Source organism: Hippopotamus amphibius, chromosome X, assembly GCF_030028045.1.
Source record: "Hippopotamus amphibius kiboko isolate mHipAmp2 chromosome X, mHipAmp2.hap2, whole genome shotgun sequence".
NCBI lineage: Eukaryota > Metazoa > Chordata > Mammalia > Artiodactyla > Hippopotamidae > Hippopotamus > Hippopotamus amphibius.
This window is the reverse complement of record NC_080203.1, coordinates 49,838,683-49,982,861: the sequence shown is the minus strand read 5'-3', so window position 1 is coordinate 49,982,861 and position 144,179 is coordinate 49,838,683. Positions and strand designations below refer to the sequence as shown.

Genomic DNA, 144,179 nt, shown 5'->3' with positions numbered 1-144,179 from the left:
ACCTATGTTCCAAATATTGTTATAAAAATGTGATTATCTGCTTCTAGGAACAGATACATACAAAAAAGGGGAAATTAATGCAACCTCTACTGCATCGTTATCCTATTTCTTTAATTCTCCAAATCTAAATGTTTCAGTAATGATCAAAGTAATTGTTAACAATGTTATGTAGATTTAAATATTCTCTTAAGCAATAGTCAAAAAAATGCATATAGATTTCTTTTATTCTCCAAACACAAAACTGACAAGAATAAATCAAAGCTCCTATCATGTATTTAATAATTTTGAAGAGTCTGTATACATATATATATTTACATTTGTCATAATAATATTGAAAAGGTATTTATAATATACACTACTTGCATTATTAGAGTCAGTTAAGATGGGAACAGTGAACCATAACTGTTGTCCTTTTTTTCCAAGTGACTTTAAAAAGACCTTTATACCTTGTAATTAATTGGCCAACTAGGGAAATCTGCTGTAGAAATAAATGCAGTTCAAATAGTATTCCATAGTAGATGGCATTTGTTCAGAAACCTTTTTTCTGAAGACTATTAAAACATGCATGAGAAACTACCAATTACTTAGCCCAGAGAGAGTTCCTTACAGAAGAAGCTAGAGGAATTATCATACAATAATAATAAAAACACTGAATATGTTACCTAGGGCATGAGATCATATACTCTTGGTGACTTTAGTCACCAGGTTTTATATCTAATTAGGTCGATCAATGTGTTTCAGCATCAGTTTAAATAGTTGATTCCTTATTGAAAAATTAAAATTTATTTGCATGAAATGTACAGAGAACTGCAAGTCTTAAAGTGACATTGGATGTTTCACTCACAAGGATACTTTTCATCACTATATAACATTTTTGATATTCATCTTAAAGTGCAACAGTAGATAAGAAGATATTAGTTTTCACATTTCCCTAAAGAGTATAACAACTTTAATTTATTGTAGAAGAAAATGCCTGGAACACATGATGCAAATGTAATTTAAAAAAAATGTTCTCTCTTCTTTTGAACTGAAATCTACAGTTGAATTTCACTCATTGAAGTCTTGCTTACCCCAAACCAGTCATTTAAATGTGGTTATTTTGCAAGACATGAATATTTACAGGAAAAGCTTTTTCTTTTCCTTCTCATGTGACCATCAGTTTATTCAAATTAGCTCCACTTGGATAATTGAAATTTGACTGAATTAGTTAGATAATGGTCAATACTAAAATTGACCAAGGTATTGTTGACCTAAAACAGACTGCCAATTATTTCTCCAGCAAGAATGGGTTTATTTGAGATCAGCAAAAAATTGGGAGTTGGCAACCATGGAGAGCCATGTTTAAGTCCCTGCACAGCAAGGGCAAGAGAACTCTTTTATAGAGAGGAAGAGGAAGTTGGGAAGGCTATAGTAAACAAAGATTCCATAGCTTTTCATTGGCTGAGTTGTTGCCAGGAAAGAAAGGGAGGTCTTTCTTCTTCTTCTTGGGTTCTGCTATCATTGCAAGACATGAAAGCTCCCCTTTCTGGTCTCCTGACTCCATTTAATTGAGGTTTCTGTTTATTTATTTATTTTTTTTACATTTTCCCCTTTTGATCAAGATTTTTCTCTGAAAGCATCACTGATCAAGAGTCAGGTTTTATAGTTTCAGTGGCTTTTTGTCTTTCAAAGTCAGGAAGAATCTTTCCTGGGTGTAGTGTCTTACATCAGAAGGAAAATGCACAGATTGGAAATCTACTGAGGTCACATTCAAATTACAAGGTGGGGTAAGAAGGAGAACTCTCAGGCATTTTGTATCTAAAGTTCATATGTTATTAAGATCATAGACACTGGAGATGATATGAAGCACTGTGACATCATCAAAGGTTTGGTGACAAATTTCCAACAGGCCTGGTCTGGATATCTTGAGAAAGCCATCTCATCAGATCTTGTCTGCTTCAATTCTGAGAAATTTTTATCTTCAGGTCACCGGATGATGTGTAGGTCCAGTCAGGGTTTTACGCTTTCTTTATATATGTCATGTAAACCCAAGAGCCTATTCCCAAGAGTTTGGTAGTGCAAGGGTACCAGTACATGATAAGAGCCTTTCCAACAACATTGAAGAAAGGCTTTCTGGAGGTGTCTTTTCCAATAGACAAAATCTCCAGGTTGCAAGGTGTTGTTGCTTAAAGTCTTTGTCTCCTGAGAGCACATTATGAAAAGATTCTTTTACCAAACATGACTACTTTAAATAGAAGCAATTGGACTTTTGCAATATTGGAGTATCTCCCCTTTTATCAGTTGTGGATCAAAAGAGGCAAGAGCCAAATGCATTGGGCATCTGTGACTATCTAAAAAGCTGAGAGTTTATGAGTTTCAAAGGAGTATACCTGAGATTTAGAAGGACCAACATCAATGCTTTTCACCAAGTTGTTTGAGGGTCTGTACAAATTTTTTTAATTTAATTTTAATAATGCTATTAATGCATTTGACTATCCCAGAGTATTGAGGTTAATAGACACAGTGGAAATGTTGCAAAACCAGTCAAATAGAGCAGACTTGTAGAAGTACCTAATCAGTAAAATGAGTTCCTTTATTTATGAAGTTAAAGAGGAGTTTCCTAAGTATTAATAATCTTTCCCAAAAGGACTTTAAACACAGAAGAGACCATAGCCTGTCAAAGAATAGGAATGAGACAAGGGTGATCACTCTCACTACTGTTATTCAACATGGTTTTGGAAGTTTTAGCCACAGCAATCAGAGAAGAAAAAGAAATAAAAGGAATCCAAACTGGAAAAGAAGAAATAAAATTGTCACTCTTTGCAGATGACATGGTATTAAACATAGAAAATCCTAAAGATGCTACCAAAAAACTACTAGTGCTAGTTGATGAATTTAGTACAGTAGCAAGGTACAAAATTAATGCAAAGAAATCTCGTGCAGTCCCATACACTAGTGATGAAAAATCAGAAAGAAAAATGAAGGAAACACCCCCATTTACCATTGCAACAAAAAGAATAAAATATCTAGGAATAAACCTACCTAAGGAGGCAAAAGACCTATATGCAGAAAACTATAAGACGTTGATGAAAGAAATCAAAGACAATACAAACAGATGGAGAGACATACCATATTCTTAGATTGGAAGAATCAACATCGTGGAAATGACTATACTACCCAAAGCAATCTATAAATTCAATGCAATCTCTATCAAATTACCAATGCCATTTTTCACAGAACTAGATCAAGACATTTTACAATTTGTATGGAAATGCAAATGACTCCAAATAGCCAAAGCAATCTTGAGAAGGAAAGATGGAGCTGGAGGAATCAGGCTCCCTGACTTCAAACTATACTACAAGGCTACAGTGATCAAGACAGTATGGTACTGGCACAAAAACAGAAATATAGATCAATGGAGCAGAATAGAGAGCCTAGAGAGAAACCCATGCACATATGGGCACCTTATCTTTGACATAGGAGGCAAGAATATACAATGGAAAAAAGCCTCTTCAATAAGTGGTGCTGGGAAAATTGGACAGCAACATTTAAAAGAATGAAATTAGAACACTTCCTAACACCATACACAAAAATAAACTCCAAATGGATTAAAGTGCTAAATGTAAGGCCAGACACTATAAAACTCTTAGAGGAAAACATAGGCAGAACACTCTATGACATAAATCAAAGCAAGATCCTTTTTGACCCACCTCCTAGAAGAATGGAAATAAAATAAAAAATAAACAAATGGGACCTAATGAAACTTAAAAGCTTTTGCACAGCAAAAGAAGCCATAAACACGACAAGAAGACAACCCTCAGAATGGGAGAAAATATTTGGCAATGAAGCAACGGACAAAGGATTAATCTCCAAAATATACAAGCAGCTCATGCAGCTCAATATCAAAAAAACAAATAACCCAATCCAAATATGGACAGAAGACCTAAACAAACATTTCTCCAAAGAAGACATACAGATGGCCAACAAACACATGAAAAGATGCTCAACATCACTAACCATTAGAGAAATGCAAGTCAAAGTCACAATGAGGAGTCACCTCACACCAGTCAGAATGGCCATCATCAAAAAATCTAGAACAATAAATGCTGGAGAGGGTGTGGAGAAAAGGGAACCTTCCTGCACTGTTGGTGGGAATGTGAATTGGTACAGCCACTATGGAAATCACGTTGGCGGTTCCTTAAAAAACTAAAAATAGAACTATCATATGACCCAGCAATCCCACTCCTGGGCATATACCCTGAGAAAACCATAATTCAAAAAATACATACGCCACAATGTTCATTGCAGCATTATTTACAATAGCCAGGACATGGAAGCAACCTAAATACGCATCAACAGATGAATGGATAAAGAAGACGTAGCACATATATACAATGGGATATTACTCAACCATAAAAAGGAATGAAATTGAGTTATTTGTAGTGAAGTATGGACCTAGAGACTGTCATACAGAGTGAAGTAAGCCAGAAAGAGAAAAACAAATACCATATGCTAACTCATATATATGGAATCTAAAAAAATGGTACTGATGAACCCAGTGACAGGGCAAGAATAAAGATGCAGATGTGGAGAACGAGCTTGAGGACATGGGGGGGTGGAAGCTGGGACGAAGTGAGAGAGTAGCATTGACATATATAGACTACCAAATGTAAACTATGTAGCTAGTGGGAAGCTGCTGCATAACACAGGGAGATCAACTCGATGATTGGGGATAGGGAGGGTAGGAAGGAGTCATATGAGGGAGGGGATATGGGGATATATGTATAAATATAGCTGATTCACTTTATTGTACAGCAGAAAGTGGCACAACAGTGTAAAGCAATTATATTCCAATGAAGATATAAAATAAAGTAAAATAAATAAAATAATAAAATAAAATAAAAGGGAAGGCTTCAGTCCAGTGTGGATACATACATACCATAACTAAAGCACATTTAGATCCATGAGATGGAGGCGGTTGTATTTGCCAGAAATTGAATGGTCCATTAGGCAGTTTAAAATGTCTGGGAGCAGTACAAATAAGCTTCCCTGGGTTGTACTTTGGACAAATGACACAAGTAAGGTAGGCATTTTTGAAGCCTTGTTAATATTTCCCCACCATTATTATTCATGAAGGCTATAATTTTATCAGAAGACCAAGGGTTTAATGCATGTATAGTAGTAAGGAGTGGGAATTTTCGAGTCTCTGATAGGACTGGTTTGTTATTTGGTTCAAACCAGAGCTTTCTCTTTTTGTCAAACCAACAATTGTTGAATTTCCAATCTTATTTTTTCTTTTCTGGGGCCAATTTTTGGGCTTCCTCAGCCAATTTTTCTAAGTTATCATTTGGGGAAATATGACTTTGGACCATGACAGAGGTTTGGCTGCTGTTGGTTCCTTTAAGGGTATCATTCCTTGCAGAAATATCAACAAGGTGATTTTCCTTAGGTTCTAGAGGGTCAAGTTTAGAATGTTCCAGATTCTTAATAACAGCTAAAGCAACAGGTAAAGGTATTGCATCCAATAATTCCTAAACATAGGGGTCATTTAAGATTTTATTCCTGCTGGAATTAAAGAAGCCATGTGGCTTTCCACAATGTTGACACATCATGAGCTACTCCAAAAGCATATCTACTATTAGTATAGATATTAACCATTTTGCCATTGTCTAAAGTGAAAGCCTGTTTAAGAGCATATAATTCAGCTTATTGTTTTGAAGTAGCCATAGGTAAAGTTGTAGGTAAGCCTCAACAACATCCAAAAGAGTTGCAATAGTAAACTCAGCATAATGTTTGCCATTGTCACCTTTTAAATCAGAACCATCAGTGAACCATAAGAAGTCAGCATTACCCAAAGGATTTTCCTGCAGATTATCATGAGGAGTCAAGAGGTGATTTGCCAGCATTAAGCAGTCATGAGGGACTTCATTGGGGATGGAGGAGAGAAGAGTAGCTGGGTTAAGGTTATTACAAAATAAAGGAGTTATGTGAGGAGCAGTTAACAAAGAATTCTAGAGGAAGTGTGGTGTCTGATTGAGAAATGATGAGTATGATGGGAATTTAGGAAGCCTTCTACTGCATGAGGTATAAAAATGGTTAAAGGAGATCCCACAACAATTTTATTGGTGACCTTGATAGAAAAGGCAGTGGCAGTAATGGCACTAAAACAAGGGGGTTATCCCTATGCCACAAGGTCCAGTTGCTGGTCATAATACCTTATGGGTTAATGGTGGTCCCCATGTTTTTGGATAAGTACCCTGAAGACATTCCATTTCTTTTCATACATAAAAAGGAAAAAGGAAATCTGAAAATCTGGATGTCCAAGGGCAGATGGGTTCATCAAACTTTCCTCTAAGTCCTTAAAGGCAATTTTGTCTGGTTCTACCAATAAAATAGGGTTGGAGTTGTTATTCTTTAGTAAAACATATGGTGGTTTAGCCATAAGAGAAAATTTGAATCCAATTTTGGCAGAAAATAACTAGCCTGAGAAAAATTCACAGTTGGTGCTTAATTTGGGTTTTGGGAAACTTAGGGCACCATGAAACCCATCTGGGTCTAGGTATAATCCTTACTCTGAAATCAGATACCTTACATATTAAACCTAGGTTTGGGAAAACTGCAATTTTTCCTTGCTGACCTTATGTTCCTTTAGGGCTGGAAGCCTTAGCAGGTGGACTCTCTCTTCCTGTGAAGAAATTGAGAAGGAGAGTGAAGAAGCAAATCATCCACATATTGCAGCAAAGTAGAATGCCTAAGAAACTTTATATTATTTAGACCAGACATCAGGATTTATGAGAAAAAAGAAGGACTGTCAGTAAAACTCTGAAGCATTACTATCCAGGTGACTTTTTTGTTTCCCAGGTGAAGGCAAAAATACATTGGCTAGCTTCATCAACTAGAACACTAAAGAACACACTGCATAAATCAACTACAGAAAAGAATTTGCTTCCAGAAGGAGTGGATGTTAGTAGCATATGAGAGTCAGGAACAACAGAAGTGGAAGAATAACAATGCTGTTTATTGCTTGGAGGTCCTGGACAAACCTCCATCCTTGGCCCTTAGGTTTTCTCACCATTAAATAGATGTGTTATAAGGACTAGTACAAGAAATAATGAGGTCCTGAGCCTTGTAATCCTCTGTTATGGGCTTTATACCTTAAAGGGCTTCTTTACTTATAGGGTATTGATTAATTCTGGGAAGAGGTTTTGAAGGATCTATCTGAATCTTGATGGGAGATGCACTGTGAATTTTGTCAATATCAGTTTGAGATTTTTCACATAAGGTTAGTTGTAACTGATTCAGTAGAGACAAATGATCAGTGTTTCCAGAATCAGCTCTAGTACTGTCAGAAATAAAAGAAGTAAAACATATCAGAGAGTTATTTAATTCCCCTGATTGGTTTCTTTGCTGACTACTGTCAAATTCTAGAACTATTTCCATTTTTGAGAAGTATCCAGCATGATGCTTCTCTAAGAAGTCTCAGCCTAATAAATGAGTAGGGGTAGAGGAACTAAGGAGAAAAGAGTGTGTATCTTTCAAAGGGCCTAAACAAAAGGCAATGGGTTCAGAGAAAGGAATTTCTTGAGGTTCATTAGGTATACCCATTATTTGAACTGTCTTAGTACTCCAAGGCAGGGACTGTCTTATGCTGCTGGAGTTGAGAACCAAGAGTGTGGCTCCAATGTCAGTTAGGACAGGAAGAGATTCATCCCCAATTTGGAGAAATGTTTCTCCAAGTCAAATTAAGAGGGAGGGTTGGGAAGATCTCTTGTAGTTTGTTAGAGCCCCATCACTAAGAATTAGGAGTACATTGGAAAGGAAGATTGCAAGACTGAAGGAGTCTGAAGTGATTAAATTTGTAAAAATCTATTTTCCAATGTCCTGGGTTTTTTTCCTGCAATAATGGTAGAAACTAGGAGGGTTTTGGGTTTTGTTTAAGAGCATTCATTTGCTGGAGTTGAAGATTAAGAATTTCAGTGGTCCTGCTTTTAGGTAACTCATCCAGAGTATGAGAGAGCTAGTTTACCAGTATCACTAAATCTGGAGTGGACATAGTTTCCTGTTCCATCCTTGTCCTTTTTACTAAAAAAGAAAGGTCCCAGTTCAGCCCGTTAATATAGAGTTAAAAGCTATCTGGGGTAGAATCAAAATCTTAAGGAAGACCAGAATTTTCTTTAAAAATAATATGAAGTTGATTGTAATAGTCATGACAGGCTCATCAGATTTTCATAGGCAAGCCTGAATTTGGTTCCAATCAACGTACTGGAAAAGCCTTAGGAATTGCTCAACAAAATTACCTAGAGATTGCCTAAGTATAATCATATAATAAGTTAGCGGGCTGGTCTCCTGGTTGTAACTCTAGAGACCTTTCAGGATTTTCCTTATAGCAGTTTTCATCCAATGCTGGGCCTCACCTTCACAGGCAAGCATATGAACTATCTGATAGAAGTCAGAGAAACCAGGTTGATAAGTTTGAATGACTATATTAAATTACTCAGCAAATCTGTGAGGATTTTTGGCTACTTTGGGAAAATCTTTGACTGTGGCTCACAGTTCAGTTTTAGTTAAGGGAATACAAGAAGTTAAGAGTTTAGCTTCTGGATCCTCAGAAGGCTTAATTTTAAGGGGACAGTTTCTAATATGTTCAGAGGAAAAGAGAGAGGGACATTTATAGAGAAAAAGGGAAGTTCGACAAGATAATTAGTATTGTAGAACTGAGGGTTTAGAGGAGATGTAGGTATAGAAGGGAAGGAGGAAGATGGCTCTGTAGGTGGGGCCTAAACATGAGGAGCTGAGGGAAAGAGACAAGATGGCTCTGGAGGCAAGGACTGAGACAAAGAAGCCAAGGAAGAGGAGAATGAAACTTTGAAAGCCATTTTATCTTTTCCTCAGTTAACATTAAAATCTTATTTTGAAGAAAGGCAATGTTAGGCTACTGATAACATTTGTAAGCCTCAAAGCCAATCAATATATGCATTCCATTCAGTTCTGGAAATTTTAGAGTTATGGTAGTCCAATTCAGTTTTAATAAAAGTAGTGGCCATTGATATTCTAAATTGCATTTAGTCAAGTCTATCCATTTAGTTAGAAATGTGCTTAAGGAAAGACCAAGGTATTTAAACACAAAATCATCCAGAGTCCCTGTAGGGGGACTCAAAATATTTAGATAAATGGGATCTCATTTATTAGAGGTTTTTCTCCAAAGTAAAAGAATAATTTTTAAACAGCTTAAAAATTATTCTTTTAAACACAATAGCTTACAGCTCAAACAACTCAAACAGCCTGAACATAGCTTACAATTCAAGCAGCTTAAACAGTTCAAATAGCTCAAACAACCTGCAGGCCTAATACCAGCCAGTTCTAAGAGAACAGCTTGGTCCTGGAGGAGCCAAGCTGAAGGCTTCTCAGCTCAGTTCCCACAGTACAACCACTATTCTAAAAGAAAGGGCTGAAGGCTGAACTGGAACAGTTTCAATGAAATGGCCCCTGCTCCCAAAGGCATGGGTCAAAGGCTGGTCGGTTCCTAGAGGAACAGCTCCTGTTCCAAAAGGAATGGATTGAAGGCTGAACCAGTTCCAGTTGGAACAGTCTGATTTCAAATAAGACTGAAGTGCTAAACAAGTACTTGCATATAGAACAAGGCCTTAACCAGAAAGGATAAAATCTTAAAAAAGATCTCGAATAAAACCTAGAGAGCTTCAAAGTGCAAAAAGGGCAGAAGCTTGGATCCAGGACAAAGGCATACCTTCAAACTCCAGGGTTGGCAAGAAAAGCAGAGAGGAACAATGGGCTTAATGTGGGTACCACACCTGTTTACTTACCAGCCCTGGAGTTGTTGGGGGTGTTCTCTGGATCCCTATATAAGCCACCAAAATGTTGACCTAAAACAAAGAGATTGCCAGTTATTTCTCCAGCAAAAATGGGTTTATTCAGGACTGGCAAAGAATTGCAATGCAGAGTCTGTAACTATAAGCAGATAGGGTAAGGGTGTCCCCAGAGAGAGAGAAACAAGCATGGCTTTCTTGAGAGAAGAGAAGCCAATTTTGGCCTAAGCCATTTTGTGATCTAAGCCTGGCCACAATACTTGCCCTTGAACAGTTCTCAGTAATTAATTATCTTAAGCGAAGAAAATAATACAAAAAGAATGACTGTTATCAGGCAAGAGAAGTAACAATAGCAAAGATAATAAATCAGTTGTAAAGACTCCCAGTTCTCTGTTTCAATAGTAAAGATTAGCCTGAAATGCTCAAACACCAGATCAAGTGGAACCTAAGGGATGATGATGTTGACTTTTTCTAACTCTCGTGACTTCAATTAACTAAAACTTGGACTCTGTTCACTGTCCAAACCTCTTCTTGAATATATATATACGCTTAGCTTAAAACTTCCCAAATATTTCTATTTAGAGAGATGTTGCTTCGGGAAAGATTCTCAGCATTCTCCATACTTGCTGCAAGTAATAATCCTTCTTTCTCCTGATCTTTGGCTTGGTTGTGTATTTTGGCTAGACACCCACCAAGAGGCAGACCCAGTTTTTGTGTATAACAACTGTGGCAGGCCATGTACAAGTCCCTGCAAAGCAAGGGAAGCGTAATGCTTTTGTAGAGGGGAAGAGGAATTTGGGATGGCTATAGTGAGTAGAGTCTATGATTTTCATTGGTTGAATGTTGTCAGGAAAAAGGAATCTTTCTTCTTCCTGTTGGGCTCTGTTATCATCATAGAGCATGAGGTCTCCCCTTTCTGATCTCTCGGCTCTACTTTTCTGTTTATTAATTTTTTACATTAGTATTTCATCTTGCTTTCCTTCAACTAATTGCTGACTTAAAGTGAAACATTCCTAGGGATATTTGATTTGCTAGAGTCTCACGTTTAGGTCCTTAGTTGCCAGTTACCTAGCAGGAAATAACACAGGAATTAAGAAAAAGCATGAGGAGGCACTGGAAGACTATTCAGTCTTCAACTTCCTTAAAGTTGAGTGATTACTGACTATGAGAACAGTTAGGGCATTGGTAGTCACAGATGCTTTGGTGAAGATTCATAGTTCAGAAGAGACCATTTTTGATTGAAGCCCAGCCTAGTTTGTATCATATCCTAAGGACTATGATCTTGGCTACTGGCCTCCATGTGAGTGTGGAATTGTATTCACTCAATATCCTTGGATGGTGCTGATATTGGTTTAGTCAATATAAGTGTTGGTAAATGTCAGACAAAAGAGAACAATAAAACTCATGCTGGGAAAACAAAATGAATACACTTTCATTACAGAGATATCAGAAATATTTTTTCTGTCTGTTGCCTGAACATACATGGGGGGAAATAAGTCAAGAAATAATTTGGCACTGGAAAGCAAATTCCAGTCAGATTTAGGATGGAGCAATTTGACAAGATGGTAAAAATAGTTAAGGACATTGCCACCAAACATGTTAATGTGAAATCAAATTTTCCCTTTGTCATTTACTAAAGTTGTACTTTTTGATCCTGGGTTGATATTGAAACACATTCAAGAGAGCATTATTTTTAAGACATAGTTTTTGGAACTTCTGATTCATGTTTGAAAGGGATCCATAATGACGTTTTACTTAAGTATTCTAAACAATGTTACTTGGGAAGCAACCTAACTGTCCATCGATAGAGGAATGAATAAAGAGGATGTGGTACATATATACAATGGAATACTACTCAGCCATAAAAATGAATGAAATAATGCCATTTGCAGCGACATGGATGGGCCTAGAGATTGTCATAGAGAGTGAAGTAAGTCAGAAAGAGAAAGACAAATATTGTATAATATGGTTTATATGTGGAATCTAGAAAAATGGTACAGATGAACTTATTTGCAAAGCAGAAACAGTCACAGATGTAGAAAACAAACTTACAGTTACCAAGGGGCGAAGTGGGAGTAGGATGAATTGGGAGATTGGGATTGACATATATACACGACTATATATAAAATAGATAGCAAATGAGAACCCGCTGTATAGCACAGGGAATTCTATCCAATACTTTCTAATGGCCTATATGGGAAAAGAATCAAAAAAGAGTAGATATATGTATATGTGTAACTGATTCACTTTGCTGTACAGCAGAAACTAACACAATATTGTGAAGCAACTATACTCCAATAAAAAATGCAAAAACAAAACAAAACAAAACAATGTTACTTGAAATTGAATAGCTCTTGTAAAAGGCCATTCGCATATAAATAGATAGCTATGTTTACCTAAAAATTAAGAATGTACAATTCTTAATAGTAGGGTTATGACAAATATCTTTATGAAAGAACAAGTAATTGGTTCAAGCTAGTGAGACTGATTGGTTTTTTGGAAGAATTACTGACCACACTAGAAACTAGTCAATATAACAACTAGTAATTATTGATAGGTCTTGCACTGAACAATTTGAATAAACTGTTTTCATGTCTGAAAATAATAGCACAAAATAAATTTTAAAATATTTTTGAGAGTCATTGCTACAGAATCGATAAGTACAGAGGGACCATTATGTAGTAGGACCAAAAATATGAAAAAAGTAAAGTTAGGAAACTGGGAGACATGAGATAGAACAAAAAGCTACCAGTAAAAAACAACAACATTCAGACTTCCCTAGTGGCGCTGTGGTTAAGACTCTGAGCTCCCAATGCAGGGGGCCTGGGTTTGATCTCTGATCAGAGAATTAGATCCCACATGCACACCTCAACTAAGAGTTCTCATGCCGTAACTCAGGAGCCCACATGCCACAACTAAAAACCCCATGGGCCACAACTAAGGAGCCCACCTGCCACAACCAAGACCCAGTGCAACCAAATAAATACATTAATTAATTAATTTTAAAAAAGCTCATATCACCGAGTTAAAAAAATTAAAAAAACCCAACATTAATAACAATATTCCCTTAAGTGTGGTCCAAGACAATGATCTTCCAGAATCTTGATTGATAACTATGTTTTCTAACCTTAAATTCACATTCTTAATCTCATGAGAAACTCATTGCCTCTTTTTGACAATTGCTGTGTTTGCACTGATGCTGTTAAAGTCATATTGGTTTCCATCTGTACAAGTTAGTGACCTCCAGGTTGGTTGTTGAATGTTATGTCTATGAGAGTCTGACAGATTTCAAGTGACAGATGAAATCACTGAGTTGAATTGGCAACTGCAAAATGGACACAATTACGTTAGTTGTAAAATTCCAGAGATAAAACTTTGCTAGATGGGGCTGAAGTTCCTTGCAGTGCCAAAGCCGCTAGTTTTTGATAACCAACTTATATTTGGAATGATTTCTTATAAAGAGCTTTTCCAGCTAAAATTTTTATCAACTCTGAAAGCTGAAACATCCTTTCCCTGAATCTTGAGAAAATTAAAAAAAAGCTAGGCAATTAACATTTGCCATCTTTAGACATACCTTTTTACTTTTCCTGAACCCACTGACCTGGAGGAAGTCATATATTTTGCTCAACTCTGGTTCTAGAAGATGATTTAAAAAGGAATTGGATGATATTAGTAGCACTCTAATTTTACAATCTAACATTATCCAGTGCAAAAACACAGCCATCAGCAACACTGAGTTAGCTATCATAAATATGTTTAGGAAAAAAAAATCCATATAGAAAAAGCAGGGGGAGATTAGAAATAATTCCTGAAAGTGGAAAAAATGTTATCCTGATTAAAAAAATATTTTTGATCATGGTGAACAAAGAGTTTTACTTAGTTGATCCTATTATTGAAATGAAAATGATAACTGTTATTTTATAGTAAAGTTGCTTTTCCCATCCTCATTCTCGATTTATACTCCAATTTTACATTCAGTTGTTAACAATCTTACAAAGTCAGTGTAAATCTACAGAGATAATGAAAAATAAATGATGCTACAAAGTCTAGTCAAAATTAACACCAGACCATTAAGATGTCAAGTTACAATGGGTTAGTTTCATCAGGTATACCATTTTGTAGTACAGTATTGGGCGACTACAGGGGAAATGAATTATTCAGACTCTCTGTTCCTTTTAGGATTCTACTGAACAACTTGTGCAAGCAGCTTCTGTCTCCTGCTCTGCCAGAGCATGGAAAAGAATTCAGGCTTTATTCTTGTAGACTCCGAATGGATGTCTGTGCTGATTTTAACCTCTCTCTTTTAAAATTTCAGTATATTTTAATGACATAGTGAATCATCAGTGCTGTTGAAACTTTTCATTACTCATATCAAGTTTTCATTACTCACTGTATCAAGTTGAAACGCTCCGTTACTCATTATTTCGGGTTCAAATAAGATATAACTCCTTTGTAATATAATGCTTATTTATTAAAATGTATTTATCTTGTCTGGTGTATTAATACGTGTTTTCCATAAGAGATGTAATTTTAGTAACAATTTCCCATAAAATTAGAAGAGTTATGTGAAACGTTTGAGACAATTTAGCAGAATATTAATCTTCCAAAGTTGCTAAGTAAATACAATGAAGCTTCATTATAGCATTCCTGAAATGATGTGTAATCCACCATTTCTAGTCCTGTTTAAAAAATGCATTCCTTAACATCAATGTTACCTTGACATTTACAATTCTGCTGTGCTGCAACTTCTTTATCTGTTGAAAATTAATTTCAAATCAGTTCTAAATGAAGGGACATGTTCTATAACACAGCAATACAATCTATTGGTTGTCTGTTTGGCTTAACCTAGCATGAAACTTGGATGAGAGTAATTAGTAGAATTTATCAGCAGGATTTTTTTTAATTGAAGTGTAGTTGATTTACAATATTGTGTTAGTTTCAGGTATTCAATTATATATATGTGTGTGATTCAATTATTTATATATATATATTTTCAGATTATTTTCCATTATAGGTTATTACAAGATATTGAATGTATTTCCCTGTGTTACACTTAAATCCTTGTTGCTTATCTATTTTATGTGTAGTAGTTTGCATCTGTTAATCCCATACTCCTAATTTATCCCACCCATTCCTCCCTTTTCCCTTCGGTAACCATAAGTTTGTTTTCTATGTCTGTGAGTCTGTTTCTGTTTTGTTTATAGATTCATTTGTATTATTTTTTAGATTCCACATATGTGATATCATATAGTATTTGTCTTTCTCCGTCTGACTCACTTCACTTAGTATGATATTCTCTAGGTCCATCCATGTTTCTGCAAGTGGCAATATTTCATTCTTTTTCATATGTTAGCAGGAGCTTTTATCTCCACTGTAAAAAAAAAACCAATATGTTATGTTGACATCTTGTTCCCTCAAAGCCTGGAAGGTAAATGAGAGTGAAAAAGTAAAAAGTATCCCAGTTATTATGCAGTAGATCAAAAATCAAATTGTTTTCAGACGAGCCTGGAAATCAAAATTGATAGGAAGATGTGTTTTTGTCAAGTAGCAAACAATAAGAACAGTATATTTTTCAAGTATATAAAAGACAACTTCTAGAAAACTTCTAACTGCTTATTTAAAGGGCCTGGCTGGTAGATGGACTTCTAATGAGAGATTAAGTGAAACAGAAATAGAGAAAGGAATGATTTAGAATACCTTTGAAAGACTGGTGACATGCATACTTCAGTACTTAAGTTGCTGGCAGATATTACTTTATTTACCAGTATTATGTTTAAGGTTTTTTGTTAAGAAAAGGTGGGAAAGAGCAAAGAAAAATATTAAGGGAAGGAAACCAATATTTAATGAATGACAAAAAAGCTATGAGCTGAAAATTATTATGTCCGTCTTACAGGTGAGGAAACTGAGACTCAGGAAGTTTAAGTAATTTATTCAATGTAGCACTGGTACTAAGTGGCAACATGAAGATTCTAACATGTATATCTGATTCTTTGATCTACACAAAAGTGTGTTGCTTGGATAAGTGGAGGGAAGCTATGAAGAACTACAAAGGGAATGTAGTCTTTCACTAAAAAAATAAATACAGAAATCTGAAAATCATCTGTTTACGTGGCATCAGACATGTAATTTCTATTGTTTTCTTCCTGCTTTTAATCAATTGCTCAGCATCACATATACATAATCATGTTTTCTTTGAGAATATTATGATTTACTAACAGAGACACCGACACTTTGTCAAAAAGGCAGATGAGGAAAATGTAGTCTTTAAAGGTATCAAGATAGTGTTTACATATAAAGAAGAAATTATTTATATGAAAATATATTAAGCAGGATACAAAAGTGGGTCATAGAGTCCCTCTATATGGAGGCAATAATAAATGACAGAGTCCTCCACTTATAAAAGACTTCATTTACCAGCACCTGTTTGCTACCTTTGAGTCAGTCATGAGAATTCTTTTTACCTTGGCTCTCTTAAAAGCAAACAAAAACAAAACGAAACAAAACAAAAAGCTAGACATACCACACTTTCATTCTGAACATTATGTTGACTGGATATGAGGCCCAGAACTGCTGTAACCATTTCAATATCAGCCTAAGAATGCAGCCAATACCACCGAGATGAGAGTAGAGATAAGGGAATTCAGAAAAAGCAGAGCTAGGGCTTTGGGATTACATCAACCCTGAAGATTGCTCTGTCTCTGAACCTCTAGTTATTTGAACCAATTTATTTTCTTTATTATTTAGGAAAAAATATGCCCATAAAAAAGGAAAGATATACTTATTGAGGAAAGTATTTTCATCATGTAGCATTTTATAGATAGTAACTAGCAACTTAAATGAACCCTGGGCAGCAGGTAAAATGTAGACGATCTGCTAAAAAAAATTTTAGCCAATCACCATTTTACTAGAAAACCTGTTTTAAATTTCCTGTTTCTTCCGAAAGCAAATGAATAAAAAGAAAACATTATTTTAGTGCCAAATTTTGAGTAGATGATAATAGGATGTCCAAATGACAGCAAAATTATTTCCTTAAATCTTTATTGAGATAAGCCCCATTAGGATGGTAAAATTCTGTAGTTTCATAGCTGATGCAATGATAGCAAAACAATATCCATCTACATTACCAGAATCATAAACAGATAGCGCTGAGGTTTTCTGGAAATATTAACATAAGTGAAATGAGCATTTGTGCCATTTCATTGCACAAGCGTTTTTAATTTGTTCAAGAACAAAGAGTAATTTCTAATTATATTTTGGAAATTTCAGAAGTACATAAACTATACCAAAAATATAGAGACTATTCCAATTCTGAATACATCCCTGGTTTTAAACAATCTCATCCACATGTATAAATTCAAAAAAGTGTTGAAGGGATCCACACTACTCAAAATAGAAGCATAAGCACAATTTGTACTTTGGTGCCTTCTTTCTCTTAGCATACTATCACTCCTTCGCTACTCTCTGTGTTAAAGCAGAAATGTTACTATCAAATCTTTAGTTAAAAACACTGATGAACAGAGAGGCTAGGTCATTTGTGTAAAGGCACACAGAGCTGGAGTACTGAGTCAGGTTTGTCTGACCTCCTAACTACTATACCACAGTTGCTATACAAACTCCAAAGAATCCGTTTTGGTTTTGAGAGGAAAGGAAAGAAGGAAGGAACAAAAGAAAAGAAAGAGGAAGAGAAGGAAGGAGGAGAAAGGAGAAAAGGAAGGGAAATTCTAGGGCTGCAATGACTGAGACATAGTCTTTTCTCTCAAAGATCTTATAGCCCAGTAGGGGAAAATAAGAGAAATACACAAATGATGCATAGTGCAAACTAGAGAAAAATGTTCCGTAACATAGCTAAGGCCCGAATGCAATTGGAGTTCATAGGTAAATGGATAGGCAGGGATTAGGAAATATCCAGCTGAGAGATAGCTACTTGGTTTAATGTTTATCTTGACAGTGTTTCTCTGGGTTTAATGTTTGTAGGATTAATTATGCCCCAGACTAGAGTCACAAGAGCAAAAGATTGTTTTGTATCTACCATGGACATTATAAAAGGGATAGGTATGAGGGTGAGTCAGAAATTATCTGCACTCTGGTTATATTAAAACTTCTGTTGCCTGCATTTTCTCATCAGCACTTTCCACTCAAGGCTACTGTCTCCCCAGTCACTGATGTGCAGGTGTGAATGTGTTACATCAGTTCATTTGTAACTGTGGTGCAAGCAAAAATGGATGCCCCACTTGTGATTTGCATGAAAGAAGAGCAGCTTGCAGTGATTCATTTTTTGTGGTCTGAGGGTGGACCAGGTGCCTTTATTTATCGAAAACTTTGTGCTCAGTATGGAGAAAGTGTTTTGTCTCGGAGAAGAATGTATGAATGGATAAAGATGATTATTGAAGAGCTGAAGCCTAAACTTCAGATTAAATGCAGAGGACTGCTCTCCAAGGGCATTGTGATCTTGCACGACAATGCACGTCCACACACTTCTGCCCACACTATTGACACTCTGCAAAAACTTTGTTTTGAGGTGTTAAAGCATCCTCCCTATGGTCCTGATCTTGCTCCATGGGACCTTCACCTGTTTGGTCCGCTGAAAGCAGCCCTATGAGGACGAAGATTCACTTCTGATGAAGAAGTGAAGATAGTGGTGCATTCGTGGCTCAGAGATCAGTCTAAAACAATTTTTAATGAAGAAATATGAAAGTTTGTTGACAGATGGACAAAATGTGTTGAAAAGCAAGGAGATTATGTAAAAAAATGATGTATTTTTCTTTTCTAAAAGTTAATTAAAATAAATTCTACAGTCAGAGCACAGATAATTTTTGACTCACCCTAGCAGAATGCCTGCCAGGTACTGGCTGTACCAGACATAGCCTAACTTGGTTGATCTTATCCTTTGGCTCTGAATGTTTATTCACACACAGTAATTTTCTGCATAGCACCCAAAGATTGCTTCTGCTGAGCTTTAGTATAGTCTACATCATCTTTGTAGTGTTGATCTAGGTTTCCTCCAGGCTGCCTCTAAAAGTAGTCCTTTAGAATTACAATTTTAGTCCATTGAAATGGCTTAAAAAAGGCAGGTACAAAAGGCTTTAGGGAAGAAGTCAATTTGAGATGGACTTTGGAGATGACTAGTATTTCTCTGTGGAGAGAGGGAGAGAAACCACAGTATGATCAAAGGCAAATCAAAGGGTAGCAGAGGTCATTTTCACAAAGTCAGCAGTCTGGTTTCATTGGTCATAGGCTGAATGAAGAGGAATCACAGCAGATGGAGTTTGGTACCATATCATAGACAATCTTAAATGCCAGAGTCAGTGATTAATACTTTGTTGGCTGGCAATAGGAAGGTATTGAAAGTTTCTGAACATGGTAGTGATTGATCAGGTATGTGATTGATCTAACAGTGTATGTAGCTTTCAATAGCATGAAGAGGAATAAATGGTGACAGACCAGTTGGGAAGTTTTTAGAGTACCCCTGGATGAAAAATAACGAGAGCATTAACCAGAGTGTTGGCAGTGACAACAGCTAGGAATCGACAGACACAAGAGATATTGAGGCAGTATAATCAAGAACACTTGGAAACAGATTACATGGGAAAAGTCAGGGAGAGAAAGAGTCTACAGTGACTGAAATGCTCAAGCCTGAGTGACTGGGAAAGAAGTTGTAGTATTCATAGAAAAAGCAAAGTCAGGAACTGCAGTTTAAGAAGGATGTATGTGGAAAGGACCAGTGGGCTATCCAGTTGGAGATGTAAATCCTGCATTTGGCCACAAGGATCTGCAGTTCAGGCAATAGTTGAGAGTCACTATTTAAGAGTTCACTGGAAGGAAGTGACAACAGAAGTCCCTGGATTGGTTAAACTAAATGGCAAAGTGTTATATACAATGAGAGCACTCTTCCAGATGTTGTCTGAATGGAGGTGAGAGTGGGAAAGATGAATTGTGGCAGCTCAATGAATAGTACTGTGAAAAAAAATTAGAAACTGAAAGAGAAATTTTAGTTGTTACTGGACAGAGATACAAGGGTGTAGGCCCCTGTTAAAGTGCCCCCAGAGGTCAACAGAGGAAAGTGAAGATCTCTCCAAGAGAAGAAAAAGCACTGTTAAAGCTATAAACACAACACACAAAATTGGGCTTAGCAACCTAGAATGTCTCTGAAGTCATATAGGTATTTTTACCAAAAACAGGTAGTTTCTGTTATGTTTTATATATTAGGCTATGGATTCATTTAAAGCGACAGCAAGTTAGCATTAAACTGAACTTGAATAATCAATAGATCAAGGTTTTGACATATGTTCCTTTTACTTTAATTCAAAGCATCATTAAATCAAATATGGATGCATTTTTGCTGTCCTTTGATCTGTGTCTTCTGGGGATTTAAAATAACATTTTCTAGTCAGTCAAAGCTGCATTTAAATTGTATATTAAGGTCTGACTTCACTTCATAAAAACAAGGACATTCAGGATTAAACAGCTGAAAACATTGACCTTAACTTACCTCATCAAAACCTTTGAAAAGGGGCTTCCTAGGTGGCGCAGTGGTTAAGAATCCGCCTGCCAATGCAGAGGTCACGGGTTTGATCCCAGTTCCAGGAAGATCCCACATGCCGTGGAGCAACTAAGCCCGTGTGCCAAAAAGAAATATATATTTGGTACTTACCCACCTTGGACTTCCTAGGTGGCGCAGTGGTAAAGAATCCGCCTGCCAATGCAGGGGACATGGGTTCGAGCCCTGCCCTGGGAAGATTCCACATGCCATGGAGCAACTAAGCCCATGTGCCACAACTATTAAAAAAAAAAAACAAAAAAAAAACCTTTGAAAAAAGTTTTTTCTTTTTTTTTGTTTTGTGTGGTTTTCTTATTTTTAGATAAAATGCAAATGTGAGAAATCAAAGTATGAACTTGGGTATCTAATGAAGATGGCCAAAAAGAAAGGGCTAATGGAAGCGAATGAATGAGCTACAAATTGAAAATAAGGAAATTACTGCATTCCCTATACATATTATCTTAAGATTTTCTTTGCATCTTTAAATTAGTATCAAGATTCTTTTCTTACCTGAGGAAAATAATTATGCAGTTAGTTCCCTCTCCTCTTTTTGTGAATCAGGAGGCTAGACTACATTGTCCAGCTGATAATGGTTGTTTCCATTGTCTTTCCTTCCCTGATTCCCTGATTGGTGCCTTCTATCTTATTCCCTTATCACCATCACCATACCCTTCTCCTGTGCTCCTGTGACTGCATCGACTGCTTTTCTTTCTTTTCTTTTCTTTTTTTGTTTTGGAGTTTACTTTCTAACCAATATCCTCAAAACTCAGATGTCTTGTTTTCTCTTGCTTGTCTTCTCAAGAAAATTTTTCTCCCTTAAGGTAACAAACTAGCTAATCAGATAAATTTATGGAATATTGTACTATTAATTTTTGCTATGTTCTCAAGAGTGGCTAGAACTTTCTCTACGGTATGACATCTTCCCTCCCATGTCCATTTGGAGGGACTTTGGGCAACTCACTTTCATGCTCTGGGCTTTAGTTCTTCCATCTGCGAAAGGAGGAAATTGATGAACTATTAACCCAGCACTCTTGTGGTTTCTAAATCTTCCCTTTAAAAAGTTGACTTTGAAGATATTTCACTTATACTCTTAGTAAAAGATATCCTAAAAGTGTCAATTTCAAATGAGGCAGGAAAACAGGATGCTAAGCCCCCAGAGGAAAAGGATCTTGTCCACCTTTGATATCATCCTCTCTAAATAGCTGCAGATTCTGCTTACCTGTAAGGCTGTTCCTAAAAGGAAACTATGTATTTGCTTGTACAGACACTTGAAACAAAAGATCAATAGTCTTTAAAAAGTTGGCTTTTTATTTGTTGACTAAAATATTTTTAAAGTGAGAAATGGTTGGGATTGAAATAGCTCTTTTGTATGTACTGTATGCCTTTCCTTTTCTTCTTTTTCTCGCCCTGCCCCTGTTATCTTATGCTGATCACTCCCAGTGCCTGTGGGAAGTCACCTCAGTGGTGGAGCACAAGCAAGTTGCACATTTATGGCTGGTCAGCAAATTGAAGAATCATGAAATCTGTGAGTTTATAATAAAGGCCAAAATGGGTACTAAAGGATCTGACAGTATTTTATTTAATATTTCAACATGCATCATCTTCCTGTCACAATGATTTTTTTTTTTTTTCAGTTCCAGCATAGAGTGTGGCTGCTTTTCAGACTGAGTTCTTTCAAAATAGTGCAATTATTCCAGCTACAGATTAACCTTTTCAAAAGCATTCATTTAGCAAATGTTTTCACTCTTGCTCCTAATAAAGTTTTACAGTGGTCTACTTTGCATGCTGTTATCCTCTGTGTTGTTAGCAACAACCATAGTCTACGGAGGTCCTCTACTGTTTACTTCTACTGTAAATAAAGGTTTTTATTAGGTAAGAGATTTTTAGCACTTTTTTCTTATCAGTCATTTGGTCATTAAGATCAGAATGTAAATCGAGCTGCCTTGCTGTTTATAAAAGACACTCTTATTTAGATTACAGATCAGATTGCTTACCTTATCTGAGCTTTACCTATAAGAGCATTCTCAAGTGATTCTTTCTGAAAGTATCCTTTCTGATCCTTACCTAAAGAAATAGCCAGATTTTTGTCCAGGCCTCTAGCGGTAGCCAGTGGAAGCTTGTAAACATGATAACGAATCTAGTACCCAGCCTCCTGCAAAGTAATAACCTTCTAGACAATGCTAGCATAACTGCATGAAGACTTAGTTTTCCAGCTTGCAAACTCTTAGGAGCTTTGATTATGTTAATTCTAAATCAATAGAATGGATGTAGCAAATGCAGTGTCTCAGCTTAGCTTAAAGTTTTAAGCTTTCACAAATTTTATATGAACATTTCATTACATATGGATTTCTCAGTTAAATCTCATCCATCACCATCCCTTTATAAGTATGCAAGGTTGTTATCATGAAAGATAAGAGAAATGGCTTTACATGGTAACCTTAACCCATAATTTGGAGCAGTTGGTTCTCACAATTGCCATCTGATAAATCTGTCTTCCTCTTTGGATCCTTGATGTTCGATGATAAGCATTACACTCAATGAAAATTTCAATTTTCCCATCTGGACCAACTTGCTCCTTCTGGCTTCTGTGGCTGAGAGTACATAGCGGAACTCTGTATGTCCTTTTCTACATCTAGCATTAGTAGATTAGATAAGAAGCCGCACTACAAAAATATCTGGAAAAGCTAATATAGATAAGGCACAAATATCCTAACCAGAAAATAGAACATAAAACAGTATACGGTAAAAAAGAATGCAGATTATCGCTATTCAATACTTTAATCTTAGTTGAAGTAGAGTTACTATAGAAAAAGGTACAGACATCCCAAATGTGGTGGTGGATGTTCACTATGAGCTATATACTTCATTGGTTTACTTCTTTGTGAAACCAGATGGGACCCTGTAGGGGCTCCTGGGCACAGGAAAGTTCAGCCTCCATGACCCTGTCTGAGTTCCAAAAGGCAGATTCAGACAGTTGCTAATACAGGAAGGGAGAGGATGCAGAGACAAGGGAGGAACAGCCAAGGAACAATAGTACAAACTTGGGGCAAGGTCTTGGTCCCACCTCAAGGGACACACATAACAATATCTTTAAGCTGTCTTGTAGAATTAAAACCCAACAAATGGAAGATGTTAGCATTCTCCATACCAGAGAAGACCACCGGAGGTCAGGCTAAAGGAACTAGAAAAGCCTATCAAGAAGCTTACCTGAGACCTCAATACATAAGGCAAATGCTAACAACTATGAAAGAGGAAATGCAAGGCAGAAGTAGAGACACAGATGTAGAGAACAAACACAAGGACACCAAGTGGGGAAAGTGGGGAAGGTTGGGGGGGGGATGAATTGGGAGATTGGGATACTAAATTGTACACTCTAAATATATGCTGTTTATTGTCTGTTAACTGTATCTCAATAAAAGTTTAAAAAAAAAAGAAGCTTATCTGAGACCAGATTAGAAGAGGGCAAGACCTACATACACCCTAATCTTATCAGCAACCCTACCCGTCAACGATTGCCATGAAACTCCTCACCAAACTCCCCTGGTTTGGGACACATAGTTTTTGAGGGCAGGAGCCTGCTGTGTCCCCCTTTGCCTGGCAAAGCAGTAAAGCTATTCTTTTCTACTTCACCCAAAACTCTGTCTCCAAAATTCAATTTGGCACTGGTGCACAGAGAGGCTGAGCTTTCAGCATCATTTACTTGGTATCTACCACATCTCACCTGGTTTTCTTCTGAATATTTCTAATATTAGCTGTGTCCAAAATATATTCTCAATATAAAATAACTTTTTATCAGTCAATAAGGATAATGTTAGTGCCAGCAAATCAAAGGATAAATGGCAAGAATGGGCATACTACAGAAGAAAAATATGAAAAAAAAAGGTCTGAACCTTACTATTTAACCTGGCAAAGGAAGGAAAGTATGGTAATCTTTAATGTTTACAAGGGTGTAGAGAAACAACAAGTCCCATAAAATTAAAGTAGAAGCATTAATTAGTAAACCTTTTCTCAAAGACAATTTGGCAAAGTATAGTAGGCACTTTAAAGCAATAACTCCAGGCCTAAGAATTCATCCTAAGAAAAAAACCAGAAAGGCAGTCCAAGATTAATGCATATGGATGGTCATCACAAGTGTTTGCCCTAAGAGTGAAAAAGAAAATGGCAAAAGCTTAGAGGCCCAATAATGGGGGACCGATTAAATAAATGATAGTGTATTTATGTTATATAATATGAGCCCAATAAAAATAATTTTTTGAATTATATTTAAAGGAAATGTTTGTGATACACTGTTATGTGGAAAAGCAATTTATAGATACACATGCACTAAAAAAAAAACAATTTATAAAAAGACTATATATCTATAAATTTACCTATGTAGAAAAGTATATATGCCAAAATATTCACAGTGCCTGTATTTGGGTGCCAGGATAAATGATTTTCACTTTCTTCTTTGTACTTTTCTATTATTAATATCTGCAAGTTATAACAAATTTAGAAGAGATTTTAGAGATTTTGTTTCAATTTATTTCATCTATTATATAGTGGTTTTTACATGATAGTATAAAAATATACACATTTAAATGTAATAATGTAGACTTCAAGTATATTTGTGACTTTAAAATACTTTTCTTTTTACAATAATAATATCCACTTTAGAAAACATTGAAAATGTAACATGAAAAACAGATGGCAGTGAAGTAGAAGGACGTGGAATGCATCTCTCTCCAAAGATGCATCAGGAATAGATCAAAAGATGCAATAATTCCCACAGAAAACTGGCTGAACACTAGCAGAAGAACTTGGACACCAGAAAGGAATGCAAAGATCCTCACATAACTGGGACAGAGGTGGGAAAGAAAAAGAAAGAGGAGGAGAAGTAAGGAAAGGGACAGGTCCTACACCCTGGGGCATGGGGAGCTGAAACAGAGAGGAGACTGCCAAATTCGGGGAAATCCCCCTTATCTGATGGGGAAACACCCTCTCCAGTGGGGAATTTGATTGGGTCAGAAGGAGGAATTTGGAACTGTTCAAAGAGGGTGAAGCACCTGATCTGTGGCAGATGGGAAAGAGTGAGAAAGACACAGAAGGTCCATACCATAGCTCAGCATGTCCTGACTGAGGCATGGGTTCACAGCTGTACAAGGGGTCTGGGAACTGGAATATGGGAACCGGAGAACTGGTTCAGGGTGAGAAACATTGTTGGTGGTGGGAAGATGGACTGAGGGGACAGGCTGGAAGAAATCTGCAGCACAGAATGCCTACCACAGAAAGCTAGGTGGCCATGGTAGCAGCTTGCTCCTGCTGACTCACAAGTAGCGGGGAGGAGCCACTACTGTAGCCTTTCTTTCGGCGCCTGCGAGGAAAAAAGGGAGGCCCCCTCTGGGCTTGGCTGTCACAGTAAACAAGGGATAGAAAAAGCTCCCTGGCAGGGCTGGCCTGGTGTGCCGGCAGCCGAGAGCCAGAAGAAGTCCACAGAGTGGCTCAGCTCTGGAGACATTCTGCTTACACCCGAGTCCATTGGCTTCCCTCTGCTATAGGCACTGCCACCGCCACCAGGGCTCCCGCGACCCAGGCAGGGTGCTACTGCTGAGTCACACACAGGGGAAGGAGCCACTATTGTACCCTCTCTGTCCCCACACACTGGTGCCTACAGACAAACAATAAAGGAAGCTCTGCTGGTCGCAGAGTAATACAAGAAAACCCTGAGGGCGGCCCATTAGGCACCTTGCACTGGGCACCAGTAAAGAACCACACTAAGGCCAGATTTCCTATACCCGTGGCCGCTGGCATCCCTGCACATTCCACGTCACCCATGGGGCTCCCGCCATCCAAGCAGGGTGCTGCTCTTGAGTCACACACAGGGAGAGGAGCCACTATCAAAGACTCTCTCTCCCCACACACCTGCATGAACAATAAAGGAAACCTTCACTGAGGCAGACCCAAAGAGCTCCAAGGCAGCCTCAAGACCAGACTCTGGCATTTAGACCACAGGCAGAAGCAGGGACAAAACCAAAGCTGAACACTAGGGACAGGGGGACTAAGGAAGAGGTTCTAAAATCTTTCCATCAGATATACACACTACAGACTAAATCCCTGTAATCAGCTAAGTAGACCTTATGACTTTGGAATATCTGAGCACACAATGAATATTCCCACAAATGAAAAAGGTCTAACTCTGGCAGCTGTGGACTGTGGGAGCAAGCACACACAGGAATTGAGCCAGATCAGAGCATAAGTGGACCCCATAAGACCCATAGCAAGTCCAGAGTCCAACCCAGAGGCAGAAGAAGGCCGTTTGGGGAGGTTAAGGTGACCTGAGGCTCAAGGTGTATACAGTGATGCATGTAGCTGAGACTCCAAGGAAACAGAATTATTATTATTAATTCTGCTGATCTAATCTATTCTGTGGTCAGTTCTAGCTTTTTTTTTTTTTAATTATGATCTTATTCCTAAGGGATCTTTGCTTTTTATAACATATTTTTATTCTACTTTTTACTTCTATTTTTATTTTTACACTTTTCATGTATTTATATATCTAGCTAGCTTTTTTGTAGTGCTAAGTTTATCTCCCCTATCTTCTCTTCTTCATCTTTAATACATTTCTCTTTTTTTTCTTTTTATATTTCCAGTCATATTATGCTCTTCTGTTGATCTGTGTTCTATTCCATTTTATTTTATTTTATCTTATTATACTTTTAATAAATATTATTGGTATGCTCTGTTTCCTTGCTTTATTTTTCAGATGACACACTGCTTTGGTTTTTGTTATTAGGTTTTGTCTTTATCTTAGTTCTAATTATAATTGTTAGATTTCATTTGGGAGATCTTCAGTCTGTCTGGTTGTTCTCTTGCTCTTTGTTATATTTGCTCCCTGTTTCTATTTGGTCCCTGTTATATTTGGTCCTCGTTTTCACAATTTCTCTGTTTTTTTGTTTGTTTGTTTTGAATTTTTGTTGGTTTTCTCTTTGATTGTCTGATTGTGTTCTGGGATTGAAACTGCTGTCTCTGACTAGGTCTCTGAATTGTCAAGCCCACTCCTTTAAGCCTGTGCCATTTCCCAGGGTTCTATGAGCTACTTCTGCCTCTGTAGGTTGGGCAGCCAGGCCCTTTGAAGGGGGCTAATTGTACCTTTCCTCCCTCACTTGGGCCTTCCATTTATGGGGGCAGAAGAGATATAGGGCAGTAAGTGCTGGAAGTGTTCAGAGAAGGAAAGACAACCCTCTGGGATGCTCAAAGAAGGATTTCTAGGATAGTTTTGCACAGGGATTTGAAGGCTACATAAGTTTCACTAGTCAGATAAGAGAGGCCATCTCACAGAAAATAAACCATCTTGCTCAGGAAAAAGATATTCCATGCAAATGGAAGACAAAAGAGCCAGAGTAGCAATACTCATATCAGACAAATTAGAATTTAAGATAAAGACTATAACAAGAGACAAGGAAGGACACTGCAAAATGATCAAGGGATCAATCCAAGAAGGAGATAAAACAATTGTAAATATCTATGCACCCAACATAGGAGGACCACAATACATAAGGCAAATGCTAACAGCCATAAAAGGGGAAACAACAGTAACACAATAATAGTAGGAGACTTCAACATCCCACTTACACCAATGGACAGATCATCGAAGCAGAAAATAAATAAGAAAACACAAGCTTTAAATGACACATAAGACCATCTCGACTTAATTGATATTTATATGACATTCCATCCAAAAACTACAGAATACTCTTTCTTCTCAAGTGCACATGGAACATTCTCCAGGACAGATCACGTCTTGGGTCACAAATCAAGTCTCAGTAAATTAAAGAAAATTGAAATTGTATCAAGCACATTCTCTGACCACAACACCACGAGACAAGATATCAGTTACAGGGAAAATACTGTAAAAATTACAAACACATGGAGGCTAAATTATGCATTATTAAACAACCAAGAAACCACTAAAGAAATCAAAGAGGAAATCAAAAAATACCTAGAAACACATGACAGTGAAAATACAACAACCCAAAACCTATGGAATGAAGCAAAAGCAGTTCTTGGAGGGAAGTTTACAGCAATACATTCCTACCTCTAGAAACAAGAAAAATCTCAAACAAACAACCTAAATTTACACCTAAAACAATTAGAGAAAGAAGAACAACAACAAAAAAAAAACCCAAAGTGAGCAGAAGGAAAGAAATCACAAAGATCAGATCAGAAATAAACAAAAAAGAAATGAAGGAAACAATAGCAAAGAGCGATAAAACTAAAAGCTGGTTCTTTGAGAAGATAAACAAAATTGATAAACAATTAGCCAGACTCATCAGGAAAAAAAGGGAGAAGATGCAAATCAACAGAATTAGAAATGAAAAAGGAGAAGTAACAATACAAAAGATCATGACAGACTACTACAAGCAACTGTATGCCAATAAACTGGATAACCTGGAAGAAATGGATAAATTCTTAGTAAAGTACAATCTTCCAAGGCTGAACCAGGAAGGAATAGAAAATATGAACAGACCAATCACAAGTACAGAAATTGAGACTATGATTAAAAATCTCTCAACAAACAAAAGCCCAGGGCCAGATGGATTCATAGGCAAATTCTATCAAACATTTAGAGAAGAGCTACACCTATCCTTCTCAAACTCTTCCAAAATATAGCAGAAGGAGGAACACTCCCAAACTCATTCTACAATGCCAACATCATCCTGATACCAAAACGAGCATAAGATATCACAAAAAAAGAAAATTACAGGCCAATATCACATAGATAGAACATAGATGCAAAAATCCTCAACAAAATACTAGCAAACAGAATCCAACAACACATTTAAAAGATCATACACCATGATCAAGTGGGGTTTATCTCTAGAATGCAAGGATTCTTCAATATACACAAACCAATCAATGTGATACATCATATCAACAAACTGAAGGATAAAAACCATATGATCATCTCAATAGATGCAGAAAAAACTTTTGACAAAATTCAACATCCATTTACGATAAAAAAAAAACCTCTCCAGAAACTGGGCATAGAAGGAAACTACCTCAACATAGTAAAAGCCACATATGATAAACCAACAGCCAACATCATTCTAAATGATAAAAAACTGAAAGAATTCCCTCTAAGAACAAGAACAAGTCAACGGTGCCCACTCTCACCACTATTATTCAACATAGTTTTGGAATTTTTAGCCACAGCCATCAGAGAAAGAAAAGAAATAAAGTAATCCAAATTGTGAAAGAAGTAAAATTGTCAGTCTTTGCAGATGACATGGTATTATACATAGAAAACCCTAAAGACTCTACCAGAAAACTGCTAGCACTAATCGATGAATTTAGTAAAGTAGCAGGAAACAAAATTAATGCGCAGAAATCTCTTGCATTCCTATACACTAACAACGAAAGAGCAGAAAGAGAAATTAAGGAAACTCTCCCGTTTACCATTGCAACACAAAGAATAAAATACCTAGGAATAAATCTGCCTAAGGAGGCAAAAGACCTGTATGCAGAAAACTGTAAGACACTGATGAAAGAAATCAAAGACGATACAAACAGATGGAGAGACATACCATGTTCTTGGGTTGGAAGAATCAACATTGTGAAAATGACTAACTTACTCACAGCAATTTACAGATTCAATGCAATCCTTATCAAATTACCAAGGGCATTTTTCACAGAACTAGAACAAGAAATTTTATGATTTGTATGGAAACACAAAAGACCCTGAACAGCCAAAGTGGTCTTGAGAAGGAAAGATGGAGCTGGTAGAATCAGACTCCCTGACTTCAAACTATACTACAAGGCTGCAGAGATGAAAACAGTATGGTACTGGCACAAAAAATAGAAAGGAAGATCAATGGAATAGAATAGAGAGCCTAGAGAGAAACCCACACACATATGGGCACCTTATCTTTGACATAGGAGGTAAGAATATACAATGGAAAAAAGATAGCCTCTTCAATAAGTGGTGCTGGGAAAATTGGACAGCTACATGTAAAAGAATGAAATGAGAACACTTCCTAACACCATACACAAAAAATAAACTCCAAATGGATTAAAGAGCTACACGTAAGGCCAGACACTATAAAACTCTTAGAGGAAAACATAGGCAGAACACTGCACTCTATGACACAAATCAAAGCAAGATCCTTTTTGACCCACCTCCTAGAAGAATGGAAATAAAATCAAAAATAAACAAATGGGACCTAATGAAACTTAAAAGCTTTTGCACAGCAAAAGAAGCCATAAACACGACAAGAAGACAACCCTCAGAATGGGAGAAAATATTTGGCAATGAAGCAACCCACAAAGGTTTAATCTCCAATGTATACAAGCAGCTCATGCAGCTTAATACCAAAATAGCAAAGGACTCAATCCAAAAATGGGTGGAAGACCTAAATAGAAATTTCTCCATAGAAGATTTTCAGGTGGCTAACAAACACATAAAAAGATGCTCAACATCACTAATCATTTGAGAAATGCAAGTCAAAGCCACAATGAGGAGTCACCTCACACCAGTCAGAATAGCCATCATCAAAATATCTAGAAACATTAAATGCTGGAGAGGGTGTGGAGAAAAGGGAACCTTCCTGCACTGTTGATGGGGATGTAAATTGGTACAGCTACTATGGAAAACAGTATGAAGGTTCATCAAAAAAACAAAAAATAGAACTGCCATATGATCCAGCAATCCCACTCCTGGGCATATACCCTGAGAAAACCATAATCCAAAAAGAAACATGTGCCACAATGTTCACTGCAGCATTATTTACAATAGCCAAAACATGGAACCAACCTAATTGCCCATCAACAGATGAATGGATAAAGAAGATGTGGCATGTGTATACAATGGAATATTACTCAGCCATACAAAGGAATGAAATTGAGTTATTTGTAGTGAGGTGGATGGACACTGTCATACAGAGTGAAGTAAGCCACAAAGAGAAAAACAAATACTGTATGCTAACACATGTATATGGAATCTAAAAAAATGGTACCGATGAATCCAGTGACAGGGCAAGAATAAAGATGCAGATGTAGAGAACGAACTTGAGGACACAGGATGGGGGCAAAGGGGAAGGTGGGATGAAGTGAGAGAGCAGCACTGACATGTATACATTACCAAATGTAAAATAGATAGCTAGTGGGAAGCTGCTGTATAACATAGGGAGATCAACTCAATGAAGGGTGATGACTTAGAGGGCTGGGATAGGGAGGGTGGTAGGGAATTGCTGGAGGGAGGGGATATGGGGATATATGTATAAATACAGCCGATTCACTTTGTTGTACAGCAAAAACTGGCACAACAGTGTAAAGCAATTATATTCCAATAAAGAATTGGAATATAATTGCTAAAAAAAAAAAAGAAAACAAAATTTAAAGAATAAAAAATTTCAGCAATCTCATTACCCCTTGTTAATCATAATTATTTTCTTAGGTACATGTCTTTTGGACTTGTGCATGTGTGTGTAATGCTCATGTTTTCTTTGATTTTAAAAATGTTACAATTCGCCATACTATGATATTTTCACTTATCTGTCATGAACATTTTGTACATCATTAAATGTTCTTTTTTCAGCATTATCTTTGATGATTGGTGTTCCTTTTGTATGAATATACAGCATTTATTTAATGAGTACTCTATTGGATATTTGTTGCTATTTTTTAATGGTATAAACAGCACTTCAAAGTATTCTTGTAATAACATCTAGGTGCACCTACATTATTTCCTTGGTATAAATCCCTATACTAAGAAAAAATGGCATGCAAAGTTCCATAGCTTTTGATGAATATTTACACATTTTCTTCAAGAAAGACTGTCCTAACTTATTTCCCACAAATCATGGATGACAATGCCCATTTTCCTGCCCCTTTACCAAGAAAGAATATTACTATTTCTTAAAATGCTTTGTTAATTTGATGGTTAAAAAATATTACATAGTTTTTAAATATAATTCCTTTGGGACAGCACCTACTGATTTTTTCCTTATATTTATAAGCTATTTAATTTTCTTTTTTTGTTGTATTTTCCTATCCTAACTTTGCCCATTTATGTATGCCTGTTCATAGTTACTTTATTGATGTCTAAGAGCTCTTTTTACACTGAATAACCTCAGTCTGGGGTATAATCTATATGTACTTTACCTAGTTTGTCATATGCTTTTCAGTTTTGTGAAGTATGCTGTCATACTTAATTATTGTCATTTCACGTATTTGAGTTCCTTTCATCTACATATTCTCTAGTTGCTTTTCAAGTATTAGTCATAGGTAGGCAGTGCAGAAGAGCTTTTATTTCAACTAACAGATTGGATTCTTATCTGTAAATTATTGCCATCCTTTATGCATACACTTCACTGTGCTGTTATTTTTAAGGCATTATTTCCAAACAAATGGAATGCCCAAAGCCTATCTATAACAGCATGATTTTCTCTTAGAAGGCATCTGTAATTCTGTCAAGCATTTCCATATAAAGCAAGGGATCAGTCAGATGCAGAGTGAAAATAAGAAAACGAGAGAACTGATAAGTACACTCCTATTGCCCTTTGCTGTGGTTTCCTGAAAACCTTATATCAAATTCATGGCTGGAGCTGAACCACATGCTGTGTCCCTTGTCAGACATTCTTTTCCAAAAAGAATATCTAATAACTTTATGAAAGTGTGTGCAGAAAAATAATTGCAGGTCTTTTGCGGCTTCTCCACCAAGACTTTCAGTATTGAGTATCTCACTTTCAGCTTATAAATCTGCCTTGGTAACTTGCACTTTGGAAGGTTCAAGTGAACTGAGAAGCAATGAGAAGGATTAGTGGATTGCTTTCTCTCCCTGTGCAGTAATGGGAGATAAGCACTATCCACAGGCTCCTGAAGCCTAGCTAGCTTACAACACGTCAGAAATGGAGCCTTTAGGATTTACATAGGCGTATCCAATCACGGATCCTGTGCACAAACATTGCTTACATGCTTATAATACAGCTCCTGCTGTCATATGACTTTACAATGCCAAACCATGCTGAAATCAAGTGTAAAATCAAGAATTTTTAAGTTGGAAAGAGTCACTTAATTCAACTATCTTAAGAGGAAACAGAGGCTCAGAAATGTGAAGTGACTTGTCTGAGATGATCTTGTGAATTAGTGACTCTTCAATAACTATCATTGCTATCAGGCAGAGATGCCTAGGAGGTAGAAGTCAGTGGGTGTTGGACAGCCCAGAGTAGGCCATAGTGGTATGATATTGGGGGTGGTGGTCTTCAAAGATGAGGAATAGTTCAAGGTATATCAGCTAAAACCTGTATGGGACCTTTGACATTAAAATCTTGTATGGAGGGGCTTCCCTGGTGGCGCAGTGGTTAAGAATCCACCTGCCAGTGCAGGGGACACGGGTTCAGTCCCTGGGCTGGGAAGATCCCACATGCTGCAGAGCAACTAATCCCGTACTCCACGACAAGAGAAGCCACCGCAATGAGAAACCCACATACTGCAGCAAAGAGTAGACCCTGCTCACCAGAGCTAGAGAAAGCCCATGAGCAGCAATGAAGACCAAACACAGCCATAAATAAATAAATAAATAAATAAATAAATAAATAAATAAATAAATAAATAAATAATCTTTAAAAAAAAAATCCTGTATGGAATGAGAAATGATCCAGAAAGAGACAGGAAAGAATCCAAGGAGAATTTGTGTTTACTTGGCAATACTGTGAGAGACCAATTTGAAGTATACAGGATTCCTTAAATAAAACACCTCAGAGAAGTTTAAATGTGGGAGTGAAGCAAGGCATGTATCCATCCTTTTATGAGGAGTGATGGTAGAAAGAGCAACTTCAGATTCCAGTTCTTTTATTTCATCCTCACTTCACTGCGTAAGGCATTTAATTATACAACTGAAAGGGCCAGCATTAACAAAGTACTAATTTGAAGCACTGTTTTAGTATTAATTCAGAGGGATGAGTCATCCATGAAGATCCACAAACATCTTCTTTACAGGATTCTTCTTTCTTAAATCATTTGTAGAATGTTTAAAATGGAAGGGCTCTTAGAGATCATTTAGTTCACCTTCTGCATCTCACAGGAAAGAGAATTGGGGCCCAGGGAAAGGAGATGATTTACACAAAACTTTTATATATGGCAAAGCTAGAGCTCCGGTCTTCTGGATCTCAGGCCAGTGAGCTTGTGCCTACCATCCTGCTTTTCACCAAGATGCTAAATTGGTTACCATCTCAAACCAGAAAAAAGAGACCTCTTTAATGTCAGGATCTTTAGAAAAACCTCATGCCCAAGATTTGCTTGCTTTCTTTTAACCTCTAGAGTTCTCTCTCCCTCTCTCTCTGTCTGTCTCTTGCCCTCTCTCTCCTTCTCTTCCCTTTCTTTCTCTGGTCTGTACCAATAATATCATTGGGAAGTGATATAGTAATAACTATATTTGTCAAGCCAAATCAGGTGCTGGTTGCTCTCAAAATCCAAATTTTATTATTATACTGGGAGTTCCAGTTGGTGGCTATAGTGGGAATAACACAGTAGGTATTTCTGTAATATTAGGTGAAATCATTTTGTAGAAATGAATTTATGATAATTGATTTTTAGGTTAGAAATCGTGTTACATAAAGTATATATATATTAATAGCATACATACACCTCCACACACTCACACACAAATATATTTAGGGGAATGGCCATATAACTTGCCTCTGTTGGGAACAAATTAAGATTTCTTCTTAATTATAGTTGAAATTTCTAAGGCTAACACTTGCCTATGCCTGTTGACTTTCAGCCCACTACTTTCCAGAAGGATAGATACCTATGTTGCAGAATTGTATGGTTGCTACATCCATACCCCTAAATTTACAGATTATGAAATAGGGACCTGGGGAGTCTTATAACACAAGGAGGAACAGAACAAGTACAAACATCTGAGGGCCTATCAGGCCAGGCTCTTCCTTTCTCCTGTATGCTGGTGTTTCTACTCTCTACTATCATATTCTTTTGTTTACCCAGAGGATGTCTTCCTCATGATCTTTGGTTGGATTGAGAATTAGAGGTACTGGCAAGCCAGGTTCACTAAGTTGTTTTCTCCCATACTACAAAGAACAAAACTGAATGTTTAAATGAACCATCCTACCATGCTCTTTAAAAACTCTGGCATCAAAAATACTATTTCCAGTTCATTTCATTCAAAAAGTGTTACATTCAAAGGGAAATGTGCAAGATCGCAGGATGGGGCTAAGACACCCTAAAGGTATAGGCATTGAATTTGTTTTTTCAGTTCACAGGGGGAGTAAAACTAGTTATCCTGACTTGAATAAAAATAGCACTGTAATTAACAAAAAGGAATGTTTTGCCTGGAACCCATAATTGACTTTGAGCTCTATCTTATGAGTGTTTGATTTGTCAGATTTTAAAGCAAAAATGTGTTACAAAAGCGGTAATGAAAGTAAAAGTCAGCTGCCTAAATTTAATAGGAGAATAAAAATTCCAGCTTATATTTGTATTGTGCTTTACAGTGTCTAAAAGCAATTCCAAAAGTCTTCATCATATTTTTGGAGCCTCATGTGAGATAAGCATGTGAGGTAAGCAGCAGACATATGTTCCTTGTAGGCAATACAAGTATCTTGTTTACAGATAGTGCAACTAAAGCCCAGGGAACACTACAGCAATTTGGTAGTAAGTGGCTTCAAAAGGACTAGAATCTATGTCATCCATCTTGTGATTCAGTAGACTTCTAATATTATTTATATATCTTAATTAAAGTAAACAATCTCCATTATCAATGTTTTATTGCTCCAACTACATATGTTTCTATAGAAATCACATTAATAGGAATGGCACATAAAACTATAATTCAAAATGTTGCTTGTAGGAGTCCTATTAAGTAGAAGTCACAACTTTTTATCAGAGAGCTATTATATATGCATGTCTTTTTATGGGACTTAGAATGGAAAGTAATCTTGAATGAATGCTGTACTTTTCTCCACGTAAAATCCAACACATGCAGAGATTTGGATCACTAGCGTGAAGCTGGTGTCGAAAATGAAAAGAGAAAGGAGAGTTTTAAAAACCTATGCCATAGCAGAAATTGTCAGGAATGATTTAACAGTCCAACCAGGAATGCCAAACAGAAGAAAGCATGTAGAAATCAAAAGTACACAAGCCCACGGATCTTCTACTCATCTTTTAGCATAGCCGCCTGAGATTCAGCAAGAGTTATCTAGAGATTCTGCTACTTGTATGTTAGTGGCTTAGTTGCTTAAAAAGAATAGGTGCTATTCATGGGTTTTTAGAGGAACCAGTAAAAATAAAACATTTCTGTGCTGGGTACCAGGGAATTGAACTATAATGTAGGGGTAGGTGCCTGGTGTGAAGAGGGAAGTGAGAAGCATACTTTTAGCTATTATTGTTAGAAAAGCATATATAAATATGATATAGATTATAAGATTTAAAGACAAAGGGGTTCACTTTGGGCTCCCTAAAAAAGATTAATGACCAGGAAAAGGGAAAGTTTACCTCATGTGCTCTCATAGCGTAATGAATTTTCCCTATTACCTCTTCTTTCTTTCTCCTGCTTATTTGTCTGCTGGTCCCAAAAGACTGGAAAATCTGTGAGGACATGAAACATGTTTGTATTGTTCTCTGCTTTATCCCTAATGCCTTGTATGGTGCCAGGCATATGGTAAGATTTCGAACATGTCTGTTAATGGAAAGAAGGGAGGAAAAAAGGAAGAGAGGCAGGAGAGAGGGATGGAAGCAGGGGGAAAAAAGGAGGGACAGTCAAAAAGAAATGAATTCACCAGAGACTGATCTTCTCATACTTCACTGCATTTATGCAATATGTCAGCTTAAATTTTTATTATTCTTGACTGGAATGTAAACCAAACAGCATTGAAATATTATGCTATGTGAATTTTTCTGGATGCTCATTACGCTTCAATAAAGAGTAAAAATGGGTCTTTGAAAAAAAATCCTACAAAATGTATTCAAATGTTTGCAGATTCAAAGTGGGCACTATTTATTGAAGGAATTTTCCCTGCAGTAACTTTAAACTTCAAGACTTTTCCCACAATAATATTTAATACCTGCTCTAAGAATATGCCACCAGGTTCCTATAGACATTCCATTCTATATTTAAAAATAGGCTTACCATTCAGAAATATGAAACGAGTTCCGCTCTTCAGTCTGCCAGTGACTAGGGGGCAACTATTTACGGCCTTTCACTTTTTCTCCTTCATGTGCTTTGGAAACCCTGAGACCTAAATGGAAAACCTGTACTTATCTATTTTTCTTTGTTGCTATTTATAGTTCTAATGGCGAGCTTGTTTTCATCTATCAGATAATTTCACAATGTTTACTTTGGAACTGAGAAGCTGTTTGTGTATATAAAATATGAGGTCAAAACCAAACTTTGAAATAAGTAGCTAGCATTGTGAAATCATAGCAACACCCGGCAGAATTAGGAAGTCAAGAGATGTTGGTTTTCCCATCTCTTCTGTCCAAGTGAAACATTGATGTGTTTTCTATGGAGCTAAGCTGGGAAAGTGATTCTTTTTCCTCCTTCCATGATACTGAAATTAAAATGTGCTCATTTCCAGCAGCTACTTAATATAACTTATGCGAAATTATCATACCAAGTTTCAACATTTTACTAACTCTTTAAATCAGATTCTCTTGTTAGTCCTTATTAAGCTTGTTATTTTCCCATGGAATGTAATAATTGCGTTTTTAAAAATCATCAGCTGTAAATACAGTTAGCTTCACGAGTATATTCAAACTTTAAGCATTTACAAAATTAGGTTATGTTACTTAATGTAATGTTTTTAAAGTTATGTGAACTATTCTTAGCAAATATTAAACATATGCAAAAGTAGAGGGAATAGTTTTCCAATCACTTAGCCCCCCAAAACTTCAATAGCCCTCTAGGCTCATCTCTACTTCCACTCACTCCACTATCCTTTGCCCTGAGATCATTAAAAATTTAAATAATGAAAAATGTGTTCAGCTACATTAAAATTATATTTTCCCAAAAAATGACAAGGTAAAACTATGGTAACAAAATACATGATGTAACAAATTACATGTACCTATATTTTAGGTGAATATTAAAGAGGTTGCATTACAGCATTAAGTTATAAAGTTTAATATAAGCATTACTACAGTAGAGTAAAATTGAGATATAGAAATACTATGTGTACAAATATACACACAAGGATATATGTAATATTTACATCTTTCATAATTCTGTTTTTAGGTTTAAACTTTTTCTTTAACTCAACTGATTCTCAATGCCTTCCTCTGATGTGAAAAATAGACTCATTCTTCCTTTTAAAATGGGAAAATAAGGGCAAGTATATTAAATACCTTACTCAAGGACATGGACATAGTTGGAAACAAATGTAATTGGTATTAAAGAGCTTTCAAACTCAAATGCTGTAGTCAGACTATTGTAATAGCTCTCGTCATTCATTACTGTTATCAGGAAATGTGCCTGGTGAGTTTCTCTTTTGATATTCCAAGAACAGGATTATTATTATTTACTCTACAGATATATAAGGTGGGAATGCTATTTTTAGTGATGTCTCACTACATATTTGGAATAAAAAGGAGAAAACATAAGAGAAAGTTGTAAAGAAAACAATCTTGGTGGAAATCAATTGTAGAAGAAGAAAATCATGCAGTTATGTCTTAAAACTTTAGGAGAATTCGCTGGATGTATTGTATATTTTCTTTGGGCTCTATAATAAGTAGTTTAGAAAAATTAGGCTAAAGTCACGTTTGTGTAGTTCATGAAAAATTAGCTGAGTTCCCAAACAAAAAAAGAGCAGAAAAGTACATGGTATATTTAAGGCCAATGAGAAGATTTTTGCCTCTGCAATCTTTTATTGGAAATCATTGTGAAGATCTGCTCATAAATGGCATCAGCTGCTAAGGACAAATGTACACTGACATAAAATGGGAGTGAATCTTTTTGTTCAAGATATTTTTCAAAGGGTTAGTAACGTATTTACTTATAATTCCTTTCCAAATTGCACAAAAAACATGGTAGCTGAAGTATTACATGTATTCCTACAGGCCACTTTGCTACTGAGAGGCAAAATTAAATGTCTTTAATAAAAGTGGATTGAAAAGTATAGTGAAGATATGCAAAGGAAATTGAGAATGCTGGTTAGTAAAATGCTTCTGTTTAAAATAAGTGTTCTAGTCAAGATAGAAATGTAGCATTTTTTTTTTCTTTTCAATTTTACTTATTCTTTTATTATTCTCTTGGGGGTACACCAAGCCCAACTATCCGCCTCTACACACACATCCCCGCACTCCCTTCCCCCCCCGACCCCCCCTCGAGTCCCCCCCCCCCCCGCCCCATTCCTCCAAGGCATCCTCCATCCCCGAGCCGGACTCCCCCTGCCACACAACAACCTCCCACCGACCATCCACCCCACAGCAGGCAGCATACACATGTCCGTGCCACTCTCCCGCCCCGTCCCAGCCCCCCCCCCGCCCCCCCAAACCCCGAGCTCTCCAGTCCACCCTCTGCATCCGCGTCCCCATTCCCGCCACTGAGTTCACCAGCACCATCCGCTACCTCAGCAGAAGTATAAAGTAGATGGACTTTCTTTTTGAAATTCCTCAATGTACCCTCCCTCCCTACTACCAACCTTCTGTATCTTCATGCTGCCTTGGGCTCCTTCTATCAGAGAAAAAAAGCCACTAATGTGTTATTGATTTAATGGATTAACTCTCCAGGGGCATTTGCATTTTAAAAGGCCACCTTAGAAAGGGCCATATTTAACCCAAAGGAGGGCTGGCAAATATGCTCAAGTTTAATACATATTCCTATCAATGAAAGATTTACCGTAACTCTCTGTTTGATGCTTTTAAAGCATAGGAATTATAATTTTAGTTTCACTTCGTTTCTCTGGGCAAAACACTGTGAGCCTCACACTTACATGTAGGTTGCAGATCAGTAATTTAGAACTATCACCCCTGCATGACATTCGTTGGAATATCTTTTACATTCACTAGACCGTGAGCTCCTTGAGAGTTGAGACTCTGCCTTATTCATCTTGGCATTAGTGGTATGTGACATAGCCTGGCAAATAAGAAATACTCAATAAATGCTTGTGGAATGAATAAATGCCAAAACAGGCAGAGACTTGTCAATATACCACATAGCTACTCAACAGGATCTCATACAATACAGTTTAACAGAATGTACATCATAAAAATGCCTAACATAATAATACGGTGTATTAACTATCGACTGCTGTCATTAATTGTGTGTGTATGTTCCTGTGTGTGTACACTTGCATATGTGTACATCTTCCTGTGAAATTATAGGAAATACATATATATTGCTCTCTGCCCCTGTTTCCTGGCACAGCACTCCTAAAATCATTGGAATTTCTGATAAGAGTGCTAAGGGAGTCTTTTGTTCCAATATTTGGCCTTTGACCCTAGTTCCTGACACAGAGCTAAAACCCTAGGAATTTGCTGGGTGATAGCAGTGTCCTTTGTTCTAATGAGGTGCTTCTTGGTGGGCTCCTGGTGGAAGCTGCTCACTAGAAAGACCAAGCCATAATTCTACGTAAATAGTGTCAGTACTGAACTGAATTTTAGCTCACCCAGCTGGTGTTGGAGAATTGGTTGGTGTGGGAATAAACCAAGACACTTGGTGTCAGAAATGTTGAGTGTGGTAGCAGTGTGAGTGTAAAGGAAAACAGCTTTTCCTAGACACTTCCCCACTAGTGAAAAAGATTTTTCAGAACAGAGAGCATGTCTTGTACATCTTTGTAATTCACAAGTGCTGTGCCTGGCATGTAGTAGGTATTCAATTCATTTTTTCTTGAATAAATAATTGATAGATCATACAGATAAGTAAAAAATTAAAGTATAATTCATCTATGTTTAATTCATGAAGACTTCTTACCCTGTTCCAAATGATATTTTTCTTTGTAATCCTGGAAAGCATGATACTACTGTTAAGGACCATTAGCTGATTTGAAAATTTATATTCAAATGATGGTAATCAGTAGTGTTGTGTCTACCATGGGTGGCAAGGATAGGGAAGAGAGGAAGAGGTGATATTTACCTTCTCCAAACCTTTTATTTCACTTGGCTTAATATTCTCACCAATTATCCAGATACATAAAATTACGTGGGGTTGACAATACTTTAAAAACTCAAAATACAAAATGAAATATACACCTAAGAGGCAAAAACCACCAGCTGGTATTCCATAATCCCCAAACCAGAATATGAATTAATAATGCAACGCCATGTGATAAAAGATATGGTAATCCTGGTATACATTAACAGAAGCTAGAAATTTTCTTTCTATATTTATGTCTGTCTCTATCTATCTGTCTCTCTATCTCAATCAAACTTCCAATCACTTCCAACAATCCTGTGAGCTGTATTCTACTATTACTCTCATTTTATTGGTGATTAAACTGAGTCACCTGGTTGAAGTAACTTGCTCAAGTCACATGGCTATGAAGCTCACTTTTCACTAGATCATAAAGCATCTGATAGTCCAGAAGCCTACCTAATATTCTATACAAACTTACTCATTGCCTGAACCTCTCTGCTTTGGTTCATGCTGTTTCTCCCACCTGGAATGACATCCCTGGTCCTTTCTCCATATGTTCAAATTGTACCCGTTTTTCAAAGATGAATTCAAGCCCATTTCAACTCTGGAGATTTTTCAATAATTCCCATCCTTTCCTGATGGTCCATAGCATGGTAGGCAGTATTCTTAATATGGATACCCAAGAGTCTTGTCCTCTGGTTATTGAATCAAATATTAATTTAGATACATTTCTGAAGGAATTTTGCAGATGTAATTAAAATCCTAAGTCAATTGATCTTGAGATATACAGATTACTTCTGTGGGTCTGATCCAATCAGCTGAGCCCTTTAAAAGCAGAGAATTTTCTCCAGCTAGTCAGAGAAGAAGGAGTCAGACTCAAAACACAGGGGGGATTTGGTATGCCATTGCTGACTTGAAGCTGAATGTGACCAAAAAGAAAGAATGTTGATAATCTTTAGGAGCTGAGAGCAGTTTCCGACTGACAACCAGCAAGAAAGCAGGGACCTCCAACCTATAACTACAAGGAACTGCAGACAATATAAATGGGATTGGAAGCCGAGTCTTCCCTGGAGCCTCTAGCTAAGAGCCCAAGCCAACTGACACTGTGATTTTGGCCTTGAGAAACCAGGATCAGAGACACTGACTGAGCCCACCTGGACTTCTGACTTACAGGGCTGTGAGCTCATAAATTTGTGTTGTTTTCAGCCACTAAATTTGTGGCATTTTGTTATGCAGCAATATCAAAGGCTGGTGCTTGATTCAAATCAATGCTTGACTGTATGACTTCATTCAGATAATGTATGTGAAGATATTTAAATATTGATATTCTTGGGTCTTTTTTCACATGACAGTCTAATTTCCTTAATATGCTTTTAAGCTTTTTTACAGCAGAGACTGCATTTTATACTGAAAAAAATAATTAAAACCTTTCCCACTGAGCTAGGCACATCACTGACACTCCACAAATAATTGATAAAGTGAACATAATATAATCAGAATGTCCATCTCATCAGCCTTGGCTTTCATTCTTGAAATATCATGAGAGAAACTACTAGAAATCTTAGCCATTTGTCATGAAACCATTTTTGTAAAGAAGCAGGCACTTTAATTTGAAAGGCCATGTATCAATAGCTAATATTCTCCATAGTAAGGAATACATGTGTTTTGCTAAAGAATTAACATGTGCTAGTTTAATATAATGCTATAATTAAGGTTCACATGGATGCTGTAGATGTTATTATTGTGCTCGTTGCCTAGACAACCATATGTACTATGCTCAGAAAGGTTGATTTTTTCTTCCCTCCTAAGTGAGAAAGAAAAAAAAGCTTACTTAAAAATCTTTTTAGAAAAGAACAACCTGGCATTTTTAAAATCTGGTATTTCACTTCATCTTATCAAAAGTCATTTCCCCAAAAATGTCAAATCTGAAAGCACCAACTTTTTAATCAATCCATTTATTTATTTTTCAGGGATTGCTTTTTGGTTGTTTTTTATGGGCTCTAGGGCTCCTGTTATTCCCTTACCTCATCCCTCACATTGGAACAAACACCACATTCATCCACATTACTCATCAGAAAATACAACAGGCATTTCTATATTGTGATGTTGTTATACAATCATATCCTAAGAGCAAACTTTCTAAGTTCCAATGACTGTATTTACTAATTTCAATCAGTAAGTCACCATTTGAAACTTTGGGCATCCTGTCATATTGCTGTAGTTATCCTGAGTCATTGGCAAATGTGCTTTATTCCCATTACCAACCACTTAAGCAAAGAATGCGTTGGAGTAAAGGCAGCAAGCTTTGTACAGGGAGAAATCAAGCATGACTGATCTACTGTGATTCTTCCAGGGGGAAAATACACATGCAGATAAAGCGAGTCCAGCAGATAGAATCTATTTAGATTTTCAAAAACCTTTAGACAAGATTCCACATTTTCAAAAGCTGTTAAAAGACAAAACAAAGTGAAACAAACAATAAACAAAAGCATACCGCTGTAGAAAATCATCAAATCACAAAGGAAAAGAGCAAGAGAAGAGGAAAGGAACAAAAGAGTTACAAAGCAGCTAGAAAATAATAAACAAAATGGCAATATGTCCATAAACAGAAACAGAAAGAAATAAACAAACTTCATCACAGAATAGAGCATTGGCTTCAATTTAGGAAACAAATAAGAATAGAAAATCACAAACACTAGCATTCTCTGGGGATCTGGGTAGTTAATATTTTACAAATGATCCTCATGTAAGGGCATAGGAAAGTCTTTAACCTGGCAGAAGTTTTCAAGCACTTTCGTGCAGTTAGACTGTATGTTATCTAAGTTGTATCCAAAGGAAACCCAAGAAAGGACCTGGGAGTCAACAGAAACTATTTCCCAAAGATATCTGACCAATGTGTTGCTGACATTAAAAAAAAGAAAAAAAAATAATTGATGTACTTCATTAGGAGAGGAATGAGATGGAAAGCAGCATTCTCCCTTCAGTTGCAAATTATTGTTGCAGTATCAGACAATTCTGATCAGTGAACTACATACAGGAAGCAAAGGAATAAAAGGAACAGAGCAAGGGATCAGGCATATTGTTTCCCAAAATGAGGACTGATGGGAGGTAATACTAAGGTGAGGACATAATTAACTTTTTAAAAAAAAATTAATTTACTGAATCCCCAAATACTAGAATGAAACAGATGAAACTTAAGAAAAGTTTAGCAAAAAAAAAAAAAAAAATACACTGAAGACCTACATCCTACAAAGAAGAATAGAGGTATGGAAACTCTTATTACTGGAGGTTTTTTACTTCATCTTTTTCTCAAGTGATAGACTTTTCTTTCTTTTTTTGGGGGGGGAGGGGTGGGACTGCGTTGGGTCTTCGTTGCTGCACACAGCCTTTCTCTAGTTGTGATGGCTTCTCTTGTTGTGGAGCACAGGCTCTAGGTGCTCAGGATTCAGTAGTTGTGGCACGTGGGCTCAGTAGTTGTGGCTCGTGGGCTCTAGAGCACAGGCTCAGTTGTTATGATGCATGGGCTTAACTGCTCCCCAGCATGTGGGATCATCCCAGACCAGGGATCAAACCCATGTCCCCTGCATTGGCAGATGGATTCTTAACCACTGGGCAAGTCCTAGACTTTTATTTCTAAACACTTGTTTGACTCCTCTACTCCGTTCTTGCACAGACCCATTAAAGCCAACATCTGTAAAACCATATCTTTTATCTTCTGTCCCCTGCATGTACTTTTCTCCTCTTGTGTGCCCATCTCTCTGAATAGCATCCCATGGTCCTTTTCAGTGCCCTCCTCTCCCAAACAGCCATCTGCATTACCACAAATTGGCACAGCTACATGTTTTCAAATCCTGCCAGTCTGATATCTGAAATATGTCCCACATCTGGACCTACTTCTCCATTCCTACTGCCATCACCTTGGTTCAGCCCCTAATCACAGTTTAACTGGACTATGTTAGGAACCTCCTCAACTGTACTAATATGTTTCTACTCTTTCATCTTTTCCTCTTTTCAGACCACCCTATGCCCAATTTCAAGACTTACCTTTAAAATTCATGTTTGGTCATGTAACTCTCTTACATAATAGTTCTCAAAGGCCCCGCCTGCACAAAGGGATAACATCCAAACTCCTTACCCTGCCATTTAAGCCCCAATAGAGTCTGGTCCAACCCACTTTATCTCTTGTCTAACCACTGCTTTCCATTCCAGTTTCCCTAAGCTCCATGCACAGTAGACTACCTGTAATTTCCAACATACTCCATGACCTCTCATGTTCATATTTCTATAACAGCATTCTAACTCTTATTATAGTTGATTGTCTGCTCACAAGCTCATGAGCCCCCTGAGAACAGAGAAAATACATTTCGTTACATAATTATAGAGGGATAAAAAGAGAAACTCCATAAACTTTGAATGAATGATTAAACAAAAAAGCTAGTCCTGGCCATGTGGATTGAAAATATTAATCTCTTAAAGTTTTTTTTTTGATAAGTTCACAGGTGACAAAACCATAAAGAGATCAAAGATAATATCTTACTCATTTTTTTAAAAATACAATATATTGCTAGTCAAATGCCTGGTATAAGGTGTATCCTTACTGTGTATGGAAGCAGTGAAAGAATTTGTATCAGTTTGGGCTAGTTCGTTGCAGTCATTTAAAGATACAAGTCTTCTTTTTGAAGTTTCCAGGTTCCTGCATTTCTTTTTTATATTGAAAAATTCTAAAGCTATTTCTGATGCTTGCTTAGGTGGGTTCCCTGATTTGAAGCACCATACAGATTCTCATAGTTTTCTATGCCCCTAACACAGATTGCCATCGGCCATAAAACTAAAAGTTGCCAAACTTCCTCGAAGGACATACATATGGAGAGCGATCCATCAAATGTTATAAATGGAAGTATCTCGTTCCGAATCACAGAGGGCACTTCGAATTGGAAAGTAAATTTCCAAAACCTGAAAGCATTTGCAAACATTCGCAGATGTAGTGACAGCACAACTACAAAAATAAGCTGAGTTTTGAAAAAAGGCCATTTGATACTTAGAGTAATGATGCTGAAGTTTCCTCCAGAGAAACTGCTAATAACTCTTCCTTATCGGAATGTAACTAGGCAGTGATCACAAACTCTGACATTTTGGATTTGTGTATTCTATAAATAAGGAACATTTTTATATGCCTATTGCCTGGTTCTATTCCTGTGCATCCCTCCCCACCCACCAGTAAGCTTTACTTTCTATACTTATGCTGTCTTCTAAGACTCAATCCCACAGTGCATAATAGAGGCATAAGACTCCAGCATATGTTTTTCTAGAATCAGATTCCATTTAGGAGAGGTTTTGTTCTCTCTGTTCCTTAAAACATTTTTTTTGAATTTATTTTTCATTGCAGAAGTAACATCTCTTCCTCAGCAAGTGATTTACCACTTCAGGAATATAGTATTTTCCATATAGTATTCCATATAATAGTGCCTTGCTGCTGCTCAGTTTTTATTACATAAACTCAGCCCACATCCAACAAAGAGGAGGTAAGGAAAAGGCACACATTTGTCAGTAGAGTCCTGGCATTTGATTTTTAGACATCCCTCAAGCTTGCAAGACAACATGCTGTCAAACGTGACGAGCTCAGTACACGTGACAAAGAGTTCAAGGGCTGACTGCTGAATCCAATCTAAGTGCCAGGTGCCAAAGCCTTTTCAAACCTGGGTTTTGCTGAAGGGCTCACATCTACAGTTCATCCGTCCTTTTCAATGTATGTACAGTAGCAGTTGGGGCTATGCAATTTCCCTTCCCTAGGAAAGGTATTGATTGCTTAGGAATTATTGTCAGCATTTTAAAATAAAATATGCTTTACTTTTGTCATCAGAGGGAGAAGTATATTGTAGATTGTAATTTACTGGTGCTAACTCTGGATCTGCAGGTCTGTTGCTTCAGTGATTTAGTGGATTCTCAGTGGATAGTTTGTTACATCTCTAATTTGAACATATATCTGCAGCATGTGTTTAATGTTATGCAGTTTTCAGCGAGGCATGAAGGTTTTGGCACTACAAAGCAAAAAAGGGAAGGGACTGTGTGGCTCCAGGGACTGGTCATGAGGTAACTGAGCTAGTTGGAAAATCAAATCCAAATCTCACCAACACAAAGGTCATAGTGAGAAAGGATAGCTGTAGAAATCTTCTGAGAAAATACCGGTGGCAAAAGCAAACCTGCAAACAGCGTAACAAAATATGCTTCACCAACAGAAGAGGAAGGAACTTCGTCCTTATATATTAATTGCATGTTGACCGAGGTGAAATGTCTTTCCTTCTTTAACTCTCAGCATGGCTTCTTTTGTCCTGGCAAAAAGTATCTGCGTCTTGGAGGATGTCACCCCTCTGGGATTCTAGAGGAGTGTGTTTTTCAAGTGGCGATCAGCTGGGAGATCTCTATTGGGAAAGGTGTTATTTAAGAATTCTGAGGAATCCACAATAGGAAAAAATTAAATTCCTTTACAATATACTACATAGAGGGAAAGATATTGCATGGGTAAACTACAGAAAAGGAGATGACTATACTAAAAATGCAAAAGCAAGATAAAAGCAGACTTGTGAATGCAAACTAATAAATCTCAGCATTCAGGGATATCCTTTGTTGTCTGATCACTTGCTTTGCTCATCTCTTCACCCCAGGGTTTGGGATGAACCATTAAACAGCCCATCATCTTCTTTCCTTTCTTTTGAAATTATTATAATGTTTGAAAATAGACTGTTGCCAATTATTACTCTGATAGGCTCTTTCTGTTACCAAGGCTTTGCAGAGATCTCATTTCTGCTTCTCCCTCACTTCTTTGTATCATTTCCCTTATCTAATCCTCTATGCTAGATCATCTTAGCCATCAATTAACCACAAAACATGTCTTTTGCCCAAATGTGAATTCTTCCAAGGCATGGTTTGTTACTCATTCTGAGAGGCGATTGTAAAATGCATAAAACCTGATTTTGTTGCCACCCAGATTATTAGAAATAAATAATTAAATGCCAAGGCTGGGGATAAATGTGCCTTTCGAAGGCAGAGACACCTGTGCCAGATAGTCTATGACTCACACTGGGATGAGACAACAGCAAGATACTTGCCTGTGGGGAGTTTGCACTATTTGTGTTTTCTGATATTTTCAATAAACTGCTTCCCATTTCTAATTATTTCTGAAGAATAAAATGAATTTTTGAAATCCCTCCAGCTTTAAAACCAAACTTGCTTTATGAAGCTATTTGTTCAAAATATCTTTTTTCAGCTCGTGTAGCCTTAAAATATTCCAATTCCAAACCACAGAAGACTCAAATAGAATTGTCAAATCTCACTTATTCTTTCTTGCCAACCTCTAATCTGCTACTCTGTATGCTTTGCAAGCACAGCTTTGGAAGCCAATAAATTAATATTTGAAATGTTTAGCAGTCTGCTCAGTTGCAGCCCTTATATCTTTGAGGACACAATATACAGTAAGATTTTATACGGGGAATAAACAGTCTTTGCAGTAGATGATTTCAAAGCTTGGGTGCTTTAGCCCTTTACTGAATGCAGTAAATTTTAAGTAGATTGTAATCCCATTCATACTTTGGCTTTTAGAATGCCTAACAACTTGCAGCAACTACAAATCATTACACAAATGCAATAGAATCATAGTTTGCACAATAAAATTCCTATCATTTTCAGTAAAAAAATGCAAAGTATATTTCTCTATGTAGGTTAATCATAAATATGTATCTGCTAACTATTATTTCACCTATTGTAGCAGCCAAAATTTTACTGTATTAATTCATTTGGTACTTATGACAATCATGGCTTAATACAGACTGATTGAAGCATCATGGAGTCCACTCCAAAAGATTCATTGGCTTCTTTAAAAGCTTTTACAGCATCATCCTACTAGGTGTATTAAAAATAAAAAGTCAATTTAGTATAACTGTAAATCAGCCATTTAATAAGATTTGAAAATCTTACATATAGAGTTAGTAATATCAAAATGCTTTTTCATAACATTAAAAAGAAAAGGTTTCTTATTAAGTTTATAATGGAATGAACTGCTAGGGAGAATCAGAGCATAGGACTTATTCGGCCAAATGCGTTTAAATGCACCTTAACCTTTTTCATTTTGCCTGCTGTGTCACTCTTCTATACTAATGTAGCAAATGTGACCCTCAACCAGACACTGAAAAATACATTTTATGAGATGAATTATCTTCATCTCTAAACCAATTCAATAATTCATTTAGAAATAAATGTATGACAAACTCAACAGTGGTATGCTTTTATTAGACTCTTTAAGGGAAGTTATTCTATCTTATACACTCCTTTAACTGTCATAACTTTTGCTGCCATACTTTCCATAATATAAAATTAAACATTTTTGATTGATTTATACATATTTATTTTTTTAATTCAAATATAGTTGATTTACAATATTATGTTACTTTCAGGTGTATAACATAGTGATTTAATGTTTTAAAGATTATAATCCATTTAAAATTATTATAAAAGTATTGGCCATATTCCATATGCTATATAATATATCTGATTAATATATATTGAATAATACTTCTAGTTACTCTGCATGAATTAAGCAACAGCACAAAATTTATACACATGATGATAAAACAGGAATTCTGCTCTTCTTGCTAAAGAAGTGTCATTTTTAGCTAGTATTTTTCAGTCAATGAATGATACTCCAGTGATTGTTGGGGAAGTACAATACTGGTGTATATGCACAATAATAGTCATATTTAAGAGAGGCTTGATGCAAGCTTCTGGTGAGAATGATTTATGAGCACTTATTTCCTTCTATTGTATTTATTTTTCTTTGTAAATGAAATAAATTTATTCCCAGTCCATCTTCACTAAATTTAGTTTGATTCACACTCGGAAACCTTTCTGCAAATGCTGCAGGATCTTATAATAATAGTCCAAAATATCAGGCTTTTTACATAAGCATTATTACTCTTTTATGGGCCATCTTGGCAAAGCATTCTATAATGGAAGCTTTATAGTTTCAGTTATATATGTATAGTTTATCAACATTTTCTACTTTTGTAAATTGTAGATCTAGTCAGTTCTACTATACTTTGCCCAGGACATAACACTTCTTCAGTTCCTAATCCTACAGTTTGTGGGATACATGAATTTGGCTATTTACTGTGGGTTGCTCTTGAGAGAAGTAATATGTTTTTTATACAATCACAAAACTAAAATCCTCTAACCTTCACCATGACCTCTCATTGCACTTCATGATTGATTTGCTGTTTAAAACTACTGGATTTAGAGACCAAAAGGTTATAAATGGGGACAATGCAAATCTGTGCCCAACAGAAGCACTGGAGTTTTTAGATTTGGAGAGGGATTGTAGGGGAGGTTTTGTCATTTAGACCTTCTTAAAGTCAAACTGGTCATGTGCAATCTCATATTTATAGTATGCTCTTTTTGGTTTATCATTTATTTTGAGTGCATTAAGATTCTTTGTGCAGGTATGATGTATAATTTAAGTACATAGATAAAGATTTGATATGTCACAGTTTCTGAACAGTGGAATGGATATACAAATACACAGCCCGAGTGTATCCATTTAATCTGAGGCTGAGTTTTATGGCAGCTTCATGATTTGAGATTTCAAAATTGGTAATGGAAACAAGTAAAGTCAGTTTTGAGTCGACAATTAATGAAGAATGACCATTAAGATTTATATGACAGACTGTTCACAATTATTTCCTCTATTTCTGTCCAAAATGATTTATGTGTGGGCAGATCTCTATGGCAAGGCCATGACAGCTGAGTGAGAAAACAATCCTCCTGTCTGTCTTGACTGAGGAAAGGTTTCTAGGAAGCAAGGACAGTGTCAGACAGCTCAGGCGGGTGATCAGACATCAAGGTAATCTGACCTTGTTGGTGTATCCCATGAAGTAGAAGAAGAATTTAAGTATTAACCTCTAGAAACTTTTCTTATGAATTATACATCCAGAGGCTCCAAATCACCACCTGTCCAAATGGAAAATTATATTGACCTGCTGTAGTAGACAGAATTCACATTCTAGGATTGACATCCTGTTTCCAAGTGCTCCTATATAATTTTGGGGTGGTTACAACTCCCTTCCTTCCTTCCTTCCTTCCTGCCTTCCTTCTTCTTTTCTTTCTTCCATATTTTCTCACTTCTCCCTCTCTTCCTCCCTTTTCTTCCTCCTCCTCTTCTTTCTCCTCCTCTTCTACTTTTTCTTCACCCCCTATTGCTCCCTCTCCTCCTTTTTCTCTGCCCTTTTTCCTTTTTAATTGCCAGAGCCCTTTATGATTAAATACATGGAGGCTCAGCTGTTTTGAAAAACTAAGTAGAACAAGTATTTAGCAAGTGAAAACAAATTGGAAAAATAAGCCACATAATTAAAGAATCTATAACAGATAAATCCAGTACAGTGAGAAATGGTCTATTCTCTTTTTCAGTACCATCTTAGACCCAAGCAAGAAGAATTTCGTGGTGAACAGACTCTTAGAATGAGCTCTGTGACATCTACCTCTTAGTAGTAACACTCATGTAATCCTTCTCTTTAAGTGTGGCAAGGACCTTGACTTGTTTCTAATGGATAGAATATGGCAAAGATAAAGGGATGTATATGATTCCATGCATATGTGATTATATAAGATTGCAGCACCAGTCTTCCTGGAGTTACTTCTTTACTCTCCTTGAGGATGCAGATGGGAATGTTGGGAACAAAGACATGGCAAGGTAGCATGTATGACTTCCAGGAGCTAAGGATGGCTTCCAGCTGACCTCCTGCAAGGGCTTGCAGCCAATAGCCAGCAAGAAAATCAAGCCTTCATTCCTACAACCACGAAAAACTGAATCCTACCAACCAACTGAACTTGGAAGTGTACCCTATCTTGGTCAATTCTGGGTCAAAGTGTCAGCCCCACCTGACACTTTGAATGCAGCCTCGTGAGACTCTGAGGCAGAAGACACTGCTAAGCTGTGCCTGAACTCATGGCTCATAGAAATAGTGAGATAACAAACATGTAGTGTTTTAAGCTGCTAAATTCATAGCAATATTGTTATGCAGCAATAACTAATGCAGACCCCTTTTCTGGGCCCTCCACACAAAGACATATATAAACACACATACTTGAATAACTATATTAAAGAATACATGGGTGCTGTCACCCAGGTTCTGGGGCTCTATTCTGAAATAACAAGACCAGGAAATCTAACTTCTGCTCATGTGACTTGCTATTCAGACTCTAGGGAATCACTCCACATCTCTTTTTTATGTACTCCAAATAAAAGGCAATTGCATCAGGATATAGTAAAGGTTTTTTGAGTTATGCCAAAATCAGAGAAGAACACTACTTCAGGATATGAGGCGGATTTGAACAGAAGTGCTTAAAAGACAAAATAATTAAGTAGTCCAATCCTTATTCCCAGATAGCATGAATGTAATAGATTTACTTAATGAGATATTATTTCCCAGGAGTGTCAATTGTCCAGTTTCTTACTTCTAGTGATATTTTAATTCACGGTTCTAGGAGCACTCACAAATTAGCATGGTATTCAAAAAAGTTGCACATAACACCTGATGACTATATTGTAATATTAATTCATTTTATTTTTAGATTTGTATGTAAGCAATTCTGTACATGACATGTTATGTTGGCAACTATATGAAACCGATCACTAAAATTGAAAATCATTTTAAAATGTGATCTTTAATCAAGATTTAATTAAATTTTTAAAAAGATATAAAAACTTTACCATAAATTTAAAATTTGATTTAAATTTTTAGATTTCACAACTTATAATTTGTATTTTGTCTTTTTTATTTTAATTAGTTATTTTGAATTTTTTAGAATATTTTTAGATGTATATGAAAAATGATTTTAATTTTTCAAAAATTTACATTTACTATAATTTGTATTTCTTAATGAATTATATTTAAATTTTATTCACTCTGAATAAAAGTACCTTTAATTTAAAAAAATGCTTTAGACTAAGTGTCAGTGAACTATATAGCCTGCACCCCAAATCCAGCTTGTTTTTAAGTGACCTGTGAGCTGGGTGGTTTTTACATTTTTGAGTATTGAAAAAAATCAAAACAAGAATAGTATTTTGAGACATATGAGTTATGTGAAATTCAAATTTGTGTTCATAAACAAAGTTTTACTGGAAAAGAGTCATGACTATTCACTTATGTATATTCTATCACTGCTTTCACAGTACAATAACAGAGTTCAGTAGTTGCTACAGAGACTAGATGCTTCACAAAGCTGTGAATATTAACTATCTGGTCCTTTGCATTAAAAGTTTGCTTGACCCTTACTTTAGATCATTACTGTCACTAGAACATATATTATGTAAAAATCTTCAGTATAACAACATAATTACTTATTTTGCCAAAATAAAAGTAATTAAAAATTATATTCATTGAGTAAATGTATGGTGATTTTTGAATTATCTATGTCTTTATTTTATTACTCACCTGAATATTGCTGTTTCATGATCAGAGCACCCAGATATGCTCAATAATAGCATTCACTGATTTTTGATAGTTTGCCAACTTTCAGTTATATAAAAACCATAGCTTTTATATATTTTTCCCAATTTTTTTGTTATGAATGTTACTGAGTCCAAGCTTTCTCTGCTTGCTTCATGACAGGCCAATGAATTGGAGACAAGGTGTTGAGGCAAGGAATACGACTTTATTCAGAAAAGCCGGCAGACCAAGAAGATGGCAGACTCGTGTCTGTCAAAAAACCATCTTGCCTGAGTTAGAATTCAGGCTTCTTTTATACTGAAAAGGGAAAGGGGTGTGTTGGTTATTGCAGACTTCCTGGTGCCAGAATCCTTTGTTCTTGCTGTATGTCAGGTCACAATGTTCCTGTAAACCTCCAGCAAGGCAAATGTTATTCTTTGTTCTGCAACTTTAATGACTGGAAAAGTGTTATACCTTTAAAGGTCAGAATTTCGAGAATGGGCTATCCTGTATATTTCAGGCTATAAAGCAACATTCTAAACTTGTAGTGAAAGCAATAGAGTACAAAGGTTAATGTAAAACAAACAGATCTAACATGGAGTCCAATTTAGCTCTTCCCTGTAACAATTCCCCACTGTCAATGTCCATTCCACAATCTTGTGGGATTAGGGGTGGCAACGTTCTAACTGCTCCATCAGATGGATCTTTCCAGGAGAGTCTGCAATCAGTGTCAGTGTTCCAAATGTTGTGATTTGTCTTTTGTTCTGGTTTGGAAGTGTCTACTTTCTACCTGTAGATTTAAAAATATTCACAACCTAAAAGTTTGGAGTTTTGAGGAATTTTGAGGGCTTCAAGCCTAGAAGGCTGCATCTCAAGTTAAGGAATTTAGCAATTTTCTATGTATGGGAAGATGCAAGGGTCTGGGCTCACTGAAATTTTTTTTTTAATATATACCACAGCTATCTGGGGCTTGTATCCTGTATTTTTATATCTTGTGTTTCCTCAGGGTTCACTGGCTAACATTGGAGGGCTGCAATTGCTGATGATTGATCCTCTCCTCTTGGTCAGGAATTTGACCAATATTTGGAAGATATTTTCAGGATCAAATTCTGTCCCACGGTGCTGAGAGACTCATCCCAGGTCAGATGAAAATTCTTGATATGCCACTCCAGCTGCTAATTTCTGGATTAGGCCCTATTGATAATTAAATATTCTCTGGATCCTCTGTCCAATTATGATCCAGGAGACACTTTCCCTTGCTTCTTCCCATACATAGAATCACATCATTACAACTATTTTGATCTATTTCCTGAAGTTGTTTAGCCATAGAAGTTTTGTTGGAGGCCTGGTTACATAACTGTAAGAGACAACAATCCTATAAAATAGACAGGATATAAGTAATGCAGCTAGTAACATTGACAAGGGCATAGTGCAGCAGGGAGACACAAAGCACAAACAATTTGGAAACAGAGAACAAATTAAAACAATGATTAACATAATATCAAGTCCACAGGAGAGCCAGCCGGAAACAAAATTCTGGCTGGATCAGGTAGAGAGAAAAAGATAAATGTTTCATCTTTGTTTACCAAGGCACACCTTATCAACTTGTTGTAGGTCATAGCATAAGCCCAAAGTCATAAAGTTATAAACATATTTACCAGTTTAGTCCCATTAATTCCCATTGATCTGGATGAAATAATCAGATTTTCTATTAGTAAGACTATCAGAAACTTATATTTATTAAAAAGTTCCTTTCTGTCAATTTTCTTGAAAATCTTTACTTTGTAAAAGCATCAGGACAAGGCTTAAAATGCAATTAGCAGGAAACTTGGATATAACATTTTAGAATAACTACTATTATGATTGATAACATATTAGGATTAATCAGATGTTAGGGATTCCATGTAAATTTTGGAATATCTATATAAATGACATTTATCCATACACTATAACCTAAGATTCATCTCCAATCACTTGATAATGTTTTTGAAGTAATTTAGCATACCAAATAAACTTTTGACATTTCTCTCTGAGATGTCTCAGAGATACTCTTTTGAAGTATCCTAGAGTCAGCTGGAAGCTAAAAAGATTTAGTCAGATTTTGATATTTGTGAAGTTTGTTAAAAATATCAAAAAGTTTTAAAACACAACAGGATCATAGGTCACTGTGAAACAATACTTAGTAATTTAACCAAAGTCACAAAACGACTGAAAGAAAACAAACATGGATCACCTAAGGGCACAGAAACTCAAACAATCTGTTACCAAAAAGGGGCACTTCTAACGGATCAAATTCCAGCCTTGTATTAGCTTACTTAACAAAACCCATTTACTTAGTTAATTTCGATCTGAGTTTAGTTATCCTGATCATGTACAAAACTTTTTCAGTAAAATGTAATTCCATTTCTCATACCTCCTTAACTGAAAACACACATTCTGCCATACTGAAATGTTTTATTATTTTCAGTAGCTTTAATTATGTATTTAAATGAGAATCCCTGACTCTTAAAAACCTTAGTTTCTAATGAAAGCCAAGAGACAAGTAATAGCTACCAAAATCTGAAGAAACTATTTTAGATGATTTTTTAAAAATAATTATCTAAAAGCTTACCTAAAAGCTCTTATCTCATTTACATTTTTACTTTAAAGTTTCATCATATCAAGTTATTTTTCTTGCTGACAAATTTGCAACAAGATTTTAACTTCTATTAAGCCTAGGTGCAGTGAAAATACTATATACTTAATGTTGATGGCTCTAATGACATGTCTATATTAATTATATCAACAAACTTAAACATTAATACCAGGTATTAATTTAATACTAAATATTTCCCAGTTCACATGAAACTGAAACTCATTTAGCTTAATTTCTCATTTAGCTTAATTTCTCTGTATTTAGAATTATTTGGTTGGTAAGTGCTTACTTTTCTTCAAGCTAATTAAATAGAGCTCATTTACAGATTAACCTCAGCAATGTTATCCAAAGACAAGACACATACAAACACACAAATAAACAGAGAGACATCATAGTTCTCATTTCAAAACTTCAGCCCTGAGTCAGATACAGCAATGTAAAAACCCATCAGTTTACAAAAGGTTGGATTGAGTTTCTGGCAGATGGAACAAATCAAGCTCACTTGTCTAGATGGCCAAACCCTTTTTAGGTTTTGGCCTAAAATATTTATGGAAAACAAGTCAAGTTCTAAATCAGTGTACCCTCTTTTTCAAAACTTGCATTTTAAAAAGATGATAGAGATAAGGGATTTTGAGAAGACCAGATAGCCTATTTACATCTCAAAGATATAGGCAAGTTTTCCCTAGGATGACTTTGTTTCTCCTTTGTTGGTTTCTGAGCAGAGGAAGCCATTGCAGTCACTTGGATCTTTTGCATATTTCTGAGTGTGTTCAGCCTTTTTGGCCATATCCCTATTACTGAAAACTGAATGAGCTAACTGGACATTGGAGTCTGAGGACCAGCACTTGCTTTTGAATTTTGTGCCTGATGTCTGGGGCAGACTGGGCCATGAAATGCCTAGCCAAAAGGGCCTATCCCTTGGGGAAGGAGGGATCCACATTCGTTCAGGATCCATGGCCCTGTATGGTGAGGTCCCCGAGTTGGCCTTCTAGAGGTTGTAAGAATGAGCAGTTTTGTACTTTTCCAGAAACTCCCATAACTGAGATATTTTCTGTGCCACCTTGGTGTTTACCATAGAATATGTGGCACCTGTATCTATTAGAAAGTCAGTCAACTTGTTCCCCACTGTCAATGTTACCTGGGGGCTGCTGTGGGGAAATCAGAATCAGACGCCTCAAGTCCAAGAGAGTCCCCTGGCCTCTTACGGGATATCGGGGCAAGGGAAATTGCCCTGCTGCAGAAGTGGTTCCTGGTCCAAATTGGGAGCCCTGTCAGGTCTTAGATGGTGAAACTAAACCAGGTCCCTGTGCTCTGGGGATTAACATAGAAACTTCTATTTGATCCCCACAGGTAGGGGAAACAGGAGGCAGCAGCATGTTCCAACTGCCGGAGCAGCCTGCTTGGCCACTGGAGGAGCTGGGTAGGCTGAAGGGAGTATTAAGTTTTGAAATAACATATCCCCACTCTCATTTTTTTTCCCTTGTAGAACAGGTTTCTCCTTAGGTTTCCTTTCAGACTGCTGCACCATAAGGTGGCAGCCCTCTGTTTCTTTTTCCCGCTGATGCGATAGCATAAATGCTCCTACCTATGGAATCTCATCTCTTTTCCCTGTCCTTTTGCAAAACACTTTTAACTGCGAGGTGGTATAGTAATTGAGTGAGCCATTCAGGGGCCATCATTCTTCTGATCCTAATGTATATTGGGTCCACACCTGCTTACAATAGTATATCATACCTTTCTTAGTCATAGGCTCACAGCTATGTTTTGCCCACTTATCTAATATATGCACCAAAGGGCTCTCCTTTGGGATTGATGGAATATTCCCCATTTTTATAAGTTTGATAACACCAAAACACAGAAGACACAAATTCCAATACAAAAGGCACAAATTCTAACATTGACACACACAAAATCAAGACAAGACCAAGATGAAAACCAAAGAACAAGTCCCCAACTCGGGTAGACCTACCCTACAAAAATCAATGAACTAGTTATTTCCCAATGAGCTGGCTCACCAAATCAGGTAAAGTCCAACAACAATTCACCCCTCTGACAGGGTGCCTCAACCAAATTGGCTTGTCTGTAAAGGAAAAGCCCAAATTGAGGGGGAATATTTTCCTGGTGTGTACACTGGAGCGACTTATCTTCCAGAATTGAATAGAATCTGTGGACTCGTAGCCTTAGACAGAACTGAAGTTCCCCAAATGTACTGAAGTCCCCCAAATGGAACCAAAATTCTGGAATCAAATTGAGTCCATAGACTCGTAACACAAAAGGATACACAAAACCAAAACAAGACCAAGACAAATGAACCGATTACCGAATTGGGTAGACTTACCCTACAAAATCGAGTCCATGAACTTGCAGAAGTTGGTTGATTCCTTGCTTCAACTGTCAAGCTCTGGGTTAGGCAGTGCTGCTTCAGGGAACTTTAAAGGGAAGATCCTCAGGACAAATGGTCCTGGCAGTTGCTAGGGCCTTGCCCTAATATTCCCTGACCACGGCTGGCTAGCCACAAGCAGCAAGGTTCCTGGCTGACTAAGCCAAATTTGTTACTGAGTCCAAGCTCGCTCTGCTTGCCACACAACAAGCCAATGAATCAGAGACAAAGTGTTGAGGCAAGGAATACGACTTTATTCAGAAAAGCCGGCAGACCAAGAAGATGGCAGACTCGTGTCTGTCAAAAAACCATCTTGCCTGAGTTAGAATTCAGGCTTCTTTTATACTGAAAAGGGAAGGGGTGTGTTGGTTATTGCAGACTTTCTGGTGCCAGAATCCTTTTTTCTTGCTGTTGTCCACGTAGGTCAGGTCACGATGTTCCTGTAAACCTCCAGCAAGGCAAATGTTATTCTTTGTTCTGCAACTTTAATGACTGGAAAAGTGTTATACCTTTAAAGGTCAGAATTTCGAGAATGGGCTATCCTGTATATTTCAGGCTATAAAGCAACATTCTAAACTTGTAGCGAAAGCAATAGAGTACAAAAGTTAATGTAAACAAACAGATCTAACATGGAGTCCAATTTAGCTCCTCCCTGTAATATGAAGATCAATGTTATAAGCATCAATTTTGTTATGGACATCAAGGTAAGAGGATAGAATATGTTTATTTAATAGTTTGTTGATTAATACCTTTAAAGTATTTAGGAAAATGATGTAGCTTCTAGTTGTACTCTTACCTTGGGCCTCACAAACTTTTGGGAACTGCCTTTTTAAAAAAGAATGTTCTGGACTTCCCTGGTGGTGCAGTGGTTAAGAATCTGCCTGCCAGTGCAGGGGACAAGGGTTCAATCCCTGATCCTGATCTGGGAAGATCCCACATGCTGCGGAGCAACTATGCCCATGTGCCATAACTACTGAACTCAACGTGCCACAACTACTGGTGCCCACGTGCCTAAAGCTCCACAACAAGAGAAGCCACGGCAATGAGAAGCCCAGGCACCACAATGAAGAATAACCCCCATTCTCTGCAACTAGAGAAAGCCCATGCATAGCAACCAAAACACAACACAGCCAGTAAATAAATGTTTATTAAAAGAAAGTCCTTCAGAGTTCAGAAATATTTCCTCCAAGTGAACACATACATGCACACACACACACACACAGAAATGAATGTGTATCCACGTGTACTGTATCAGGTTTTGGTTTTCAAATAACTATTGCACACATTTTGCTTTTTTTATTTTTAGAAGTCAACAAATGTTCATACATTTAATTTCATTCATTTATTCATTCATGTATAAATTGGCATATTTGAGTAAATCAAAATATTTATAGTTATTAAAAAGGGTAGGTAAAGGTTGAAGAATCTGAGAATTTAAATTAGAAATGCCTTAACAGGTTTGTGAGACACAATTCCTGAAAAAATAATGCATGGGATGAATGGTACCCAAAATTAAAGACAATGGGCATTTAATGGGATCTAACTAAGTTACACATATGACTAGATCTTGATTGATTCAAACAAGGAATCTTATATGTTTGAATCATTCAGGAGGGTGTACTGAGAACTTGTAATTTTTTAAGCTTTAGCAAAGTGCCTTTGGGCATACTAAGCAAAATGAATCTAGAAAAGGAAAATTTTTATGTTTAGACTGGGAAACATAGCTCATATCATTTTTCCCCATCATTTTTCACCCAACAAACATGTAAGGTGATTACTATAATGAGGTATAGAATCATTGCATTCAAAACCTTCAAAAGATGTACTTTCAGATGAGCAGAGTTTTACAGCTGTACTCTGAATATTAGAGATATGTTTTTATTGGAAACAGGCTACTTAATAGATTTTCTATTTTAAATCAATTTTAACAGTGCTATTTTCTTACTTAAAATATGTGTTACTATGCAGATATGATCAGCATATGTCTACTTTTTATTCTTTTCTTTTGTAAAAATAGACTTTGTGCACAAGAAACTCTCAGTTCAGTCACCACATCCCTGAACACTATTTTTATTAATATATTTTTATTTAGCTTAAGGTTAACAGAAAAACTGAATGGAAAGTACAGTGAATTTCCATATGTTCCCTCACCATTTCCTCTATCCCCTTCCCAGCTTCCCCTATTATTAACACCTTATATTAGTGAGGTACATTTGTCACAATTGATGTGCCAATGCATTATTATTATTAACTAAAGTCCATAGACCACACTAGAGTTTACTCTTGGTGTACATTCTATGGGTTTTGACAGATGTATAATGACATGTATCTATAATTACAGTATCATACAGAGTAGTTTTACTGACCTTGAAATATTCTTTACTCTGCTTAATTATCCCTCCCTTCCCCCTAACCCTTCACAACCACTGATCTTTTACTCTCTGCACCATTTCACCTTTTCCAGAATGCCATATAGTTGGAGTCATACAGCATTTAGCCTTTTCAGAGCAGCTTCTTTCACTTAGCAATATCCTTTAGGTTCTTTCATGTCTTTTCAGGATATGATAACTCACTTCTTTTTATTGTAAAAAATATTCTATTATATGAACATGCCACAGTTTGTTTATTCATTCTCCTTTTGAGAGATCTTGGTTGCTTCCCAGTTTTGCTTATTGTGAATAAAGCTGCTATCAATATTATGTGCAGGTTTTTGTGTGAACATAAGTTTTCAACTCATTTGGGTAAATATCAAGGAGTACTATTGCTAGAATTGTGTGGTAAGACTATGTTTAGTTTTATAAGAAGCTACCAAATAGTCTTCCAAAGTGGCTGTACCATTTTGCATTCTCACCAGCAAAGAATGAGAGTTCCTGTTGCTCCACACCCTCACCAGCATTTGATGTTGTCAATCTTTTGGACTTTAGACATTCCAAAGGTGTGTAGTGTTATCTCATTTGAATTTGCAATTTCCTGATGACATCTGATGTGGAGCATCTTTTCATATGTGTATTTGCCATTTGTACATCTTCTCTGGTGACGTGTCTTTTCAGTTCTTTTGCCTACATTTTATTTGAGTTGTTTGTTTTCTTATTGTTGAGTTTAAAATGCTCTTTGTATATTTTGTATGCCAGTCCTTTATCAGATATATATTTTGCAAAGATTTTCTCCCAGTATTGTGGATTGTCTTTTCATTCTCTTAACAATAACTTTCACAGAGTAGAAGCTCTTAATTTTACTGAAGTCCAATAATTTTTTCATGCATTGTGCTTTTATGTCATATCTAAAAAGCCAGAACCATACCTGTGGTCACCTAGATTTTCACCTATGGCAACTTCTAGGAGTTTCACAGTTTTGAGTTTTAAATTTTAGGGCTATGATTAATTTTGAGTTAATTTTTGTGAAAGGTTTAAGATCTGTGTCTAGATTCATTTTTTTGCACATGGATGTCCAGTTGTTCTGGCACCATTTGTTGAAGACTATTCTATTTCCATTGAATTGCCTTTGCTCCTTTTTCAAAGATCAGTGTTTCTGTGGACCTGCATACAAATGTAAACCCACAGTTGCTGCATTACATATGCATAATATTCTTTAAATTATGGATATCCTACTATTGCTATGAATTTTAAGCTACCTGTCTATCTCTTCCTCCTGTGAATGTAAAGGGTCCCATTTACTTTAGAAAGTATGTTTAAAAATGTGCAACTTGAGGGAGTCAAAATAATTTCTAGCATAAGTGTTCAACACAAGGTAGAAGCAACATTTTACTCTTACAGCTAAAGATGAGGCACCTAGATGGATGGAAACTAAATTTTTGCTGGTGAGCATGCTGAGAGTATACAAAAGTAGCAATGTAATGTTGTACACCTGAAACTTATATAATGTTATAAACCAATGCTAACTCAATAACAACAAAAATTACTTCCTTAGGAGAATAATTATAGAATCAGTAATAAAGAGTATGTATTTTTATTATTTGTAAACTGTGTGTTACATATCATTTGTATCAGCAAAATTTTGTAGTAAACTTCAGTATGAAAGTATATTCCACTGAAAAAAGAAAAAAGAAAAATAAAGATGAAGCACCAGGCTTCCTAGGTAGCGCAGTGGTTGAGAATCCGTCTGCCAACGCAGGGGAAATGGGTTCGATCCCTGCTCCAGGAAGACCCCACATGCCACGGAGCAACTAAGCCCGCGAGCCACAACTATTGAGCCCATGTGCTGCAACTACTGAAGCCCACGCGCCTAGAACCCGTGCTCCACAACAAGACAAGCCAGGGAATTAGAAGCCCATGCACCACAATGAAGAGTAGCCCCCACTCACCGCAACTAAAAAGAAAGACCGAGCACAGCAAAAAAGACCCAACACAGCCAATAAAATAAATAAATTAATTAAAAAAAGATGAAGCACCTAGCTAACTATATGGCAATATACAATTGCTAGTCTTATTTTCTAAGGCCAAAAAAAAAAAAAAAAAATTGGCATTTCAAAATGGTTTCTTTTCCTCTCCTCTGGCCAGAAGCACGATTTTTCTCTGCTACTCACTGTGAGAACTTGGTTCACCTCGAGAAGACTGAATATTCGTCTAATCCAATACTTGGACATTAGTCTGAGGCTTGGACAGTCTTCTATAAACACCTCTATCACCAGGACAAGCAACCCCAAAAGCTTGGACAACCATGAGGAAACAAAGAAACACCATGCAGGCAAAGGAGCAGGAAAAAAACCCACAAGACCAAATAAATGACGAGGAAATAGGAAAAATGCCTGAAAAAGAATTTAGAGTAATGATAGTAAAAATGATACAAAATCTCGATAACAAAATAGAGAAAGTACAAGAAACAGTTCATAAGAACTCAGAAAAACAAACAGCAATGGATAACAAAATAACTGAAATTAAAAATACTCTAGATGCTATAACCAGCAGAATGACTGAGGCAGAAGAACGAATAAGTGAGTTGGAAGATAGAATGGGGGAAATAAACGCCACAGAGCAGGAAAAAGATAAAAAAATAAAAAGACTAGAAGACAGCCTCAGAGACCTCAGTGATAACCTTAAACGTGCCAACATTCGAATTATAGGCATCCCAGAAGAAGAAGAAAACAAGAAAGGGTCTGAGAAAATATTTGAAGAGGTTCTAGTGGAAAACTTCCCCAACATGGGAAAGGAAATAATGAACCAAGTCCAAGAAGCACAGAGAGTCCCATACAGAATAAACCCAAGGAGAAATACACCAAGACACATATTAATCAAACTAACGACAATTAAACACAAAGAAAAAATATTAAAAGCAGCAAGAGAAAAGCAACAAACAACATATAAGGGAAAACCCATCAGGATAACAGCTGACCTTTCTACAGAAACTCTGCAGGCCAGAAGGGAATGGCAGGATATCCTGAAAGTCCTGAAAGAGAGAAACCTACAGCCAAGAATACTCTACCCAGCAAGAATCTCATTCAGATTTGAGGGAGAAATCAAAAGCTTTCCAGACAAGCAAAAGTGAAGAGAATTCAGCACCACCAAACCAGCCTTACAACAAGTGCTAAAGGAACTTCTCTAAGTAGGAAACACAAGAAAAGGAAAACACCTACAAATACAAACCCCAAACAATTCAGAAAATGGTCATTGGAACACACATGTCAATAATCACTTCAAATGTAAATGGATTAAATGCTCCAACCAAAAGACACAGACTGGCTGAATGGACACAAAAACAAGACCCTTCTATATGCTGCCTACAAGAAACCCACTTCAGACCAAGGGATACATATAGACTGAAAGTGAAGGGATGGAAAAAGATATTCCATGCAAATGGAAGTCAAAAGAAAGCTGGAGTAGCAATACTCATATCAGACAAATTAGACTTGAAAGTAAAGACTATTAAAAGAGACAAGGAAGGGCACTCCATAATGATCAAGGGATCCATCCAAGAAGAACATATCACAATGGTAAATATCTATGCCCCCAATATAGGAGCACCTCAATACATAAGGCAAATGCTAACAGCTATAAAAGGGGACATCGACAGTAACACAATTATAGTGGGAGACTTGAACACCCCACTTACATCAATGGACAGATCATCCAAACAGAAAATAAATAAAGACACACAAGCTTTAAATGACACATTAGACCATCTCGACTTCATTGATATTTATAGGACATTCCATCCAAAAACGACAGACTACACTTTCTTCTCAAGTGCACACGGAACATTTTCCAGGATAGAGCACATCTTGGCTCACAAATCAAACCTCAGCAAATTCAAGAAAATTGAAATCATATCAAGCATCTTCTCAGACCACAACGCCATGAGACTAGATATCAATTACAGGAAAAAAACTGCAAAAAATACAAACACATGGAGGCTAAACAATTCACTCTTAAACAACCAAGGAATCACTAAAGAAATCAAAGAGGAAATCAAAAAATATCTAGAAACAAATGACAACGAAAACACAACAACCCAAAACCTATGGGACGCAGCAAAAGCAGTTCTAAGAGGGAAGTTTATAGCAATACAGTCCTACCTTAAGAAACAAGAAAATGATCGAATAAACAACCTAACCTTACACCTCAAACAACTAGAGAAAGAAGAACAAAGAAACCCCAAAGCGAGCAGAAGGAAAGAAATCATAAAGATCAGAGCAGAAATAAATGAAAAAGAAAGGAAAGAAACCATAAGAAAAATAAATAAAACTAAAAGCTGGTTCTTTGAGAAGATTAACAAAATTGATAAACCATCAGCCAGACTCATCAAGAAAAAAAGGGAGAAGATGCAAATCAACAGAATTAGAAATGAAAAAGGAGAAGTCACAACGGACACCTCAGAAATACAAAACATCATGAGAGACTACTACAAGCAACTATATGCCAATCAATTGGATAACCTGGAAGAAATGGATACATTCTTAGAAAAATACAATCTTCCAAGACTGAACCAGGAAGAAAGAGAAACCATGAACAGAGCAATCACAAGTACAGAAATTGAGGCAGTGATTAAAAATCTCCCAACACACAAAAGCCCAGGACCAGATGGATTCACAGGCGAATTCTATCAAACATTTCGAGAAGAGTTAACACCTATCCTTCTCAAACTCTTCCAAAATATTGCAGAAGGCGGAGCACTCCCAAACTCATTCTATGAGGCTACCATCACCCTGATACCAAAACCAGGCAAAGATGTCACAAAAAAAGAAAACTACAGACCAATATCACTGATGAATATAGATGCAAAAATCCTCAACAAAATACTAGCTAACAGACTGCAACAGCACATTAAAAAAATCATACACCACGATCAAGTGGGGTTTATCCCTGGGATGCAAGGATTCTTCAATATACGCAAATCAATCAATGTGATACATCATATCAACAAATTGAAGGATAAAAACCATATGATCATTTCAATAGATGCAGAAAAAGCTTTTGACAAAGTTCAACATCCATTTATGATAAAAGCTCTCCAGAAAATGGGCATAGAAGGAAATTACCTCAACATCATAAAAGCCATATATGACAAACCAAAAGCCAACATTGTTCTCAATGGAGAAAAACTGGAAGAATTCCCTCTAAGAACAGGAACAAGACAAGGGTGTCCACTCTCACCACTGTTATTCAACATAGTTTTGGAAGTGTTAGCCACAGCAATCAGAGAAGAAAAAGAAATTAAAGGAATCCAAATTGGAAAAGAAGAAGTAAAATTATCACTCTTTGCAGATGACATGATACTATATATAGAAAACCCTAAAGACTCTACCAGAAAACTGCTAGCACTCATTGATGAGTTTAGTAAAGTAGCAGGATACAAAATTAATGCACAGAAATCTCTTGCATTCCTATACACTAACAACGGAAGAGCAGAAAGGGAAATTAAGGAAACTCTCCCATTCACCATTGCAACAAAAAGAATCAAATACCTAGGAATAAACCTGCCTAAGGAGGCAAAAGATCTGTATGCAGAAAACTTTAAGACATTGATGAAAGAAATCAAAGATGACACAAACAGATGGAGGGACATACCATGTTCCTGGATTGGAAGAATCAACATCGTGAAAATGACTGTACTACCCAAAGCAATTTACAGATTTAATGCAATCCCGATCAGATTACCAATGGCATTTTTCACAGAACTAGAGCAAGAAATCTTACGATTTGTATGGAAATGCAAAAGACCCCGAATAGCCAAAGCAATCTTGAGAAGGAAAAATGGAGTTGGTGGAATCAGGCTTCCTGACTTCAAACTATACTACAAGGCCATAGTGATCAAGACAGTATGGTACTGGCACAAAAATAGAAAGGAAGATCAATGGAATAGAATAGAGAACTCAGAAGTAAGCCCAAACACATATGGGCACCTTATCTTTGACAAAGGAGACACGAGTATACAATGGAAAAAAGACAGCCTCTTCAATAAGTGGTGCTGGGTAAATTGGACAGCAACATGTAAAAGAATGAAATTAGAACACTTCCTAACACCATACACAAAAATAAACTCCAAATGGATTAAAGACCTACATGTAAGGCCAGACACTATAAAACTCCTAGAGGAAAACATAGGCAGAACACTCTTTGACATACATCAAAGCAACATCCTTTTTGACCCACCTCCTAGAATCATGGAAATAAAATCAAGAATAAATGAATGGGACCTCATGAAACTTAAAAGCTTTTGCACAGCAAAAGAAACCATAAACAAGACTAAAAGGCAACCCTCAGAATGGGAAAAAATAATTGCCTATGAAACAACGGACAAAGGATTAACCTCCAAAATATACAAGCAGCTCATGCAGCTTCATACCAAAAAAGCAAATAACCCAATCCACAAATGGGCAGAAGACCTAAATAGACATTTCTCCAAAGAAGACATACAGATGGCCAACAAACACATGAAAAGATGCTCAACATCACTCATCATCAGAGAAATGCAAGTCAAAGCCACAATGAGGTATCACCTCACACCAATCAGAATGGCCATCATCACAAAGTCTGGAAACAGCAAATGTTGGAGAGGGTGTGGAGAAAAGGGAACTCTCCTGCACTGTTGGTGGGACTGTAAGTTGGTACAGCCACTATGGAAAACAATTTGGAGGTTCCTTAAACAACTACAAATAGAACTACCATATGATCCAGTAATCCCACTCCTGGGCATATACCCAAAGAAAACCATAATCCCAAAAGAAACTTGTACCATAATGTTTATTGCAGCACTCTTTACAATAGCCAGGACATGGAAGCAACCTAAATGCCCATCAACAAATGAATGGATACAGAAGATGTGGCATATATATACAATGGAATATTACTCAGCTATAAAAAGGGATGAGATGGAGCTATGTGTAATGAGGTGGATAGAACTACAATCTGTCATACATAGTGAAGTAAGTCAGAAAGAGAAGGACAAATATTGTATGCTAACTCACATATACGGAATCTAAAAATGGTACTGATGAACTCAGTGACAAGAACAAGGAAGCAGATACAGAGAATGGACTGGAGAACTCGAGGTATGGGAGGGGGCGGGGGGGTGAAGGGGAAACTGAGACAAAGCGAGAGAGTAGCACAGACATATATATACTACCAACTGTAAAATAGTCAGTGGGAAGTTGTTGTATAACAAAGGGAGTCCAACTCGAGGATGGAAGATGCCTTAGAGGACTGGGGCAGGGAGGGTGGGGGGGACTCGAGGTGGGGGGCGTCAAGGAAGGGAGGGAATATTGGGATATGTGTATAAAAACAGTTGATTGAACCTGGTGTACCCCCCAAAAAATAAAATAAAATAAAAAAAAAAAATTGGAAAATTTGCCCTTTCAAAATAAAGTGATTGCTAAGAGTGGTGTGAAGTACTCCCTAATGAAATATGAGACCAACTACTGAAATGTTAATACTATTAAACATCTTTTGCAGAATGTAAATATCTAACTTAAGTCAATAAAATGCAAGTACTGAGGCTACAGAGTTCATTTCTATGTCTGACCATGATCATCTTCATAACCCTATATTCTGAGAATAAACAAGAACTAATAAAAAACAAAGAGAGAAATGATGAAAGCAAATATAACTTGACAGAGATCTGCTAACTTTATGTAGATAATACTGACAGGCATATCAGTGATTTTTTCATGAGTTGTTTTTATCATAATATTTAAGTATATTTCATTTGAAATAAGGTTTTCTTCTCATAACACACAGTTTTACTGTAGTGGTTGAAAGATATTGCCTTCACAACTCAATGAGACTTTTTGAAACACCCCCCCCCCCTTTTCTCACATCATTCAAAGGCCCTCTAGTTAGAGCATAACAAGGAACAGTAATGTAGGTTGACATTTATCAGAAACTATGTGCATAGGTATTCGCTTTACACCCTCTAGCCTTTCTTTGCAATTCTTATAGTTTACCTGTGAAAGTTGAGTGTTGGTGAACTTAGAAATGTCATCATGTCTTTCTGGTTTAATGTCAAAAACTATACTGAATGCTAGAGCAAAGCTCCTCAAACCAATTTGCCACTCACATTGAAGGTGAGTAATGCTTTTCATTAAAGGTTTCAGAGTAATTGTGCTTGTTCATTTTGGTTCACCCCACCTCCTTTCTGTAGGTAACAATATCACGTCTTTGTCTCATGTCATAATATATATCTATTCTGTCATTTACAGAGTCCAAATATTTTGATGTTATTGGGAAGAAAGCCTGGCTTCACCACCGCTTAGGTGAAGCAGAAGATAAATGCTCTATGCCTATTTTTTTTACCTTCAAATAGAGTGCATAATAATAATAGACTGACTAATGAGACAGACAAAAAAAGGAAATAGTTACTGTAAGTTTCCACTGTATGCAATTCTGCATTCCTGTCCTGAGGTAAAAGTGAAGAACTCATTTCAAGGGGTTAAGATTGAGGGAAGGGACTTCCTAGGTGGCACAGTGGTTAAGAGTCTACCTGCCAATTCAGGGGACAAGGGTTTGATCCCTGCCCCAGGAAGATACCACATGCTCATGTGCCACAACTATTGAGCCTGTGCTCTAGAGCCCATGAACCACAGCTATTGAGCCCCTGTGCCATAACTACTAAAGCCCACATGCCTAGAGCCTGTGCTCTGCAACAAGAGAAGCCACCACAATGAGGGGCCCGTGCACCACAATGAAGAGTAGCCCCCACGCACTGCAACTAGAGAAAGCACATGTGCAGCAACGAAGACCCAACACAGCCAATAAAAAAAAATAAATATATACATAAATTTGTGAAAAAAAGAAGATTGCAGGGAAAATAAAAGTAACATAGCATATGAAGTCATCTTAGACTCTGATTTCATACATTGTGATCTGTTGTATATTTACAGTGATTTGTTTCATGTTGGATGTTTACCCTCATTAGAGTTTTATAGCCTTAAAAGACAATCTGTTTCTTTTTCTTAGGACTAACAAGGAGGAAGTACTTGAAGTTAATATGAAAGAGCCTAACCTTAGACTGGAAAAATAATTTCTTGCATATACAAGGCCATTTAATGTTACCGCTTCTAATGTAATAATGTTGTATGTATACTTTGCCTATTAGAATTCAGCCTTGAAGACCTTTCAACTTAGATATCTCCCATCTCTATGTAGACCATCCTCATCATGGGAGAAGAGCTTTGTTCTCTATATTCTGCATTTTGTTACTTTGGGCTTGGGTCATGCTGTAACTAGATATCTATACAATTAAATTGCTTTTGCAAAATTTAACTCTATTCTCATAGCATAGATGAGAAGAAACATCCCATTAATGGTGCTCTAGGTCAGTACCTTGTCCAGATTATACATCATTCTTTTGTTTTTGAACTGAAAGTCACATTAGAGTTTGCTAATGCCCTAGTTACCCTAAATTACCATGGTGAGTATGACTGTTGTTTTAGACTCTAGAAACTGGGATCAATTTTGCTGCTTCCCTGTCTGAAGTCACTTAGTCCTTTAATCAAATCAGTAGTCACTAAAAAAGGAGGCTGCAGTTTCTCCAGAGTGGTGGAGTGACTAAGTCAGCTCTCAGTTTAGCCAGCAGTGTACCTCACCAAAACCAAATGAACCATGGAGTTCTTGTTTCAGGCTTTGCAAGTTAGAAAAGTGGCATTTTCATTTTCTTTGATTCTTAATATTACTGGATATGTAAAATTAACATGTAAAGGTTATATGCTGTGTATACTCTAAAGAAGGAGAGACTGGCATTTATCCTAGGACTAAAATGAGAAGGTTGGAAGGGACCTTAGGGAACTTCTTGCCTTGGAATTGATCTCCAGTTATTCTGAGTTCACACTCTCTTCTAAACCTAAACTTATTCTTCTTTTGAACTTTTTAAGGGTTAGATAGTTTTGATTTTAATCTATAAAGTAAATATTAAATCAGTCAGATTTGCAAATCATAACCCAAATGTTAAGACGTAGACCAGAGTAAGTACATTTTACATTATTGAATGATTGGTCAAAATATTTTCCTTGTATGAATACATATCTGAATATTAATAACACCAATGAAAATATGGAATCATGCAACATACTTTTTACTTTCCAAATAACTTTTCAGAAATGAGTTGGAATAAATTAAGACCAACTTCTTCAACTACATTCCTTACTGAAACATAATAACTAAAATTCTACAGTGTACGTCATATTTCACATACTATATAGCCAGTGCCAGGACTAGATTTAAGTAATTCAGTTGCACAGTTATCAATGACTTCTTTTTGGAAGAATAACCTATAGCCTAACTAATATACTTAACAAAAATTATATTTCTAATATTTACTCTAAAATTTGTTGCTCCTTAATTGTACCTGACAGTTTCTATGCTTCAAGCTTAATCAGCAGTAAATGGTTTAGAGAATAGGCAGTATCACATGGATTGACAATATCCAAACTCCATTCTTTTGCTACAAAAGCTAGAAATTGTGAGTTGTAAACTGATGTCTTAACCAGTCTTAAAAGAATAATATTTATTTAAAAACATATCTATGTATTACCTTTATGTGTTTCCAGGAAGTAGCATGATTTAGAAGAATGAACAATGATTTTGAAGCAGGGAGACAGGGGTTTGTCCCAAGCCTACTAGCTCTGTGATTTAAGTGATATGATTAATATCTCTGAATCTCATTTTCCTTATTGGGAAAATGAGGATTTAATAATACCTACTTCTCAGGATTGCTGTTAAGTTTTAATTAAATTTATGTAAAGGAAGTAGTATAGAACATGACAAAGAGTAGGCTTTCAATAGACCTTACTTCTCTCTCTCATACTTCTCATTTATTGGAAGTATAAACACTTCAAGTGTGTTCTAAATCTTTAACTTTAACCTATATAATGTCAATAAGCTTTCAGAGCATGCCTGAAAACCATTGCTCTAATATTTCTAACAAAGCCTGCAAAATTATTAAATAACATACTTTAAATCATTGAACAATTGTTTTTAAAGTATAATTAGTGACATGTGTCATTTAATTTCCTGAAAATATGAGATTCTGCACATTTTATATTATGACCCTTCCTACATAAGTTTCTCAATTTTGTAATGGGCACTAGCATGGGTAAAAGTATTTGTTTTTCCTAAGTAAACAAAGCAAGCTCATTTGAACCAGAGTTTCTCCTTTCAGGTTGGGAATGGGGAACACATATTGCTATAGTTACCAATAGAATTGCTATAACTTGACATAATTTGTGTATGGCCAAAATTAGCTATGCTAAATAGCTAAAAAGAATACAAAATGACCCAGGAAAGGAATGTGAAGATTAAATACTGTCAAGGATTAGAAAAGAACACCACAAACCTGAACTTTAATTAGGTAGGTCCATAGTGAAGTTCATACAGGATATAGGGTCCTGTGAAATGAATAATATCATGCCATTCTATAATCTGAGGGCAACTGAAAACTCAACCCCAATAAAATCCTATGTGGATAGGTCTCCTTAATCTCTCTAGGATCAAATAACTCAAAAAATAATTGAGCTGTGACTGTGCCAGTGATAAGGAGAGATAAGAGCTGAATTGGGACCCTGCAGAAGTAAATCAATGAGGGGAAGATCAAGGCCTGGGAAGCTATAGGGTGGCAATGCTGTGGAAAGACAGTTGTAAAAGACGCTAAGAAATGGAAGAGCCACAAGCATTTTAATAGTGTTTTGCTACTTACAAAGCCTTTCACATACATTATCTCATTAGATGCCCCCTAGAATGCTACAAGGCTGACACAAAAGCTAGAAAGATATAATGACTTTCCCAAGGTTCTATATCCAGAATCTCTGACTCCATACTGCATACCCTTTCCACTATTATCACATCACTTCTGAAGAATAAGCTTTAAGTTCTATGTTTAATTTTTCAAAGTGAAAGGAATCAAGATGATTAGAGACCAGAGCTATGGAGTGAGGATACTCTGGGCATAGGCCAATGTTGTATATCCCAAACTGAACAGACAACCTTTCAGGGAAATGCTGTGACCAAAGTTCAGAGATATGACTAGACCAGGAAGTAGCAGTTTGTGGGAATGGGCTAGCTGCTTCTAATATATATTCTCCTTTATTTGTTCAATAATAAAATGTTCAATTATTTAACTGAGCATAAAGCAAACACGCTGAAAAGTACATTTCCCAGTATCTATCATAGTCAGGTATAGCATGTGACTAAGTTCTGATGATAGAAATTAAACAAAAGTGATAGTTGAGACTTCTGGGTTATGCCATTAAGAAAAGGGCATGCCTTCCACTACCGTCTCCCCATTCAATTAACTAATATGTGGATAAAGATGGTAGTAGCTAGAGCAGCCATGTAAGCTATGAACTGGCACTTCAATAGTGACAATGGCAAATTCAGAAGACAGAAGGAACCTAAGTCTCTGAACAACATCATGTAGTCAAGACTGGCTCTGAACTACTCACCCTCAGACTTGTTATGTTTATATTTTTAAGCCACTGTTATTTGGTCTTTATTATGGAAGAAAAATCTATACCTTAACTTTAGAAATTTTGACCTGAAATCAAGAGAAATTCAGTCACAAAAGGAAAGTAATTTACCTTTTTCTGGGATCAAGGGAATAAAAGAGTATGCTTCACATTGGAATGAAGAGTAAAGTAGTAGAATGATATAAAAGCAGGTTAGGAATGAAAGGAGGGGAATATATAGACAGTAGCTGGTCTAATAGAAAATGGAGTAAATAGGGACAGAAAGGTACAGCTAGGCAAGAGGAACCTCTGTCTGAAAGGCTGCTTGGAGCCACATGTAGTCTCATGATATAACCAGTAACAATGTGTGTCTATTTTCTTAACAGACATTTTCTCACCAGTTTAGTTAATTAACTTCCAGGGATGATATGAAAGTTTCGTTTCATACAACAAATTCCACTGAGTAATAGATTGCTTTAGTTCAATGTTAAGAATAATCCTGAAGCCACATGGCATAGAAGTGAGGCACAGTGGCAGATATGCTGTGTGTGTGGCATCTTCCAGTCACAGTCTATATGGACAGCAGCATAATGATGGAGAATGGGAACAAGGCCCAGAAATAATACTTTTTAGGTTACCGTTTGATAAGTTCTTCTGAGAGTTATGGTGGATAGGATTTCCAGAACTGTTCTGCTGCTGCATACAGTTGGAAAGCAATAGAGAAACATGAATTAATGAGATGCAAATGGTATTTATAGAATCAAGGGTAGGGACAATAAGCAGAGTTAGACGAAGAGACAGTTGGTCAGCGGGGATGAAGGGATTCTGAACTTTGCATGCCTCTCGTTAACATATTCTTGACCTTTAATTTAATGCTTCAATGTTGCATTACAGGCAGCTTGCCTGAAGTATTTTTCATGAGAGAATAATTCTGGATAAAGGTCTTTGTGAAACAATCTAACTCATCTAACGTTTTTTATTCTCATAAGGCAATATTAAGAGGTCGATATGTCGGACTTCCTAGGAGGTGCAGTGGTAAAGAATCCACCTGCCAATGCACGGGACATGGGTTCGAGCCCTGCTCTGGGAAGATTCCACATGCCACAGAGCAACTAAGCCCATGTGCCACAACTATTGAGCCTGTGCTCTAGAGCCCATGAGCCACAACTATTGAGCCCGTGTGCTGCAACTATTGAAGCCCACATGCCTAGAGCCTGTGCTCCACAACAAGAGAAGCTACTACAATGAGGAGCCCACGCACCACAATGAAGAGTAGCCCCTGCTTTCAGCAACTACAGAACGCCCATGTGCAGCAAAGACCCAACACAGGCAATAAATAAATAAATAAATAAATAAATAAATAAATAAATAGAGGTCGATATGTCAATTGTAGTAGTGGATCACTGCCTAATTTTTATGTTTCCAATACTTTCTTAAATGGATATATAAATTGTAAATTCATAGGCTTCTCCTAAGAACACACACTTACCATTTTCTTGAATGAGAGGTATCAGGAGCATTTTCTTAAAATGCCCCTATATACTTGTTTCATCTTTTTACTTATCTATAATTTTATTTTATTCTAAATGAACAAGCACTCTTTTACATTATGAAATAAAAAGGGAAAATCATTTTTAAAATTTCTATCATTGAGGTGTAATTGAAATACAGCATTATATTAGTTTCAGGTGTACGACATAATGATTCAATATTTGTATATGAAATGATCACCATAAAAAGTCTAGTTAACATCCATCACTATATACATAGTTACAGAATTTCTTTTCTTGTGATGAGAACTTTTAAGATTTACCCTCAGCAACTTTCAAATATGCAATCCAATATTATTAACTATAGTCAGCATGCTATACATTAAATCCCCATGATTTATTTATAACTGGAAGTTTGTACTTTTGACTTCTTTTACCCATTCTTGCATCCCTCATTCCCCAGTTCTGGCAATCACCAATCTGTTCTCTGTATCTGTGAGCCTGGTTTATTTGTTTGTTCTGGATTTCCCTCATAAGTGAGATCATACGTTATTTGTCATTCTTATATTTTCTTTATCCATTAATCCACTGATGCACATAGATTGTTTCCATATTTTGGCTATTGTGAATAATGCTGCCATGAACATGGTAGGGTACATATATCTTTTCAAGTTAGTATTTTTACTTTCTTTGGATAAATACCCAGAAATGGAATTGCTGGACATATTGTAGTTCTATTTTTTAGTTTTTTGAGGAACCACCATAGTATTTTCCATAGTGGCTGCATCAATTTACATTCCCATCAACAGAGCACAAGGGTTCCCTTTTCTCCACATTCTCGCTAACATTTATTATTTATAGACATTTTGATAATCATCATTCTGACAGGTGTAAGATGATATCTCATTGTTATTTTGATTTGTAGTTCCCTGATAATTTAATGATGTTGAACATCTTTTCATGAGCCTGTTGACCATCAGTATGTCTTCTTTGGAAAAAATATTTATTTAGACCCTCTGCCTATTTTCTAATCAGATTTTTTTTTTTTTTGGCTATTGAGTTGTATGAGATCCTTACTTATTTTGGATATTAACACCTTATCTGACCTATGATTTGCAAATATTTTCTCCCATTCAGTAAGTTGGCTTTTCATTTTGTAGCTGGCTTTCTTTTTTGTGTAGAGGCACTTTAATACAATGCAGTCTCACTTGTTTATTTTTGCTATTGTTGTCTTTGCTTTTGGTGTCAAATCCAAAAAATCATCACTAAGGCTGACGTTAAGGGGCTTGCCACTTATTTTTTCTTCAAGGAGTTTTATGGTTTCAAGTCTTATGTTCAAGTATTTCATCCACTTTGAATGAATTTTTGTGTATAGGGTAAGACAGTGGTCCTGCTTCATTCTTTTGCATGCAGCTGTCCAGTTTTTCCACCACCATTTATTGAAGAGATTGTCTCTTCACCATTGTATATTCCTGGTTCCTGTATCATAACTTAATCGACCGTATATGTGTGGGTTTACTTCTTGGCTCTCTATTCTATTCCATTGATCTATGTGTCTGTTTTCATGCCAATACAGTACTGTTTTGATTACTACAGCATTGTAATAGATTTGAAATCAAGGAGTATGATCCCTCCAGCTTTGTTCTTTTTTCTCAAGATTGCTTTGGCTATTTGGGGTCTTTTGTGGTTCCATACAAATTTTAGAATTGTTTATTCTACTTCTGTGAAAAATTCCATTGGAGTTTTAATAGGGATTTTATTGAATCTGTAGATTCTTTGGGGTAGTATGGACATTTTAAACAATATTAATTCTTCTGATCCATGAACACAGGATATTTTTCCATTTATTTGTGTTTTCTTCAATATCTTACATCAATGTCTTCTATAGTTTTCAGCGTATAGATCTTTCACCTCCTTGGTTAAATTTGTTCATAGGTATTTTATTATTTTTGATGCAATTGTAAATGGGATTGTTGCCTTCATTTCTCTTTCTGATAGCTTATTGTTAGTGTGTAGAAACACAACAGATTTTTGTATATTGATTTTTTATCCTGCAACTTTACTGAATTTGTTTATTAGTTCTAACAGTTTTTTGACAGAGTTTTTAGCATTTTCTATACATAATATCATGTCATCTACAAGTACTGACAGTTTTACCCTTCCCTTCCAATTTAGATGCCTTTTATTTCTTTTTCTTGCCTAATTGCTGTGGTAAGGACATCCAATACTATTTTGAATAAAAATGGCAAGCGAGAGCATCTTTGCCTTGTTTCTAATCTTAGAGGAAAGTCTTTCAGCTTTCCATCATTGAGTATGATGTTAAGATGAAAAATTATTTTAATTTTAAAAGGAAAATTGTCTTTAAAATAAAAATGATGCACACAAATAGGCCTAGAAGAAAATATCTTCAAATATTAACAGTCATTATGTTTGATGATGAATTACATGTGTTTTTTTTCTTTCTTCAATTCTTTCTATGTTTAAAAAATTACCTTGTAAGAGCATGTTTTCTTTATAACAGAAAAGCCATAAAAATACCTTAATGTAAAAGAAAAAAATTACCCTATAATTCTAATCGTTTTCTGAAAAGACCTCTGGCAAAAGTCAAATGCATAGCTATCTAAACTCCTGGGAAGTCCTAAGAAAGATTTAAAATCTAATTTACTAAGCACTTTCTGGATGTTTGGAAAGTTCTTTCTCCTACCTGACACAATTTATTTCTTGCTGTCATTAAATGACCTCTCTCTCTTTTTCTCACTTTTTATTGTTTTTTTTTTAATTCTCTTTCCCATATAGCTATTCATTGGTAAAGAATATTTTATTGAAAAGGCTGATGTTTTGTGTTAAATGGAGTAGCTTTCTTTCTAACTAAGTTAGGAATAATCATTTCTATGAGAGGTTTCTAAAAGTATAAAGAAAACCTCTGTATTTTGTTATTAATTACAGCTTTCTAAATTTCACCTACTTTTGCTATGTACATACAAGACACACAGAGGAGCTATATGATGACTTTTTGTGAAGGAATGGCATGAGAAATTCAAAGAAGGCCTTATAATTTTTTGCAAAACTTCTGGTAGAGTATCGGGAGAGTTTACTCTTAACTGTAAAAAAGGCAGACTCAATAAGCCCAAATCAGGATATAATTGGAGTGTGATCTGTACAATTGGCCTAGCAGTAAAGAGAACAGTTGCTAGTGTTTTCCTGAATTTTTGGCTGAGGTAATAGGAGAGCGAATGGTACAGATGATGGTGTTCTGCACAGGGATACAGATATTATTTCAACCATAGAGTCTGGTTCGGACTCTAGAAGGTTGTTAGGTGGCCAGCAGAGAATCAAACCTGGTGAAATGGACACTACATTGTTGTGGTGGCAGCAGGCAGGAGCCAAGGATATGAAGGACCTTAGAGGCCATGTTAGAGGTTTTAAGAAATACTAGCATCTATAAGGCTTTTAGGGTGTTATTTTGTCAGATCACTGTTTAGGAATGTCTCTCTGACAGTAATGTGAATAATTGATTGGAAGCAGAGAACAATCCAAGCAGACAAAAATGAAAATCTGAACAAGGGCAGATAGAAAGAGGTAAATGTACAAATGTGATATCAGCATTAGAGTCAGCAGAGCTTGGAACTATGATATGTTTGCATGAGTGTGAGTAAAGGCATAAGGAAGAGTCTAACACAGCTTGGGTGATCACCATTTGTGGTTTTAAGCAATTACAAGAAGTACATTTGTGGAAAGACAAATTTATTTGGCTTTGCATATACTAGTTTTGAAGCTGACAGAAAAGAATGTTACTGGTATCCAACATAATAGACATAAAATTCCACTATGTGACCAGGTCAAACACAGATTTTCCAAAGAAATAAAATATTTGACTAAAGAATACAATGAACAAATATTTATTGATTACCAAATTTCTAAAAGTGTATTTGCTCAGTTTTTACTTAGAATATCTCGGATACCCAGTAAATGCCAATCATATATTATATGAGATGGAGAACTGTTTCTAGGATATGATTCTGCTGCAGATCTTACCCTACCGGTGCAAACGGGTTGATTTCTCACAAAGTCAAGTGTTATATTCAGGTGAGAACTAGCAATTCTGTCTATTGAAAAGCAACATATTCTGGGTGCTAAAAATAATGAAGCAGAAGAAAATGAATCAAGATTCAATGACCAGGTGTGCAAAACACAATCAGCAGGAAAAGTGATTGAGGTGAAATTAATCTACTGATCACTTCATATTGTTCTATATTCTGGTTTAGCCCATTCATTTAATTCTTTATTACCCACCCATTCCAAATAACAGTATCATAGTACTAAATTCACTCTCATCAATGAAACAGCTCCAGAACCCTCACCATTATTCTGTCTTGTCATGGATACCTTAAAGCACTATTCCTATTTTCCCCTTCATTCCACTCATGTAGCAAAGTATTATCAATTCTATTCCTTTTGGTGTCTCACTCTTAAGCTTGGTCAGTCACTTTATTAACAGAGAATCTTCTTTCGTGAAGTTATACCTAAAACGGCTCACTTTTCAGGCACTGGGCACAGGTAGCGTAGTTTGCCTAACCTACCAAAAATCCACTCCTTCCCATAAGTTAGCTATGAATTGCATGGGATTTGGACTTTCTGTAAATCTCAAAAGATAATTCCTTTCCTTTTTGGATTTCTGCCTTCCAATAATGCATCCACCAGTAGGTGAATATAATTCTATACAATAGGTAAAAATATTGTGAATGTGTGTGCTTTGGTGGGTGGAAATGGATATGAAGACCTTATTGACTGTATGGTCAAGATGTTATCTCTTCCAGCAGAAGAGCATAAAATTTTGATCCAATATCAGATGACTACCAGGCTTAAGGGCATCAAGGTGACTGAGAAGGAGTCCAAATGGAAAACTAAGGATACTTGGTTGGTTGTGGAAGAGAAGTGTAGCATTGGTTAAAGGGAGTGACTCTATATAGTGTCAAGGGTTACTGATAGTCTGTGATGGTCACATCTCAGCAGTATACTGGCTATACTGTTTTTATGTTCCCCAAGTGAAAGTTAATATAAAAAGTTAGCATATTTAGTGGTGAAATTGGTATTCTCCAAAGATTCCACCAAATAAATATGCTATCTTGGCTTTGCATTTTTAATGACCTGTATCATGTAAAATATACTCAAAGAATTACAATGATCAAATTACTAGAGGCTCATTACTTTTTATTTCTATTACTGGATCAAGTGATGTGGCATACTGATAAAAACATACACCCATCAGGGGCCAGGTGTCTATATTTTCATGAAATGAAAGATGGTTTTCAAAAGGAACTTACAATGTTAAAATGTATTTAATCTTGCCTACAATTATTGTGTTGTGTTAATGGAAAGTTTAATATTAATATGACAGATAATGTTAGAAAAAAATTGTGATTTGAAAGATTCATGATGAATCAGGTGGACAGGGAGAGGGTATTACTGCATCCATCACCAGTTATTAAGAAGAATTTACAATGCATATCCAAACCTGGTTTTCTCATTTAATTCTTCTTGAGGTACATGCAAGTGTTTATTTCTATAATGATTCAATTAACCAATGTTAATTAACCAATATTTTTCCCAACTTATTAGTAATATAAAATGAAACAATCTTATTTAGTAATGCCAAGGCTCAGAAAATAAAGCTTTACCAGTTCTTCAAGTCATTAACAACCACCAAAAAAAAGTTTAATTGATACACTTAAAGTGTAATTTGTTTTAAAGTAATAATGTGAAGTGCTACACATTTTTTTAAGGGTTACTGTGACACAAGGGCAAATAAAAAAGTGCTTATTATATAGAAATCTAGGCTTTGACTTACCATTATACTCAATATTGGCCTCACTTTACTGCAATATTAGAGCTATTCCAGGATCCCATAAATTAATGCATGTACAGAGAATTCTGTGAAAGAGGGTAGCTTGAGTAGAGGCATTCAATCCTTTTTCCTGGATCCTTTCTCCACACAACTGACTTAAATCATCAAAGGAAAAGAACCTATTGGTAGGAGTTCATGGGGGAAGAGGGAGTTAAGCAGAGGGTTGTGTAGAAGGGCAGTTTTGGCCAAGGCCTCATATTTACACAAGGCCTCTTCAAATTTAGATTTCTCATATTGCCTCCAAATATTACTATGCATAGACTGTATTGTATTTTAAATACATTAATTTGTTTAATTTAAACATTTTAAAGCACTTTAAATGCCTGCAAAGAGTTGTAAAATAACATGAAAACTACAGGGGACCCTGTGTCAAGTCAGGAAGTCAGAGAAAGATCCCATTCTTAGCCACAAACTTGTAAGATTTTTGTAATGTATAGAACAGAGAAACAAGAATGATCAAAGATACTGAGCAACCATTTCATAACTGTCCCACCTGATGCAGCAAAATCCCTTAAACACCACTGGAATGGATACCTGTCACTTGTGTGGCTTCCTAGCATTTAAATAAGAGTATCTAGCTATTTGGGGAAAATTCCTCATTATGTGCCCTGCTGATTAGATGGCTTTAACCTGCCATAGAAGCTATAGCAGGGAGATCCTTCCTTCCCTTAGTCTTTGGCAGCCAAGTAGCATCTGAAATCATGACCTAGGTGCATTTAGATATACCCACCTGAGACTGAAGACTAAGAGAGTATTACAAAGAAGCAGGAGGAGTTTAGAAACTATTCCAGGAAGACGTGCTGATACCAGGTGTTTGCAAAAGCAATATTTTTTGTGGTGGTGGTGGTGGTGGTGCAGTAACCTAGCCAAACTACTCCCCTGACATTATTTTGACTGCTTAACTTCCCTTGATTTCTGATTATTTTTGAGCTTCTTTCTCCCATCTTTCCATCAGTTCTGTAAGCCACCTATTATCCTTTCAGCACATATCTTTTATCCTTAAGTTAACTAGTCTTCATTTCTGTTTCTAAAACCAAGAAGACAGCTCAATGAGCAAATTTTTAGCAGTGAAGGGTGAAGGAAATGTGAAGGTCAAAAAAGACTGGGTGCTACTCTGTTGCGGATCAATGTCATTGAAAGTTAGCCCTTGGAATCAACTGCACTAGGAATCCCAAGGGTAAAGATAACTACATAAACAAAGCCTGGAGATGGCAGAGTTCTCTCAGGAAAGGGGCAAAAAGGTTACCAAACATATTTGGACATGGAATGGGTACCTTGCCTAAAAGAAAACTAGATGTATAATATTGGCTTTTGGTGCAGCAGCACACAAATATTTCATTGAAATGTTGTGGCAGGAAAAATAATTGGAAACAATCACAATATTTCAAAATATGGGGAATCTTTAAGTTATATTACATTCTTAAGATAGAGTACTAACAAACCATTACAAGTCATGTTGAAGATCCTGAGTAGTAAAGGTATTTGTGATACAACTGAAGGCCAAAAACAGGCTATGATGCAATAATATACAGTATGATTCCAGCCAGACACACTTGGACAGACAGTCCTGGGTTTGTATCCTTGATTTGCCTTTTACCATATAAATGCTAATAACTAATTTAATCTACATGAGCGACACTTTCCTTATCTGTAAATGGACATAATAGTACCTACCTCCAATGGTTGTTTTGATCATTACACATATGAAAGCACTTAACATAATTTTTAGTTTTACTTTCCATATATCCAAAAACTTAACCATCACTATTTTTGTCGTACATTGGTGGCATTTGGGCTAACTTTGGTTATTTTCCTTTGTGTTCGGTCTCTTTCTCATTAAGAATATATGATTCTGTGATTAGGTAAGACACCAAAAAGAAGTTAGTATTTAAAAAAGAAACAGAAACAAGGAAAACTTACAGACTTTAGCTGAACACATTGAAAATGATTAAGAAGATGAGCAATATAACTTGACCATGTAGAGGAGAACATTTAGAAGAGAAAACTGAAAAGTAACAACAATAAGCATTGTATGATATTTAATAGAGAGATACATGCCTGTCCTCAAAGCTAGTGTGATGAAAAGAGGAAATAGATTTAATTATATCTAACTAAAATCATTCCTGTGGTAGTGGAAGAAATTATAGAATAAGAGGTGGTTAAGAATGCAAACTCTGGTATCAGAGCACCATTGTGCAAATTTTGGTTCTGCCACTCACCTAATTGTATGAACTTGACTAAAGATATTTAATTTCATGTTGCTGTCCAATTTTCCCAGAATGACTTATTGAAGAGGCTGTCTTTTTTCCATTGTATATTCTTGCCTCCTTTGTCAAAGATAAGGTGCCCATATGTGCTTGGGTTTACCTCTGAGTTCTCTATTCTGTTCCATTGATCTTCCTTTCTATTTTTGTGCCAGTACCATACTGTCTTGATCACTGGGGCCTTGTAGTGTAGTTTGAAGTCAGGAAGCCTGATTCCACCAACTCCATCTTTCCTTCTCAGGATTGCTTTTGTTATTCGGGGTCTTTTGCGTTTCCATACAAATCGTAAGATTTCTTGTTCTAGTTCTGTGAAAAATGCCATTGGTAATTTGATAAGGATTGCGTTGAATCTGTAAATTGCTTTGGGTAGTAGAGTCATTTTCACAATGTTGATTCTTTCAACCCAAGAACATGTTATATCTCTCCATCTGTTTGTATCGTCTTTGATTTCTTTCACCAGTGTCTTATAGTTTTCTGCATACAGGTCTTTTGCCTCCTTAGGTAGGTTTATTCCTGGGTATTTTATTCTTTGTGTTGCAATGGTAAATGGGAGACTTTCCTTAATTTCTCTTTCTGCTTTTTCGTTGTTAGTGTAGAGGTATGCAAGAGATTTCTGCGCATTAATTTTGTTTCCTGCTACTTTACTAAATTCATCGATTAGTGCTAGCAGTTTTCTGGTAGTCTTTAGGGTTTTCTATGTATAATATCATGTCATCTGCAAAGAGGGACAATTTTACTTCTTCTCTTCCTATTTGGATTCCTTTTATTTCATTTTCTTCTCTGATTGCTGTGGCTATAACTTCCAAAACTATGTTGAATAATAATGGTGAGAGTGGCCACCCTTGTCTTGTTCCTGTTCTTAGAGGGAATTCTTTCAGCTTTTCATCATTTAGAATGATGTTGGCTTTTGGTTTCTCATATATGGCTTTTATGATGTTGAGGTAATTTCCTTCTATGCCCATTTTCTGGAGAGTTTTGATCATAAATGGATGCTGAATTTTGTCAAAAGCTTTTTCTGCATCTCTTGAGATGATCATATGGTTTTTATCCTTCAATTTGTTGATATGGTGTATCACATTGATTTGCATATATTGAAGAATCCTTGCATCCCAGGGATAAACCCCACTTAGCAACATGTATAATAATGAAATTAGAACACTTCCTAACACCATACACAAAAATAAACTCCAAATGGATTAAAGGGCTAAATGGAAGGCCAGACACTATAAAACTCCAGGAGGAAAACATAGACAGAACACTCTATGACATACATAAAAGCAAGATGCTTTGTGACCCACCTCCTAGAATAGTGGAAATAAAATCAAGAATAAACAAATGGGACCTAAGGAAACTTAAGAGCTTTTGCACAGTGAATGAAACCATAAACAAGACAAGAAGACAACCCTCAGAACGGGAGAAAATATTTGCCAATGAAGCGACGGACAAAGGATTAATCTCCAAAATATACAAGCAGCTCATGCAGCTCAATATCAAAAAATCAAACGACCCAATCCACAAATGGGTGGAAGACCTAAACAGACATTTCTCCAAAGAAGACATACAGATGGCCAACAAACACATGAAAAGATGCTCAACATCACTAATCATTAGAGAAATGCAAGTCAAAGCCACAATGAGGTATTACCTCACACCAGTCAGAATGGCCATCATCCAAAAATCTAGAAACAATAAATGCTGGGAGGATGTGGAGAAAAGGGAACCCTCCTGCACTGTTGGTGGGAATGTAAGTTGGTACAGCCACTATGGAAAACAGTTTGGAGGTTCCTTAAAAAACTAAAAATAGAACTACCATATGATCCAGTGATCTCACTACTGGGCATATACCCTCAGAAAACCATAATCCCAAAAGAAACATGTACCATAATATTCATTACAGCACTATTTACAATAGCCAAGACATGGAAGCAACCTAAATGCCCATCAACAGATGAATGGATAAAGAAGATGTGGCACGTATATACAATGGAATATTACTCAGCCATAAAAAGGAAAGAGATGGAGCTATATGTAATGAGGTGGATAGACCTAGGGTCCATCATACAAAGTGAAGTAAGCCAGAAAGAGAAAAACAAATACTGTATGCTAACTCATATATACAGAATCTAAAAAAAAAAAAAAAAAAATGGTACTGATGAACCCAGTGACAGGGCAAGAATAAGGATGCAGATGCAAAGAATGGACTGGAGGACATGGGTTTGGGGGGGCGGGGGGGCGAAGGGGAAGCTGGGACGAAGTGAGAGAGTAGCATAGAAATATATACACTACAAACTGTAAAATAGATAGCTAGTGGGAATTTGCTGTATAACAAAGCGAGATCAACCCGATGATGGGTGATGCCTTAGAGAGCCAGGACAGGGAGAGTGGGAGGGAGTCACGGGAGGGAGGGGATATGGGTATATATGTATGAATACAGCTGATTCATTTTGGTGTACCTCAAAAGCTGGTACAAGAGTGTAAAGCAATTATATTCCAATAAAGATCTTAAAAAAAAAGATATTTAATTTCACCTAAGCCTTGATTTTCTCCTCTGTTAGTTGTAGATGAGATAATACAGTTAAAGATCTAAATATAGTTTTCTGGGACAAACTGTGCTTTCAGTAGATGTTATTTTTATTTAATAAACACCCTATTCACTGAATGAAAGAAGATTTGAAGCCTGAAGACAAGAGTTTAATCTCACCTCTGCAATATACACAAAGGACAAGATACTTCCCTTTTTTATAAATATAAATATTATTTGCATGAATTATTGACCAATGTCATATCAGTAAAGTACCACATCTGTTTTTACTCAAAGTTGTTATCAAATAATATGGCTTCTTTTCTTAGTAATAGGGCACAGTTTCATTGAGTGCAGTGTTCAAAGAATATGGTTCATCTTTAGAGGACTTCTCTGTTATTTGGAACCCTATTACATATAAATGCATTTCTCTTGTTTAAAACTTCTTGATGAAGATTTAGTCATCATAGAAAATTGTCAACATGACTAACGAGAAGTGATGCCAGATGAGTATTTGGCATATGAATGATAGAGCGAAGACATTCAGCTTTCTATTGTTTTACCATTGACCAATGCTATATTGATTTAAGGTCTTTTAGAGACCAGTCTAGTTTTTATTACTATTATTGTTATCATTACTTTATTCTCTTAGCAAGCTTACTGTTTTTTTAAATTATTTATTGAATTATAATTGACATATAATATATTAATTTCAGGTGTACCACAGAGTTATTTAATATTTTTAAACATTAGAAAACGAAAGCCACAAGAAGTCTAGTTACCATTTGTCACCATACAGAGTTATTACAATATTATGACTATATTCATGATGCTGAACATTACATACCCATTTATTCTTGGCTGGAAGTTTGTACCTCTTCATCTCCTTTACTTATTTCACGTGTTCCCCCACCCTTTGCTCCCCTGGTAACCAGTAGGTTGTTCTCTGTATCTATGACTGTTGCTATTTCGTTTTGTTTGTTCATTTGCTTTGATTTTTAGATTCCACATATAAGTGAAACCACATAGTATTATTCTTTTTTGTCTAGATTTTTCACATAATATAATACACTTTAGGGCCATCCATGTTGTCCCAAATGGCAAGATTTTATTCTTTCTAGTGGCTGAGTATTATATATATATATCTTCTATCTGTTAATCTATTGATGAACTCTTAGATTTCTTCCATATTGTGGCTATTGTAAATGATGTTGCCATGAACACAGGGATACATATATCTTTTCAATTAGTGTTTTCATTTTCTTCCCATCAGCACCCAAAAGTGATTGCTGGATGGTCTGGTAGTTCTATTTTTAGGTTTTTGAGGAACTACCACAGTTTTCCACAGTGGCTGCACAAGGGTTCCCTTTTCTCCACATCCTCATCAACACTTGTTGTTTCTTGTCTTCTTGATGATAGCCATTCTGACAGGTGTGAGGTGATACCTCATTGTGGTTTTGACTTGCATTTCCTTGATGGTTAGTGATGCTGAGCATCTTTTCATGTGCCTGATGGCCATCTGTATGTCTTCTTTGGAGAAGTATCTATTTAGGTCTTCTTTGTAAAAATGTCTATCCATGACCTATTTCCATTTTTAATTAGATTGTTTGTTTTTTGCTTTTGAGATTTATGAGTTCTTTATATATTTTGGATACCATATCCTTATCAGATATATTGTTTGCGAATATCTTCTTCTATTCAGTAAGTTGTCTTTCAGTTTTTTGATGGGGTCCTTCACTGTGCAAAAGTATTTTAGTTTGATGTAGCCCTATTTGTTTATTTTTACTTTTGTTGTCCTTTCCAGAGGAGATATAGACCCCCCAAATATTGGTAAGATGTGTCAGAGGGCTTACTGCCTATGTTTTATTCTAGGAGTTTTATGGTTTCAGGTTTTACATTAAAGTCTTTAGTCCATTTTGAGATAATTTTTGTATATGGTATAAAACAGTGGTCCAGGTTCATTTCTTTATTTTTTTTATGTAGCTGTTCAGTTTTCTCCCACTTATTGAAGAGACTTTTTCCCCATTGTATATTTTTGCCTCCTTGGTTGTAAATTAATTGATCATATAAGCTTGAGTTTATTTGTGGTTCTCAGTTCTGTTCCATTGATCTGTGTGTCTGTTTGTATGCTAATGTCATACTGTTTTGGTTACTTTGCAATATAGTTTGAAGTCAGGGAACAAAACTCCAGCTTTGTTCTTCTTTCTCAAGATTGCTTTGGCAATTTGGATTCTTTTGTGGTTTCATATGCATTTTAGGATTATTTGTTTTAGTTCTGTGAAAAATGCCATTGGGATTATGATAGAGATTGCATTGAATCTATAGATTTCATTGGGTACTATAGACATTTTAACAATATTGATTCTTCCAATCCATGCATGTGGTATATCATTTTTTTTATTTGTGTCCTCTTCATTTTCTTTCATCAATATCCTATAGATTTCAGTGTACAGATCTGTCACCTCCTTGGTTAAATTTATTCTTTGGTATTTTATTGTCTTTTATGCAAATATAAATGAAATTACTTGCTTAATTTCTTTTTCTGAGAGTTCATTATTAGTGTACAAAATGCAACAGATTTCTATACAGTAATTCTGTATCCTGCAACTTTGCCGAATTCATTTATCTATTATCTATTCTAATAGTATTTTTGGTGGAGTCTTTGGGGACTTATATACATAACATTATGTCATCTGAAAATAGTGACAGTTTTACTTCTTCCCTTTCAATTTGGGTGCTTTTTATTTTTATATTTTTTCAATTTTTATTTATTTATTTTTGCCTAATTGCTATGGCTAAGAGGCTTAGACTTACAATACTATGTAGAATAAAAGTAGTGAGAGTGGGCATCCTTGTCGTGTTCCTAATCTTACAGAGATAGCTGTCAATTTCTGATCATTGAGTATAATGTTAGTTGTGGGTTTTTCATGTATGACTTTTATTATGTTGAGGTATGTTCCCGTTATACCCACATTGTTAAGAGTTTTTATTATAAATGGGTGTTGAATTTCGTTGAATGTTTTTTCTTCATCTATTGACATAATCATATGAATCTTATCCTTTGTTTTGTTAATGTGGTATCACATTGATTCATTTGTGGACACTGAACTATCCCTGCACCCCTAGAATAAATCCCACTGGATTGTGTTCTGTGATTCATTTAATGTATTGTTGAATTTGTTTTGCTCACATTTTGTTGAGGAATTTTCCATCTATGTTCATCATAAACATGCACTTGTAATTTTCTTTTTCTGTAGTGTCTTTGTCTGGTTTTGGTATCAGAGTAATGCTGGCTTCATAGAATGAGTTTGCAAGTGTTTCATCCTCTTCAATTATTTAGATAGTTTGAGAAAGATTCATATTAAGTCTTCTTTAAATGTTTGGTATAATTCACCTGTCTGATCCTGGAGTTTTGTTTGTTGGGAGTTTTTTGATTCCTGATTTAATTTCATTACTGTAATGTCTTTTCAGATTTTCTATTTCTTTCTGATTCAGTATTAAAAGATTGTATATTTCTAGGAATTTATCGGTTTATTCTAAGTTGTCCAATTTGTTGCATATAATTGTTCATAGTATTCTCTCATGATTTTTGCATTTCTGTAGTATCAGTTGTAACTTCTCTTTCATTTCTGATTTTATTTATTTGAGCTTTCTCTCTTTTTTCCTTAGTGAGTCTGGCTAAAGGTTTATCAATTTTGTTTATCTTTTCAAAGAACCAGCTCTTAGTTTTATTGATCTTTTCTATTGATGTGTAGTCTCTATTTCACTTCTTTCCACTCTGATCTTTATTATTTCCTTCCTTCTACTAATTTTATTTTTCTAATTCCTTTAAATGTAAAGTTAGATTATTTGTTAGATTTTTTTTTTATTGAGGTAAGCCTGTGTCACTATGAACTTCCCTCTTAAAACTATCAATACTTTTGCTGCATCCCATAGATTTTGGAAAGTTGTGTTTTCATTTTCATTTGTCTCCAGGTATTTTAAAAAATTATCTCTTTGATTTCTTTGTTGATCCATTGATTGTTTAGTAGCATGTTGTTTGGTCTCCATGTGTTTGTGTTTTTCCAATATCTTCTTATAATTGATTTCTAGTTTCATACCATTGTGGTTGGCAAAAATGTTGATATGATTTCAATCTTCTTAAATTTACTAAAACTTTTTTTGTGGAATAACATGTGATCTATCCTGGAGAATGTTCCATGTGGTCTTGGAAAGAAAGTATATTCTGCTGCTTTTGGATGGAATGTTCACTATATGTCTATCACATTTATCTGATCTAAAATGTCATTTAAGGCCAGTGTTTCCTTGTTGATTTTTCATCACTTAACTGGATGTTCTATCTACTGATGCAAGTAGGGTATTAAAGTCTCCTACTATTATTGTTTTGCTGTCTATTTCTTCCTGTATTTCTGGTAATATTTGCTTTTTTATATTAGGTGCTTCGTTGTTAGTTTCAGAAATGTTTACAAATGTTATATCTTTTTGTTGGGCTGACTCCTTTATCATTATGTAATGCTCCCTTTGTCTTTGTTACAGTCTTTGTTTTAACGTCTGTTTTGTCTGATATAAGTATTGCTACTCCTGCTTTGTTTTTGTTTCCATTTGCATGGTATATCATTTTCCATTCTTTCACTTTCAATCTTTGAATGTCTTTAGGTTCGAAGTGAGTCTCTTGTAGGCAGAATATAGAATGATTTTGTTTTTTATCCATTTAGCCACCCTATGACTTTTGATAAGAACATTTAGTCTATTTACATTTAAATCAATTATTGATAGGTATGTACTTATTGCCCTTTTGTTAATTGTTTTTTGTTATTGTAGTTCTCTGTTCCTTTCTTCTTCTCTTTCTTTCTTCCCTTATGATTTGATTGTTTTCTTTATTGTTATATTTAGTCTCCTTTCCCATTTTCTTTTGTGCATTTTCTGTAAGTTTTTTTCTTTGTGGTTACCATGATATTCACATATAACATTTTGTGCGTATAAAAATCTCTTTTAAGTTAATAGCAACTTAATATTGAACACATTCCAAAATTGTATATTTTTACTCCACCCCTAATGTTTTATATTTTTATGACATTTTACATCTTTTTATTTTATGTATCCTTTGAATATTTATTGTATTCTTAATTAACTTTACTACTTCTGTCTTTTTCACTTTGTACTTGTTTTATAGGAGATTGATCCACTACCTTGATTATTTATTTACCTTTTCCAGTGAGAATTTTACTTTTGAATGTTTTCTTATTATTATTTAGTGGTTTTTTTCTTTAGTTTAGATAAGTCCTTTTAACATTTCTTGTAAGGCTGGATAGGGGTAATGAACTCCTTTAGCTCTTATTTACCTACAGAACTTTTAATCTTTTCTTCAATTCTGAGTAACAACCTGCTGGGTAGAGAAGTCTTGGTTGGCAGTTTTTTTCTTTCAACACATTGAATATGTCATGCCACTCCTTTCTCACCTGTAAATTTTTGCTAAAAACCTGCTGATAGCCTTATGGGATTTCCTTTACATGTAATAAGTTGCTTTTTTCTTGCTGCTTTTAAGATTCTCTCTTCATTCTTAACTTTTACCATTTTAATTATAATGTGTCTCAGTGTGTTTCTCCTTGGGTTCATCTTATTTGGTGCTTTCTGGGCTTCCTGGAACTGAATGTCTATATCTTTCCCCAAATTAAGAAAAATTTTAGCCATTATTTCTTCAAATTATATTTCTGGCCATTTCTCTCTTTTCTCCTTCTGAGAACCCTGTAAAGTAAATGTTATTCCTCTTTATGTTATTTCAGCTGTTCTTTACTTTATCCTCATTTCTTCTACTTTTTTCACTTTTCTGCTCTGTTTTCCATTGCTTTGTCTTTCAGCTTGTCGATTCGTGCTTCTACTTCATACATTCTGCTATTGAACCCTTCTCATGTATTTTCAGTTAAATTATAACTTCTGTTTGGTACTTTCTTATATTTCCTATCTTTTCACTGAAGTTCTCACTGTGTTCATCCATTCTTCTCTGGAGATCAGTAAGCATTTTTATGACTATTACTTTGAATGTTTTATCATGTAGGTTGCTTATCTCTTTTTCATTCTGATCTCTTTCTGGGGATTTAACTTTTTTTTTTTTTGAAACATACTCCTCTGTCTCCTCATTTTGCATGTCTCTCTGTGTTTGTCTATATATATTAGGCAAAATGGCTACCTCCCTCAGTCTTAAAGAGTGATCTTGTGTAAGAGCTATTCCATGTGGCACAGAAGTGCAATCTCCTCTGGCTACAAGAAATAGGTACTCTATGGGCATCCATCATGTAGGCTACATGCATCTTCTGGCTGTGATAGGGCCATGGTTGATGTTCAGGGAAGGTAATGCTCAGGGGATTCTGCTTGGCCTGATTGAGGCTTAGCCATTGTGCAAGGAGAGAAGGTTTAGACTTGCTTGCCAATCCTGGTTGCAGTTTGGTCTCTGTGAGGAATGGGTGGGGCTAGGAGCATTCATCTGGTTGCAGAGTGGTCTTTGTGCAGGGTGGATGGAACTCAGGGTGCTCCAGACTGGTTGTGAGTCAGCTGTTGCAAAGGGATGGCAGGGCCTTGGGTGCTTGCCTGGCCCAGTTGCAACTCAGATGCTGTGCAGGGAGGGCTTGGCTCAGCACACTTGCATGTCCCAGCTCTGCATGGGCTGCCACCTGATTTATTCTTGATATGTTCCTGTTGTTGAGGTTGTGCCAAGGCCCGTCAGTGATCCAAGTGGAGGAATTTCATTTAGCACCTAGTTTCAAGCTGATTGGATGCCAGACCTTCAGGCAGCAGCTTTTAAATTATGTGGACATATACAGCCCTCTGGGGTAATTCCTGCTGGCCTCTAGACCAGGAGATTTGGTGGTGTCCTCTGGGCAACAGTTTCCAAAATTGGGGCTCCTGATGAGTTTATAAATTCCTTTCTGGGGAGTCTTGTGGAGCTGTAGTGGGGCCAAAGGGGTGTCTCCCTGATTACTTTCCCTGGGAGTGCCTCCTTAGCCTCTATTTGTACAGGAAACCTAAATCCTATCCCTAGGGGCAAAGCTCCAGGCTGTGTAAATAGGGCTTTTTCATAAGAAGACTGAGAGGGTATTTCAGTCTGCTGTCTGTGCAATGCCCTGAGGGTGGTGGCTTGCCAAGAACTGTCTGATTGCTATAGTCCCTTGGAACTCAGGAACACCAGCCCTTTGTCCACCAGGCAATCAAAGGGTGTCTCCTATGTGACTTGTGTATGACTGCTGGCTTTAGCTAGGCAGCTGAAGAGTGTAGGGGGCAGGGCTTGCTTTCTTGCTTCGGGAAGGCAGTGAGAAAATGACTTGGCTAGATGTGCTTTGGGCTTCAGCAATGCAGCACGAGAATGCCTTGTCTGTGCATGTGCATCGGCTTTAGGCTGAAAGCGAGAATATGTAGTTTATTTGATAATATGCATTTCCCATGCAATCTCTAACTGAAAGCTTGCAAATACTTTTAGATTTGCCAGAATGCAGTCCAGAACACCTACTGCATTTGTACTGCAGGCATCCTCCTTAATCTTGATTGCCCTATTCAGTTGTTTATGTATCTCAAAGGAGAAACTTTGGCTTTTATCTCTGAGTTGCAGACAGAAGCTGAAAGCAGTGACCTTAGAAACAAGGATATTGGCAAAAAAGCAAGTGCCTGGGGGTAAAGAAACTCAGGATATTTCAGCATACACAGTGTTTTGACAATGGCTCAAATTGTCATGGCACAATGATTAGAAAACATTGCCAAGATCATAGTCTTTCAATAAATTCATGGTAAAATTGGCTTGTCAAACTCTGCTTAGTAGGAATAGGTAAATTGCTTCAGGGCTTTTTCTTTTGAAAGGATGAATGATAATTATCATTTAAATATCTCTTCCTCAGATTTTACAGTTTTATAGCCAAGGATGATAAACAGCAACAATTAGCACCTCAATGGTGCTCACATGTTCAAAATACTTTAGCAGACACTAAGTAGAACCTGGGGATTTGGGATGTGCAGGTCACTGGGATTGCAACTAGGAGACAACATACTATAAAGATTTGTTTCTTGTGATCCATTCAATAGCTTTTCTTGAATATTTAGCAGCCTGCTCTCTTCCCAGGACAGATTGCCATTAATGGCATCGATTAGTGTTGTAACTGGTTTTCTTAGGTTGACAGTCAAAATTGACTCCACAATGCCTACTATTCTGTTTCTCCGATGCACTATTTTGACAGAGCAGTCCACGTTCTGGCAATAATTGATGAGATCGAAAATGGAAGGAGGAAAAAGAATTTCAAAATTTTGAGTTGATTAAAGGTGTTCACTTGTCTGTATTTTTTCAATTCTCACATTCAACCATTTGAATGTTGATCTTCTTTGCAAATAGGCTGTCTTACTTTTATAGAACACAACATTCACCAAAAAAGACACATTTAAGATGCAAATTAGGCTGAGATGCACTTCCTATTACTAAAGCAACTTCAATTTGAAATTGTTATTCCATCAAACAAAATACTTAGTAAATGCAGTCTGCACATTGATGTTTAGAAAGCATACCGATTTCCTTTTCTCTTTACATGATGTTACAAAACTGTGATCATCTTTATTAGCAATCATTTAAAATATCAATATTAAATTATTTTCCAATATTCTAGGCATGTCTAAATCTTAAGCATTTTCTGGAGTTTTGTGACTCAACAGGACCAAGTTTAAAACTCTACTGCAATTCATTTATGCACTTAATTGTTTAGGCTAAACTTTTCCCTCAAAACTTACGACCCTTTCAGAACATGTTTTAAGGCTGTTTTATTGCTACTGCAATGGTAACAACACTACAAGACATCTATGCTGACATAGTATAGAAACAGCCTGAAAAATGTCTTAGAAACCAGTCTATCTGATAAGATTGATAATTCAATTAAACTTTTTTGATAGAGTTGAAATAAAGTACCTGGACTGGGACAAGCCACCACAAAACTAAGTTACATCAACCGAATACCGGCAATATCATAAAGTAGAATAGAACAATACAATTGAAACAATAACATGTAACTAAGAGAGACATTGTTAAGATTAAATGAAATAATGTTTTGGTGGGAACCAAGTTAATAAAGGTTACTTTGCTTCTCTCTTAATTTTACCTTATACCCTTGTAAAAAAATGTCCCTTATTCTCCTTGGGTATGGAGGTATGGGGGTATGGGTGGAGAAAAAGAGAAAACTAGTGTAGTTAATTTAAAAAATGCATTGTTTGTTGTAATGTCATGTATAGGTTAGCATAAAATTATTCCAAGGAAATGTGACAATCTTAACAAAGAAGAACAATAGATGGATTTTTATTTGTTTGTTTGTTTCTTCCAGTTTTACTGAGATAATTGACATACAGCATGGTGTAAGTTTAAGGTGTACAGCATAGTGATTTGACACATACATCATGAAATGATTACCACAATAAGTTTAGTGAATATCCATCATCTCATATAGATACAAAGTAAAAAGAAAAAAATTTTCCTTGTGATGAGAGCTCTTAGGATTTACTCTCTATTTTTTTATAGATGGATTTTAGATTCGTGCTAATCACTTTACATGGATAACCTTACTATATTCTTACACAAACATGTTGAGATAAGCACTATGACTACATCCATTGTAAAGAGGTGAAAATTGAGGCTCAAAGTTTGTGTAATTTGCCCAGAGATACAGAACCAGGAATTTGAACTCAGTTCTCCTTGATTCCACAGCATACACTCCTAATTGCCATGAATACTGCTTCTCAACAAAAAGGAATTGATTCATTCAGTAAGAAATATTAGGTTGTAATTTTCCTAAAATTAATAACTCTGATAAAGAAGTAAAATGCCTTAAAATTGATTTACAGACTGGGGTTATTTTAGCCCTGAGAAGAGAAGGTTTGTGTGCAAGAGCTGATAGCTATCTTTATATATGTGTTAGTCTGCTACAAGGAAAGGGGAGAATTATTTCAGGTGTTTGCTTTAGTAGGGTGCTTCAGACCTACTAGAACAATGGGATGGAAGTTCTAATGAGGCAGATATTGGCTGAATGCAGGAAAACAAAACAAAACACTACAACACCTTCTAACAAACAAGGCTGTCCAAAGATGTCAAAGTTGAAGGAGAGACAAGACTGTGTAAGAGATGTTAGAAGTAATTTATGTCACCTTCTCTTCCAATTGAAGGGAGATCTAAAAGTCCTTCTAACCTTTGGGTTTTATGATCTCCAGCTTTATTGACAGACTCTTGAGCTTCATGCCATTGGTCTCTTAAACAAAAAGTTACCAATAAAATAATGGTATTCCTGTTTTTAAGTGAAAGCATATTGTTGTAATAAAACTAGATCATCAAAATTTGGGAAACAATTTGAATCATGATTTTAAAAAAGTTAATAAAGAGTACTCTTTGTGGTATACTTTAACCTATGAAGCTGTTTTAAGAGTTCCCCTAATCATAAATTTCCTCCATGAAATGGTTCTTCTAGTGTGTATTACAGAAACACATTTAAAAAGAGATGTAGTTTTAGTGGAAGGAGTGACAATGTTTAAAAATTCATTCTTTCTGTGGTATTTTCTCACTCCCCCCCATTTTCTTTTGTTTTTGTTGTTCTGCGCCATGTGTTTGTGAAACCAAGTCCCCCTAAAACTGAGTGCCTCTGCCAAGTTTCTGATTAACCTCTCTATCCAAAATATTATTCCCTTTCTTGTCTAACACCTGTTATCCTCATAATTGAGGAGAATCAAAGAAAAGGAGGGACTGAAACTGAGCAGGACCCTATGGGGACTTCCCGGACATAAAAGCCTTTCTGTATTCCTGTTTCTTGTTTATAAGAAAAAGCTTTCAGCCTCCTAGACCTTCTCTGATTTCCAAAGGGCAGATTCAAAGTTACTAATTAAGAGAATGAGGAAATGCAGAAAGAAACAATAGTGCAGCATGGCATCTGGGCCTGGTTCCTTCTTGGGAATGTGCATAATAATTTGATGTATATCTCTGAATTCTCATCAGGAATTAAGGCCTCCACCTAGACAGAAGATGGTAACTTCAGGCTGAGCAAAACCATGACTGGTTGGAAACAGAAGGCTGATAATTGAGATTCCTGGAACACCACCCTATTATCTCACCACTAACCAATCAGAGGAGAGTTACACACCCTGTAACCCTCCTCCCAAATTTTACCTATAAAAACTTCTTCCCTGAGACCCACTGGGGAGTTTGGGTCTTTTGAGCATGAGCCACCCATCATCTTTGCATGGCCCTGTAATAAACGTTCTCTGCTCCAAACTCCAGCATTTGGCTTCACTGTAGCTTGGGCATATGAACTTGGGTTTGACAACTTTTAGTGCAATAGGCTAAGCCTGGGGTTGTCTTCTACTTAGAAATTCCAGTCTTCCTCCTATTTTTAGCTTAACAGGACTAGGAGTGAAGTCTAAAAGAAAAGAAGCAAGGAAAACCTTGAGGCTTTTCTCCCTAAAACACTTTCATCACTCTTACCTTCCCAAAACATGTTCAGCCATCAGAATACTAAGACCTGGGATGCCAATGTTAGGCCCTAATCTTTGTTTAAACTAAAGCTAGAATGAAAAATTGATTCTTTAGTTTAGTTCATGGTAGTGGATCAATGTCAGTAGTTTTCACCAATGCAAAAAGGTGCTTTAAAATGCTAACAATGGGAGAAACTGAGTGTGGGATATAGGGTGACTCTGTGTACTAGCCTCACAATTTCTCTATAAATCTAAAATTATTCCAAAATAAAAAGTTTGTTTTAAAAAATGGATCCTTTAAAAACTCATATATATATATATATATATATATATATATAGTATAGTTCACTTTATAAGAGTAGGCAATCATAAGAATTGTAGGACTAGCATACATTTTTCCTGTACATGACTTAAGGCAAGGATGTAATGTTAGGTGGGGAATTCTGGGTAGTTAAATAATTCAACTTTGTATCCATCCCTTTTTCCCTCAGGGACATGATTAACATTTAATACATTTTTTTCTTGTCGATTATGGGAAACATGTTGCAAATGTATTCTTTCCCCTGGATTGATGTGTTTAGGACAAAAGGAACAGGGTTAAATAAAGACTGGGCTATAGTTATTTTTACATCTGCATTCCAGTAAAACCAACATGACCTGAATGCTTAATCTGACTGCCCTTATGCTGATTATGACAGAAATTAGAAATCCTAGAATGCTCTGAGACCTCAAAGGGTTCATCAGCAACTTGGACCTTCTAGTCTTAGCCATCAATTACACTGGGTATCTCAGCTGACTCAGACAAATTTTGATTAAAAATAAAATAGGGCAGCTTTAGAAAAGCTACTAGATTTGTACATACTCAAGTCTCTATAATAAGTCATTCTCATTCTCACCCTCTATGAATAGGCTTGGCTGCTCTTCTTCAAGTATACCAGCATTACAGTTAAAGAAAACATTCTGCTATTAGGCTTGTATGAAAGACTCAAATACTAAAAAAAAACCATACCTTTTGTGAAAAGGAAACAATTCATCTAATCAGGCTAGAGATGTACTCCATAAAGGAGGTCAAGAAAATCCCCAGGTTGCCCAAATGTTTTCAGGAATGATAGGCTCCCTCTAGCTCTCTAAAAAAAGTACAACTTTTCTCACAGGTAAATGCCTCCCAAACATGTTAAATTCAAGTTTTCAAAGAGCAATTAAAAGAGCTTGACTAAATTTCAAAGATAAAGGTAGGGAAGTGGAAGCTACTTTAAGCAGGGATGAAATCTGAAGAGAACCTTCTTTGTTAGCCAATGGAAATGTTGCAAAGGAGTGTGTGACTGGGAAATAAGCTATCTATGTACATTCTCTTTAATTGCTGGGATGGACTTCCAGACATGAAAAGATGAAAGGGACTGGGACCAACAGCCATATATATATATATATATATATATATATATATATATATATATATATGAAAAACCCTGGCAGAATATTGTCTATGGGGTTCCATAATCAACCCTATTTGCTGAGCAGACAATTTTTTATGCTGCTGCCCAAATGATTGATAATTTGTTTGCGGAATAAGGGAAGGGTGAGCAGACGTAGAAGCTGCACTGCACTGATACTGTAAATGGTTTGTGTGGTTGTACACAGAAAACAAAACTGAGAGTGTGCAACTTACCAATAAAACAAATGAACTGATAGACATTTTAAGGCTGGTTTCAAGAAGTGAGAATGGAAATAGGATGCTCATAAAATTCTTATCTAACTATATTATAGGATTTATTAGAAAGGTACTTTCTGAGTGAAAGAAATAAAACAATTATTTATAAAGCTGGGCATTTGGGCTATAACAGAGAAAAGCAAGAAAAGAACATTTAACAAATTCTGGTTATGGAAAGCAAATGTATCAAGATCTATAATGTAAATTTTATATAATTTATAAAGCTGGTATTTACTCAGAGATGCCCTACCTGAGCAAATACTTAAACTAACAGCAAAGCCTTTGACCAGGAAATTCTATTACTAGGTATTCACTCTACAGAAATATTTACACATGCACTCAAAAGATGCATGTGTAAAAATAATCATTGCCACATTGACTGTACTAGCAAAAATATAGAAACCACCTGAATATTTGTTAACAAAGAAATGTTTGAATATATATGCTATGGTCTGAATGTTTGTGTCCCCTCAAAATTCATATGTTGAAATCCTAACCCCCAAGGTGATGATGTTAGGAGGTGGGGCTTTGGGGGAGATGATAAGATCACGAGGATAAAGTCCTCATGAGTGGGATTTCTGCTCTTATAAAATAGACCTCAGAGAGCTAGCTTGCCCCCCATCCACCACGTGAGGATACAGTGAAAAGATAGCCATCTACGAACCAGAAGCAGGTCTTCACAAGAAAATGAATCTGCCAGGCATCTCAATCTTGGACTCCACTGCCTCCAGAATTGTGAGAAATAAATTTCTGTTATTTATAAACTACCCAGTTTATTGTATTTTGCTATAGCAGCCAAATGGACTAAGACAATGGGTAAATATACTATGGTATACATCATAACTGTTAAAAAAAAATAAAGTACCAACATGGAAAGATTGTTAACTTATTATGTAATGAAGAAATCAAGTACAATATGTTTAGTATGGTGCCATTTATGTAAAAAAACACTAAACTATATATCTGTATATGTATGTAATATAAGGTAATATCTACAGAGCACTTTTGAGAGGAAGATTAGATATAGTATAGCAGTTAAGAATGTGAGGAGACTGGAAAAAGATGCCAGAGGAGTAGGACATGAAGATCACCTTCCTCCACACAAATACATCAAAAAAATATCTACTTAGGGAGTGGTTCCTGGAGAACACCTTCCGAATTCTGGCAGGAGACTTCAGACTGCCAAAAAGGCAAGAGAATTTCCATGTAATTGGGTAGTGCAAAGGAAAGAAGGGAAAAAGAGAGACAAAGAATCCTGAGGAGACAGGCCTCTCTGGGAGGGAGCTGTGAGGGGGGGAAGGCTCCCACACACTGGGGAGCCCCCTCACTGGTGGAGAAGGACAGGGGGAGCCTTGGAGCCCCCAGAAGAGAGAGCAATGGCAGGTCTGCCAAGGGCAGAGCAGAGAGGTCCCCACACAGAGGAGTCAGGCAGCACTCCTCAGCCAGAGAAGTTAATCTGCTCACCTGTGGCGGTGGTGGGGGCTGGGTGTGGAGGCTTGGGCTTCAGAAAACAGACACCAGGGAGAGAGCTGGGGCAGGCTGCATGAGAACAGCCTCGGGGGCAGGTATGCCAGCAAGCTAAGAGGGAGTTTGGGGAAAATCCTGGGCCAGACAGAGAGGCAGGGGACTTCGGTTTCAGAGAACTTGGAAGGAAATTCTCTCTCCACGAACTCACAGGCTCTGAAGCTACCCAACCTGTGGCTGTTGGTTGGAAAAACCTGGGTCCTGTGCCCCTGCCCACCTGCATGCTGCTCTGCTCCCCTCCCCCACCATGTGCTGCTGGGCCCACTGCCTGCCCACCTGCTGCCGCCCAGGGTCCTGTGCATGGGGCAAATTATTGGCAACACCCTCCCAGCAACAGAGGAAGCCCACCAACAACAGGAGTCCTGTGATCAGGACCAACTTCCCTGGGAGAAGACACAGCACACCTCAGGCTCACACTGACCTCTGCTGCTGCAAGCACTCCCGCAGATTTCAGTTAGACTGCCATATCCCTCTCTAATCCCTGACCTGAAGTTGCAAGTGAACCCCAGTCAACCTCTTTTGCCCCTCTTGCCTGGGTGGGGAACCAACGCCTGAGAGGAACCCACATGCAAAGTAGAGACAAAACCAAAACTGATCCCCAAGGACTGCAGGACTAAAGAAGAGAAAGAGAAACAGCCACAGGAGGAGCAGATTTCACATACACAATAGGCTTGATAGACCCTGCATCTGTGGATCACCTGAATAGATGAGTGTTTCTACAATAGAGACTGTAGACATAGTGGAAAACTGGTGACTGTGGGGACAAAAACACACAAGAGAAATACCAGATCACAGTCTGAGCTCTCCACAGTCCTCCCCACAGCAGGTGCAGAGCCATACCTAGAAGTATTGGAGGGCTTCTTGGTATGTGTCTTGTTTCTAGTTTTAGGTATTTGTTAGTTAAATTTTTACTGTATATATTTGTATTTGGATTTGCTTGTAATTGGTATGAGTACTCTCTTCTTTCTTTTCTTTGCTCTCTCTTTTTCTCTTCTCTTTGGTTTCTTTTCCTCTTCTTTTTTGCAAGTGCAAGTGTGCACATCTCCTTGTGTGATTTTGACTGATTAGAGCTGCTTTTACCACCAGTCTTGGGGATCTGTATGTCCTAACCCCTTCTTCCCTTTTTTCTTCCTCTTTTTCTTTGCTCTCCTTCTACCTCATTTTTCTCTGTGCTGTGCAGCTTCCAGAGTCTTGGTGACCCAGCTGGGAGTCAAACCTGGAAGTCTGAGACAACAGAGTGGAGTCCAGGACAATGGACCACCAGAGAACTCCTGACCCCATGGAATATTAATCATCAAGTTCTCCCCCAGAGTTCTCATTCTCAGCACCAAGCTCCAAATCCAGCCAAAGGCCAGTAAGCTCCAGTGCTTGTCACCTCAAGCCAAGTAGAAGAGAGATAATAGGAATTTCTACTAGGTAGCATGGGGAAAGGAGACAGCAAATACAATAAATTAGACAAAATGAGAAAACAAAGAAACACCTTGCAGGCAAAGGAGCAAGATAAAAACCCACAATACTAAATAAATGAAAAAGAAATTGGCAAAAGGCCTGAAAAATAATTCAGAGTAATGATAGTAAAGATGATCCAAATTCTTGATAACAAAATAGAGCAAATACAAGAAACATTTAATAAGGACCTAGAAGAACTAAAAAGCAAACAAACAGTAAGGAACAACATAATAACTGAAATTAAAAGTACTCTAGATGGTATAAACAGCAGAATAACTGAGGCAGAAGAACAAGTAAGTGAGTTGGAAGATAGAATGACGGAAATAACCACCACAGAGCAGGCAAAAGAAAAAAGAATAAAAAGAATGGCAGACAGTCCCAGAGACCTCAGGGATGATATTAAGCACACCAACATTTGAATCATCGGCATCCCAGAAGAAGAAGAAAAAAAGAAAGGGTCTGAGAAATATTTGAAGAGATTATGGTGGAAAACTTCTCCCACCTGGGTAAGGAAATAGTAAACAAAGTCCAAGAAGTGCAGAGAATCCCACACAGAATAAACCCAAAGAGAAACACACTGAGGCACATAATTAAGCAAACTAATGAAAATTAAACACAAAGAAAAAATTTTACTAGCAACAAGAGAAAAGTAACAAATAACAAATAAGGGAAAACCCATAAGGATAACAGCTGATATCTCTGTAGAAACCCTGTAGGCCAGAAGGGAGTGGCAGGAAATAAAGTCTTGAAAGAGAAAAACCTACAGCCAAGAATACTCTACCCAGCAAGAATCTCATTCCAATTCGACAGAGAAATCAAAAGCTGTACAGACAAGCAAATGTTAAGAGAATTCAGTACCACCAAACCGGCCTTACAACAATTGCTAAAGGAACTTCTCTAGGCAGGAAACACAAGACAAGGAAAAGACCTACAAAAACAAACCCCAAACAATTAAGAAAATGGTAATAGGAACATACATGTCAATAATCACCTTAAATGTAAATGGATTCAGTGATCCCACCAAAAGACACAGACTGGCTGAATGGATACAAAAGCAAGACCCTTATATATGCTGTCTACAAGAAACCCACTTCAGACCTAGGGACACATATAGACTGAAAGTAAGGGGATGGAAAAAGATATTCCATGCAAATGGAAGTAAAAAGAAAGCTGGACAACCAATACTCATGTCAGACAAATTAGACCTTAAAGTAAAGACTATTACAAGAGGAATGAAGGACACTACATAATGATCAAGGGATCAATCCAAGAAGAACATATAACAATGATAAATGTCTATGCACCCAACACAGGAGCACCTCAATACATATGGTAAATGCTAACAGTCATAAAAGGGGAAATCGACAGTATCATAATAGTAGGAGACTTTAACACCCCACTTACACCAGTGGACAGATCATCCAGACAGAAAATAAATAGGAAAATGCAAACTCTAAATGAGATATTAGACCATCTCGACTTCATTGATATTTATAGCACATTCTATCCAAAAACTACAGAATACATTTTTTCTCAAGTGCACATGGAAAATTCTCCAGGATAGATCACATTTTGGGGCATAAATCAAGCCTCAGTATATTCAAGAAAATTGAATTCAAATAAAGCATCTTCTCTGACCACAATGCCATGAGACTAGATATCAATTACAGGAAAAAATAAAACTGTAAAAAATACAAACACATGGAGGGTAAACAATATGCTATTAAACAACCAAGAAGTCACTGCAGAAATCAAAGAGGAAATCAACAAATACCTAGAAACAAATGACAATGAAAACACAACAACCCAAAACCTATGGGACCCAGCAAAAGAAGTTCTAAGAGGTAAGTTTATAGCAATACAATCCTACCTCAAGAAACAAAAAAAAATTTGAATAAAAATTCTAACCTTACACCTAAAACAATTAGAGAAAGAAGAAACAAAAAAACCCCAAAGTGAGCCAGAGGAAAAAAAAATCATAAAGATCAGATCAGAAATAACTGAAAAAGAAATGAAGGAAACAATAGCAAAGATCAATGAAATTAAAAGCTGGTTCTTTGAGTAGATAAACAAAATTGATAAACCATTAGCCAGACTCATCAGGAAAAAATGGGAGAAGACACAAATCAACAGAATTAGAAATGAAAAAGGAGAAGTAACAACTGACACCACAGAAATACAAAAGATCATGAGAGACTATTGCAAGCAACTATATGCCCATAAATTGGATAACTTGGAAGAAATGGGTAAATTCTTAAAAAACTACAATCTTCCAAGACTGAACCAGGAAGAAATAGAAAATATGAACAGACCAATACAAGCGCTGAAATCGAGACTGTGATTAAAAATCTCCCAACAAACAAAAGCCCAGGGCCAGATGGATTCACAGGGGAATTCTGTCACACATTTAGAGAAGAGCTAACATCTATCTTTCTCAAACTCTTCGAAAATAGAGCAGAATGAGGAACACTCTCAAATTCATTCTAAGAGGCCACCATCACCTGATACCAAAACCAGAAAAAGATGTCACAAAAAAAGAAAATTACAGGCCAATATCACTGATGAATATAAATGCAAAAAATCCTCAATAAAATACTAGCAAACAGAATCCAACAGCACATTAAAAAGATCATACACCATGATCAAGTGGGGTTTATCCCTGAAATGCAAGGATTCTTCAATACATGCAAATCAATCAAAGTGATACATCATATTAACAAATTGAAGGATAAAAACCATATGATCATCTCAATAGATGCAGAAAAATCTTCTGACAAAGTTCAACATCCATTTATGAAAAAAACTCTCTAGAAAGGTGGCATAGAAGGAAGTTACCTAAACATGATAAAATCCATATATGCAAACCAACAGGCAACATCATTTTAAATGGTGAAAAACTGAAAGCGTTCCCTCTAAGAACAGGAACAAGACAAGTGTGCCCACTCTCACCACTACCATTCAGCATAGTTTTGGAAGTTTTAGCCACAGCAATCAGAGAAGAAAATGAAGTAAAAGGAATCCAAATAGGAAGAGAAGGAGTAAAATTGTCACTTTTTGCAGATGACATGATATTATACATAGAAAACCCCAAAGATGCTGCCAGAAAACTGCTAGCATTAATCGATGAATTTAGTAAAGTAGCAGGAAACAAAATTAACGCACAGAAATCTCTTGCATTCCTATACACTAAAGACAAAAAATCAGAAAGAGAAATGAAGGAAACACCCCCATTTACCATTGCAACAAAAAGAATAAAATACCTAGGAGTAATCCTGCCTAAGGAGGCAAAAGACCTGTATGCAGAAAGCTATCAGACACTGATGAAAGAAATCAAACATGATACAAACAGATGGAGGGACATACCATGTCTTTGGATTGGAAGAATCAATACTGTGAAAATGACTTTCCCACCCAAAGTAATTTACAGATTCAATGCAATCCCTATCAAATTACCAACAACATTTTTCACAGAACTATATCAAGAAATTTTATGATTTGTATGGAAACATAAAAGACCCCAAATAGCCAAAACAATCTTGAGAAGGAAAAATGGAGCTAGAGGAATCAGGCTCCCTGTCTTGAAACTATACTATAAGGCTACAGAGATGAAGACAGTATGGTACTGGCACAAAAACAGAAATATAGATCAAGGGGAACACAATAGAGATCCCAGAGATAAACCCACACACTTATGGGCACCTTATCTTTGACAAAGGAGGCAAGAATATGCAATGGAAAAAAGACAGCCTCTTCAATAAGTGGAACTGGAAAAATTGGACAGCTACATATAAAGTAATGAACTTAGAATGCTTCTTAACACCATACACAAAAATAAACTCAAAATGGATTAAAGACCTACATGTAAGGCCAGACACTATAAAACTCTTAGAGGAAAACATAGGCAGAACACTCTGACATAAACGAAAGCAAAATCCTTTTTGACCCTCCACGTAGAATAACGGAAATAAAATCAAGAATAAACAAATGGGACCTAATGAAACTTATAGGCTTTTGCACAGCAATAGAAACCATTAACAAGACAAGAAGGCAACCCTCAGATGGTAGAAAATATTTGCCAGCGAAGCAACTGACAAAGAATTATTCTCCAAAATATAAAAGCAGCTCATGCAGCTTTATACCAAAAAAGCAAATAACCCAATAACAAATGGGTGGAAGACCTAAATAGACATTTCTCTATAGAAGACATGCAGATGGCTAGCAAACATATGAAAAGATGCTCAGCATCACTAATCATTAGAGAAATGCAAGTCAAAGCCTCAATGAGGTATCACCTCACACCAGTGAGAATAGCCATCATCCAAAAATCTGGAAACAATAAATGCTGGAGAGGGTGTGGAGAAAAGGGAACCCTCCTGCACTGTTGGTGGGAATGTAAATTGGTACAGCCACTATGGAAAGCCATTTGGAGTTTCCTTAAAAAACTTAAAATGGAAATACCTTATGACCCAGCAATCCCACTCCTGGGCATATACCCTGAGAAAACCATAATCCAAAAAGAAACATATACCATAATGATCATCGCACCACTGTTTACAATAGCCAAGACATGGAAGCAAACTAAATGCCCATCAACAGATGAATGGATAAAGAAGATGTGGCACATATATACAATGGAATATTAGCCATAAAAAAGAATGAAGTTGAGTTATTTGTAATGAGGTGAATAGACCTAGAGTCTGTCATACAGAGAAAAGTAAGCCATAAAGAGAAAAACAAATGATGTAAGCTAACTCATATATATGGAATCTAAAAAAAAAAAAAAAAAAAATGGTACTGATGAACCCAGTGAGAGGGCAAGAATAAAGATGCCGATGTAGAGAATGGACTGGAGGGCACAGGGTGTGGGGTGGGCAAATGGGAAGCTGGGATGAAGTGAGAGAAGTAGCATTGACATATATACACTACCAAATGTAAAATAGATAGCTAGTGGGAAATTCCTGCATAACATAGGGAGATAAACTAGATGATGGGTGATGACTTAGGGGGCCAGGATAGGGAGTGTGGGAGGGAGTTGCAGAAGGGAGGGGATATGGGTATATATGTATAAATACAGCTGATTCACTTTGGTGTACCTCAAAAATTGGTACAACAGTGTAAAGCAAGTATATTCCAATAAAGAGCTTTAAAAAAAAATAATGAGAACTTTATAGAATAGTGGTTACCGGGGATGGGTAGATGGAGGAAATTGGGAGATGTTGGTTAAAGGGTGCTAAGTTGCAGTTATGGAAGATGAATAAATCTTGAGATCCAACATACTGCATGATGACTGTGGTTAATAATACTGTATTGACTACTGGAAATATGCTAAGAGAGTACATTTCAAGTGCTCTTATCACAAAAGAAAAGAATAATATCTATGTGAGGAGAAAATGTCAATTAGCTTGACTGTAATAATCATTTCACTATGTATATCAAATCATTATGTTGTACTCCTTAAATATACAGATTTTTTTTTAATTAAAAAAATAATGTAAACTCTGGAGCCAGACTTCCTGGGCTTCAGAAACTAGTCCTTCCATTTACTAGCACTATCACCTTGGGCTAGTTATTCAACCCCTTTATGCCTAAGTTTCTTCACCTAAAAAAGAGAGACAATAACTGTGATGGTTAAACAGATTAATGCATGAAAAGTGCTTGGCATGTAGTAAGTGCTAAATAAATGTTAGTTATTATTGTTTTATGGACTATACATGTTAAGTGACTTCTATGCATTTATCTTCATAGCATAGCTAATATGTGAAGTAAATATTAGTGTTATCCTCACTTTGCAGAGGAGGACATAGAAAGAGAAAGATGAACAAACTTGTCAAAGGTCACATAGTTGGTAAACCTTGGAGGTCATATTTGAACCCAATATCTGAGTCCAGTAGTTGTGCTTTTAACCATTACTCTATACTTCCTCTACACACACACACACACACATATGCACACACAGGTCTAGAAAAATATCTAATAGTTGTTAATTTGAATGGGCAGTAGAGTAATAATAATGAAAGAGGACCACTGTTTTCTACTTAATATATTTCTACAGCCTTGTGAGAGATATTCAAGTTTTACATGTGTAACTTAAATAATAAATAATAATGAAGAATCAAAGCATCATAGTAAATAAATATAATGTATTTAACATAGTAGACTTGGGATACAATTTTAACAACTTCTGTTTATCAAAAGATACCATCAAAAGAGTGAAATGGCAAGGCACAGAAGGATAGAAGATATTCGCAATACATAAAGCAGACTAAGGCTAGTAGCCAGAAAATACAAAGAACTCCTACAAAGCAGTAAGAAAGACATAGAAGAGAAGGAAAATCAACAAAATATTAGAAATGAAACTTTAGAAAGAAGAATTTCAAATGGCTAAAAAACATATGGAAATGCTTTTGCACTCATTAATATTCATGATATGCAAATTAAAACCACAATGAGATATACATGAGAACAGCAGTGACTGAAGTTTTGTGTTTTGCTTTCTTGAATGTCTTTATTAGCAAGTAGAAGAATTATGGCCTTTTAAACTTGTTTTTTTGGAAAGCAAAGTGGCAGTGCTTAAAATTGAGGTTGCTTGCAGCTGCTCTGTACTCTCACTGAGTCATTACCTATTTGATGAGTGCACACCAGCGATCTGGCGTATTCAAACCTACTTAACTGAAGAAGGGGTCACTGAGCAGGTCAGTGAGCTATCCCCAAATGAAGGCAATGGATATTTATTTATTTAATAAGTTTTTTCCTTTGCCACAGATTCAGTTAAAAGCTTTCACTCTTCTGCCATGAGTTTTGATTGAGGATCCTAAAAATGTATTGAATGACATTTTTTATGTGAACAGCAGTGCATAATAATTCAGGTAAATGTACACAGAATTGTTCATCATTTCCTGGATAAAAAGTAGATCATCATTACTCCACAGTAATAATTTGTACTCCTGTTGAAGGACACTAAAATCCAGATAGTTTGGTCAGCTTATGACTTCTGTTTGGCCATTAAATTGCACTTCAAAATCTCCTCACCCATTGACAGAATGTGTGAGAAGAGTCTACCTTCACCCTTGCATAACCTTTGCCATCAAAGCACTTTACCAGCTTTTATTCTATCACTTCATCTACTTCTGACGTTTGCCATGTCTTTCTCTGTAGTGAGAACCTAGCTTATAACTAATGTCCCTGAAATCCCCTGAGTACAAAATGCCTGATAATAAAAAGGAAGTTCTGATATTTCATAGCTCCCTGACACAATAACTGCCAGAAAGCTCAGGCAAAAAGAAATGCTGAGTGCTAAGACCCTTTCAGGCTGAAGATTTTATTACTAAGAGCCGCAGGTGAATATCAGGAGCCGTGAGTTCTATGCCCAGCTCCCGCTCTTACTACATGAGACATCATGGACAGGTCACCAAAAGTCTCTGATCTTCCATTTCTTAACCAGTAAAATTGAAATAATATTAAGAGGTTTGATGCTAGCCTAGATTTGCCAATATGAAAATCACAGATTGGACTGGATTAGACTAGAAATCATAAGAAGTACTAGATATGTTTAAAATTATTTTTAAAATGTAATGTTAAAATTTGTTGAAATAAATATTTTGTTTAGCTGAGAAAGGGACTATTACATTGCCAAAAGTTCTACAGAAGAAAAAGGGATGATTTCAGAGCTTTATAAGCAGAAACGTGCATTCCACTTTATACAATAAGATACTAAATTGGATTCTATAGAATCTCAATTCTGCTTCTGCAACTAGGAACTTTTGGCCTCTGGCAAGTTACTCAGCTTCTAAGTGAAAGGATCTTTCTAGATGATTATTAACCTCCCTTTCATTGTTACTCAAAATCTCAAATATTTTAATTTAAAAGTATTATGATAGTGCCTCCAATTGGCACATAGTCTCTTTGATTAACTCATGTGACCTTTTTTTTTAAGAGGATGGTGTCTGGTAATAGTTTACAGCTTGAAGATCTGTGCTGAATCTCACTTATCTATTAGGACTCACAGACGCAAACAACTCCTCAATTGGAATCAGTATTATTTTAGGAGCCATTATTCAGATAAAACAGCTTTAAAATACAAACACTTTTACCATGCTAAGAAGAGATTCAGAAGATTAGTAGAAAGAAGTTTTATTTGGATACTTTATTTGAAATCAGTAACCCCATAGGTGAAATAAAGGGCTAAGGGATTGAGAATGGAAGAAGCTATGTTTCGGCCATGGACTACCAGCTTGAATGTAGCCAAGATGAATAGTGATGCAAAGCTATTAACATATGTTAGGTGTTTTGTGACCTATGAACAATGAGTTATCAGTCTCATTTTGAACCCAGATGGTTGAAAGTCCACCTTGCAAACAATGTTAATGTGGTTGTCACAAAATGACACCCTTTTGGGCAGAAGCAATCTCAAGGATCAAAGTGTACACACATGCAACTTTTTGGTTTCCTTCTGTAAGACTTTCCCACAGACTCAGGCAAAATACCACAAAGAGACCTGATCCAATACTTCTCATGTTTAGGGTACACAATTAAGGAATTGGTTAAATTTCAAGAAGTGTTTATCAGCAACATTTTTTCTAAAAAGAAGAATATTTTTGAAGGATGCCAAAAGTGAATGAAGTAGAGAAGTCAAGAGAAATAACAGTAACATAAAAGGATGTTCACAGCAGAAGGATTTAATTACATCTTGGTAACTTCAATAAGGTTACACTTGACTATAAGCAACACAAAAATCCCTTAAATTTTACAAAAGACTAAATTTTTTTCTAAATTATATTTTAAATGATGAGATAATTTGATGCCTCAAATTAAATTTAGGTTGATTCCTTTTGTAAAGATTACAACTTTGAAAGGTGAATAATCACCCCCTGCTTTTTCTTTCATTATCCATGTTTTTGTGCATGCTTTTAATAAAGTGAGGTACATATAGGCAACAAAAATTGAAATATAAAAAATATATTTAAAGTGTTCACATTTGCATTTGCTTGCATTTGAGTTTGTAAGTAAATTATTAATTATCGTTACTGAGCCTGATTGTTGTCCAATCCCTTTAGAGCTTCTATATCAACTTTTCAGTGTGGTGATAAGAGGGTTAGAGGCCAGAGGCATAAAAAAGTGGGGGAGAGGGGGAGAAGAAGATAATAGAGGAGCAAATTTTTTGTTTAAAAATTTAAAAAGACTCTTCATATCAACCAACAATTACCACCCCATTTTCCAGATTTATGGGAAGACCAACAAGGGAAGATTAAGACAATTGCCATTTGACTAACAGGATTCTCAATAAAGATCAGGGAAAGAAGGAAAAAGAAAAGCACCAAATTTCATCCTTTGTCTTGTCCATTTGAAACACCAAGTTTAATCATATGGTGCGGAAGATAATCCAAATGCCACATATATTTTAAACTAAATTAATTTTCACATTGAGATTCTTACCAAATTCTGAACATTTGTTTATATTGAATGATGGGACAAAAATATAAAAGAAAAGTAAATGAGATTTTGCTAGTTAATTTATAGAATATTCATTTATAGACTACTTTTGTTTCTTATATTAAAGTTCACCTATGATGCCTTATTCTTGAGTTTTAGAGACATGCATGATAAATATTATCAAGTGATTACCTAAAATTTGTAGTTGCATTGTGTCATATTTCATACAATTTGGTTTTCACTGATGTCCTTTTATACTGTAATTTCCATTTAAAAAATAAGCATATCATTTAGAAAAAAGAAAAATAGAAGCTTTAAACTTCTAAACTGTATTGAAACCAAAATGTGGGGAACCTGCATGAAGGGAAGAAAAACCTCTACAAGTGAACATTAATAGAAGGCTAGAATATGTGTAGAGACACACCATTCTTTGATGAGAAGACAACACCATTTTGTAAATTCTCCCAAGATTGATTTCAACATGTAAAACAACCTTAATCAGATATAATCTTGCTCTCTAGAACTTTACAAAGTTATCTTATTTAAATATTTATTTTAAAATCCTATAAGTATATATAATATTATATAAATGAGAGAATTATAACATATAACATGTATGACTCTTTAGAGTAGAAATCTAACACCTTTTTTTGCTTGACATTTAGCTTACTTCTCCTTGTTCTCTTCTCTCCTCACTCTATCTAAATGATATCCTCCATAAATTATATCAAAAACCTATTATGCTATGCATAATTCCATATTTTTCATACTTATATACACATATACAAATGTACACACATATGAAGTGGTTTGAACATTGTTTTACAAAAATATTATACCATACATACTTTCTGCATCTTTACTTTTTCATTAAAATATATGTCATGGCAATCTCTCCAAGTAAACAGGTGTAGCTATAATTTATTACTTTTAACAGCCACATAAGGTCCCATGGTGTTGACAGACTCTAAGTATGTTCAATCATTTTTTTTCTTGGTAGGTGTTCAATTTATTTTCAGGTTTATTGCACTACAAATAATGCTCTAATAAAGGCTCCATGACATAGATCCTTATTGTTGCTTCTGTTTTGAAGGCATATAACTCTAAAATAGGATTACTATATTAACATTAAAATTAATTTTAATTTTAATAGATGCCAACAGATCACCTTTTCAAACATTTGTAAAAACTAATATCTCTTCTTTTAGCCTTTGAGGATATCTTTATGCCCACATCCATGCTAGTAGTATGTTGTTGCACTTTATTATTTTATTTTATTGTCTGATGGATGAGTAAATAGATCAATCTCCTAGTGACTTTAACTTGCATTCTCCTGACTGCTAGTAAGTTTGAACAACTTTTTATGATTATTGCCCATTTGGATTTCATATTCTGTGAATTGCTTATTCCTATTTTTTGCCCATTTTCCTGATATTTTTCTTTTTCTTTTCAATGTATAAAATGTTTGAAGTATAGCTCTTTACCTGCTTGTATTGCAAATACAGGCATATCACTCTAATATTCCTTTATTAACTTCATACATGGATTTTTGTACTAATATTTTCAGTTACATGTAGCTAAACATATCTAGATATTATGTTGTAGCTTTTGCGTTTCCTCCATACCCAGATTATATGAGTAGGCAAGTAGATTCAATGCTAAGCTCTACTGTTTTACATTTAAGCCTTAAATAATTCCAGGATTTGTTCTTATATGATATAAGATTGTCAACAAACATTTTTTTTCTTTTCAAAATAAATTAAACAGCTGTGTCAGAATCTTTTATTAATTGAGCTATATTTTTTTCAATAAATTTGGAAGACCACTTTGTCATACATTAAATTTTCTAGATAGTGGGATTTATTTCTGTTTTCCACTGATGTTTTTATCTATTTCTATACCAATACTACATTTATTTTATTAAGGTAGCTTTATACAGCATTCTGGTAATTGCTAAAGAAAGTCCTTTCTCATTTTTCTTCATTTTCATGCTTTTTAAATGGCTATTCTTAGATATTTATGCTTACACTTAACTTTTAAGATTATTTATCTAGTTATAGAAAACTCCACTAGGGGTTCAAGATGGCAGAATAGAAGGATGTGCACTCATTCCCTCTTGCTAGAGCACTAGAATCACAACTAACTGCTGAACAGTCATCAACAGGAAGACACTGGAACTCACCAAAAAAGACACCCCACATCAAAAGACAAAGGAGAAGATGCAATGAGATGGTAGGAGGGGTGCAATCATGATAAAATTAAATCCCATAACTGCTGGGTGGGCAACTCACAAACTGGAGAACAATTATACCATAGAAGTCTACCCATTACAGTGAAGATTCTAAGCCCTACATCAGGCTTTCCAACCTGGGCATCTGGCAATGGGAGGAGGAATCCCCAGAAAATCAGACATTGAAGACCAGTGGGATTTGATTGCAGGACTTCAACAGGACTGGGGGAAACAGAGGCTCCACACTTGGAAGGCACACACAAAGTTGTGTGAGCACCAGGTCCCAGGGGGAAGGAGCAGTGACACCATAGGAGACTGAACCAGACCTATCTGATAGTGTTGGAGGGTCTCCTGCAGAGGTGGGGGGGTTGCTGTGGCTCACTGTGGGGACAAAGACACTGGCAGCAGAAGTTATGGGAAGTACTCATTGGCGTGAGCTCTCCCAGAGTCCACTATTAGCCCCATGAAAGAACCTATAGGCTCCAGTGCTGGGTTGCCTCAGGCCAAACAACCAACAGGGAGGGAACTCAGAAGCACCCATCAGCAAACAAGTGGATTAAAGTTCTACTGAGCTCTGCCCACCAGAGCAACACCCAGCTCTATTCACCACCAGTCACTCCAAGCCTCTTAGACAGCCTCATCCACCAGCAGGCAGACAGCAAAAACAAGAAGAACTATAATCCTGCAGCCTGTGGAAGGAAAACCACAATCACAGCAAGATAGACAAAATGAAAATGCAGAGAACTATGTACCAGATGAAGGAACACAATAAAACCCCAGAAAAACAACTAAATGAAGTGGCAATAGGCAACCTTCCTGAAAAAGGTTTCAGAATAATGATAGTGAAGATGATCCAAGATCTTGGAAAAAGAATGGAGGCAAAGACCAAGAAGATGCAAGAGATACTTAACAGAGACCTAGAAAAATTAAAGAACAAGCAAACAGAGATAAGTAATACAATAACTGAAGTGAAAAATACACTAGAAGGAATCAATAGCAGAATAACTGAGGCAAAAGAAGAATAAGTGACCTGGAAGATAGAATGGTGGAAATCATGGCTGTGGAACAGAATAAAGAAAAGGGAATGAAAAGAAATGAAGACACATGAAGAGACCTTTGGGACAACATTAAACACATCAACATTTGCATTTAGGGGTCCCAAAGTAGAAAAGAGAGAGAAAGTACCTGAGAAAATATTTGAAGAGATTGTAGTCATAAACTTCCCTAACATGGGAAAGGAAATAGCCACCCAAGTCCAGGAAGTGCAGAGAGTCCCAGGCAGGATAAATCCAAGGAGAAATTTGCCAAGACACATATTAATCAAATTGACAAAAATTAAAGACAAAGAAAAATTATTAAAAGCAACAAGGAAAAAATGACAACATACAAGGGAACTCACATAAGGTTAACAGCAGATTTCTCAGTGGAAACTCTGCAAGCCAGAAGGGAGTGGCACGATATATTTACAGTGATGAAAGGGAAGAACCTGCAACAAAGAATACTCTACCAAGCAAGGATCTCATTCAGATTTGATGGAGAAATCAAAAGCTTTACAGACAAGCAACAGCTAAGAGAATTCAGCAACACCAAACCAGCTCTACAACAAATACTAAATGAATTTCTCTGAGTGGGAAACACAAGAGAAGAAAAGAACCTACAAAAATAAACTCCAAAAAATTAGGAAAATGGTAGTAGGAACATATATATTGATAATTACCTTAAATGTGAATGGATTAAATGCTCCAACCAAAGGCACAGACTGGCTGAATGGATACAAAAACAAGGACCATATATATGCTGTCTACAAGAGACCCACTTCAGACCTAGGGACACATACAGACTGAAAGTGAGGGGTTGGAAGAAGATATTCCATACAAATAGAAATCAAAAGAAAGCTGGATTAGCAATAATCATATCAGATAAAATAGACTTTAAAATAAGAATGTTACAAGAGACAAAGAAGGACACCTCATAATGATCAAAGGATCAATCTGAGAACATACAACAATTATATATGCACCCAACATAGGAACCCCTCAACACATAAGGCAAATGCTAACAGCTATAAAAGAGGAAATTGACAGTAACACAATAATAGTGGGGAATTTTAACACCTCACTTACACCAATGGACAGATCATCCACACAGAAAATTAATAAGGAAACACAAGGTTTAAAAGATACAATAGACCAGATAGATTTGATTGATATTTATAGGACATTCCATCCAATAACAGCATATTACACTTTCTTTTCAAGGGAACATAGAACATTCTCCAGGATAGATTGTATCCTGGGTCACAAATCAAGCCTCAGTAAATTTAAGAAAATTGAAATCATATCAAGCATCTTTTCCAATCACAATGCTATGAGATTAGAAAAATCTCAAATAAGTAACTAACTTTACACCTAAAGGAGCTAAACAAAGAAGAACAAACAAAACCCAAGTTAGTAGAAGGAAAGTAATCAAAAGATCAGAGCAGAAATAAATGAAATAGAAATGAAGAAAACAATAGCAAAGATCAATAAAACTAAAAGCTGGTTCTTTGGGAAGATAAACAAAATTGATAAACTTTAGCTAGACTCATCAAGAAAAAGAAGGAGAGGACTCAATTCAATAAAATTAGAAATGAAAAAGGAGAAGTTACAATGGACACCACAGAAATACAAAGCATCATAAGAGAATACTACAAGAAACTCTATGCCAATAAAATTGACAACCTGGAAGAAATGGACAAATTCTTAGGTATAATCTTCCAAGACTGAACCACGTGAAACAGAAAATATGAACAGAGAAATCACAAGTAATGAAATTGAAACTGTGATTAAAAATCTCCCAACAAACAAAAGTCCAGGACCAGATAGCTTCAAGGGTGAATTCTATCAAACTTTTAGAGAAGAGATAAAACCCATATTTCTCAAATGCTTCCAAAAAATTGCAGAGGGAGGAACACTCCCAAACTCATTCAATGAGGCCACCATCACCCTGATACCAAAACCAGACAAAGATACTACAAAAAAAGAAAATTACAGACCAATATCACGGATGAATATAGATGCAAAAATTCTCAAGAAAATACTAGCAAACAGAATCCAACAACACATTAAAAGGATCATACACCATGATTAAGTGGGATTTATCCATCGATGCAAGGATTCTTCAATATAAACAAATTACTCAATGTGATAGACCATATTAACAAATTGAAGAATAAAAACCATATGATCATAGCAACACATGCAGAAAAAGCTTTTGACAAAATTCAACATGCATTTATGATAAAAAATTGTCCAGAAAGTGGACATAGAGGGAACCTACCTCAGCATAATCAAGGCCATATATGACAAACCCACAGCCAACATCATTCTCAATGGTGGAAAACTCAAAGTACTTCCTCTAAGATCAGGAAAAAGACAAGGATATCCACTCTCATCACTAGTATTCAACACTGTTTTGGATGCCCAAGCCATGGCAATCAGAAAAGAATAAGAAATAATAGGAATACAAATTGGAGAAGAAGTAAAACTGTCACTGTTTGCAGATGACATGATATGATAAATCTACCTAAGGAAGTAAAAGACCTGTACACAGAAAATTATAAGACACTGATGAAAGAAATCAAAGGTAACACAAACAGATGGAGAGATATACCATGTTCTTGGACTGGAAGAATCAATATTGTGAAAATGATTATACTACCCAAAGCAATGTACAGATTCAATGCAATTCCTATCAAAATACCAATGGCATTTTTTACAGAACTAGAACAAAAAAACCTTAAAATTTGTATGGAGACACAAAATACCCCGAATAGGCAAAGCAATCCTGAGGAAAAAAAAAAATGGAGCTGCCTGGAGGAATCAGATTCCCTGACTGCAGACTATACTACAAAGCTACAGTAATTAAGACAATATGGTACTGGCACAAAAAGAGAAATATAGATCAATGGAACAGGATAGAAAGTCCAGAGATAAACGCACACAGCTATGGTCAGCTAATCTATGACAAAGGAGGCAAGGATATACAATGGAGAAAAGATAGTCTCTTCAATAAGTGCTGCTGAGGAAACTAGACAGCTACATGTAAAAGATTGAAATTAGGACACTCCTTAACACCATACACAAAAATAAACTCAAAATGGATTAAAGAACTAAATGTAAGACTGGACACTATAAAACTCTTAGAGGAAAACATAGGCAGAACACTTTTTGACATAAATCACAGGAAGATCCTTTTTGACCCACATCCTAGAGTAATGGAAATTTAAAGAAAAATAAACAAATGGGCAGTAATGAAACTTAAAAGCTTTTGCACAACAAAGGAAACTATAAACAAGAGGAAAAGACAACCCTCAGAATGGGAGAACATATTTGCAAATGAATCAATGAACAAAGGATTAATCTGCAAAATATATAAACAGATCATGCAGCTCAATATCAAAAAACAAACAACCCAATTAAAAATAGGCAGAAGATCTAAATAGACATTTCTCCAAAGAAAACATACAGATGGCCAAGAAGCACATGAAAGACTGCTCAACATCACTAATTATTAGAGAAGTGCAAATCAAAACTACAATGAGGTGTCATCTCACACCTGTTAGAGTGGCCATCATGAGAAAATCGACAAACAATAAATGCTGGAGAAGGTATGGAGAAAAAGGAACCCTCTTGCACTGTGGGTGGGAACGTAAATTGATACAGCCACTATGGAGAACAGTATTGAGGTTCCTTAAAAAACTAGAAATAGAATTACCATATGACCCAGGAATCCCACTACTGGGCATATACCCAGAGAAAACCATAATTCAAAAAGACACATGCACCCCATTGTTCATTGCAGCACTAGTTACAGTAGCCAGGTCATGGAAGGAACCTAAATATCCATTGACAGATGAATGGATAAAGAAGATGTGGCACATATATACAATGGAATATCACTCAGCCATAAAAAGAAATGAAATTTGGTCATTCGTAGAGATGTGGATGGACCTAGAAACTGCCATACAGAGTGAAGTAAGTCAGAAAGAGAAAAACAAATATCGTATATTAACGCTTATATGTGGAATCTAGAAAAATGATACAGATGAACCAGTTTGCAAGGCAGAAATAGAGACACAGATGTAGAGAACAAATGTATGGACACCAAGGTGGGAAATTGCAGGGGGGGAGGGTATGAATTGGGAGATTGGGATTAACATATATACGTTAGCATGTATAAAAAGGATAACTAATAATAGAGAAAGAAAGAAAACTCTATTAGGACTTTAATCATAATTACATTCAATTTACATATTAAAATTTTGAAATATAATATTTTGAGAATATTAAATATTCTAATCCAAAATGATCATATTTTGGGAATTTCCTAGTGGTCCAGTGGTTAGGGCTCCAGGCTTCCACTTCAGGGGGCATGGGTTCGATCACTGGTTGGGGAACTAAGATCCCACAAACTGAATGGCTAAAAAAAAAAAAAAAAGATTGTGCTTCTTTTAAATTTATGTTTTTATATTCTTTAATACAGTTTCATTGAAATAAAATTCATATCATATAAAATTCATTTTCACTATTTTATAGCACACAATTCAGTGTTTTTTAGTATATTCACACTGTTGTACAAACATCACCACTATCTAATTCCAGAACATTTTATCACCCCAAAAAGTGATGCCATACCTCTCGATTACCTCCTCCCCCCATCCCTGACAACCAGTGAATTGTTTTCTCTCTCAATGGATTTACCTATTCTGGACATTTCATATAAAATGGAATCATATATTATATGACATTTTGTGTCTGGCTTCTTTTAGTTAGGACAACTTTTTCAAGGTCCATGTATGGTAGCATGTGTCAGTAATTTATTCCTTTTTATGGCTGAATAATATTTTATTGTATGGATATAGCACATTTTGTTTGTCCATTTATTATTTGATGGAAATTTGGGTTGTTTCCATGCTTTAGCTATTTTGAATAATGTGTCCATGAAAATTTGTGTACAATTTGTTTTGTGAGCCTGTGTTTTCAATTCTCTTGAGTGGAATTGCTGGGCTATAATGGTAACACTATGTTTAACTTTTTGAGGAACCACCCAAAGCTTTTCTGCAGTGACTGCCCTATTTCACATACCTACCAACAATGTATGAGGATTCCACTATCTCTACATACTTACCTGCATTTGTTATTTTCCTTCTTTTTTCATTATTATAGCTATCTTAGTGGATGTGAAACAGTATCTTGTGGTTTTGATTCGCATTTCCCTAATGACTAATTATGTTAAGCATCTTTTAATGTGATTATTAATCACCTGTAAGTCATTTTGCAGAAATGTCTTTTTAAATCCTTTGCCTGTTTTAAAATTGAATTATTGGTCTTTATATTGTTGAGTTGTGTTGTTTATATATTCTGAATACTACACCATTATCAGATATGTGACTTACAAATATTTTCTCCCATTCTGTGGGTTGTCTTCTCATTTGCTTGATTGTATCTTTTGGTGCATGAAAATTTTTAATTTTAATGAAGCACAACTTACCTATTTTTGTTTCTTTTGTTGCTTTTATTTTTGGTATAGCACCTAAGGAATCACTGGCTAATCCAAGGAAACAGATTTACTCCTAAATTTTCTTCAAAGAGTTTTATAATTTTAGGTCTTATATTTATGTCTTTGATCCATTTTGACTTAAGTTTTTGTATATGGTATGAGGCCCAGGTCCACCTTCACTATTTTGCATGTGGGCATCCAGTTGGTCTAACACCATTTGTTGAAAACACTATTCTTTCCCCATTGAATTATCTTGACATCCTTGTTGAAAATTAATTGACTCAAGATGTATAGGTTTGTTTCTGGACTCTGAATTCTATATGTCTGTCCTTATGCCAGTACCACTTGGTCTTGATTATTGTAGCTCTGCAATAAGTTTTGAAATTAGGAACATGAGTCTTTTAACTTTGTTTTCTTCTTCAAGATTGTTCTGGCTATTCTATGTCCCTTGTATTTCTAACATTATTCAATATCTAATCTAAAAAAAGAATAAAAATAGATAAATTTGAGAGAAAAAGGAATCAATGAAAACTTGCTCTATAAGATATTGAAACTATTATACAACAACAATAATTTAAGTAATGTGGTGCTGGTTCCAGTGCACATCAGAAAGTTCAAAAGCAAATTCATGCATAACCAAATTTAGTATACGTTAATGATAGCATTTCAAATTAATAAACAAAGGGGTTATTATTTAATTATTGGGAAAACTGACAAGCCATTTAAAAACTTGAAGCTCAATATATACTTCATTCCTTAAATTAAAAAAAATCCCATATGAATTAAAAACTAAATGTAAACATTAAACTATATAAGAAGAAAATATAGGAAAATATGTTAAAATTTTGCAGCAAGGAAGATTTTTCTAAGCAAGAGACAAAATATGGAGTTAATAAATAAACACAATTATTTGAATGCATTATAATTTAAATCTTCAGTAAAAAATGAGCAAATATAAAATAAAATCACAGCTTGGAAAAATTAGTTGCAACATCTAGGATTTAGGATTGGTGGTGTAAATATATAAACAACTTTTATAAACTAATATGTAAAGTCAAACACCTCAATAGAATAATATATTAATTATATATAGAAGCAATTCACAAAATCAGAATACAAATGTTCAGCAAACATTTAAAAATATTTAGTCTTACTAATACTCAAACATATAATGATGCAAAAATATGACATTAGTTTTGACCATACAGTTTGGTAAAGGCAAAAAATAATGAATTATAATAATACATTGTTAGGGGCTTCCTAGGTGGCACAGTGGTTGAGAATCTGCCTGCCAATGCATGGGACATGGGTTCGAGCCCTGCTCCAGGAAGATCCCACATGCTGTGGAGCAACTAAGCCTGTGTGCCACAACTATTGAGCCTGCACTTTAGAGCCCATGAGCCACAACTATTGAGCCCATATGCTGCAACTACTGAAGCCCACGTGCCTAGAGCCCATGCTCCACAACAAGAGAAGCCACGGCAATGAGGAGCCCGCACACCACAATGAAGAGTAGCCCCCACTCACTGCAACTAAAAAAAAAAAAGAAAGCCTGCACACAGCAAAAAAAAAAAAGACCCAACACAGCCAATAAAATAAATAAATAAATTTATAAAAAAATACTACATTGTTAGATGAAATATAAATTGAAGTTACCCTTTTTCATAACAATTTTTAAATATATATTAAAATAATAAACAAGTAATTCTAGTAAGTTGTCATTCTATTTTGTAGTTGAAGTCTTTCCTACAAATAAATACTACCATAGTAGTAAGGAGATAAGAAGTTTTGAAATTTGTTATTTTATATAATGGTAGAGAAGCATCATAAGGGCAGAGTGAAAAGAAGGTTTTGGAATACAATCAGCTATAAACTAGAATACTGGCCCTGCTGGTTATGAGTTCAGTGACCTGGTCAAATCCTTCTGAACTTTAATTACTTTAGCTTTAAGACAAAAATACCCATACCTGCCTTGCAAAATTAACAAAACTTGGTGAGGTAGTGACTTCAGCATTCTCTGCTGGGTTAAATAGTGTCCTCCCAAAATTCAAAATTCATGTCCACTTGGAACCTGTGAATGGATGTGACCCTATTTGGAAATATACCTTTACAAATGTAATCAAGTTAAGATGAGGTCATACTGGATTAGGGTGGGCTCTATAGTCAATATGATAGGCGCCCTATAATTTGGAAATTTGGACAGAGTCCCAAGCACACAGGGGAGAGGGCCCTGTGAAGACAGAGGCAGAGGTAGGAGTAATACATCTGCAAACCAAGGAACACCAAGGGTTGTCAGTAACAGTTAGAAGGTAGAAGAAGGAAGGATTCGTCTCTACAACCTTTGAAGGGACCATGGCCCTGCCAACACCTTAATTTCAGACTCCTGGCCTCCAGCATTCTGAGCAAATAAATATCTGTTGGTTATGGCAGCCCTAGGAAACTCATGCATGCATTTAGTAAAGTACTTTGCAAAGTAAGAGCTCATTAGAGGGAAACTATTTTTATTGACTGGTGACAAACTTCTTTCGTATACACTATTTTACTTTATGGTTTATGCTTCCTGTGATGTAGATAGTTTTATTATTTCCAGTTTTCAAAAAAGCAGTTTAGAGTCAAAGAGGTTAAGTATTTTGCCACAGATCACAAAATTAAGAAGTAACTGACATTTATTTCATATTTACTTGACTAAAATACTCAATTTTTAAAGCATCACTTGACATTCTTGTTTTAAATTCCACCTCAAATGCTGACAGATAATTAGCCAACCTTGTCTGCACTAAGTTTTGAACTGCCAATTGGGAAATCCTAAAATTACCACGTGCTTTTAGGTCTCTGTGCAATACACAAGAAAAGCATAGGAATTTCTGGATACTTACAGCAATTTTTATTGGACAAGACTAAAGAGCCTGATAGAAAAGGCTGGTAAAAGGTAATAGTTCAAGCAATTGGACCTAAGATCAAATCTACCAGTACGGTATTGTTATGGCCAATCACACTTGTACTGATGTGTTTTATGTGAGCAAATCTTTCCATTAAAAGAAAATAAGCTAAGCTAAGAGGGCAAATTCATATCACTACTTTACAGAATAAAGAGAAAGGATGAAGCGAAAGCTTTTAAAGCTGTTAGGTTATTGTTTCAATTCTCTACGAAACTACATCTTAAAAGGCCACAAAGGAGAAAATCTGAACCAAGCATTCAAAGTCCATAAAATGTTTCATGAAAACTAACCTAGATTTTTTCCAAGTTATGAATCATGTTATATAACTAATAAAGACATTGCTAATCTTCATGACTCATGCTGAAATAACCATACATTTCCACTAGTGATAAAATACCATTAAATTCCAAATTCTCAGCAACATTTATTTCTAAAGTTGCATTGGTGGCCATATTAAGTAAAGGAAGAAGGCAGCCTCTAGAAGGCAACCCCAGACTCCTTTGCCATGTATGACTTCACTCTACTTGACCCACCTAGAAAGGGAAGCAGTATTTTCTATTCAGTCACAGCCCGATTCAGAGTGTCCTTACTTCCATAACTCCTTCTCCAATGACTCTAGCCTGTATTAATCTTCCTCTTCTCAACCTGTAAATCTTGTCCTTTGATTAATGCATTTTTTTCCTAATGTCATTGTGCATTATGTGCCAGGCATTACAAAGGACACATAGCTCACATTATCTCTTTTATTGCTCATGAAAAGCTGTGAGGCAGGGATTTGAGTAGAGGCCCTGCCTAAGGATGAAAGCCCAAATCATGCTGGCCTTTACCTTTTGTCATGTCTCTAGGGACCCTAAGCACTATTACTATTATTCAGAAACACAGACAAATAAGCCTCATCTCATCAACAGCTTCTAAAGGGCAAAAAAAGAATCACACTCTTAACAATCTTCACAGTACTTTGCACAGTTAGTTCTAGGCCCCAAATAGGTTCACCACAAATTCATGTTGAATGTTAGATGCTAAATTGGGAAAAGAAGCATGCTGTAGTGGAAATAATATTCTATTGGAAGTCAAGAGACATATGTCACACAGATGTGATCTTGATGAAACAATCTATGTGAACTTCATTTTACTTTATGTAATATGAACGGATCTGATTAGATGATCTCTGACATTCTCTCTCAGTGTGACACTAAACGTTGACCAAAAGGTCCAAGGAACTGCTACTTAGAAAGGAAAGGGTTCCCTCCCACAATCAAAGTAGGCTGGAAAAATATTTTAAGAGCATTTTGAATTATTATTTCATAGGATACCACATCTGCCATAGCTGAAGAGAAGCCTCAGTACCAGACAGAAATAAAGGAACACAGTTTGGGTGAGGGTGTTGCATAGATTTGATTTTTCTAAAGGCAGTGCTGAAATAGACTCCTAATAAGTCTTCCTAACTCCCCTCTAATATTTTCTCCACAATATAATCAAAGTAGTCTTTCTACAATTATAAACAAATCACTTCACCTGATTAAAATTCTTCAATGGCTTTCATGTGATCTTTGGAAAAAGATCAAATCCTCAAAATGGTCTCTAAGGTTTTCCTGGGCCTGACACCTTCCAAAAACTCAAACTTCAACTTTCACCATTTTCTGCTTCAAAATCTTTTTTCTAGGCTTCCAGCCATACTCAACTTTTTTTCAGACACCCAAATGGGCCACAACTACACTCCTCTGTTGGGCTTTGAACAGACACACCAAATAAAAATGCTGATGATACATTACATGTGAAAAAACAACTGAATGTTCATAGCAGCATTACTCTAAATAATCAAAAAGTGAAAACAACACAAATATCCATCAACTGATGGATGGATAAACAAAAGGTAGTTCAGTTCTCCTTTGGTATCCGTGAGGAATTGGTTCCTGGACTTGCCTTGGATACCAAAATCCCCGGATGCTCAAGTCCCATAGTAGGTCTTCCATATCTGCAGGGACCAAATCAATGGATTCAACCAACTGTGGATCATAGACATAGTACAGGATCTGTGGTTGGTTGACTCCATGGATGCCACAACCACTGATATGAAGGGCTACCTGTATTGAAAAAAAACTGCCTGTAAGTGGACCCACACAGTTCAAATCCATGAGGTTCAAGGGTCAACTGTGTATCCATGCAATGGAATAGCATTCAGTCATGAAAAGGAATGAGGTACTGATACATGGTACAACATAGGTGAACCTTGCAAACATTATGTTATTTGAAGAGAAACAGACATAAAAGGCCACATATTGTAAGATTGCATTTATATGAAACATCCAGAATAGGCAAATCTATAGATACAGAAAGTAGATTAGTAGTTGCCAGGGTCTAGAGGGAGGGAGAGAGGAGAGTGGCTGCTAATGAGTATGCTGTTTCTTTTTGGGGAGAAGAATATGTTCTAAAATTAGATTTTAGTTATAGTTGCACAGCTCTGAATACTAAAAAGCATTATATTGTATACTTTAATAGATAAATTATATGATGTTTGAATTATATTTCAACAAAACTGTTAAAGTTGCAATTGAGTATGCTTTGAAAATCATTATAGAAGTGGCAGAGAGGTAGAGTAGTCCAATGCAAATAAAGAATTGAACTTGGATTGGAGTGTTAGCACCTCAGCCTGGTGGCTGTGTGAGCTTGGGTAAACCAATTCTCAGCTTTTAACTGAAAAACTGGGGATAATACAGCCTGTACTAGTGTGAGGATTAAATGGGATAGTGTAGGTTAAAATGCTTTGTAAATGGCAAAATGCTATTCAGGTATAAGATCTAGTAAGATAATACCTTGTGTAATTATTTTTGCCATATATCGTACATACATGCAGTCCAGTATTTAACACCTGTATTTTTATTCTTAGTTCCACAAGCCCCCTTGATAACAATCAGAAGAATTAACTTCAGATGAAGAACAACACACTTAATTATCCCTTTCTAATTTTAGATAATATAAGATTATTCTATTATATTTGGTTGATACTTAGGTGAGTTTTGTTCACAAGTCTCTGAACACCACATTTTCATCTTATGCTAATACTCTAAGAAGGCAATTTTGTTCAGAAAATCTGAATAAGATAACTCTATGGAAAGCATTTGAAAGCCAGGCTTTACTATATGATGTTAAGAAGGCAGGGAAGAGACGAGGAAGAATGCGTATTTCTTTATAAATCTTTGCTAAGAATCTTGGGGTGGGGAGAGAGAAGCAAACATCTGTAGTGGTAAAATTTTTTTCTCCTTAAATCTAAAGGACAGCCGAAAAGCAATCTGTTGTTTGGATAGAAAGAAATGCTAGTGAAAGAGGAAGAAAGTACACTTGGGGGAACATCTGCTCTGAGAAACCACTTGAAAAGTAAGCGTGGGGAAACATTTGCACAACATACAGCATATACTGTGTTGCAGAAATGGAGAGAGAATAATGCGGGAAAGATCTACATGCATAAATATACATAGCATAGGGAAACAAGTAAAAAATATATCATATTGACTATTTTCATCTTCAGAATTAATTAGCAAATATATTTTAATACTAGGCTGTAAGGGTCATGATCACTAGAACACAGTGACCACAAATGGCATCTATCGCCTTAGCATGTCAACCCTCCCCCACTACCACCTTATGGTGTGTTCATTGTAAGCAGGGCAGAGTTGAAATGGAGGATGTTGACCCTGCTTTTGAGGAACTCTTGGCTGATTTAGAGAGATAGAGTCAATGTTTAGAAGGGACATATTGACATATACAACACAGTAGAAATAAATGTAAATATGATGCCAAGAACACACAGGAATAATAAAAAATTACGAAGATGGAATAACCTGGATGGAGTGGGGTTATTCCAGAAAGGTCAGAGGTCATTAGCTACATTAGCTGCCCTTGAGCCAAATCTAACCAAAAGTTCTGTTTGGTTTAATTTGTGCATGCCTGCGAGCGTGCACACACATACAAATTATATTACATGTTTAAAAATTGGGAAAGTTACCATAAGAATTTAGATACCTAATTTCTTCTGAAAAGGCAGATAAACAAAACCGGACCTACTTTTCTGCGTGGCAATAGTCAGCTTGACCTAAGTCACAGCTGCCTACTTTAGAGGCAACCTGTGTTCTTCTGTCCACCACATTCCCCTCCACTCCAAATTACATCTCTGGTGCATTGGTTAAGAAGATTGCTGTAAAGACAAATCAGAACAGAAGCTCTCAAATACTAGGTACGTAAGGAACATTTGTATGTTGTGTTTGTATGTTGTATGTATGTACGTAGGAAACCTTTGAGTATGTATGTATGTGCATGCATGTATGAAACACCTGGCCTCAGTGTATGTTATATAAGAAACATTTGAGGTGTTCATTATAAATACCATTTCCTAGAATATACCCCAGAACTACAGTCTCAGAGGTCAGGTGACTAGAATATTCATTTTTTTTTAAACTAGCACCATAAATTTTTCTTAGATACACATAAAATTTGGGAACCACTACTCTGGGCCATTTTCACTAAGATTCACTTTGCTTACTATTGGAAGATTAATCTTAATCTAACTGCCATGTTTCTTTCTGCTAAAATATCTTTAATGATTTCCTCTTATCTACTGAATAAAGTTCAAACTAGTCAGTCTGGCATACAAAGCCTGCTATGATCTATTCCAAGGCACTTTTTCATTATTTTCCGACTACATAAATCTTTCATTCTTTTCAAGTTGAGCTACATCTTCTTTATAATTGCCTCATACCTCTCTAACCTCTAGGCCTTGGCAGAGTCTTCACCTTATATATGGAAATGTCTTTTTTCTATCTGCCTATTAATTGATATCAAGCTGGATAACCTAAGTTGGGGCAGTCAGAATTTTTCCCCAGTGTTTCTCCCTAAGGGGTTGTAAAACTTGAGAGCTAATGACATTTATATGTTCAAATATATGGGGCAGAAAAGCAGAGAAAGACCTGGAATGGGCCTCAGGCATCTGCATTTTTGACAAGCAATTGGGTGGGTGATTCTGATGCAAAGGAAATACTTTCAGAACCACTGGTATAGGAAATAAACATTGATCTGGAATCAGAAGACCTGTTTTTAAACTTGAGCCCACCAGAAACTTACTGAGTGACTTGGCATAAATCGGCCAAGATTTCTGAGCTTCAGATTTGTCCATTTGTAAGATGTAGGATTAGTGCAATGAATGTGATTATCAAAATGTGGAAGAATTGGGAATGCATACTTCTCTTCTTGTTGAACATTGCTTTGCCATTTCTCCAAGAGTCTGTTTCTAACCTGTACTGTATGATGCTGTGAATTTGTGAATTTGTCCCAGACATAGTTCCATGATGATTGGTGACCACAAAGAAACCAACTCTGTAGGATAGGACTTGAACCAAATTACGTGAAAATTTTCTTTCCCTCATTGACTTCAAAGAAGGAGTTGTGAGAAAAACAAAAAGTAAACAAAACAAAACAAAGCAAAAAACAAAACATAAAAATCAGAGATGCTAAGTGTGAGCTGAAAGTGAACTGTCCCCTGAAGCTGAAGCTGAAATCAGGGATGGACGAAGGGAATTTATTACAGGGTTACAGAAAAGCATCTGTTATAGGGTCTGATTTAAACCTTAGGCTGTAGCAATTTTATTATGAACTTTATATCTGAAAGCAATAACAGTGCAATAAGTGAAATCTTATGTATGTGTTTGATATTTTCAACAGTAGCTAATATCCCATTTTTACAATATTTCCTAACATCTAACATGACCCTTGGAAGATTGCTCCTGGATAGAAATTTTCTACTTCTAGAAATGAACTTCTTGACTTGCTTGTTCTTCAGGGTAATATGACTGAAAACTCCTGTACACAAGATTGTGTTTAATTTGGAAAAGTTTCTTATTCAAACCTGTGGTAAATGCTAAGGATGATATGAAACACGTTAAAATACCAAGAGATCCAAGAACAATTCCCTGGTTCCAAAAATTTTATATGCACACATATAAATAAATACATATATAATAAATATATAAGTATATATATATTAATCTCCCCAAGTCTTCAAAATGCCAAATGATTAGATAATTCAATTCAATGAGAAAAAAATCAGTTATACTTACTCTGGACACATTATAAAACAAATTATCAATCTGCTTGTCATCAATTTACTTGTGGCAGCTTGTAGACAGCCACAGTTTTTCATTTATAAATCAATAAAATATCTCAGCTTTGTGTACCATTACATGATGATCTGAAGAAGATTCTAAACAAATTGCACATTAAGAGTTGGGTGGAAAAGAATGGGTGCCTTATTTCTCAAAAGGAGTATTAAGCTTCCAGTAAAATTCAAGTATTTTCAAAAGATTTATCTCCCTTTTTCACTTTGAAATTCATAAAGTATGTTATGTCAAATGTTGGAATAAATTCGTTAGATACTCAAGTAGATAATGAAGTATTCGAAAATAACCTTCTTCCTAGGTATTACCTACCACTCCTATTACCTTCTTTCTCTTTTGTTGACTTCATAACCATTTTGAAAATACACAAAAAGATAGAAAACAAAGACATTAAGAATGAGAACCTGCACAACCTGAGCTAGTCATATACAGGTTACATAAATAGAGAGACTTTTCTAAAGTAGATTTAAAGTGACAAGTGATTAATTGAAGGAAGGGAGTTGCCAAAAGTAAGTTTCCTTTCAATGCCAAAACAAGTTGTACCCTGTTATTTGAAAAGTGCCAAAAATATTGACTGACCTGAAACATTGATTAAAAGCTGATTGCTTCAAGCAAATACTTCTGAAAGTTTCTCCAGTGTGGTTCTGCTAACTTTGGAAAACAAAATTGGCGTAGCTGAAAGGTTGTAAATTCTTTAAACATGCCATTATTTTTCAGAATTGTTACTTTTCATGTTTTTGTTTTGATCCAGGCAATCAGATCCCTTCATTTGAGCTTTTAAACATGCATCGTATTATGTGAACACTTATAAAAGTGTAAAATTGAATAGCTATATCTTGAAAGTAAATATTTTAGATCTATTAATTAAACCTATTATTAGTAAATTTATAATTCTTTTCTCATAGTAATCTAAACACGACAAAATGTTTCTTTCGGGAGGGAGGGGTGTCCAGACACATTACACTTTTCAATGTAGATTAGGATTTATTTACACCAAAATAGCCTTTATAATTCAACTTCTACTTGCTGAGGTAATTATATACTATAGTATTAATGAATGCTAGTTAGAATTCAGCACAGAATCCTCCGACATACTGAATTTATTCAAATTGTTACATTATAGCCTGTCTCACAGGCTATAGTTTTCACACAAATGATTTGATTCTTTATTTGAAGTATGGGATAAATCACACTAATTGTATATACATATAAAATACATTTCTTCATGAGAATATAAAGACTAAACTAGTATTTAGATTATTTGAAATTCCACTATAAAATTTTATATAGAGGCAATCTTACAGAAGAGCATACGTTATTTTCATAATTGATGCTTACTCTATCTTTATTTTTTGGTTGTTAAAAACTTTATTGAGACATAATTCACATACCACATAATTCACCCATTTAAAGAGCCTGGGGGTGGAGGAAAAGGGAAAAGTAAAGTGTATAATTCAATGGTTTTTAGACTATTTTGAGTTGTAAAAATATAACCACAGTCAATTATAGAACACTTTCATCATCCTACTGCCCAAAACCCCTCTACAAATTTAGCCATTAACATTCAGGGTGTAGGAAGATGTGGAGATCGCGTCTCCCCACAAATAGACCAGCTGCTGGAGGCCAGCAGTGGACCTGAGGCCCAAGCAGACCACAGGAACCCCAGAGAAACTGGGTAGGACTGGGGGGAAGTCAGGGGTGTGGGAGGGGAAGCCGGATGGGACCGGTGCCCCTGGGGGCGTGGCTGGGTGAGGGGGGAGGTTCACACCTAGAGAGACCTGTGGGGAGTGGGGAGACTGGGAAACCGGGTTTCTCCCACCTGGGAGGCCAGGAGGCCTGCTGGGCTCCCCAGTAGGGTCCTCCACCCTCCAAGGCACCCTCCAGGCTGCCTGGGTCCTAAGGGTGTGGGAAGGAGGGAGGAGGGGCGAGGAGGTGGAGAGGTGGACAGGTGGGGGTGGGGGCTTTGAGATTGGGGGACGGGGAGGCAAGAGGTCCTTCATTCTCCAGGCCCCCCTCCGGCTCGAGGATCCTGGGAGCTTGGGGGGAGGGGGGCAGGGGAGGGAGAGAGGCAGACAGTGGGGGTGGGAAGGGATCTCTCCAGTTTAGAAGAATAGGGGAGGTGCCACCGGGTATATCTTCTGGGTGGGTCTTTCACCTTCTAAGGCTCCTCCCGGCCGTTGGTCCTAGAAGTACAGGAGGGAAGAGGTGGGGGGAACAGAAAAGAGGCAGAAGAGGGGAGAGACCCTCTGGGATCAGAGGATCGGGGGAGGAGCAGAAGACATTTCCACTGCCCACTGGCCCGGGGAAGCCTGCTGGGCTCCCAGGCCTGGTCTCCAACTCTCCAGGATCCCCTCTCAGATGCGTTGGTCCCCGGAACATTAGAGCATGGCAGGGGAAGAGGAAGAGAAGCAGGCTGGTGGTGGGATGTTCCAGGAGCAGAGGACCAGGGGAGGTGCGGAGGACCTTTCCCCTGCCCACTTGGGCCTGGTGGGCCTGCTGGGCTCCGGAGTCTGGTCCCTTGGTCTCTCCAGCTGAGTGGGTCATATGGGTGTGGGAGGGAGGGAGGAGAGGAAAAGAGGAAGAGAGGCAGTCAGCGGTGGGGGATACCTTGCAGGACCAGAGGATCGGGGGGATGCTGTGGGAAATCTCCCTACCCACTTGGCACCAGGAGGCCTGTTGCACCCTCAGGCCTGGTCTTCGGTCCTCCAGGGGCCCCTCTAGGTCTCACTGGTCCTAGGGGTGTAGAAGGAAAGCAGGCGAGAAGAGGAGAGGTGGGCAGGGAAGGGGACCTTCTGGGATTGGAGGATCGAAGGAGGTGGAGAAGGTATTTCCCCTACCCACTAGCTCTGGGAAGCCTGCTAGGCTCACGGACCTGGTCTTTTACACTCCAGGGCCCCCTCCAGCTGCTTGGGACCTAGGAGAGTGGGGGGTGGGGGAGAGGAAGAGAGGCAGACAGGGACCCTATGAGACTGGGAGATCTGGGGAAGTGCCACAGGTGTTACCCTAGCCCAGTTGGCCCTGGGAAGGCTGTTGGACATCAGAGTCTTGTCTCCTGCCTTCCAGTGTTCCCTGCAGCTGTGAGGGTCCTAGGGGAAGAGGAGAGAGGGGGTGAGGAAGAAAAGAACCCAAGGGGGAAGGACCCTCCAACATTGGAGGACTAGGGGAGGTGCCTAGCATTTCTCCCACCAACTTGGGCCCAGGGAGCCCACTGGGTACCTTGACCTGGTCCTTTGCCCCCAGGACCAGAGGCATTCCTGGGCCCCTTGGCTGAAATGGACCTAAGCCCAATTCCCCACCACCCCCAGGGCCTTTTCTAAGCATAGGCCCTGCCCATTGCCTAACCACCCTGCTGCCCTTGTCTAAGCCCCACCCCCACAGCCAAGGGCTTTTCTGGCTTTTTTTTTTCTTTTTCTTTTTTTTTCTTCCTACCTCCTCATTTATGCTAATGCAGTTGTTTTACCTTCCAGTTGTTGCTCCATCTTTTTTTTTTAATTTTTTCTAACACATGTTAGTTTCCTATTATAGCATTTTTATCTTGCTATTGTTCTACTGTTCTCTTACTTTTTTAAAAAAATGTTTTCATTTTCCTGCTCCACACGGCTTGTGGGATCTTGATTCACAAACCCAGGGTCAGGTCTGCGCTCCTGAGGTGGGAGCTCTGAGTCCAAAACATTGGACTAACAGGGAAACCTGCTTCCCAGGGAATATTCATCAGAGTGAGGTCTCCCAGAGGTTCTCACCTCAACACCAAGATCCAGCTATACTCAACAGCCTACAAACTCCAGTGCTTGAAACCTCAGGCCAAACACCCAGTGGGACAAGAACACAATCCCACCCATCCAAAGTGGGGGAAAATTAGATGACAAAAAAATATGTCACAGGTGAAGGAACAAGGTAAAAATACACAAGACCAAATAAATGAAGAGGAAATAGGAAAATTTCTTGAAAAAGAATTCAGAGTAATGATAGTAAAAATGATACAGAATCTCTATAACAAAATAGAGAAAATACAAGAAGCAGTTAATAAGGACTCATAAGAACTAAAAAGCAAACAAACAGTAATAGATAACAAAATAACCAAAATTAAAAGTACTTTAGATGGTATAAACAGAAAAATAACTGAGGCAGAAGAACGAATAAGTGAGTTGGAGGATAGAATGGGGGAAATAACTGCCACAGAGCAGAAAAAAGAAAAAAGAATAAAAAGAATGGAAGACAGTATCAGATACCTTGGTGACAACATTAAGCACACCAACATTCAAATCATTAGGTGTCCCAGAAGAAGAAGAAAAAAAGAAAGGGTCTGAGAAAATATTTCAAGAGGTTATAGTGGAAAATTTCCCCAACTTGGGAAAGGAAATAATTAATCAAGTCCAAGAAGTGCAGAGAGACCCATACAGAATAAACCCAAGGAGAAATACACCAAGACACATATTAATCAAACTAACAACAATTAAACACAAAGAAAAAAGCAGCAAGAGAAGAGCAACAAATAACATATAAGGGAAAACCCATCAGGATAACAGCTGATCTTTCTGCAGAAACTCTGCAGGTCAGAAGGGAATGGCAGGATATACTGAAAGTCCTGAAAGAAAAACCTACAGCTAAGAATACTCTACCAGCAAGAATCTCATTCAGATTTGACAGAGAAATCAAAAGCTTTCCAGACAAGCAAAAGTTAAGAGAATTCAGCACCACCAAACCAGCCTTAAAACAATTGCTAAAGGAACATTTCTAAGCAGGAAAGACAAGACAAGGAAAAGACCTACAAAAACAAACCCAAAACAATTAACAAAATGGTAATTGGAACATACATGTCAATAATTACTTTAACTGTAAATGGATTAAATGCTCCAACCAAAAGACACAGACTGGCTGAATGGATACAAAAACAAGACCCATCTATATGCTGTCTACAAGAGACCCACTTCAGACCAAGGGACACATATAGACTGAAAGTAAGGGGATGGAAGAAGATATCCCATGCAAATGGAAGTCAAAAGAAAGCTGGAGTAGCAATACTCATATCAGACAAATTAGACTTTAAAGTAAAGGCTATTACAAGAGACAAGGAAGGACACTCCATAATGATCAAGGAATCCATCCAAGAAGAACATATCACAATGGTAAATATCTATGCCCCCAACATAGGAGCACCTCAATACATAAGGCAAATGCTAACAGCCATAAAAGGGGACTTCAACAGTAACACAATAATCGTGGGAGACTTTAACACCCCACTTACATCAATGGACAGATCATCCAAACAGAAAATAAATAGACACACAAGCTTTAAATGACACATTAGACCATCTCGACTTCATTGATATTTACAGGACATTCCATCCAAAAACAACAGACTACCCTTCTCAAGTGCACATGGAACATTTTCCAGGATAAATCACATCTTGGGTCACAAATCAAACCTCGGCAAATTCAAGAAAATTGAAATCATATCAAGCATCTCAGACCACAACGCCATGAGACTAGATATCAATTACAGGAAAAAAAGTGCAAAAAATACAAACACATGGATGTTAAACAATTCACTATTAAACAACCAAGAAATCATTAAAGAAATCAAAGAGGAAATAAAAAAATATCTAGAAACAAATGACAATGAAGACACAACAACCCAAAACCTATGGGACGCAGCAAAAGTAGTTCTAAGAGGGAAGTTTATAGCAATACAGTCCTACCTTAAGAAACAAGAATGGACTTGAGGACATGGGGCTGGGTTGGTGGGTGGGGGGTGAAGGGGAAGCTGGGATGAAGTCAGAGAGTAGCATAGACATAGATACACTACCAAACGTAAATAGATAGCTAGTGGGAAGTTGCTGCATAACAAAGTGAGATCAACTTGATGATGGGTGATGCTTTAGAGGGCCAGGACAGGGAGGTTGGGTAGCAGTCATGGGAGGGAGGAGATATGGGGATATATGTATAAATACAGGTGATTCACTTTGTTGTACCTCAAAAACTGGTACAAGAGTGTGAAGCAATTATATTCTAATAAAGAGCTTAAAAAAAAATTCAATACCCCCTCCCTTCTGTCCTAAGAAACCACTAATCTATATTTTGTCTCTATAGATACCTCTTTATTGATATTTGATATAAAGGAAATCATACCCAGTGTGGTCTTTTGTGACTGGCTTCTTTCATATAGCATAATGTTTCCAAAGTTCATTCATGTTGTAGCATATATCAGGGCATTGTTTTTTAAGCCAAATAATATTCCACTGTAAGGATATACCACATTTTATTTATCCATTCATCAATTGATGGACATTTAGGTTATTTCCATTTGGGAGCTGTTATGAATAATGCTGTTATGAATATCCAGGTACAAGTGTTTGTATGGGTATATAATTTCAATTCTCTTGTTATATCACTAGGAATGGAATTGCTGGGTCATATGGAAAGATTATGTTTAACTTTTGTGGAACTGCTGGGCTGTTTTCCATAGTAGTTGCCCATTTTACATTCCTACCAGCTGTGTACAATGTTTCAAATTTTTCCACATCTCTGTCAATATTTATTTTACTTTTTTTGATTAAAGACATCCTAGGCATCCTAGTGGGTGTGAAGTGAGTATCTCATGCTTTTGGTTTGCATTTCCTTACTAATGACTTTAAACATCTCATCATGTGCTTATCGGCCATTTTCATAAGTTCTTTGCAAAAATGACTTAGTTTTTTTTTGCCAATTTTATAATTATTTGTCTTTATATTGTTGAGTTGTAAGAGTTATTTTCATATTATGGATATAAATTTCTTATTATATATGATTTGCAAATATTTTCTCCAATTATGTGGGCTGTCTTTTTACTTTCTTGATGGTATCTTTTGAAGCACAGTAGTTTTAAATTTGATGAAGTCCAATTTATCTATTTCTTCTTTTGTTGCTTATGCTTTATGTGTCATATTTAAGAACCCATTGCCTAATCCAAGGTCATGAAGATTTACATGTATTTCTTAAGAGTTTTGTATAATTTATTGTATCAATTCTGGGTACTGGCACCCCTACACCATTTCTGGGCTTTTTGTTGTTTGCTTCACTGGACTCTTTTAGTAAAGTCTATTTCCCTTGCACTGTAAAGCCTTTTATGTTGCACCTCAGAAGATGTAGCCTTTGTGTATGTGCACAGTCACTCTGGAATGACAGTGGTTTTAACAGTCATTTAGCCAAGTGTCATTAGCATAGCATTTTAGCAGTCTTTGCTTTGTCTCCCTTTCCTAGACACATCCAGTTGTTAGAGTCCGTTCATTGCTGGCCCATTGCTCTATTGTTTTGATAATGCTCTGGATCCTAATTGTTCCACAGTTTGATCCAATTAAATTGGAGCCCCTTTGCTTGGGTAGTTTTTGAGGTTTTTTTCTTATATCAGGTGGTCTCTTACCTATCATTTTTCCTAGTTTTCTCTGGTAAAGCAGCTGACCTGTGATTTTGTTTGTTGTCTCATGGAACTACCAGTCTCCTTTTATTTGGTTACCACCAAAATCTTCATTGTTTTCAAGAAGGCCCTTAGGCTTGAACTTCTCCACACTTCACTTCAAATGAAGTCAGTTCATCTGTGGAATGCTTCAGAGCTCTCTGTTCCTATAAACTCTCTCTAGCCCTGGAAAAAAAAAATTCTGGACCACTACTGGGGATGTAGACACAGTGGTAGCCTCTGGCCTTCTCTGCTTGCTTCTCACAGTATTTAACTTCTGGCTTATGAGTGACCTGGTTAGGATTCCAGGATCAGGATACCAGGATTCTCTGTCTCCAGCCATTGGAGTAGAGCCTCTACCATACAAAAGGAGACTTGACTTGATAGAGGAAGAAATCTCCAACCTCTCCACAACAGTCACTTAGAGTTTAATTTTTGCAATGAGTAGCTTGGGCAAGGGGGCATGAGAAATGCTAGCATCCTTCCCTTCCCAGATGATACTGTGGCTCTTGAATGAGAGCTGAGGGGAGAAGATATCTTGTGTTTTTGGCTACATCCATGTGAAGTGAAGTTTGAGTTTCTAGGCAGGAGTGAGGGATGGAATGGATAATGGTTCAAATGTTAAAGACTTTTGCTGTTCTTACCAAGTTTTAGTATAGTTTTTTGATTTTTTTTTTCATTTGCTATATGCCGTTAGGTCAATTTATAGAGACTTTAAAAAAATATAGATAGATATAGATTAGATATAGGTATATAGATCTACATATGTATCAAGAGGTATAAATTACATATAGATATGTATTTATCCATATGTATATGTATATCTATCTATCTCTATTTATCTATCTATATAATCTGTACCTTTATCTATATAACTATCTATCTAGCTTGTTTCACAGTGAAAAAACTATGCTTGTTTCACTGGGTAGCAGGTTATGAAGCTCCTCATGCTGCCATTCCAGAAGTGGAGTTATTTATCTTTAAAAACACATAAACTTTTTTTTTTAGTTAAACAATGATTTTATGCTTGAGTACAACAAAAAAATTTATGCAACCAGAGCAGAGGATGTGGAGAACCCCTATTTCCAATTGAGGGGGAGGACTCCTTTTGTCTTGTAATATTGAGCCAACCAGCCAATATGGCTCTCAATCAGAATCAGAATTTGGCATCTTTATCCTTTCTGTTCCTCTCAAGATGCTTTTGAACAGCAACAGCTTTCTAAATTAAATGATAAAAATCCTCGGGAAGATCAGGAACAAGTACTTTGGACTTAAGAATTCTCAAGAGTTTATTGCCTGTCATAAAATGCACTTGTGCAACACCATGTGAGTCTCTCAGGATCACACCAATTTGTGAGGGAGTCAGGCCTTCTTGGCCAGTCTGTATATCTGCTCCTTCAATTCATCACACGTCAGCTTCAGCCAGGTGCTGACGCTGCAGGGGTAGGGCAGAGCTGTCTGGGACAGGCCCTTTCCTGGAGCATGCATGCGACCCATGATGGTGATGGTGTCTAAAGGAACATACTTTTTAATGTTCAACATGAAAATCATTGTTCATTAGCATTGAATGTCTGCTTCACCAGGCCAATGATTGCTTATCTTGTTTTGCCTATAGTTGTATTACCTCTAAAATTTATATTTCTTAGATGATGCTATTATTTTTGAAGGATAAAACAACATTTACACTTCTTTATGTAACACAAACACACACATATGTTTACACCTACATGTTATGGTGGACTTAACAGATATTATTTGTTCTGTGTCTATTAATTCCCAGAAACCGTATCAGACATCATGTTTCTTTTGATGAGTTACTCTGCCACACTCCAATAAACATAATATTTGCGGCCATGACCACAGGAATCTACAAGTTGAACTAGTCACTGAAGCTGGGTCAAATAGAGATTTATCCTTGGATAACTATTTTTTTTTCTGTAACTGAGAGTTCCTTTTTTCTCTAGACCATAAGCTGATATGACATGATGTGATATTGATATAAACCTGAAATTGCCTCTGGGCACACTTCCATCCATATATAGGGAGCTTCCATATGGTATGAGGTCAACACACAGAAAAGTAGTCACTAAGTGAAGAGAAAGGGAAGAGACCTGGAGAGACAGAGAGAAAGAGATAATTAATAATATTGTTTGAGACTCTGAATATTGTTTAGGAGGTCAGATCTAAGCCTGACCTTCCTATAACTTGTTTGAGCTGGTTTTCTCTCACTTGCAATTGAAAGCGCCTTTACTAATACGTCATATGTATATACACATTATAACTGTAAAGACATAAAAGATCGTATATATCTATCTTTATGTATGCACATACACATCAATAAAATGTGTGTATTAGAAATTATAACAAATCATGAATGTTAAGGACATGACAGAACAAAATTGAAAAGTTTCTTGAATTTAAAATTTCCTTTTAGATTATACAGGTAATTTCACTGTGTAGAGCAAATCTATCAGATTTTTTTAAATGCAGTAGATTCACATAGTCAGTAGAATTTGCTGAAATTCCACTTGTATTAGCATTATATTATACTTAAAAGAAGATCCTATCATACTGGATTAAAATTATTGCAATTTGTCTCTTACACTAAAATGCCAGTTTTATGCAGTCCGACAGTGCCATCAGTGACCTAGGTTTTTTTTGTTTTTTTTTTTTTTCATCTTCATCTTCTGCCTTTTCTAATGTGTTGGCTTTTGTGCTTATGTTTATTGCCTTATGGTTACAAAATAACTGCTGTGTCTCTAGGCTTCACATAAATGTTCCAGTCAAGAAGGAAGAAGTACAAAATGGCAAAAAACAAAAAACAAACAAACAAAAAAAACCCAAGGGTAAAGAAGCAATGGAAGATATAGAATGAACCTTTAGGTGTAAAGATTTAAGACCTGGTATCAAAGTCTTGGATTTAGGAGCCACTGGTGTATGGATAGTAATAAATCTATGGGACCAGATGAGATGAACCGTGGAGAGAATAGAGAGTGAAGAGGTAAGGCAAGTAACAAAAAAGAACTTCAGAGAATTTTACTCAGTTAAAACTCAGGGTCCAAATGGCCAATAGACATATGAGAAGATGCTCAAAATTATAACTCAGTAAGAAAATGGTGTTTAAACCACAATGAAATCACACACATGCACACACACAAACACATCATGCACACCCACACACCCACCAGAATTGGTAAAATTAGAAAGACTAAAAAGACCAAGTGTTAGCCAGGATATGGAGCAAATTGAGCATTCATACATTACTGGTAGAAGGGCATAGTGCTAAAACCATTTGGAAAACTGGAAGAATCTATCAAAGATAAACATATGGCCATCTTATGGCCTAGCAGTTCCATTCTTGGGCAAATATCTATAGGAATGTTTATGTTCACCAAAACACATGTACAGAAAAGAGCCAAGGAATTTAAATAACTGTAATGTCCAATAACAGTTGAATATATTGCAGTACATTTACACAATGGAATATTAGTTCAATGAATGAACTAATGCTATACACAACATGGATGATTCTTACAGACATGATGACAGGCAGAAATAAGACATAAAGGGTACATATGGTGATAGACAGGAAAACAGTGGATAACTCTCGGAAGATATAGATTGAAAGAGGACATGAGGGAGATTATGGGATTTTAGAAATGTTCTATATTTTTCTATGTATCTATCTATCGTCTGTCTGTCTATCTATCCATCCATCCATCCATCCATCCATCCATCCATCCATCCCTTTATATGTTCCCCGAAAAGGCCTAAAAATAATTACAAACCCAGTAACAATGAATATCCCTAGTGCGCTCAGATTGTAGACTTGAAATATAATTTTGTATTCAATGTAACCAGAACTTTTTGGGAAAAATGACTGATCCCAGGTATGGGGGAGAAAACATAGACAATTAAGCTGGGACATTCTGAAATACCAGATAGAAAGGAAACTATCAATGATTATTAGGGTCATGTCAAAAGGACTTAGAATACAACTTGGAGAGGCCTCACTGGCCAAAGACAAGACAATTTAAACTTCAGTAAGGATACGTATAGCAAAGATTGAAATCTATGAAGTGTGTTTAATCTCTTGAGTTTCAAATTATATTAAATGGGAACTATTGATTTTTTTTTTATCTTCTGAGGATGACAGAACTGATTCATTCTCTTGAAAATTGGGTAAGTGGAGGGATGCATGTATTTATACTGCTTTTTGCATGTAAATTCTATCAATTGATAGCCAAATAGTAGATGAGGGCAAGGATCTTTTAAAACTCTTCTAGTAAAGAAATGAACACAAAATAACTGAATTAGTAAATATCTATTTTTTTTAGTTCCCAATGAACTGAGAGATTTATGCTTTTTATATCAATAGTTGCTAAAATAAAAAAGAGACAGAGAAGAAAAGGTGTTATGTGACTCCTGATAAAAGAACACAGTATTGCCTCTATTCTTGCTGAAGAGTTTGAACCTGAGTCTGATCAAGCCTTGGATCTAGTTGTCAATTTTCAAGAAACAGAGAGGACAGAACAATTTTTGGACTACATCATGTGTGTTCAATATACAGAATCCACACTTGTGGGAAGGTCTAAAATTTTAATAGTTCATGTTCTTCAGCAAGTAAATTGTAAGGGAGAGACAAGGAAGAATGAGGGGATATACTAATTGTAAGAGGCAAAATGTTTCTCATATTGTATCACATATCACATTTTAAAAATTGGCATGGCTAAAATCTAATGTCTAAGAATGCAAACTGGGGTGATAAAACCATTCAAGTAATTAATTACTATAAAAGTCAGAATAGTGGCCTTTTTGTGAGAGAGGGTGGGGACTGAAATGAAAATAGAGGACGTGGAGGGAGCCCTTGAGTAACTGAATGAGTTCTGTTTCTTGAGCTGGGTGGTGGTTATAGAAGGATGTTTGTTTTATAGTATACATTTGTTTAATGTGATTTTATTTATTTCATTTTATTTTAAAGTTAAAAGCCAAAAAATGAACAAAATAATTTTAAAATAAGCATAATAAAGATAAGGATGCAATAAAGTCATTTTTTAGAGACAAAAACAGAAAATTTTTCAACAGCCATTCCACACTAAAAGAAAAATTAAAGGTGGCTTTTTTGGAAAAAGGAAAAATAATACTAAATAGAAAACACAGAATGAAATGTTTAACACTGAGAAGGGAAAATGTGAATAAATATAAATTAAAATTTACTTGTATCAATAACTGCAATATTATGAGGAATTTAAAATATTTGTGGAAAATAACATAATTGGGGGTGGATATAAATTGATTTAAATGTTCTAAATTTCTGTAAGCATCAAGGAAGCGGTAAAAATATGTTTTTAGCGTGATAAGTAAGGCATATGATGTGATCTTTAGGATAATTACTAGAATGGTAAAATAATAACTATAAAATTAATACAAAGAAAATAACTATAAGCCCAACTAAATAGAAATGGCATTAAATTAAAAAAGGGCAAAATATTCCAAGTAAAAATATTGATTATCAGAATTGATTAAAAAGATAAAATCCAAAAATATATTATTTTAAAGATACAAAGTTTAAATATAAGTATAGAAAAAATTTAAAAGAAAAATAAATGAAAACCATACACCATGTAAACACTAACCAAAAGTAGTCTGGTGTAGCTATACCAGTACAGTAAATGCCCTATATATGAACTTTCAAGTTGCAAACTTTCAAAGATGCGAATGTGCTTTGGCATGTCCAGTCACATAAGTTAGTTCATGTGTCTGGCCTACAATGACACATGTGTGCATCCTCTACAAGTGGTTGTGCTTTTGTGTACTTTACTATACAGCACTGTATAGAGTGCAGTAGTACAGCATCTTTATTTCAAGCCCAGGATGTCCAGAAGCAAGTGTAAAAGCAGCGGTAATGTTGCTGGTACAGCTAAGAAGCACTAGGAACTGGAGGCCCAGAGAAAGGATGTAGAGAGACAAAAGGAAGAAGAAGTAACTGAAGAACCAAAGAGATTCACAATGCAAGAAATAGCAAGGGGATTTTCTTTATTCGAGGAGGCAGTGCTAGTTTTTGAGGCACAAGACCCAAATACAGAACACTACACAAAGGTTGCAGCAGCCGTTCAGAATGCAATCCAGTGCTACCAAGTCATCTATGATGAGAAAAAAAGAGCTACTACCCAGACATCACTGGATCATTTCTTTCAAGAAGGTAGATAGAACTGAATCCAGCAAGGAACCAGAACCTGTGGCATTAATGTCAGGCATGAGTGAAATTGCAGCTTGCCCTCTGTCTCTTATTGCTGACAGTCCTTCAGCTCTACCATCTCCCACCTCCTCTCCCTTCTCCAGTCAGGAACTCTTCTTGCCTGTTCACTCGATGCCAGCCCCTGTATGCCAGCTGTTGTACTGTACTACTGTACTTTTCGAGGTACTGTACTGTAAGATTAAAAATGTTTATTTTTTGTGTTTGTTTTTATATATTATTTGTGTGAAAAGTATTATAAACCTATTACAGTACAGTCCTACATAGCCGATTGTGTTAGTTGGGTATCTAGGCTAACTTCGTTGGACTTAACAAATTGGACTTACGAACGTGCTCTTGGAACAGAACTCGTTCATATGGAGGGGACTTACTGTATTTGACATAGTAAATTTTAGAGTAAAAGCATTATTTAGGGATAAAGAGAGGCATTCATAATGGTAAAAGTGTCAGTATAACAAGAAAATGTCATAACTCTAACTCTTCATGTAGCAAACATGGTAGACCCAAAGTATATAAAGCAAAAATTAACAAAAATAAAAGTAGATATAGAAAATCCACAATCATAGTAGTAGTCTTTATCACATTTATTTCAACTTATAATAGAACAGCAGGGAAAAATAATGATATAAAGATTTGAACTACACAATTAATTGTTTACCTAATTGACAGATAGAACACTGTGCCTGACAATGACAGAATTCAGTTCTTTTCAAGTGTATATAAAATATTTATTAACATGGACCACAGACTGGTTCGTGAGGAAAGTCTCAATACATTTTAATGTATCAAATCACTCAGATTTTACTTTCTGGCCATAACTGAATTAAGATAAAACTCAGTAAGCAATAATTATACAAAATTCCACTGTGAGGAAATTGGGCAATCCATTTCTAAATAATCCATGGGTAAAAGAGGAAATCAAAACAGAAGTTGTAAAATATTTTAGAAGAAATGATAATATGGTATGACAAAAGAAAATGTGAGGGATGTAGCTAAGTCATGTGCTTAGAGAAAAATTCATTACCCTGAGTACATACATTAGAAAAGGAGAAAGACTAAAAATAAATAATT

General features: G+C 36.3%; 1 pseudogene; it reads right to left on the bottom strand.

Annotated features, from left to right (window-relative positions):
- Positions 1-137,898: 137,898 nt before the first annotated feature.
- On the bottom strand, positions 137,899-138,349 carry LOC130842319 (40S ribosomal protein S13-like; annotated as a pseudogene).
- Positions 138,350-144,179: the final 5,830 nt, after the last annotated feature.